This window comes from Phascolarctos cinereus, unplaced genomic scaffold (assembly GCF_003287225.1).
Source record: "Phascolarctos cinereus isolate Bilbo 61053 unplaced genomic scaffold, phaCin_HiC Scaffold_4;HRSCAF=312, whole genome shotgun sequence".
Taxonomy (NCBI): Eukaryota; Metazoa; Chordata; class Mammalia; order Diprotodontia; family Phascolarctidae; genus Phascolarctos; species Phascolarctos cinereus.
Window position 1 is genome coordinate 702873729 of NW_027555847.1, and position 144179 is coordinate 703017907.

The 144179-nt window shown below is 43.2% G+C and overlaps 1 protein-coding gene across 2 annotated transcripts; it reads right to left on the minus strand.

Annotated features, from left to right (window-relative positions):
* Positions 1–20357: 20357 nt before the first annotated feature.
* TBX5 (T-box transcription factor 5) lies at positions 20358–78014 on the minus strand. Of its 2 annotated transcripts, XM_021008019.2 has the most exons (10): positions 77654–78014; positions 77408–77483; positions 71223–71398; positions 68248–68342; positions 64579–64698; positions 63663–63810; positions 57110–57262; positions 47321–47412; positions 31935–32161; positions 20358–23201 (listed from the first exon to the last, which is right to left on the minus strand). In XM_021008019.2, the coding sequence occupies exons 3-10, from the start codon at positions 71367–71369 to the stop codon at positions 22627–22629; spliced, it is 1557 nt and encodes a 518-aa protein (XP_020863678.1). In that variant the 5' UTR covers positions 71370–71398; positions 77408–77483; positions 77654–78014; the 3' UTR covers positions 20358–22626. The 2 variants fall into 2 exon arrangements, with proteins under 2 accessions (XP_020863678.1, XP_078010475.1); XM_078154349.1 differs by lacking the exon at positions 77654–78014 and having other exon boundaries at positions 77408–77623.
* Between the last annotated feature and the right edge of the window lie 66165 nt (positions 78015–144179).

Sequence of the window (144179 nt, forward strand, 5' to 3'; positions counted from 1 at the left end):
CCTGATGTTTATAACCAGAGGGTCATTCAATAGGATTGTTTTTGTTTTTGCATCTTATGATAAGCACCTTATGGTAAAAATGCCTCTTTAAAAAAGCAGTGTAGAATGGAATACTATATTTTTCAAAATAAAAATAATCAATAAATACAAAAGTAAAAAAAAGGTATATTATCCTCTCTGATTTCATTCTCCCAATCCCCACTTGCTCTAGAAAGTTGTATCCTCACAGGGTGACTGACTACTTCTGAGGATAACCTTGAGAGATTAGAGTTCCCATTACTGTTGATCACAAGCCCCCATCTGCTGTGTACCTCAATATCTATCTGCCAGTTGGTATTAATTAGCTTTTACAAGAAAGTATTTATTGTAATTCCTATATCCTATTTTGTGCCCATGCCCAATGCCTCCTGATTCTTTTCAGGAAAGAAGTATTCATCATTATATATACTATCAGACATGACTGATGTGTTGACTGTTTTTGCTAAACAGCTTTTCCCTCCCACTTTTTTTTTCCCTGTGCATTATAAAGGCATAAAAACCACTACTTACCAAATAATCCTCTAAGACTAGAAGGCACACTCTATACTATGTACACACGTGGTATCTAAGGAGATTCCAACTTTAAGAACCAAGGTATTGAAGCTCATGTGTAAGGAGCATGTGGGGATGGATGGTACTCCATGACTCCTGGGACTAAGAATCCTTTTATCCCTTCATAGAGTTGCAACCAAATTCATCCTCACATCATGTTGGCAGTGGGTTTGTTTCTTCTTGCTTGGTTAGCTCCTTGTTCGGCACAGTGCCTTGATTGACAGATGAACCCATTGCTAGCCTGGGTCAAGAAGATTGCTTAGTTGTTCAGCTGACTCCTCACTGTACTGGGAGGCTGTTGCTACTGGCTATAGTTGTCCATAGGATTTCTTCAATGGATCTTCTAGTCTCACTTGTCACCTTGCACACTCCTCTTTCAGAATAACCATTCACCTAAGATCAGGAAGGAATAAACACACACACACACACACACACACACACAAATAGGTTCACAAACACATGGTAGTTGGGGAGGAGAGAGGGCAGCTGCTGTCCTTCTCACCCCTCTCCCTAGCTCTACCCAGATGTTCACAGCCTTACTTTTTGTCCCCAATAAAGCCAAGGGATTGTATTGGTATCCTTTTGTATTCAAACTCAATCCCCACTCCTTGTCTCCAGAGTCACCAATGTTTCTGGCTCTAGTGCCATTTAGAAACATTTTTATCACCAAATTCTTGTGTCATCATGGCTGAAAACAACTTCCAAAGTTCCCTATGTTTATGGGGAGCAGGCAGAGAATGTCTCCTCATGCTTCAAAGACTAAGCCCTCACTGGCCAATTCTCTCCAATCAGAAATAAACTCAAGGCCAATTTGTGTTCTCTACACCATTCAGTCAATCATATATGGTAAAGATGGAGTCTGTTGTAGAATATTCTTTGTAAAGGCCTAATGGTTCCTTTCTCATAATTTCACCAAGAATGGCCTTAAAGTAAGTGTCTGTAGCTGGATTTGAACTCAGGTCCTCCTGACTCTGGGAACAGTGCTCTATCCACTGTACCACCTAGCTGCCCTTAAACATCAGTCTTACAGATCACAATTGATTATTGTATTGCTCAAAGTTCTTAAGTCTTTCCAATTTGTCTGTCTTTACAAGGTTGTTATTGTGGTACAAATCATTCTCCAGGTTTTTTCTGCCTACTTCACTTTCCATCACTTTATATAAATCACCCCAGGTTTCTGTGAAACCTTCCTTTTCATCATTTCTTAGTCACCCAGCTATAAAGTGTCTGAGATGAAATTTGAATCCAGGTCTTCCTGACCCTAGATCTAGTATTTTACACATTATGCCACGCTACCTTCTCCTCTCCTAAATATTTTGAGAATCAATCTCTCCAGACCCTCCTGTGTCACCTCCAACTACTCTTCCCTCTATTTTCTCCTTAGTGTCATAAATAGATCTAGAATTGCATGGGACTTTGAAGGTCATCTAGTCCATTCCCAATCCAAACTGATGCCTAGAGATCTTAAGTTACTTGCCTAAGGTCACTGGGATAAGTAAAAAAGAAGTGGGATTTGAACCCCGTATCTGTGACTTCAGAGCACACATTTCTACATTCTCATGAAGTACATCCAGAGAGCTGTGATCTGAGAGTTCAAATATAGTGGCCACTAGCATGGAAGAATAAAAGATTTTGTTATTAAAATATTTACAGCCAGATATTCTTTCATGTTTCATTCATTCATTCTCCTTCCTATTTCAGCTGTAAGTTCCCTGGGGACATTCTGGCTTATTTGGATCTCTTGCCAAGCTTTCCATAAACTAGTTTTCCTCCCTCTTGCTCCTTGCTATTTTATGAGGCAATGCTGTTCATGATCTCCATCACCCTGCTCCATAAGATTTCACAAATGAGTTTGTATTCAAAACCAGTGTTACCCTTGGCTGTCATAGCCTTCCTCTTGGCAAGGAAGTCAAGCATTTGCTGGATAAGGTAGTTTCTGGGCTCTTCAATCATTGCAGTGATGGATTTACATCTGGTAAACGCCACAGGAAATGGCAATAGTCTGCGTTCATGTCCATTTCCCCCCATTCATTTCCCATTTTTCAGTGTCAATGGTGTGTCTGAATAGATTAAAGTTGTCAAAGGGATGTACCACCTAACTTCATATTAATTTTCATCTTCGTTTTAAGATGTAAGCAATGAGAAGGGAAGTGTAAAGCTGACCCCACCCCCCAGTAACCTGACAGTTCTTGTCTGTTGAAATATTAATTTGTGGTCTATGTGATGTTATTTTGTGTCAGAGGCAGAATGTACAGTGAGCGTGCCTTGAAGTCAGAAAGCTCTGGATCCATGCCCCACCCCTGACATGTACCAACTATAATCCTGGGCAAGTGATGCAAGCTTAGCATATAAGCAGTTCTCTGAGATGTTAACCATAGAGAAGGTGCTGACTTGAATCAGTAAAGGGACTTTCCTCACTGGGAGTTCCCAAACCAATGAAATTACAGGTCAAGTTGCTATGTCTATCTATTTTGTGCCCATCCAAGAAATGCCTCCTAATTCTATGGGGGAGGGGCAGTATTCATTATTGTATATGCTATCAGACACAGTTGATATATTGGCTCATTTTGCTAAATTTTCCCCCTTTCTTTTATATTCTTTTTCACAAGGGATGCTCATTGGATAGAGAAAGAGGGGTGGGATATATCCAGAAACTAAAGAAATATAAAAACAAATGGTATCAATAGAAACATGATTTTTTTAGACAAAAGAAGAAAATCTATACATACATATGCATAAATCTTCTCCGTATCTATGTATATGTGTATATATGTATGTATGTATGTAAGTATAGATATGTCATATTGGTCCTCTTTGAGAATGAAAGACAACCAACATATGTATGTATGTATATTCATATATGTATAAAGATAAGAGCTTTGTATAGTTCCAAGTCTTTGGCTTCTCTCACTTTTTACTCCTAAATAATGTTTTACTTTTGTATTTATTATTTGGTCTTGAACTATGACATCATTGAGGAGAGATGACCCATTGAAGAGACCCTTTCTACCAATGTAGATTGAGGCCTGCTTTGCAACCGGTAGTTTTCCAAGGCTACCTGGGCTACTGGAAGGTTAAGCCAATTGTCCAAGGTCACTCAGCCAATCTGTCTCAAATGTGAGACTAGAACTCAGCTCCTTAACTCCTGGGCTACTTCTCTATCCATTAAGCTACAGTATCACTTCTAAGCCATCTTTTCCAGTGTGTTATTCCTAGTCATCCCCTATGCCCACCTTTCCACCAAAATCACCAAGAATTAACATATATATTTATTTTATTTGGAAAGGCTTATCAAGTATTTTACAAAATTTCATTATCTCATCTTCTTCAACCAATGTTGGGGCATGAATTGTGGCTATCTTCGTGGTGGTCTGTTTACAAATGCTCACCAGGAATGCTGCAATAGGAGACAATGAAGTGACCCATGAAATGATGTCTCCTACTGCCAGCTAAAACCCAGACAGCTCAGGAAATGAAAATTAATTATAGTTCTATCATTAGCTAAATCTAATTAGGAAGACCAAATGAACAGTGCTATCTGCCCCACCCCTCAGAAAGTCATCAAATCTGTTTGCAAACCAAGAAAGAATTATTTTTGCTTTATTCTATTATGACCTCAGAAGCAGTTTGGGATGAATAACTGAGAGATGGTAATAGCTTGGAATGATCCTATCTAATTAAGAGTGACTGGATGATCTTGTCAGAAGCTGTTCTTCCTAATCTCAGCCTGGGACAGAAGCTTCCTCTCCAGCATTCCCAGGAATGCAAGGACTGAAATGGGAATGGCAGGCTCCTGTGGAGTCCTGCCTTCACCATGAGGGGCTGTTTGCCAATGGGGATGAGTTGGCCCAGCTCCCCTACTGAGCCATAAACCCTTTATAAGAATGATCCTAGGTCAGCTGTGGGGAGAAAAGCAGATCTGAAAACAGTACAAAAGTTCTTGCCATCTCTTCCATTAAGTTGTAATTAGTCATTAAGCCAATAAGCTAGGGGAGAAGTCTTGGCCTTAAAAACTGTTAATTCCTACAGGGCCTGGGAGCAGTCTTCTAGCCTAAGGAAAAGGTCTAAACCATTGCTTCAAAGGACTAAATAAGAGAATCTACTAGTAAAATGGGGTCATAAGATTCAGAGCTGCATGTGACCTTAGCAGCCCGTGATTCCAACCCCCTCATTTTACAAGGGAGGAAAATGAGGCCTGGGTCAAGTGATTTGCCCAGGGTTACACAATGACTAAGTGTCTGAGGAGGGGAGGTAAAGGCTATGTAGTACCAGTTGGTGAGAACAAGCTCCCCAACCTTTTAAGGCAGTAGGTTCCTAATTATTTTAACTAATTATTCTCTCTAATTTGGTGTTAAGCTCTTCTGTCCTTTCTATGCTGATAGAGGAAAACAAATGCTGTCAGAACACTCAAAAAAAGAAACTGTATAAAATTGATGCCCTAGGGCAAAATGCTAGTTGCCTCCTAGTTTTGTCCTTGCTTCTAATCATGGCCCTACCACGAACTTTGTGTGATGTTGAGTCATTGTTGACTCTCTCTGGTCCTCATTTTTCCCAACAGAAAAATCAAGAGGATTAGATCAGATGATCTTGAAAGTCACTTCTAGCTACTATGAGGGTTTTTTGTTGCCCCATGACAAAATTAGAGACTCTTAAAGATGAAAGAGACATAAACATCATTGATTTGAACCCCTTCATTTTACTAATGAGGAAAGTGAGTCAAAAGTCACCCAAATTATAAGTAGCAAACCCAACATTGCAGTCATATATTTGGAGTAAGTAAGGACTTTAGAGGTAATTAAATCCAACCTCTCATTTTACAGATAAGGAACCAGCAGCCCAGAGAGGGAAAATACTACCCAGTATCACAAAAGGAATAAATAGCAGTCAGGATTTGAATTCAGGTCCTCCAACACCAAATATATTGTCACTGTATGTCTCATTAAATCATACTCAGAAAAGATATGAGAAACCATCTGCTTCATCCACCTCATTTTATATTAAATACACCTGAGACCCAGAGAGGTAAAGTAATTTGTACAAGATCACTTGGGAAAAAACCTTGTCTAGAATCTAGCTTCTATATTCTTTCTACTCCTCCTTCCTGGTCTGTGCATGATTTGCTTGCTTTGCAAGGGAGTATACTCAGTATACAGAATGGCACCAGCCATTCTGAGGTGAATTGCTATCTTAAGGGAAGAGAAAGAAAAATGGTCCCTGAAGGGCAAGATGGCATTAGACTGTTAGTGGTAAGAAACCCCTCAGAACATATCTGTTTTCTAAAGCAGAACAGCCACTGCCTGGGGATTGGGAATATGTTTCTGGTCTTTTTTTTTTTTTCATATCTTCCCTGTGTAATGCTAGGAAAGTCACGTTTCTTTCTTGGACTCAGTTTTCTCATATGTAAAATGGAGACTGTAGATCCATAATATATCAAAGCTAGACAGCATATCAGGCATCATCTATTTCAACTCCCTCCTCCCACCCAATACATACACCTGAACAAGTGTCCCTTCTACTAATGGAGGGATATCCCTGGACATCATAGATAAATGATTATCCCAATCTCTGCTTAAATACTTCCAGTGATGGAGTCCACTGAGGCAGCCCACTCTATTTTTGTGTAGCTCTAATCTTTAGAAAATTTTTCTTTATTTTGAACCCTGAAACTTCTAACTGCAGGAACACAGAGCACAGATAATGGAGTAGCAAGAGAAATATGCTGGAACTAGCTAGTACATAGGAGAGTATATTGTTAAATTTTCAACACGAATGTTCACACCTCAAGACTGACAAATACCACAAATTAGACCCTTTTTTTTGGTTGTTGTTGATTTCTAGACTTAAGAAAGAGAAAATGTCAGGAAGGCAGTGTCATGTGTATTTTTTTCAGAGAGCCAGTTGTTAAACATCTACCAACATACCCCCTGAGTAGTAGGAAAAAATATAGCCAAGCTCTCCAATACAACTCTTCCACAAAGATCTAGAAAATGCACTAACACAATCCCTGATCATGAAATCCAAGAAAAAAAAAGTCACATTTCTAGCCAAGGTCAGAATAGGGAGACAGAGAGGTCTGAGAAAACTGGGGACTTGGTCCAGCCAAGAGTACACCATGTGGAGTATTCCAGCACACAGGAATTGAAAGAGGATCAAGGCTGTGCACCATGGCAAGAAGAAGTCCCAGGCCCATAAACCCTTGATCTTGTATGGGCTGTAGGAAGTTACCAGCTGGCAATTCTGCTATTTCCTACTCACTCAATTCCATATCCCCAGGGCAGACTGTGGAGAGAACTTGTATCTGAGAACAGTGTTCCAGGGTGAGAATCTTTAGGTTGCACACTGAGTAATAAGCAAGTTCAGGAGCAAGCAGCAGTCACATTGCTCTGACTCCAGGAATGGAACAAAGTCACATTTCCAGCTTTCAGCTGAAACAGAATAACCACGGCAAGATTCCCAAACCAAAGGGAAACTCAAGTGCTGTCATTCTGAACTGCAGTTTTTCAGCTGGCTGATAGTGACTTAGCCTATTAGCAGTCTACTGGAACTTTGACCAGGGGAAAGCCCCCAAGTGTGTTGCTTAGACCCAAATCCAGGTCAGGAACTTGCAGAGCTTGAACAAAGAGCATAAGGAACAAATCTGATACTGGATTAGACACTCTGGAAGCACTTGAAGCTTGCAGGTCACTAGCCTGCGCTGTTCCTTAGATCCTGAAATAACACAACACTCAGTACTCCCAAGAAAGTGTCAACAGGACCCAGGAATACAAAATACCCACTCCTAGGAGTATACAAAAGCATGACCTTAACATAAAGCCCAAAGTCAGAAAGTAAGCTGGAAGAATGAGCAAACAGAAAAAGAAAAGAGTTATTATAATGACGGATGTTCAAGATACAAACTCAGAAAAAGAGAATGACTGCAAAACATCTGTAAACAAAGCCTCAAAGGAAAACACACCTTGGGCACAAATTCAACTAGAATTTCTGGAAGATGAAACAAGAGTTTAAAAAAAACTAAAAAGTATTTTTAAAATTAAATGAGAGTGCTAGAGGGAAAGTGGGAAAAGAAATAAGCTATGGAAGAAATATTTTGAGAGTTAATAGCTTAGAATAAGATGTACAAAACCTTACCCAAGAAACAAACTGTGTAAAAACTAGAAAATCAAATGGAAGCCAATGACTCCATAAGACAACAAGAAATATAAACAAAGTCAAAAGACTGAAAAAAAATAGAAGAAAATGTAAGATTTCTCACAGCAAAAACAACAGACCTGGAAAAGAAATTGAAGACAGATCATTTAAGAATCACAAGTCCATCTAAAAGCTATGACCAAAAAAAATTTTTTTTGTAAGAGCCTAAACATCATTTTTCAAGAACTCATAAAACTGTCCAGATCTCTTAAAACCAGAAAGCAAAGTGAAAATAGAAAAAACACAGTAGTTATCCTCTGAAAGAAACCTCAAAACGAAAACTCCCAAGAACATTACTGCCAAAATCCAGAGCTTCCAAGTAAAGGGAAAAAAAATATTGCAAGAAACCAGAAAGAAAGAATTCAAACAACAAGAAACCATAATTAAGATCATATAAGAATAGTAGCCATTTAACAATGGTAAAAAAAAAATACATAGACTTAATTAAAAGACATGAATAAGGAAACTACATTTTGCTTAAAGATAACTTAGACAATTAATTAACATAAATATTAAATATATTCACCAAATGTCATAGCATCTAAATACTTAAAAGTTAATTAATTTATAGGGAGAAATAGTAAAAATATAATAATAGGGATCTCAAATTATCCCCTCACAGGTCTAGATAAATCTAATTTAAAAAAATAAACAAAAAAAGAGATAATTACCTGAATAGAATTTTATAAAAATTAGATATGAGAAACCTCTGGAGAATATTGAAAGGAAATAAAAAGGATTATACCAGTTTCTCAGCTATGCATGAGGAAAAATTGATCATGTATTATGGCATAAAATAGACACAAATACAGAAAAATTAAACCAATCTTTTATCAACCATAATATAACAGAAATTACATCCAATAAAAGGCCTTTGAAGCAAAGATTAAAATTAATTTAAACTAAATAATCTAATTCTAGGTAATAATTGGATCAAGGAACAAATCATAGGACCAAATAATACTTCCATTAAAGATCATGACAATAAGACAACATAACAGAATTTGGAGATGCAGTCAAAGGAGTTGTTAAGGGAAATTTTATCTCTAAACACTTCTATCAATAAAAGAGAGAAAGAGCAGGTCAATCAATTGGACGTGCAACTTAAAAAAAAAACACCCTAATTCAAAGCTCTCAACTAAACACCAAAGTAGAAATTCTGAAAATCAAAGAAGAAATTTAACAAAAAACAAAAGCCATTGCATCAATAAATTAAATAAGGAGCTTTTTTAAAATGGGAAAATCATTAGTTGATTCAATTTAAAAACAAAAAGAAAGAGTTAAACCAAATTACAAAGATCAAAAATGAAAAAGTTGAATGTAAAACCAATAAAAAAGAAATAAAACAGATTACCAGGAACTATTTTGCCCAATTATATAACAATAAAACTGAGAAAATAAATTAAATGGATAAATATTTACAACAATATAAACAGTCCAGATTAACACAGCCCCCCCCAAAAAAACTAGAAGAATTACATGTTCCGTTCTTAGAAAAATAAATTGAACAACCCAAAAGTGAACTCTCAAAAGAAAAAATCCCAGGGCCTGATAGATTTAGAAGCAAATTCTATTGAGTATTTGTAGGACAACTTATTCTGATATTACATAAATTATTTTTAAATAGGACAAAAAGAGATCCTGCCAAATTTCTCTTATGATATAAATATGATCTTGATACCTAAGCCAGGGAGAGTCAAACCAGAAAAACAACTACTACTACAGAGTAATAACCCTAATGAATATTAATGTAAAAATTTTAAATAAAATAGTAGCAAGGATACTATAGCAACATATCACAAATATTATACACTATGGCCAGGCTGGATTTATACAAGGAATGTAAGCCTGATTCAATATCAGGAAAACCACAAATATAATTGATTATATTAATAACAACATGAATCAAATATAATCAATAGATACAGAAAAAGCTTTTGACGAGATGCAACACCTATGTCTATTAAAAACACTAGAAAGCATATGATCTGTATTTTTCCTCAATATGATAAGTGATATCTATTTAAAATTAAGAGCTAGCATTGTTTGGAATGGGGATAAACTAGAGCCCTTTCCAATAAGTTCAAAGGTAAAGTAATGATCTCCATTGTCACCATTGCTATTCAATATAATTTAAGAAATGCTAGCTATAGCAATCCTACTGAGAAGAATTAAGGACTAGCACTTTAAGATTTGTAAATCTTTTTACAAATGTTGTCTCATTTAATCCTCACAACAGCCCTGGGAGTTAGGTGCTTTTATTATCCATTCACAAAAGCTATCGGGAAAACTGAAAAGCAATCTTGTAGAAACAAAATACAGACCAAAATGTCACACTGTATACCAAGATACACAAAAATATAGCAGCTATTTCTTCAGTGGTAAAGAGATGGGAAGTGAAGAGGTACTCATCATTTGGGGAATGTCTGAACAACTTATGGTATATCAAATGTTATTGCTATGTAAGAAATGATGAAGGATATCTCTCAAAGAAACCTGGGAAGACTTGAATGAACTGATGCAGACCAAGAGAACAATTTATAATCTCGAAAGTTCCAGAGTGCTTGTATTACCTGCCCCTCCTTATAGAGAGGTAATGAATTCAGATTGCTAATAGATACTTTTTTTTTGATGTGGTCAATTCCAGAATTTATTTTGACTGCATATGTTTGTAACAGAGGTTTTATTTTTCTTGCTTTCTCAATGGAGAGGGGGGGAAGGCTGGGATAGGAGGGAGAGAAGGTAATTCTTCATTTTCAAAATGAATAAATGAATATTTTTTTAAAATGAACATTTTTTGAAATTTGCAATTTTTGAAAAATGAATATTTTAAAATGAAAAATATTATTTGAAAAAGACTTCCAATACTGGCCTGATTTAAAATAATAGAATCTTATAACATGGTTTCCAGTCCCTTCATCATTTGAGTCACCCTCTTCTGGGCACCCTCTAGTTCAATCCTAAGATGCAGCACTCAGAACTGAGTGTGACTAAATGGGACCAGACTGCAATCAAAGGACATTGGACTGAAAGGGCCTTTGAATGTCACCTTCTAGTCTCACCTCATTTCCAGGTGAAAACAAAGAGAGATAAAGTGATGTGACCCAACTTCACACAGGTAACAAGGGAGGGAGAAGGAATTTAAACCTACATATTCAGTGTTGCTTCCACTAACCATTTGGTGTTGGAGGATCTGAGTTCAGATCCCTACTCTGCTCTTTAATATTCATGAGATGAAAAAGAGTCAAGCCTGGACCCTTTGATAAAAATGTGACCTTAAATTCATAGGATCATAAAAACAGAGTGGGAAGAAAACTTAGAGGACATTTAGTTCTCATTTGAGAGATGAGGAAATCAGGGCTTGGGGAGGTGATAAGGAAAACTCCAAGGTGACTGAGCTAGAAGTGACAGTCACAAGCAAACAAGATCAGCAGGTGGGACATGCCTACCCCACCCTTTCTCCTTCAACAGTGTCTCCCTTCTACTACCACATCATCTCTGTCTGTCTGTAACAGGATGCCTCATATGCTATAATTCTCTTATTGCAGCCTAAACCCACATGTTAGCAGACAGAATAGTATGATGCCTAGATAGATGGCTGGCCTCCAATTCAACAAAACCTGGTTCAAATCTTGCTACTGACACATGTTGGTTGTATGAACCTAAGCAAGTCATTTAATCTCTTAGTGCCCTGGGAAAGCTCTCTAAGACATTAAATTGCACTCCACCTCTCAGAATGTCAGTTTCCTCATCTGTAAGATGGGAATAGTCACTTTTGCTACCAGATACACAATGTTGTGAAGAATGCATTGTGTCATCTTTTAGAAGTATCAGTCTTTGTTACAAGATAAATGTCTTGGGTTATCTCTATCCAGTCCTCAACTCCATTGCCCAAGAAAGTGGGCTAATTCCATCACATAAATTAGTCAAATTGGCAAAAAGACAAATAAGAAGCATCTGTCTGTTACTAGGTTAATCTGGTCTTGGCCTTCTTGGGTTTCTGCTCCCAATATCTTATCCTGTCCCTCTGAATGCGACCACTACCCTTTGACATCAAGAGATATTTCTGTGGGTCATCTCCAGAGACCCTTGTTTCTGGAAGCATTCTTATAAGTGGTGAAGTTAAGGAAATTAGCATACTTACTTGCTAAATGCTTTGCCATATCTTATACATTCAAAGGACTGGCTCCTCTTTGGAAACATATTCCAAAGATGTGACCATTGCTGAGAGCATGTGCAGAAACCAACATCCATTAGCCTCCATTAGAGCTCAGAATCACAAATTCAGAGCAGGAAAGGACCTCAGAAGCCATCAAATTCTTCCTCCTCACTTTATAAATGGGGAAACTGAGGCTCAGAAAGGTGAAGGGATTTGTTCCAAAGCTTGTAACTCCATAACCAGCATTCTTTTTGCATTTCCACCCTGCCTTCAGAGACTGCTGGACAGTCTCCAGCTCTCCTTAGTGGTGGCAAATTTGATTTTTGGAAACAGCCAAGAATCTTTTTGGAGTCTGAGTTGGTGAATTAGGTGATTAAGCAATCTTGGAGGGTGCCAGCTTTGATCAAAGAGCTTTACTTTGTTATAACAGAGCTCTCAAGGAGTGGAGTAATCTGGAAATATTTCACATGAAAACAAACACTTGAATAATACTTTTTTCAAAATAAAAGGCAACCATAAAGGAGAGAAAATAATCTTGTGACTCCTTAACTGCCTCTGACAAGGCAGTTTTATTACACTGAGTTGTTAAAGTTCTGGGTTTTTTTTAGTTTTCCTCCTCTTTATTTTCCTCATAAATGGTACAATAAAATACATTTATTTCTGTATCAGCTCATAGTTCTTGATCCAAAGTCCCTAGGCTACCATCTTCATTGCAAATGATGCCTGCTTTGATATGGGTCAGAAATAATAAATCCACCTTCTTTGTTTGGCAAGGTCATATAAAGTAATATATACTTACATTTCCCTTTATCACATGAAAATTCTCCAATCATCTTTTAACCATCATTATAAAACACCTTGAGGTATTTCCATAGGTAGAGTGCTAAGTAATTTCAACTTAATAGAGTGAGTATAATACCCATTTTATGTATATGGTCTTTTCATATTAAATTAAATTTAACTACTCCCAACATTCCAGATCTATGCTCTTGGTGGACACATTGTATACTAAATATAATTTAGCTTATCTTATGGATTTTTCATTGTCCTTTTATCAAAGGATTTAATTGTTAAGTCATTTTTAAAATCTCTAGACATCAAATTACATTTATTGCACCCTAGCAACATTCATATTTTCTTCAGCTTCCTTCAATTTACTTTGTGATTGGAGGTTTTGTTCCTAATTGAATAGTAAAATGTGATACAGCTGGTCCTGTGAGCCACAGAAGAATGCAAAAACATTTAAAGTCATGATATTGTGCAAAATTGGTATACACTCAGTGGGTGATGTCATAGCAATAGTTATTCATATCAGTCTTGTTTCCTTCTTTTCAACCTGCAGAAACAAAACTACAGCTGTCTAAACAGTTACCAGCTAAGGAGTATAGTATATGATTTGGTCATTAGGTGGTACCACCCTTAAGCTACCAGACAGGTGGTTTTGTCTACAAGTAGAAAGTGCGAGGTTATAGGCTTTATCAAGAGCTCTGGTATTATTTGTTACCAAAGGGTGCTTAGCACTAGAATCCTCTTAAATCAGTTCCTCTCCCACCTCTCTTTTTTCTCTCTTTTTTTTCCTGTTGTACTGTAATTTTGTTTATTTTGTAAACATTTTTAATTACTTTTTTTAAGTTTTCAGCATTTTTTTTCATAAGGGTTGTGTTTTTTTTTTTTTTTTGGCTAGGCAATGGGGTTAAGTGACTTGTCCAGGGTCACACAGCTAGTAAGTGTCAAGTGTCTGAGGCCAGATTTGAACCTAGGTCCTCCTAACTCCAGGGCCAGTGCTCTATCCACTGCGCCATCTAGTTTTCCCTTTTTTAAAAAAATAAGATTTTGAATTCCAAATTTCCCGCCTCCCTCCTCCTCCTCAAGACAGCAAGCAATCTGATATAGACTATATATGTACAATCATGTTAAACATATTTCCACATTAGTCATGTCATGAAAGAAGAATCAGAACAAAAGGGAAAAACCACAAGAAAGAAAAAAAAACAAAAGCACAGTTAAAATAGTATGTTTCTATCTACGTTCAAACTCCATAGTTCTTTTTCTAGATGTGGATAGCATTTTCCATCATGAGTCTTTTGGAATTGTCTTGGATCATTGTATTGCTGGGAAGAGCTAAGTCTATCATAGTTGATCATTGTACAACGTTGCTGTTAATGCGTACAATGTTAGTTCTGCTCAACTCACTCAGTCAGCACCAGTTCATGTAAGTCTTTCCAGGTTCTTCTGAAATCTGTCTATTCATCATTTCTTATAGTAAAACAGTATTCCATTACATTCATATACCACCACTTATTCAGCCATTTCTCAATTGGTGAGCATGTCCTCGATTTCCAATTCTTTGACACCACAAAAACAGCTGCTATATAAAATTGCAGGTTATAAAATAAACCCACATAAATCATCAGCGTTTCTACATATTACCAAAAAAGTCCAACAGCAAGACATAAAAAGAGAAATTCCATTTAAAGTCACTGTAGACAGTATAAAATATTTAGGAGTCTACCTGCCGAAACAAACCCAGGAACTATATGAGTACAATTACAAAACACTTTTCACACAAATTAAGTCAAACCTAAATAATTTGAAAAACATCAGTTACTCATGGGTAGGCAAAGGTAATATAATAAAAATGACAATTCTACCTAAGCCAATTTACTTATTCAATGCATACCAATCAAACTAACAAAAAATTATTTTATAAAGCTAGAAAAAATAATAACAAGATTCATTTGGAAGAACAAAAGGTTCAGAATATGAAGGGAATGAATGAAAAGAAATGGTAGGAAAGGTGGCCTAGCCATTCCAGATCTTAAATTGTATCATAAAGCAGAAATCATCAAAACTACTTGGTACTGACTAAGAAATAGAGTGATGGGTCAGTGGAACAGGTTAGGTATGCAAGACACAGTAGTCAATGACTATAGTAATTCACTATTTGATCAACCCAAAGATCCCAGCTTCTGGGATAAGAACTCCCTCTTTGACAAAAAAATGCTGGAAAAATTGGAAAAGAGTATGGTAGAAACTAGGCATAGGCCAAAATCTTACACCATATACCAAAACAAAGTCAAAATAGGTTCATGATTTAGATATAAAGGTTAATACTATAAGCAAACTGGGAGAGCAAAGAATAGTTTACCTGGCAGATTTATGGAGAACAGAAGAATTTATGACCAAACAAGAAACAGAGAACATTATAAAAAGCAAAATGGATAATTTTGATTACATTAAATTAAAAAGGTTTTGCACAAACAAAACCCATGCAACCAAGATTAGGAGGGAAGCAGAAAACTGGGAAAGAAGTTTTGCAACCAGTGTCTCTGATAAGGGCCTCATTTCCAAAATATATAGAAAATTAAGTCAAATTTATAAGAATACAAATCATTCCCCAATTGACAAATGATCAAAGGATATGAACAAGCAGTTTTCTGATGAAGAAATTAAAATTATCTATAGTCATATAAAAAAAAGTGCTCTAAATCACTATTGATTAGAGAAATGCAAATCAAAATAACTCTGAGGTATCACATCACACCTATCAGATTGGCCAACATGACAAAACAGGAAAATGACAAATGTTGGAAAAGATGTGGGAAAATTGGGACACTATTGCACTGTTGGTGGAGCTGTGAAATGATCTAACCATTCTGGAGAGCAATTTGGAACTATGCCCAAAGGGCTATAAAAATGTGCATACCCTTTGACCCAGTAATAGCACTTCTGGGCTATATCCCAAAGAGATCCTAAATGGGGGGAAAGGACCCACATGTACAAAAATATTTATAGCACCTCTTTCTGTAGTGGCAAAGAATTGGAAATTGAGGGGATGTCTATCAATTGGGGAATGACTGAACACGTTGTGGTACATGAATGTAATGGAATGTGCTATAAGAAATGATGAGCAGGTGGACTTCAGAAAAACCTGGAAAAACTTGTATGGACTGATGCTGAGTGAAGTGAGCAGAACCAGGAGAACACCGTACACAGTAACAGCCAAGTTGTGCGATGACTATCTTTGATAGACTTAACCCTTCTCATCAGTGCAAGGATCTAAGACATCTCTAGAAGTCTCTTGATGGAAAATGCTATCCACATCCAGAGAAAAAACTATGGAGTTTGAATGCAAATCGAAGCATATTGTTTGCTCTCCTAGGTCTTTGTTGTTTTGTTTTATTGCTTCATTCTTGTGGCTCCTCCCATTAGTTCTAATTGTTCTTTACATTATGACTAATGGGAAAATATGCTTAACATGAATAAATATGTAGAGCCTATATCTGATTGTATGCCATTGGGGGAAGGGGGAAGAAATGGGAGGGGGAGAAAATTTAAAACTCAAAATCTTATGGAAGTGGATGTTGAAAGCTAAAAATAAATATATTTATTTTTTTTAATACGAATGTATATTTACAGCCTATATCAGATTGCATGCCCTCTTGGGGAGGGAGGGGAGAAAAATTTTAAACTCAAAACCTTATGGAAGGGCAGCTAGGTGGTGCAGTGAATAGAGCTCTGGCCTTGGAGTCAGGAGGACCTGAGTTCAAATCCAGCCTCAGACACATAACACTTCCTAGCTGTGTGACCCTGGGCAAGTCACTTAACCCTAATTGCCTCACCAAAAAGCAAAAAAAAAAAAGCTTATGGAAGTAATTGTTGAAAATGAAAAACAAATTAATTAATTTAAGAAAAGCTGCTATAAATATTTTTGTTTATGTAGATCTTTCCACCCATTTTATGATCTCTTTGGGATATAGACCTAGTAATGATATTATTGGGTCAAAGGGTATGCATAGTTTTATAGCCCTTTGTGCAAACTTCCAAATTGCATTCCAGAATGATTGGATCAGTTCACAATTCCACCAACAATAATTAGTGTTTCAATTTTTCCACATCTTCTCCAACATTTATCGTTTTCCTTTTCTGTCATATTAGCCAATGTGATAGGTGTAAGGTGGTACATCAGAGTTGTTTTAACTTGCGTTTCTCTAACCAATAGTGATTTAGAGCATTTTTATCTGACTACAGATAGACTCAATTTCTTCATCTGAAAACTGCCTGCTCGTATCCTTTGACTATTTATCAATTGGCAAATGACTTGTATTCTCATAAATTTGACTCAGTTCTCTCTCTATATATATATATATAACATGAGTGCTTATAAGAATCACTGGCTGTAAAAATTGTTTGCCAGCTTTCTGTTTTCCTTCTAATCTTGCTTGCATTAGTTTTGTTTGTGAAAAATCTTTTTAATTTAATGCAATCAAAATTACCTATTTTGCATTTCATAATGTTCTCTATCTCTTGTTTGGTCATAAATTCTACACTTTTCAATAAATCTGACAGATAAACTATTTCTTGCTCTCCTTATTTGCTTAATATATAACCAGTTCCATCTGCATCATGTACCCGTTTTGACCATATCTTGTTATAAAGTATAAGATGTTTGTGCCTAGTTTCTGCCATAGTATTTTCCAGTTTTCTCTGCAGTTTTTTTGTCAAATAGTGAGTTCTTGTCCCAGAAGCTGGCATTAATCAACACTAGATTACTATAGTCATTCACAATTATGTCCTGTGTACCTAATCTATTACACTGATCCACCACTCTACTTCTTAGCCAGTACCAAACAGTTCTGATGATTGTTGCTTTATAATATAGTTTTAGATCTGGTATGGCTAGGTCACCTTCCTTTGCATTGTTTTTCATTAATTCCCTTGATATTCTTGATGTTTTGTTCTTCTAGATGAATTGTGTTATTATTTTTTCTAGCTTTGTAAAATAATTTTGGTAGTTTGATTGGTATGGCACTGAATAAATAAATTAATTTAGGTAGAGTTGTCATTTTTATTATCTTAGCTCAGCAACTGATATTTTTCCAATTGTTTAGATCTGACTTTGTGTGAAAAGTGTTTTGTAATTGTGTTCATATAGTTCTTGGGTTTGTCTTGGCAGGTAAACTCCCAAATAGTTTATATTGTCTATATTTATTTTAAATGGAATTTCTCTTTCTTTCTCTTGCTGCTAGGCTTTGTTGGTAATATATAGAAGTGCTGATGATTTATGTAGGTTTATTTTATATCTTGCAACTTTGCTAAAATTGTTTATTATTTCAAGTAGCTTTTCAGTTGATTCCCTAGGATTCTCTAAGTATACCATCATATCATCTGTGAAGTATGATAGTTTTGTTTCCTCATTGCTTATTCCAAATCCTTCAATTTTGTTTTCTTCTCTTAATGCTATAGCTAACACTTTTAGTACAATATTGACTAATAGCGGTGATAATGGGCACCTTGTTTTACCTCTGATGTTATTGGGAAGACTTCTAACTTATCCCCATTACATATCATGCTTGCTGATGGTTATAGATAGATACTTCTTATTATTTTAAGGAAAACTCCATTTATTCCTATGCTCTCTAGTGTTTTTAATGGGGATGTGTGCTGTATTTCATCAAAAGCTTTTTCTGCATCTATTGAGATAATCATAGGGGCAGCTATGTGGCTCAGTGGATAGAGCACTGGCCCTGGATTCAGGAGGATGTGAGTTCAAATCCGGCCTCAGACACATAACACTTACTAGCTGCATGACCCTGGGCAAGTCACTTAACCCCATTGCCTAGCCAAAAAAAGAAAAAAGAGATAATCATATGATTTCTGTTAGTTTTGTTATTAATGTGATCAATTATGCTGATAGTTTCCATAATATTCAACCAGTCCTGCACTCCTGGTATAAATCCCACCTGGTCATAGTATTACATCCTCATGATAAATTGCTGTGATATCTTTGCTAATATTTTATTTAACATTTTTTACATCAATATTCATTAAGGAAATTGGTCTATAATTTTCTTCCTCTGTTTTGGCTGCTTCCGGTTTAGGTATCAGCACCATATTTGTGTCATAAAAGGAATTTGGTAGTACACCTTCACCTAGGCTTACAAAGTGCCTAATGGAAGTTCCAAAGGCATAGCTAAGAATGATCCCTAGTAAGTAAAAAGAAGGGGAAAATTGTTTGAATGTAAAAATAATATAAGAGAATTTCTGGAAGAGACCATCTGGTCCAATCTACTCCTGAACAAGAATCTTGAAAATCATAGATTTTTGAGTTGAGAAGAATCAGAGGCTCACAGACATAAAACTGAAGGGTCCCCCGAAACCATCTATGCAAACCCCTTCCAAAAAGACCAAATAACTTATCCAGGCCACATAGGTAATAAGCATCAGATGTGGGATTTGAATCTGAGTGCTCTGAGTTCAGACAAAGTGCTTTTCCCACTGTCCTGTTTAGGAAAGTCTAGGCCAGCCTCCCTCAGTTTAAAGATGAGGAAATTAAAGGCCAGAGAAGTTTGATTTACCAGGTACTAAGAACAGAGTCAAATTTCAAACCTAGGGCCTCTGATTCCAAATTCAGTGGTCTTTCTGCTAAAACACACTCTATAACACTTTTTACAAATGATGTCCTCTTTTTTTTTTAATTTTCTGAAGCCTTATAGTGAAGAACCCACCATGCCCCAAAATAGCCCTCCTATTATTGGACAGTTCCATTTGTGTGGCTGTATTTTCTTTATATTATTCCTAAATGTGGCTCTCTGACTTCCCACCTATTTCAGGTTCTACCCTCTTTGGGAAAGCAAGTGATCTCCCTCTTCCACTTAATGGTCCTTCAGACATTTCACTGGTTCATAGAATTAGAGGTGAAAGGGACCTTAGAGGTAATACAGCCCAACCCCCTCATTTTACACATGAAGAAACAGGCTCAGGAAGATGAAGTGGTGAGCAAAATGAGCAGATGGGGCAGCCTAAGCCTTCTTCCTCCAACACCTATCTTGTATGTACAGAGTTGTTTGCATGTTGTCTCCCCCATTCTATTGTGAGCTCTTGCAGGAAACTGTTCTTTGCTCCCCCAGAACAGTGTCTGGCACAGAGCAAGTACTTAGTGAAAGCTCAGGAACTTAACTCTAACTCCACCATATCTTGCCTTCAATCTGTCAAGCAAAGGACAGAAATCCAATGATGCTGACCTCAAGACACTCCATCTCTCAGCTCTGGGTATTCCCTCTGGCTGTCTCCCATGCCTGGAACGCTCTCCCTCCTCCACACTTACTACTGACCTTCCTGGCTTCCTTTAAGTCCCTACTAAAATCCCACCTCCTACAGGAAGCCTTCCCCAACCCCTGTTAATTCCAGTGCTTTTCCTCTGTTCATTATTTCCTAGTCATCCTGTATATAGCTTTCTTTGTGTATATTTGCTTTCATGTTGCCCCTCCCCCATTAGATAGTAAGCTCCTTGAGGACAGGGAGTGCCTTTTGCTCTTTTTGTATCCCCATTGCTTAGCACAATGCCTGGCACAGAGTAAGTGCTTAATAAATGTTGATTGATTGATTGGAAAAACTAGAATAATCAGCAGAGCAAGTATCTAGGCGCTGGGTGCTTTTGAAGCACTTGGCATTTATTAGGCATAAATTGACACACAAGAATATGGAAAGAGTACTTGGGGATATTTTTTTTTCCTTAGCAACATAGATGTAGACATAGCAAGAGCACACGCACAGCCATACACATGCTTACTCACAGTTTCCCACACTCAGACATTTTACCCTGTTCTCTTCATTAGGGTCAATTTAAAAAAAATACAAGAAAAGTACTGTGAAAAGGGGAAAAAAACAACCAACTTAGATTCGAGTATCAATAAAATAAAAAGCTCTTAACCAGTAGATACACTGGTTTTATTACCTGTTATTACTTAATTAGAATTCCTATTTATAAATAAATAGTACCAGTAAAATATTACATCTGAAGAACCCTGCAATAGTTTTACTTACAAACTTTTTTTTTTTTACCATTTTATGCTCTTTAAAAAAAATTCCCCCACACACCCCCACACACCCCACCACCACCCAACACAGTTTGTTTCCTTTTGGCATTACTGTGGTTTCTTTGGAAAGAAAGAATTTGAAAAGAAGAGTGTCTTGTAAAGTCATCCTCCATTTCTGCAGGCAGGGTCAGTGGGTTGAAGGGGATGAGATAGAGGCAGAAGTCTCAACTGATTTGTTTTTTGGTCAGTGGGTGCATGTAGTTCGGCTTTTCTGTCTCTTCCATCAACTCCTGAGCTGGGGGTCCTCTTATCATCAGAGTTCTGCCCAAATAGAAACCCACCACTTTCCATTTTTTTCCCAAAGCAACACATTTCCCATCAGCCCACATTTCCACATGGATGGACAATGAAGGGAGAGAGCAGGAAAGAAGACAGGGTCTTTTGAAAGAAACACTGCCAGGCCTAGACAGGAATAGCTTTCTTAGTCCTGTTGGCAAGTCAAAAGAGATTGTCATGTTTACTATAAAGATCAAAGACAAAGAGGAGCTAGGTTGTGTTAGATATTTGCAGAAACATCACATGTCAGAGGTAGGTACCTAACTTTCTTAGTCCAGGGGAATGTGGGTCTTTTGTGGGGACATGGAGGAAAAAGCAAGAGATGATTGGAAAAAAAAAAACCCATACATAAGTACACTTTGGAACACAACCTGGCTAGGTCTCCCCACCAAAAGGGACCAGGTCCCTTTCAGAGAATAGAAAGAAAAAAATATATTATTATTTATTATATAACAATGTTAACATTAACACCAAGGGACCAGGTCTAGGAAACAAATATCCAATGCACTGGGATGTAGCACTCTGTGATAAGAGAAGACAGTCAGCAGGAGATAGGGAGAATGTCTGAAGACTGGAAGGGAGACACTAGAATGTAAGCTCTCTGAGGGCAGGAACTGTTTCTTTTCTTTCCTTTCCTTTCTTTTTTTGTCTGTCTCTGTATCACCAGCACCTAGCACAGTGCCTTGCACATAGTAGGCACTTTGTAAAGGTTTCTTAGCTTCATTTGTTGAATATGTTTTGAGCAAAGTCGTACCAAGGACAAGCACCATAAACAGTGCTTGGGGAAAGTGGAAAGAAAGGCCAACATCAGTTACCAAGAGCTGGGGGGGAGGGGGAGACAAAGACCCTGAAACACTGACATGAAGTGAGGCCACTGCTGTGAGGATGATGAAGGTCTCCAGGGAACAAAGGAAAATGGGGAGGAGCTCACTGAAGTCTCAAATCGGGATTATTTCATTAGCTGTATTGGTATCCTCAGCTCCTAACACAGTGCCTGGTACATAGTAGGCACGTTAAATGTTGTCTCCCCCATTAGAATGCGAGTTTCTTGAGGTCAGGGGTTGTTTTTGCCTTTCTTTGCATCCTCAGCAATTAACACAGTGCCTGGCCCATTGTAAGCACTTAATAAATGGTTGTTGACTTGATGTGTCGATTGGTTGACTGAAAAAGCTGTCTATGCCCTCTAAATCGGGGCACCCTGGGGCCAAGCCCTGGTTGGCCTACACTAGTTACAACTCTGGTGTTGAGATGCAGAAACACAGCTCAGGCCTCAGGGTAGACGCAGAAGATGGATTTGGAAGGTGACAGGAGAGGGAACCACGGAGCAGGTTTGCTTTTTTGGTGGGGTTGGGTTTTTTCTTTTTTTTGAGTTTTTGAAACAAAAGAAAGAAGTCACATTTTTTGAATTGTGGTTTCAAATCAGCGTCCAGCTGGCGCAAGGGCCCAGTTTGAGGAAATCTTGCCAAAGGGGGTTTTCTGTCTCTCATCCTCCCTCTTCTTTTCATGTCTGCTGTCATAGTCCTTTGCTCAGTCTTAGCTGTTCTCACTCCACTCTGGCACCATGCCCACCCCATGGACAGAGTGGTACTGATGAGGAGAGAGGGTTCGAGGTACCCCGTGGGAGTACAGGAATTCAGCAGGCTGTATGCTGCCGGGAGACTGGAGGCCAGTCTGCGGCCCACACTGCCGAACCACAGGCTGGTGGGAGACGGATGTCTGGTGCTGAAACATGCTCTCCCCAAGCTGGGGGGAGCTGTGATTGGCCACCCCAGCCAAACGGGGCACCAACGGCCCCGAAGTGAAGTGGGCCGAGAAATGCTGGTAGGGGAGTCTATCCACAGACTGCATGGCCGTCACTGTACAGCTGCTGTATGAAGGCATGGCAGGCCACGTATTACAGCTAATGTCTTCCAGGCTGGGCACAGAGTCTGTGGGGGGAGCAGAGCTGGCATACATGCAGGCTTGGCGCTGGGCAGACTCAGTCCTGTAGGAGGGATTCAGCCCCTGCTGCTGTGAGTAACTGGACCGATAGAAGGGATCCTCTTCAGTGGGGGAGGTCTCCATGTAGGGCTTCTTGTAGGGATGCTCAGTGGTGGAACATTCCTCATCTGCTAAAAAACAAGAAAGTGAATACCCCAAGGCCCACGAGCAGAGCAAAGGATAGTAAGAGAAAGCTGGCAATGATGGCCTCAGTATGAGCTGGAGGAGGGGTAAGCAAAAGTGTTCAGTGTTGGTGACTGCTAATGACAGGAGCACAGGCTTCTATCAGGAACAGACCTCAGGAGTCAATCCAGTCTAACTTGCTCATTTTATAGAAGAGGATGAAACCCAGAAGGCTCAAGTGATTTAATGCACAAGGACCCACAGGTTGCAGAGCCATGATTTTAAGAGAAGTTCATTGGTTTGTTAGGAAATTTGGCTTCTAATCCTCATCTGTTGTCACACTGGCCATTCCCACCGCATTACGTGTGACCTGGAAAAGGTCAAGTGCACAGGCCATAGGATTTAGAGATCACCTAGTCCAAACCTCTCATTTTACAGATGTGGAAACTGAGACCTAAAAAGATGAGTTAATAAGATCACAGGATTTAGATCTGGAAAAGTCCCTTAGATGTTATCTAGTCCACTTTTACAGATGAGGAAACAGTCCCAAAGTGATTTGCCTAAGGTCACTCAAACCCTAACACATTAGATTTAGAACTAGAAGGGACCTCGGAGCTATAGATGAAGAGGCTGAGGCACAAAGCTGAGCTCACATGATAGATTAGCCACAAAAGTGAGTTAGAACCCGTTTCCTAAAAAAAACAGTTCAGTATTTTGTTTTCTGTTTGTCTGCTTGTTTTTCCATTTTTCTGCTTTGGAGTTAGAAGCTATCAATGCATCACCAAGCATTTACAGAGCACCCAAGGTATTCCAGGCCCTGAAACAGGCAACAGGTATGCAAAAATAAAAGCAACATTACTATAATAAGATGTAGAGTAGGAAGGAGCCTAGAAGGACCATCTAGCCCCACCCTTCCATTTGACAGATAAGGAAACAGAAGCCTTGCCGGGTATTTACAACTCTGCACCATCTGGCTCCATCCTACCTTTCCAGTCTTCTTACACCTTGACCTCCCTCCACACCCTTTGGAGTCCAGCTTTCTCAGCCTGTCTTCTGATCCTCACTCATGGCTCCATCTCTCAGGTCCATGATTTTGAGTTCCATTCGATGCCCTTCCCCGAACTCTGTCTTCAGAAGCCCTGGCTTTCAACACTGCCAGCTCAAGTACTACCTTGAATCAAAAGATCTTTCCTGGTGCCTCCAGCTGCTAGTACCTTCTCCTCAGAGATTACATAGTACTTACTTTATATATATTTTGCATATGTTATAATTCAGTCATTCCAGTTGTCCGACTCTTCATGACCCCATTTGGGGTTTTCTTGGCAAAGGTACTGGAGTGGTTTGCCATTTCCTTCTCCAGCTGATTTTTTAGATGAGGAAACTGAGGCAAACAGGGTTAAGTGACTTGCCCAGGGACACACAGCTACTAAGTGTCTGAGGCCAGATTTGAATTCCAAGTCCAGTGTTCTATCCATGGCACCATCTAGGTTTCTTTTTCTTGTAAATACCCACTGATATACATAGTTTCCCCATTAAAGTATAAACTTCTTGAGGGCAGGAATAGGTTTTATATATATATAAAGGGGAGGGGAGGGGAAGAAAAGAGAGGGGAGGGGAGGGGAGGAGGGAGGAGAGGGGAGAGAAATAAGGAGAGGAGAGGGGAGATGATAAGATCCATAGCTTTGAATTTTTCCATTGCTGGTTGAGTTACAACCATCAAATTTTTCCATTTAACCAGGGCGTTTCCTCTTTTCGATAATAGAAAATACAGCTGCAGGGCACCCTTGGCAAGGAGGGGGGGAAATTACTACTTCAGAGTTTCTGATCCCCTTCCAAATTTGCTGCAAGTTAAGAAAGAAAAATAAGAAAGAGGCCAGCACACATTTTGGGAAAATTGTAAAATTATCAATTCCTGTCTTTAATTCCTCAGAGATCTGATTGTGAACCTTAGCAGAACGAAATGTGAGCTCTCTGATTCAAACTGGCCATTGACCATCTCAGATCCCATCTAGCTAAAGCAAGAATAGGAACTTCAGTCCCTGGAAAAAATTTGGGGTACAATCTATGGAGACTTATTTTCATTGTTGGCTTATGATATACATCACAGGAAGAGACTAGATTCATCTGAAGGGATCTATAGCCAATCCCATATCCAACACTTGACATCTATGCAACCATAGGCAAGTCTCTTAACCTTTTTCTGTGCCTCAGTTTTCCCATCTGTAAAGAGGAGATACTAAGGACACCTCTCACAGGGTTGTCACAAAGATTGAATGTCATTGTGCAGATAAAGCACTTACTTTGCAAAACATGAGTATATATAAATTTAACATATTATTAAAATTATTCAAATAAGTTCCTTTTTTTCATAGAGGGTGGGAAACTAGGGGGATGGGGCTAGTTCTAGTTATCTTCTGGTTAGCTAAGAGTAATTATGATCACTATTTTTCAAAGAATATTAATAAAACAGATGACTGATGAAGACAATATGGAATGGGAACTGAATCTTTCTTCGAAGAATCAGAAGTCACTCCAGGACCAGACCCAAAAGTGCCTCAGACTCATCATTATAAAGACCAATTTTCATTTTATAGTATTGAAAAAAAATGGATCCTTTTGGACTCTAAATAGAAATCCTAAAACATAGAACGTTAATGTTGGAAAAGAGTTTAGAATCTAGAGTGTTTGAACTAAAAGAGTCTTAGAACAGAGAATGTGAGAGCTGGGAAGTGTCTTAAAAGAGAGAGTGTCAGAACTAGAAAGGGCCTTAGAACATGAGACTTCAGAGTTGGGAAGGGCCTTAGAACAGGGAATGTCAGAACTGGGAGGGCCCTTAGATTACAGAATATCTGAGATGAGAGCAACAGAATCACAGGGTTGGAAGGGGCCTCAAAGGTTACATGGTACCACTATTTCTTAACTGGATTACCCTCTCCAGCATCTCCAATAAATAGTTCTCCAACCTCCACTTGACAGTAAACTCATTACCTCTCAAGACAGGCCATCTCCCTTTTGGATGGCTCAAAATTGTTAGGAAGTTTATCCTCACCACATCCTCCATTAAAAGCTGAAGGACCCTATGAGTACAGACTTTCTGAGCTGAACAGGGCAGAATTTCAGACTTGGAACCTCACCCTTCCCCCCTCATTTTTCCAACTGAGGAAACTGAGGTCTAGAAAAGAACCATGATATCTTAGACCAAATAGTTATTTAGTAACAGGACTGACTGAAGCCCAGGCCTGATTCCCAGTATCTCACCCTTTGTACTCTAGCACTACTTATGCTGGATGGAATATACCCTGGGATTTTGGAATCCGGGAGGGAGAAGGAGCAACAGCCAATTAGGAAACCTCAACCCAGTGGCCCTGAAGGTCAGGTTGATTGAGAGCAGTCATATTGGTAGGTGAGATATAGTGGATAGACCACCGGACTTGGAATCTAGAAGATCTGGATTCCAATCCTGCCTCAGACACCTCACTGTGGGACCCTTGGCAAGTCATGTTAGAGATAGAGAAACCAAGGCAAAAGGGGTAAAATGACTTGCCTGGGTCACACTGCTAGTAAGTGTCTGAAGCCAGATTTGAACTCAGAAAGATGAGTCTTCTTGACTTCAGGCTCAGAGCTCTATTTACTTCTCCACCTTGCTGCCCTATCTGACACATAGCAGCTACTTAATAAATGCTAGTGGACTGACTGAAGTATCATTACCCCCATTTTGTAGAAGAGGAAAATAAGGCTGAAAGGTTAAATAACTCACCCAGGGTCACACAGCCCATTAAGCTCTATGTCAGCAGCTAGGTAGGGCAATAAGTAGAGCATCAGGTGTAGAGTGTGAAGACTTGAGTTCAAATCGAGCCTCAGATACTTCCTAGTTGTATGACCCTGGGTAAGTCACTCAACCTCCATTTGCCTTAGTTTCCTCATCTGTCAACTGTGTATAATAATAGCACCCACCTCTAGGGATTGTGAGAATCAAATGAGATCATGATTATTAAGTGCTTAGCACCTGCCTGGCACATAGTAGGTGCTATATACATGTTAGTTGCTGCTGTTGCTGTTATTATTATTATAGCCTTGACAACCCTGGGAGGCAGGTGCCATAGATATTATCATCTGAATTTTACAGAGATAGAAACTGAGACTCACAGATCAACCCAAAATCACACAGTTAGTAAACTGCAGTCCTAGGCAAGTGGTTTCATTTTGGATGCAGGGCTGCAGTGATGCAATGGAAAGGATACTGGGAAGTAAAGGATTCTAGGATATAAAAATAGACATCGATGAAATTAAAAAAAATAATAATTGGCATGTTCCTAATGCTTTAAGGTTTAGAGAACACTTTACATACATTACTGTTTTGGGGGGTCCTCTGAGATAGATGTTATTGTCTTTCAGGCTTTCAGGCTCAGAGAAGTTGCTTCACTTGAGATTGAAACCCAATTCTCCTTGACTCCAAGTCATGGTACCATAGGATTATAGATTTAGGGCCATCAAGTCCCATACTTTCATTTTACAGCTGAGGAAACTGAGTCTGACAGAGGTTAAGTGACTTTATTACATCACACAGCTAGTAAGTATCTGTGGCAAGATTGGAATCCAGGTCTATCCAATGTATCACCATGCTGAGAGGCAACAGACAAATGGAAGATTGAATTCCAGCCCCTTCACCCTACCTCATCCCTGGTTCTCCTTTTAAAAGCAAAATCAGTGGCAGGCTCCTCACTGTGCACTCCGATGCTTTCAGTGAAATCCTGCCTGCTGGCTGCCATTGTTTGATTCCTTAGGTGGGGGGAGAAATCAAAACAAGGACAGAGCGGCTCGAACTCCCAGTGGCCAGTAGAGGAGCCCAGTGGGGGTCTCTCCCCGGCCCTGGCCCTGCCTCCTTGCTTCATGACATTGATAAAAGACTTTTCCCCGGCTGACTCAATCCACTGGGAGACAGATAGGCAGGAGACAGTAGAGTCCAAACACAAGGGCTCCATCCACCCCTCTGGCCAGGTCTGGCCCTTTCCCATCACAGGGGCCCCAGCTCAGGAGCTCACTGGCAAAGAGATAGTTGTCTCCTCAGCAACAATGAGGGGAAATGAGATAATGGAGATGGGGGGGGAGGAGAGGGGAAACCACCCAGGGAGACATCACTTAACGGGGGTTCCAAACTGGAAGGAAATTTCTGCCGATTCCTTATCACCTTACAATGCGGAGGGCCGTGATGAATGGTCTGCAGTTGTCTGGATGCAGAAGAGTTGGAGATGGGTTGGAATGCTGCCTGTCACTTCTCTGGGACAGGCAAGCCAGCAGGGTGAGAAAGGCAGAGATTTCTGTAAAGGTTAAGGCAGTTGCACAGGCGTGGAGTCTGAGATGCACTGCCATGGGGCTGTCCAGCCACTATGGCAGTGGCCTCCATCAGCCAGCCTTTGCCCTCTCACCTCTATCACAGAATCTTAGATACAAAATGGGAAGGAATCATTGGGTCCCTTGCTTTTACAGATGAGGAAACAGAGGAACAGAAAGGCAAAGCGCCTTGCCCAAGATCACAGGGTCATAGTTTTAGAGCTGAAAAGGACTTCAGAGGTTATCAATCCAATTTCCTCCTTTTACAGGTGAGGAAGCTGAGGCAAAGAGGTTAAATAACTTACCGAAAGCCACACAGGTAGTAAGAAGAGGAGGCCAAGACTCCGATTAGAAATTTATACAGCTGGCTCTCTCAAGCCAGTCTGAGTTGGTTCCAAGACTCTGAGTTGTAACACTTGCCAATTTCCAAAGTATAAATGCTTATAGTGAAATTTAACAATCGGCTCTCTCGAGCCAGTCTGAGTTGACTCTGTAAACCTAACAATCTTTCTCCTACCTGCCTCTCTTTTCACTAGCCAAAATCATGATACAGTAGAAAGACCTTGAGATTTGAGGTCACAGGAACTGAATTTCATTCCCAGTTCAGCCTCTAATTAATTAGTTGCATGACTCTGAGCAAATCACTTAGACTCTCTGACCCTCAGATTCCTTTGGATAAAAATGAGAGGCTTTTGCTGAGAGAACCTCAAAGGTATGCTCCAGCTCAAGGTCTGTGATCCTTTTAATAGGGGCTTTTAAACTGAATCTTGGAAAAATCTGTCCTAGCTTAATAAGGACAGTAACTTCATAACATTAAGTTTGCATTCACCATTAGGTATTCCAAGATTTCCAAATGCATTTGGAAAAATTTATTTACATGCATGTTACTGTAAATATTTAATCTATAAAGAGCATGGATTTCTTTTTTAAATTCTTCCTCCCCCGCCTTTGGGTCTGGTATTAATTTAATCGACAGTGTTTTATAATTCAAACCTTGTGAGTCTTTGTTGGGGCCCCCAGAGAGCCCTATCTCCAGTCCCGAGTCTGGATGGGCCAAATAGGGTCTGGAACTCCAAAAGGAGGGCTCCATGGCCACTAAGCAGAGGACATAAAAGATGGCGCACTTAAAATGGGTCCTCTGCTGCTGTCTTGGAAGGACCCTTTTATCGGGCTCATCTGCTGGGAGAAAGCCCTTCCAGCTCGGCTCTGTAGAGCAACCCCACCAGTCGCTCAAAAAGGAGATTCAGAAATGTTTGTGTACATGTGTCAGGAGTAGATATGCTGGGAACTTTGCCAGAGAGCCCTTTTAAGTGATATCGTTCAGGCTTTTGAAGCTTGGATCTTTGAAATGAGCATCAGGTAAACTGGGAAACTCTGGGAACAAGGCCTTGATCTGAGGGGAGCCCAGACCCAGAACAAACTGCAGACAAACCTGGCTTTCCAAGGTGAGGGTGGAGGGTGCAAGAAACACATGGATTTCTCTAGAATCCGGATTCTAAGAGGAAGATCACATGATCACACTTTAAAAACTAAAGTCACTTGTTAAGAAGTCGGGCAAAAAAAAAAAACCAAAACACGAAAACAACCAGCAGGGATTTGGGAGGCAGTGTGTGCTTCTCACATGGATGGGGAAATGCCTCACTTTGACTATAGAGATAGTGAAGGCAAGTAAGAGCGGAGCATACCCTGGATCTGCAGTCAGGGGACCTGAGTTCTATTTCTATCTCTGTTACCTAATATAGGCAGCTTGATGCTCAATGGGTGGAACACTGGTCCTGGAGTCAGGAAGACCAGGGTTCAAATCCAGCCTCAGACACTCAGTGGTGTGACCCTGTGTGACCCCACACAAGTCACTTAAGCTCCGTTTGCCTTAGTCTGTTAGAGAAGGAAATGCCAAACCACTCCAGACACTGGATAGTATGATTCGTGGGGTCACAAAGAGTTGGGCATGACTGAATGCCTGACCAGCATTACCTACTATCTGCTACTAGAATGTAAGCTACTTGAGGACAGGGATCATTTATTAGGCTGCATTTCTATTCCCAGCACTGAATACACACTAGACAATTGCTAATATCGTGTTCAATTGGATTGGAAGCAGGAGTGTGCTGGTAAATGTTTAACAACCAGATCTCCAGGGAGAAAAAAAACCATGCATGATACACTTTAAAGTGAATCTCCGTTCTTAATGTTTTCTCCATCACTTCCTTCAAGTCTAGACAATCAAGAAAACAATAAATCAAGCCCTCATATGTAGCATTTGCCTGATTCCGTGACATAAATGTTGAGCTGAAAATTTAACAATTGACTCTCTGGAGTCACCTTGAGCTGGCTCCAGCACACCCCTGATCGGATATCATTTATCCGGCCCAGGTCTTCCAACTAGAGCTACCTCTTAAGAGCTTTGCCTTCTATCTTTGTAACTGCCCATATGGTGGGCACTTAATAAATGCTGATTGGTGATGGCTTAAGTGATTTTCCCATGGTCACCCAGACAGGAAGAGTCTGAAGGAGGATTTGAACCCAGATTCTCTTGACTCCAATCCAGCCCACTCTACCAGCCTGGAGAAGCTTTATGGGAGAGAACCTATACACCAGCTCTTTATTCCTGGGCCTGACTTCCTGGGTGAAATCTGATATCCCCATGACTCATAATAATATTAAGAACAAGCTAGCATTTATGTAGTACGGCAAGGTTTGAAAAGTCCTATTATCTCATCTGACACGCAAGACAAACCTGCAATCCTATAGGTGTTATTAAAAATGTGGCTAGGGAACCTCAGAGAGGGTAAATGATATGCCCATGGTTACACAGCTAATAAATGTTAGAGGTGTTACTAGGGCTCCTGAGACCAAGTCCAGAATGCCATACCACACAAAACAGCCATGTCATCTAAATGAGTTTCAGTCCCCACAAAACTGTAGCAGCTTTTCATAGACAATGTAGCATAACGGGAAGAGCCCTGGAATAGGAGAAGAGGCACAGGATGGGGGTTCTAGCTAGGTTCTAGCTCAGCTATTCTCTGATCTCAGATAATTCCCCTGGGCCTCAGTTTCCTCCCTTGGAAAATAGATTCAATGACCTCTCTAAAATCAGTTTTCCAGATAGCACTTTAGTAACCAGATGCCTTTATATTCATTTCTTTTTTTTTTCTTTACTATCCTCAGTACAGTGCTGGCACACAGCAGGTGTTTAATAAATGCTTGTTGATTGCCAAAAACCTCATCTAACCTCTTTGCTGTCTGGGTAACTCAAAAATCTATCCCAAACACTCCAATGTGGATGAGGAAAGAAACACTGAACTAGGAAGGGGTATGGAGCATCATGGGATAAGCTGGAAGCAGGAAGGCAGAGAAGACAGGGGCAAGGCGATGGGGAGGAAGGAGAATAGGGAGAGAAGGCTTACCTTTTCTCTTGGTGCAGTGATAAATCTGGCCATGCTCCTGGGACAGCGGGTATGGGTTAGGAGGGGGTAGCAGGTCCTGGGAGGTACTGGAGACGCCATTCTCACACTGGTATTGGGACCCCAAGTTGGAAGAGGCTGAGAGAACTCTGGCCTCCCCACTGAAGGGGCTATGGTTGGCAGTGACCTTCTGTCTCACCGTACTCCTGGGAACCACTGGGTACTCTTTACTGGAAAACACAGGTGTTTAAAAATATTGGGTTCACTTTAAAAATAGATTTTGCTCTTTGGTCTAGAAAATATAAATATATTGTATATAATTGCTATAGATATAAAATGTAAATATTGAAAATATGAAAAAAATTAAAATGACTCAGACAGTTCCAGCCTTACAGCCTAGATCCTCCTCCTTCTTCCCAACTGAACGCTATGTGCATAATGTATTGTGGAGAGGAGTGTAGGACACGTTATTTGTCCTTTGGGGCAATGTCTCGACTCATGGGCCAACTGGATTTAAGTGAGGCAAAGTTGTACAAAGTCAGCCTCACTTTCTCTTCCAGAGTCATTGAAGTCCATTGGCAAGACAAAGGTGAAGGTGACTGGTGACGGCCTAGGATGCAATGGATTACCTTGGCATCTTCCATATCTGACCAAGCTGTTAAGTGCTCCATGGCACCCACTTCAGCTGCCTTCAAGGCCATTGGAAGAAATTGTTCTTACACACCAGAGGAAGTCTTCCCATACTTGGGTGTTCAGGGAGGGCTAGCACCTCTGGTATGAGGGTTGCTGAGCCCTTTTCAGGAATGCTCATCCACTTTTGGTGTCCATCTTCACACAACTCTCATCTATGGCACCAAGAAGGTGTAGTATGCACAGCAGCCACACCCGGTAAAACCTTCTCAGCCTACAGGTTAACCCAGGTTGAGGGTAGCCAAAGGGCCTCAAACCCATCAGTGAGTTGGGGAGGGGGGAGGTGTCTACTCACAGACACAAAGGTGGCTGATTCAGCTTTCTACCAGGCACAAGAAGTCCTGAGTTCAAATCTGGCCTCAGACACTTACTAGCTATGTGACCCTGGGCAAGTCATTTAACCCTCTCTTCCTCAGATTCCTCATCTGTAAAAAGAGCTGGAGAAAGAAATGGTAAACCACTCAAGTATCTTTGCCAAGAAAATCTCAAATGGGGTCACAGAGAGTCAGGCATGACTTAACAACAATAACAAAATTGGGATAATAATATCATCTATCTCCCAGTCTTGTGAGGAACAAGAGATTGGAGGGTGGAAAGAGCTTTGCAAACCCACCTAAGTTCTAGCTATTGTCAGTGTCTCCTTCATCAGTCCATAGTTGTTTGCAATGTTGCATGAGCTCCTTGAGGGCATGGACTGTTTGTTTGCTTTTTCTTTCCTTTTTATCACCAGGAACTAGCATAGTGCCTGATATCCAGTGGCCTCTCAAATGTTTCTCCACTTGGAGACTTGCCCTGGCTGCTGAATAATTACTGTCATTTCCCACCACTTCTCAGGTGAAGGAATTCCATGCCTTAATACATAAAATCAGAATCTCTAAGGTACCTTCCAGCTCTAACAGACTAATGCCATCATTTTACAGATGGGGATGCTGAGGCCCAGAAAAGGGCAGTGACTTGTTCAGGGCCACCCAGGCCATTCCATGAAGAGAAAGGATCAGAACTTAGATCTCCCAACTCTCTATGTAAAGTAGAACAGCACTTGAGTTATTCTAAAATTATTTTTCTCAGATGTGGACAGGGGGAGGTACCAGATCTTACAGGGACTTTTTTGGGGGAAGGACCATGTCGCCCTGCCTATGCCCCTCAAACATTTATGGGCTTTATTCCTATAAGCTCCTAGCCTCTGCTGAAGCTACCTACAACATCCAGGGGCCCTGGATGTCCCCTGAGGCCCTCTGGTTCTAAGGATGGGGAAGGGGAGTTGAGGGGAGGGAAGAGCAGATAGGTTACTCTGACCTAGAAGGCCAAAAACAGGTCCCCATTGGCGGCTGAAGGAGAAGTTATCTCTCATGGAAGCTGCACACTTTTCCTCATCTACATCTGGCCAGGATGCTCTTCAGCCCGCTGCTGGATCCCCTTCCATGGAGCCAGCCTCCAAGATTTCAGAGGACCAGGAGGCAGAGGCTTCAGTTGTGCTGATACACTGAATTACCTTAAGCGAGTCATTTACCTTCTCTAAAATGCTCCCTTCCTTGGTTAAAACAGGGGGCTGGATTAGGTGTGATTAGGAGAGTTAAAAGAGTCTCCTAGCGCTGACATTCTCTCTTCCAAGGCCCTTTTCAACTGCTGATATTCCTTGTTCTAAGGCACCTCCCAGCTCTGACATTCCCAGTTCTAAGGTTCCTCCAAGCTCTGATATTCCCTGTTCTAAGGCGCCTCCCAGCTCTGACATTCCCAGTTCTAAGGCTCCTCCCAGCCCTGACATCTTCTGTTGTAAGGCTCTGCCCTGCCCTATTTAAAGGGCTCTGCCAGCTCTTCTATTCCCTGCTGGAATATCCTTTCCATTTTAACCCTATGCATTCTACCACCCTGTGATTAAAACCTAACCAACAATGACTCCAAAAAGAACTACCCCTTTAGGGCTAGAAGGTTTAATGGAATTAATTTTATTTAATGGGCTTCAGTCAGATGGGCCTCTGACTCCTACTCTGTATTTTTTTCCATTACACAGCTTGAAGTACAAACATGCACTTTCTCTGTCTCTCTCTCTCTCTCTCTCTCTCTCTCTCTCTCTCTCTCTCTCTCTCTCTCTCTCTCTCTCTCTCCCCCATTTCTCTCTCTCCTCTCTCTCTTTCTCTCTCTCTCCTCCTGTTTCATTCTGTTTTTCCTCTCTCTCTCCCTCTCTTTCTCTATTTCTCTCTGTCTCTGTCTCTCTGTCTGTCTCTGTTTCTGTCTCTGTCTGTCTCTCTGTCTCTCTCTCTCTCTGGACCCAATCAACCGAGATGGCAATTGTATTCGGCCTACTTAGTCACACACTACAGACTGTTGGCATTCCAGCAGAACTGATGGGGAATGGGGGTGGAGGCTTCCTTTTTTTTTAATATTGAGATGTTTATTTTTTTTAATTAAGGGAAAATGGCCTGAAAATGTTGGCTTCCAGATTTTACAAGGGACTATATCAGCAGGCTTCATAGAATTCTCGAAGCATAAAGCAACATTGCCAAGCTCCAAAATTATGTTCTGCAAAGCCCAAATCCTGTTTCTGATTATCAACATTCCCCTAAGCATAATGGCGATGGTTTAGAATAATCTCTCCATCCTTACACAGTACCTCTTTCCAAGGAGCTCCAAGAGCCTTTCCAGAACCACCTCATTCATTAAGCTTTTCACAACCTGGCCCCTTCTTATTTCTCTGAAACTCTTATCCTTTACTCTCTCCCACACCCTCAATGATCCAGCTACACTGGCATACTCCACTGCTAGAACCATCCTCTCTGTTCCATCAATTCTGTATAGATCTAGTATGAGCCTATTTATTTACCTGTTGCCCCCCTCTCCCACTGGGACGTGAGCTTCTTGAAGATAGGGACTGGTTTTTGCTTTTTTTTTTTTTTGGTAATGCCAAAGCTTAGCACAGTGCCTGGAACGTAGTAGGTGCTTCATAAATGTTTGTTGGTTGATTAACTTATCAGAGTTAAAATGTGAGATCTGTAATAACAACTTCAATTTATAGGTGTCAAAATGGGAGCAAGAGGATGTACGTGTCAGTGGAAAGCCTCTAGCTGAGACCTAGTCTACACGACACAAAACCGAGTGAAAATTGAGAGGTTCTTTTTTAAACAACAGAAGGGTAGGTTTTGCTTTGTTTTGTTTTCACAAAGGGTAGGACAAAGGTTATCTACACCAGACTAGTCCAGAGTGGGGGACCCAAAGCAGATTAAAATGTAATTGGGAAATGTTTAACAAAATCAATAAGAATATAATACAACCTAGATAATGTTAAGTTGTGTTTTCTAAGTCAACTTGTGGTCAGCAGGGATTAATTTCTATTTGTTTGATACCACTGTTCTGGCTAGGTAGCACGGAAATAGAGCTCCTGGCCTGGAGTCAGAAAGATTCATCTTCCTGAGCTCAAAATGGCCTCAGGCACTTACTAGCTGTGTGACCCAGAGCAAATCACTTGTCCTTATTTGCCTCAGTTTCCTCATCTGCAAAATGAGCTGGAAAAGGAAATAGCAAACCACTCTAGTATCTTTGCCAAGATAATCCCCAAAGGGGTCAGGAGGAGTCAGACATGACTAAACAACAATGATTGTTGATTGATTATTGACCATTGGTCAATACCATTTTTTGTAAGAAGGACCAAACACTTGTATTCCAAAACTTTGCAGTTATTCAAAGATATGGCCATAGAGAGGTGGATGGATTAGGTGGAAATTACAGCATCAAAGAATTTGAGAGTTGGAAAGGTCCTGAGTGGTCATCTAGTTCAATTCATCCGTATACAAGAGGAATCCTCACTATGACATATCTGCAAAGGTGGTTGTCAAGCCTCTGCTTGGAGACCTCCAAGAAGGGAAAACTGAAAACTTCTCAAGTTAGCTCATTCCATTTTGAGGCCAGCTACTTGGTAGGAAGGTGGGTTGGTTTTGTGTTTGTTTGGTTTCCCCTCTGACACTAAGCCTAAATCTTCCTCCTTGTAAATTCTACCCATTGTTCCTGGCTCTACCCTCTAGGACCAAGCAAGACAAATCTAACCTCCCTTTCACATCACAGCCCTTCAGAAAATTTAAGAGAACTCTCCTGTGCTCCCAAGTCTCCCCTTCCCCAGGCTAAAAATCTCCACTTGATCCTCCCTTGACTTGAAGCAGGGTTCTTCACCATCCTGGCTGTCCTCCTATGGACACAATTTCAAACAACTAGACAGAGAAGGAACATGGTATGGTGATTATAGCCTGTTGGGCATGTCGTCAAGACATAGGTTCAAATGACTTAAAATCCCTGAGACTCCGTTTTCTCATCTGTAACACAAGGCACCTATCCATTGGGGACGTCCTGGGACTTGGATCAACCAGCACTTATTATGCATCTTTTGTTTTTGTTGTTGTTCAGTCATTTCAATTGTGTCCTACTCTTCACGACCCAATTTAATGTCTTCTTGGCAAAGATACTTGAGCAGTTTGCCGTTTCCTTCTCTGATGAAGAAACTGAGGCAAATAGGGCTAAGTGACTTGCCCAGGGTCACAGGCTAGTAGTAAGCATGTGAGGCCAGATTTGAAATCAGAATGATAATTCTTCCTGACTCCAGGCCCAGCACTCTATCTACTGTGCCACCTAACTGCCCCCACTAAGAGCTAACTATGTGTCAGACATTGTGCCACAAGTAAGGATACAGATACAAAAATGAGACTATCCCTGCCCTCAAGAAACTCACATTATGACAGAAGAGATAATACCCTACCAGTACAGGTCTAATAAATACAAGATTTTTTTAAGGGAAAATGTGGGAATATCAGCAAAGGTTTTTTACAAGAGGTGGCACCTGAGTTGAGCATCAGAAGAAGCTCTGAATCCTAAGACGTGGAGTTAAGGAAGGAAGGGTGTTCCAGGCAAGGGGCACAGCCCATGCAAAGACTTAGAAAGAGGAGATGGGATGTCATTTTTCAAGTGAGATAACATAGACAAAGTACTATTGACAATGTGAGTTGTTACAGATGAATGAATTAAGTTGTACCAATAAAAGTGAAGATTGACTGGTTGGAGATCCCCAATCAACACAAAGCCCAATAATTGCTCTCACTGCTTTTGCCACATGCCAGTTGGGTTTCCCATCGCACTGACTTTGCACAATGCAGAGATTCAGCTCAGCCTAGGGGCCGAGAATCTAACTCCTGGCCCAGGCTCAAGCCCATAAGATACCCTCTGCTCACCTTGAGCAGGGCTTGTGGACTTGGCCCCCTTTCTGCATTCTGCCTTGCATGAGCGAGTCCAGTGAATGCTGCCATTGTTGCTAGGGTTCGAGGTCGTAAAACCTTACAAGGGAATATTGAAACCCCTGGCCCAACTGCCTGCTAACGAAGGGCCCGGCTTCACTATTTAGACTACAGTGCCTGAATTGGCCATTCACGGCAGCAGGTGGCAGGGCCCTGGCCAGTCTCCTCCTGGCAATTACCTTACCCGGTGCTTGGCAGGGTTTTCCAAACTAATAGAGAAGCCAGTTGGGGTGAACCAAGAGACCATAAAAATCCCATTCTAGCCAATCAAGTGAGTCCTCTCACTAGCCATTTATTCAGTAATTTTTAAGGGGAGGGGGAGCTGCCTCTAAGGGCCCTAGTGATCCTGTCCGTGTTATTAAGTTTCTGATGCATTAGGGAGGTTATTTTCTTCCAGCATGTATACCCAGCAGCTGGGGCTGGCAAAGGGAATCCCAAGTCAGGGATTTGGTCCCATGTAAATAATAAATAATCACAGAGGCCTTTATTTTCACAAAGTGATTTACAATTGGTTTTACTACTCAATCTTCACCAATAACCTGGGAAGATGGATTAACAGTCATTAAGATTTGTCTGCCCTACTTTGAGCAGTTAAGAAAACAGGAGTATAGGGAGATTATGTTAACTTCCCACAATCACGCAGCAAGGCCCCAAACTAGAATCTACAGCTGGAACTGGGATTCCTTGAGTGTAGCCTCCCCCATAGTATGATCCGCAGGGCACCCAGAGGCCACTCCCTGCTGTGTCCCCCACAGTCACCCTCAAATATCACTCCAGTGTCGGCCTTGGATTTCTTAGAATGTGTCACTTCTAGAAGGCAGAATTATGGAGCATCAGAACTGGGAAGTATCATCAAATGTTTGAGCTGGAAGAGGCCTAGTGATATCAGAACTGAGAAGGATATAGCCTCAGGATACAGAATGCCAGAGCTTAAAGAAATCAGACTTCAGAGTCAGGAAGAATTTTAAAACATGGAATATCAGAGCTTGGAGGAATCTTCAGGATGCAAGCAAATCTTAGAGCATGTATTGTCTGAGCTAGGATGCTCAGGAAATATCAGGATGCAAGGAAATCTTACAGCTGGGAGGGGCCTTAGAACAGAAAATGTCAGAGGTAGAAGGGCCTTACAACAGGGAATGTCAAAAGTGGAAGGGCCTTAGAACAGGGAATGTCAGAGGTGGAAGGGCCTTAGAACAGAAAATGTCAGAGGTAGAAGGGCCTTACAACAGGGAATGTCAAAAGTGGAAGGGCCTTAGAACAGGGAATGTCAGAGGTGGAAGGGCCTTAGAACAGGAAATGTCAGAGGTGGAAGGGGCCTTAGAAACCAAGGTCCTCATTTTTCGGAGTAGGATACAAGGACAAGAACAAAGAATACGCTTCCCAAGGCCAGCAATCTACGGACCAGTCACTTATCAAGTAGGTTTGCATTCCGCCACAGAAAATACTGTGACAGGAAGTCCCACTCTACCAAATGAGATCCATGTCAGTGATGACAGATTAGGTTAGGCTGAGGTACCCAGAGACACAAGTCTTGATCATTTCGACTATGGCTGTGATCTTAGGGCCATCCCTATAAAAAATATGTCCATCTGCCCAAAGGTATGAATTAGCTCTAAGGTTCTACCCGCGACTCTAGGCTCTGCAGCAAAGACAGATGAATGGACACATAATGCCAGCCTCTTATTAACCTAGTGTGCCATATCAAGCTACCTGGGCCTAAGTGAATGAACTTGCCCCAGCTGGGAAGAGACAGGGCCCTAAACACCATACTATCTCCTCTGTGGCTCAGACTTGCCACTACCCTAGGCACGCATCCCAGCTACAGGAATCAACTTGTGCTAAAGACATCTTCAACCCACCAAGCAAGAGTGGGGATGATGGGAGAACTGAGAAAGATCAGGCCACCTAACTGATAGGCTCTGATTTCCACAAGAGGAATCAACCAGGGAACCAACTTACTTCGAAATCCGGGTGTTCACAAGTCTTATGAGAGAGGTGGTGTACTACAGGGGTGGAATGAGGTATACACTGTTGGACAAGGCCAATGTGTAGAATTGCTTGGCTTAACTGTACTTCCTTGCTATGTTGTTTATTAGGAACAAGGAAGTGATACATTTTAAGAAGAATATATGCATATATTGTATGTATAAATATATACATAAATATTAGATATTCACATGTAAATAAATATGTGTACATGTGTATGTATATATACATATATGCAAATATATTCTATGTTTATATATGAATCGATTTATGTATGCATGTATATATGTGGATTACAGATGTATATACATAAATATATGTGTTAATATATTATAATATAAATCTATATATTTGTGTGTGTATGTATGTGTATAAAATACAGGCTCTTCTTTAGTTCTAACACAGGTTCTTTTTGCTAGCACACTACAGAAATTCAATACATATTTGTTATGATGAAAAGCCAGCTCATTTTTATCTAGAGTTCCTCTGGAGGTGGAGACAGAATTATAAATGACAACATGCTGACTTTTTTTCTTTTTCTTTTTCTAACAGAAGACATAAGACAGCCTGATGTAGGGGAGCTACACTCATTCTTGCAGGGTTTTCTAATCTTGACTCCCTCCTTTACTAGCGGTATGACCTTGGACAAGTCACTTTCCCATTCTGGGCCTCAGTTTCCCCTTCTGTAAAATGAGGGAGTTGAATGAGATGGTATCTGCCAGCTCTAAATCCTATACTTCTTAATAACAATTAGCATCGTTAATGGCTGGCATTATGTAGTGGCTGAAGGATTCCCAAGCACCTGACATACATTAATCACCTGAACCAAGCCCAGTGAGGTAAGGGGAGCAAGTGACCCCTACTTTAAAGATGAGGTAGCTGAGGTTCAGGGAACAAAACAGAGAGAAGACCAGTTATTGTCAGAGGCAAGATTCTAAGCAAGGTCTTAGACAGCCCAGACCTCAGTGTCTGGCACTCACTCAAGAGATGTGTAAAGAAGGAGGGGAAAGAGAAGGGGAGAGGAAGGAAGGGGAAGGAGGGAGAGGAAAGAAAGGGAAGTGGAGAAGAAGAAGGGAAGGAGGAGAGAGAAGTGAAAGAAAGGGAAGATGAAGAATGGGAATGGAAGGAGAAGAAGGGCAGTGGAGGTGGGGAGAAGGGGGAAGGAAGAAAGAGACTAGGAGGAGGAGACTAGAGGGGTTTCCCCAAATGATCAACTCTACCAAGTGCTGGGAATATAGGGATTCAAAAGTCAAAATAAAATCACTATTACTGATTACTTATTAGCCAATATGTATTGAGCACCTCCCATCCTGTACTAGATGGGATGGGGGGGAATAGAAAAGCCAGACAGTCCACGCACTAAAGGAGCTCTGTTTCTAGTGAAGAAGCATACGATAGGCAAAAAGATGAGTAAATACATTGGAGGAGGAGGAGGAGGAGGAGGAGGAAGGGAAGGAGGAAAAAGAGGAAGAAGAAAAGGAGGAGGAGAAGGAAGAGGAAGAAGAGGAAGAGGGCATTAACCATCTGAGGGAATCAGAAAAGGCTTCCTGTAGGAGGTGCCACCTGAGATGAGCCTTGATAGAAGCTGGGAATTCTAAGAGACCCTAGTAAGTCTCCAAGTCTTGCTAATCCATACTAAAGGAGGAGAGAAGCTTCTATGAAGGGAAAGGAAAATCGGGAGCATAAATAAAGCTAAGTAAAAGATGCTCCAAAAACTCCTTCCTAATGGCTGGGGTTGGGGGAGGAGGAGGTACAGGGAGGCTTTACCTTCATAAGTATGCTTGGCTTGCTGTAATAGGAAAACTAATCTGTTTCCCATAAGCACACACCAGATGTGTCCGTGCTTGTGGGAAAGGAGTCCCCAGAAGTATGCTGGGTAATGGCAGGGGAATTGCTATGGAAAAAAACACCACAACCCACAAATAATCCATATGGGCAAATCTAGACCTGGCTTTGGGCCCTTCTCCCTAGGCTCTCTTCTCCTGGGCATTGGATTGGAGGAAACATGTTACCATTGGGAGTTGGAGGATGACCTGGGTTCTCTGCCACCTTTGGCTTCTGTGACCTTGGGTAAGTTCTATCATTTCTCTGGGTTTGTTCATTTAGAAAAGGAAGAGACTGGTTCAGATGCCTTCTGAAGTCGGAATCTCTGATTCTACAATTGGAGAAATCGTGCCTTCTCCATTATATGCAGGTCTATGCAGGAAGGGAAAATGCAGTGTTGTCTGTTGGCAAAGTGTTCATCTTTGGGGCCCTGGCCATTATCACTGCAAACCTCCCAAAGCCATGTCTACGCCTGCCTCCTCAATAGGATCTCCTTCATTTGAAAAAACTATCACCTCTGAAGGGAATTGTGAGGTGACACTTGGGGTGACTCTTTGTTTCTGCTGCCTTTAGGACCCAAAGACTGAAGCAATTATAGAAGGAATATGGCCTACTGGATAGGACGCTGGACATGGGATCAGGAAAATCTGAGTTCAACTCCTACCTCAAACATACCTGTAGGCATCAGTCAGTCAGTAAACATTGATTAGGCTCCTACTATGTGCCAGGTATTGTGCTAAGCACTGGCTCTGGACCCAGAGGAAGGAACTAGAGTCAAATCTCTCTTCTGACACTAGCTATGTGATCTTGAGCAATTCACTTAACCCCTCTGGGCCTCAGTTTCCTCATCTGTAAAATGAAGATTGGATTGGACTCTTTCCAGCTCTAATCCTATGAATTGGGCTGTGTGAGGAAGAGTTTCTCACAAGCCAGGGAGCTTCTGAGAGGCCAGCTCCAAATGATGGCTGGAAGTCTTCCAAGATGGTCATTGCTTTGGGGTTTCTATTGTCCAGCCAAGCTCCCAGATACAAGCCATCTGTAGAGACACTGAAACCAGAAGTGGAGAAGACCTGTGGTCAGGAGGAAGGGAGAGTCGGAGCGACAAGAGCAGAGGGAAGGTCAGTGCCTGGATCCAAGCACACATCCAGTCTTGGGGTTCTCATATATATTTCTTAAAATGGACACTTTGGGATGAGGAAATTGAGGTCCAGAGCAGTTAAGTGACTTCCCCACGGGCACATGGATGGTAATTATCAGGAGTAACACTTGAACCTAGGTCCTCTGACTTCTAGATCCAAAGCACTTGCATGCTGTACCATGCTGCCTATCTATATCTCTATCACCATCCATCTATCAATCTCTCTCTCTCTCTCTCTCTCTCTCTCTCTCTCTCTCTCTCTCTCTCTATCTATCTGTATCTATCAATCTACATTTATGTGTATCTTTCTATATCTACATCTATCTCCCTATATCTATCTCTCTATTTTTTATCTGTATCTGTCTACATCTATATCCACATCTCTCTCTCTATATATATATATATAGATAGATGTAGAGATAGATATGTGTGTATATGCCCTGTCCTCAAGGAACTTACATGTTATTGGGTAAAGTAAAGGGGCACATAGGAAATAAGAAGGATTCTGGGAATTAAACCCAGGTACTCGCATTTCACATCTTACTGCCCCTCCGTCGCCTCACTCTGCTCCTCCTCCCCTACTTTCATCCCCCTGGGCCTGCTTCCAATGACCCCTCCTCACCATGGCACAGAGCCACATTGGTGGGGAAGTGAGTGGAGGGGGGCATTAAGGGAAGGTAACATGATCTGCCTCCACCCCATCCCCAGCCATGACAAGAGGGACCCTCACAGAACACGTTTCTCTCCTTCCCAAGCTAGGAACAGGATTTTGTTTGGTAAAGGCTTACTTACTATGGTGACGAGGACTGTAAAAATAACTGATGAATAGAATGGAATTTAGCTCACCCTACCAGGAGCAAGTGGGTCCTCTGAGCCTTGGGGAGCAGGCGATTCACCATCTCTCCTTCAAGCAGAAATGGTGGTTCTGGTCACACTGGCAGAAGGACGACCTTCCCCGACCAGCAACCCGGGACCCAGTTTTAGACCATGACAAACAGTAGGATAGGAACTACTCCTCTGATTTCATTGATGCAGGAAAATCCCAAATGGGAAAATCCCTGTACCAATGCAGGTAGACACCTTCTCTGTAACTTATAGTCAGAGTGGCCTAAAACCCTGAAGGTTAAGTGACAAGCCAGGTCACAGAGCCATTGAAGTGGGGATTCAAGCTAGGTTTTTCTGGCTTTAGAGTTAGTTAAAGGGCAGCTAGGTGGCACAGTAGATACAGTCAGCAGGAACTGAGTTCAAATCTGGCCTCAGACACTTACCAGCTGTGTGACTCTGAGCAAGTCACTTAATCCCAATTACTTCCTCCCCCACTCCCCCGCCAAAAAAAAAAAGAAAAAAGAAAAATTAAAGATAGCTCTCTATTCATGGCCTGCTCTGCCTCTGCAAAGAATACATCTCTCAGATAACAATGGCTCTCTAAAAACAAAAACAAAAACAAAACAAAACAAAACATCCCATTCCAAAGTGAGTTTCACCAAATCCCAAGATCTCAGAGGTAGAAGGGCCATCAGCAGGGGCCATCAGGTCCAACTTGTACATGAACATAAATCCCCTCAACACCTTTATTGGCAAGTGGACATCTAGCCTCTGAAGGATAAGGTAGGAAGCAACTTTTGTTGTTTGGAGTTTCAGTCATGTCTGACTCTTTGTAACCTCATTTTGGGGTTTTCTTGGCAGAGATACTGGACTGGTGTGCCATTTCCTTCTCATTTTTACAGATAAGGAAACTGAGGTAAAGAGGGTGAAGTGACTTGCCCAGAGTCACATGAGTAGTAAATGTCTGAGGCCAGATTTGAACTCATTGAAATGAGTCTTCCTGATACCAAACTCAGCATTGTATCCACTATGCCACCTAGCTTCCCTGGAAACAACTTATAGTGTGGTATATTGGAAAAAGTCCTTGCTCTGGCATTGGAAGACTTGGGTTCAATCCTGACTTCACTACTTATTACCTCAGTGACCTCAGGCAAGCCATTAAAATTCCTTGAGAGTCATTTCCCATAAAATGGATTAAATGACCTCTGAGGTCCCTTCCAGGTCAAGATCTCTGACCCTATGATCTCACAAGGCTAGGATTCCTTCTACTTTAATGAGCTTTTCCTTTCATCAAGCCAAACTATGCCTCTATGCAACTGATAAGATTAGATCTAGGGCTAGAATAGATCCCATAAGTCATCTGGTCCAACCCCTCACTTTTACAGATGAGGAAACTGAGGCCCAGCACTCACACACAGTGATGGGATCGCTTTCACCCATTGATCCTGATTCTGCCCTTTAGGGCCAAACACAACAACTCCAATCCCTCTTCCACATGACCATCCTTCAACTACTTGAAGACATGTCCCCCACTCAGTGTTCTCTTCTCCAGGTTAAGCTGCCCTATTTCCTTCAGCCAAGACCTTCATTATCCTGATCGCTCTCCTCTGGATCTCTCCAGCTTATCAATAGCCTTTCTAAACTATGGTGGCCCAGAATGGTACACAGTCCTGCAGGTGGGATCTGACCAGGGCAGAGAACAGAGCACCCCTCACCTCCCAGGTTCCTGGGGGTCAGGCCTCTCTTAATGGAACTTGCCCTTCAACGTTGGTTAGATTGCCCAAGGAAATGGATACCTTATTAATCAACCATCACTAACGTACTCAACTTGGTAGGCCAACCATGACTTGGCCTCTCTTTTAGAAAGAAAGAGAAGGAGAAAGGAAGGAAGGGAGAAAGAGAGATAGTGAGAGAGAAAGAAAGAAAGGAGGGAAGGAAGGAAGGAAGGAAGGAAGGAAGGAAGAAAGGAAGGAAGGAAGGAAGGAAGGAAGGAGAAGAGAGAGAGAGAGAGAGAGAGAGAGAGAGAGAGAGAGAAAGAAAGAAAGAAAAAGAAAGAAAGAAAGAAAGAAAGAAAGAAAGAAAGAAAGAAAGAAAGAAAGAAAGAAATCTAAAATCCCAAAGATAAGGGTGATAGCTAGCATTTATAAAGCAGGCTCAAGGATTTGAAGCACCTTACATAATTTATCTCATTTGAACTGCACAACAGACCTCTGAGGAAAAGTATCACTGCCCCATTTTACAGAGGAGAAAAGTAAAAATTGTAGAGATTAAGTAACTTGCCCAGGGTCACACTGTTAGCATCAGAAGCCAAATTCAGAGCCAGGTTTTTCTGATTCACAATCACTCCTGATTCCTGAGCTGCAAACCACATTGCTTCTCCAAGGGAAAGATGACATTTAGGTGGGGTGAGGGAAATCCTTCTCACTGAATTTAATAAGCCTTTGTAAAATCACAAAGCCTGCTCATTTCTCTCTCTCTCTCTCTCTCTCTCTCTTCTCTCTCTCTCTCTCTCTCTCTCTCTCTCTCTCTCTCTCTCTCTCTCTCTCTGTCCTCCTACCTCCCATATTCCTATCCATCTATCCATCTCTCCCTCTCCCTCTTTCTCATCCTCTTTTTGTCCTTATATGTTTCCTTCACTAGGAGAGACAGACACATTGCCATTTTTCCCTCTTCTCAAAAAGATGTATAGAACTCAATCTCATCTATCTTTTCATGATTTTGAAAGAACAAATCCTCCCCCCAAAACAGGGGGAAAGTGTAATTTCCTTGTAAAAAAAAAGGCAAAAAAAAGTATTTATAATCCCTCTGCCATCTGGTAAGTTCTTTCGGAATGAAATTGAAGCAGAAAACACTCAGCAAAATTGGCACTGTTTACATGGCCCTTTCCACCAGACCAAATTCCCACCATACATATTTGGTACAGTACCTTCTATCCATCATATCAGCAACTGTGACCACAGGATACGTAAGAATACCAAGCAATTTTTAGCAACAGCTCCCTATTCCCCTGAGCCCTGGACACCATATGGTGTCAACTTTGTCTCTACTTCACCCCCACGAAATCAAGTCATTAACTTTCCTTTCATTTGCCAGAGCTGGTGCCAAAAGGAGAGCATTCATCAGCCGTGACTTATGGGAAGGAAGACAGCGAGGCCTCTACTGAACTCCAGCTTGAACAAGGTGCTGGGGCAGCTGGAAGAGCAGATGGGGAAGGCCCAGACAGTAGGATGGGAGATGCTTCAACTTACCTGCTAGATCAGGGGAGAGGAAGCTGTAGCCTTACAGCCACATGTGGCCTTCTAGATCCTGAAATGTGGCCTTTTGACTGAATCCAACTTTTATAGAACAAATCCTACAAAATTTGGATTCAGTCAAAAGGCTGCACTTAAGGACCTCGAAGGCACTTAAGGCTGCAGGTTCCCCATCTCTGTGCTTAATTCTCACCTAGAGACCTGAGAACCCCAAAGGGTCGATTATCAGAATGCAGAATTAAAATAATCTCTGCCTACTTATCTCTTGTGATAAGAAACACTGGCCTGGCTTCTAGGAGAGGCAGAAAAGATGGTGCTTAGAGATCCAGAAGTCCTGTTTCTGTTTCAGATTTGGTTCAGGGTTAGGAAAGAGAGAGTTAAAATATTTATTTTTTTTTTTACCTTTGCATTCTTGACATTCTGTGCAGCTCCATATCATCACTTCCCCGGAATCCTTTGGCAAAAGGATTGTTCTCGATCTTTAGTTGGGTGATCTGGAGGAGGGGAACAGAATGAGTCTGCAATAGATTGCTACAAAGCTACCCCATAACATGAGCTAACACGCACCATGGAAATTCAAGTGCTGGCAGCGGCAAACCAAATTAAGCCAATCACGTCAACGGGGCCCTCAGCTTTAGTGGATGCTTTGAAAAATGTCCACGGTCAGACTTCATTTCAAAGGGGAGGGGCAAGGGGGAGCCTGGATTTGTTTTCTGTTAATTGAATGCATATCCTTTGCATCCTTTCAGCTCAGTTCACTGACATCAGGTATTTCAGACACAATCGAGGCCCCCACACGATTTTTTTTAAATCTAACTCGTTGACATGTTCACTTCCCATTCAGCAGTGTGGCAATCTTCACTGTGACTCCAGATAATAAAAGGGCTGAGCTAGGTTTCCAGGGAAAGCAAATGGTCTCTCCTACAACTGCTTTGAGAATCCTAGGAAAGCAACAACAATAGAGGCCCCATAGTCTACACTGGCACTTTCTCAAATAGATTTTAAGCAAAATCATAGAATCGTGGATCCAGAGCTAGAAGAGATCTTAGAAGGGACCAACACTCTCATTTGACAGATGAGGAAACTGAAGCTCAGAAAAGTCAGGTGACTTGCCCAAAGACACAGTGGCAGGCAGAATTAAAAACCAAGTCTGCTCTCCCCAGACCCAGAATTTTTGTTCACCTCACTACTGATAATAGTGAGTTTCCTTGAACACTTCAAGGTGAGGTGAATGGCCCAGGTTCATACTTGGTTCAGAAGCAAGATTGAACCCAGCTTCCTTTAAGACTCAACTCAAATTTTCTGTTGTGTAAGAGGTCTGTCCTCCTCTCCACCATCCCCAGTGCTACTGCCTTCGCCCCGAGAGACTTTCCACTGACATCGTCTTATGTTCATTGCTATTTGCATGTTGTCTCTTCTGTTAGAATGGGAGCTCTTTGAGGACAGGCACAATGTATTTGCTTTGCTTGGTATCTCTGACTCTTAGCACAGTGCCTGGCACACAGTAAGCACTTAATAAATACTTGATGACAGACTGATAGATACTCTCTGAGGCTCTCTCTCAGGTACAGGATAGATTCTACACGTGTGTGTATATGTACATATATGCACATGTATATATATGTATGTGTGTGTTTCAATGCATAGATTTTCTATGTATGTATTTGTTTCAATGTGTATATATACCTATGTAAACATAAACACACACATAAAATCTATCCTGTGCCTGAAAGACAGCATGATGTAGTGTCAATCAGTCAGGCATATGCCAGACATCGTGCTAAAGGCAGAGATACCAAACGAAGGAAATACATACATACAGGCATGTGTATGTATGTATATATGCAAATATGCATACGTATCTACATGTACATGCACACACAGTGTTCAATAAGACATACATGACATGCATACCCATCTGTGCCAAATCATACATTCATTAAAATGGTCATTTCAAAAATAAAAACAACCCTATCAGCTGACATTGACAGTAAAGTACTTCACATTTTATTTGTTCCTCACAACAGCTCCATGAGAAATCAACCACTTTCACAAGTGAGAAGTTCAGAAGCTCACTAGCCAATTCTCACACTGCTACTAAGAATCAGAGGCAGAATTTCAACAGGCAAACAGAGTTAAGTGACTTGCTCAGGGTCACACAGCTAATGTCTGTGGCCAGATTTGAACAAAGGTATCTTTTTATTTATTTTTAGGCAATTGGGGTTAAGTGACTTGCCCAAGGTCACATAGCTAGTAAGTATCAAGTGTCTGGTCTGAGGCCAGATTTGAACTCAGGTCCTCCTGTCTTCAGGGTCAGTGCCCTACCCACTGTACCACCTAGCTGTCCCTGAATGAAGGTGTTCTTGACTCCAGGCCCAGCACTCTATCTACTAAACCACCTAGCTTCCCCAAAGCCTATTTTCAGGGGATCCAAAGTCCACAGGACAAGTAGAAACTGCCTTCCCCTCTTATGTTTTTGCCACAGTGAAATTCAAACTAGTTGCTCATAAATCATTGAAGGGAATGAGAGAAGCTCAGAAAGTTAAGTGACAATCACATCATTTTTAAATAGGAGAGGATTGGGGAGGGAAAAGAAGGTGGTTGGGAGATGAAGAATTCCCAAAGCACTACAAAATCACTGAAGCAGGATATTGGGAACTAAACTTTCAACTGTGAAACCTACAAAGGAGTAGCACTAAAAACACTTCTCCTTCCCCAGCTGACCCCTAAAGGAAGCAGAAAATTCAGGTTCAAATCCTCCCTGTCTGACATATGAAACCTGGTTCTTATCGAAGGAATTCATTTTCCAAGGAAGGCTCTTGTTAGGGTGACAAACTCTCGCTGTTTAAAACTAACAGAAGTGTGCAGACCATAGAACTGGGAGAGGTCTTAAAACTCATCTAGTTCTCCTACCTACCACCAGTACTGCTATTTTATACAGGAGAGAACTAGGCAAATCACTTAACCTGAGAGAAGTTAATTGACTTACCCAAGGTCACAAATGGAGCAAGTGACAGCCAGGAGACAACAAATTCTATACTAACAATCACAGGCTTGTAGTTCTAGTGCTAGAAGATCACTTAAGAACCATGGAGTCCAACAGCTTCATTTTACAGATGAGGAAACTGAGGCCCAGAGAAATTAAATAACTTGTTCAGGGTCACACTGATAGTATCAAAAGTGGGATTTCTTTACCCCCCCATCCACTACACCATGTGCCACCTCTCATAATAACAGCTGAAATTTCTATTGCATTATGAGGTCTGCAAAGCATTTTGCATGCATTGTTTCACATGAGCCTCCCAACAGCCCTTCGAGGAACGAAGTACAAGGGATTTTTATTACTACACCCATTTTATGGATGAGGAAACTGAGGCTCAATGGAGTTAAGCTGCTTGGATCACAGCCACACAGTTAATGTTTCCCTAGCTTTCTTATCCCTATCTTTTCTCTAAAGTTTGAGTCTGTTCAATCACATGTATATGTAATTTCCTTGAAAGGACAGATGGCTTCATTCTCTGTAGTTATATCCCCAGCACCTATCAGAGGACTTGGTGTATAATAAGTGCTTAACAATATGTATGTGGTTCATACGAGCCCTTTTACCTTATAAGCTTATATATATATATATATATATATATATATATATATATATATATATATATATATATATATATGTGTGTGTGTGTGTGTGTGTGTGTGTGTGTGTATGTATATACACACACATACTTATACACTTACATACACACACATATATCATACATATATACATATATGCATATATAGACCTATGAGTCTATATATGCACATCTATATAGTCACTGTGCATAGATAGATGTCAATTACACATGAAAAAAATGAAATGTACACATTTATGTTACCAATGCTTTTCAGATTGCCGTAAAGTACAGTTCCACCTTATACAGGCACCCTGCTCTCCTCATGTTCGATGACTTTTTAGAGACAGTGACACTCAATGGAGAGTAGTACTATATATTTGGAGGCAGAAAAACCTGGTTTGGAATCCCATCTGAGCCACTAATTTCATGACCCTGGTCAAATCTGGCTTAGCTTAAGCTCTCTGGACCTTAGTGTCCTAATCAGCAAAATTCGAATGACAATAGCAAACACCCTTCTTCCCCCACCACACACACACACACAGGGTCATTGTGAGAATCTGGCCAGCTTGGTATGTGGAGAGCTTCGCAAACCTTAATGAATTAAATAAATGGGAACTATTTTTGGTTATTATCTTGGCATCTTCTGCATGTGCGCACATGTTTTTATGTATCTGAACAGTACAGATGTCCATGTTCATGCCAAGTATACCACTGGAACTGGCCCCTCCTGCCCACAACACTAAACAACTCCCCCCCAACTGAGCCCCAAACCGGATATCCCAGGGAGAGAATGCAGGTTGGGGACTGGGAAAGGGGACAAATATAAATACCATGTCCAACTGGCAAGGCAGAGGTTGTAAAAATTAATGAGAATAATTGTTTCAAATTCTTACTTTTGAAAAGAATTCTCATGAGGGCAAAAAATCTTAGTTATTTCTCTGTATGGGGAGGAGGGGGCCATTTCCTGATTCCGACCAGAAAACTCAAACCTAATAAATATGAGCCAGTTACCCAATGACTCAGGCAGCAAGCAAGCCCTGGCCAACTGCAAAGGAAGTTAATTTAAGGGGGGGGGGATAAACCTGCTCGGCATACACCACCATTGTTGGACTAGTGAGGAAATGAAATGGCCACGTGACCTTTTTCTAAACACCTAAATATTTCTTGGGTTCAGTCCTAGAGCTTCTGACAACTTAGGGAAAACTTTATAAAACCCCACTTCAGGGTCAGCCTTACTAGGGGAAGATTCAGGTTTTACAATATCTTTTCAGGCTGTAAAGCATCTGGGGAAATAAGTTAATTCTCAACTCCCGCTGTGTTCCCAAGTAGAGGAGGAAGAGACTGAGTCATTTATCCCCAGTGCCTAGTGCTGTGCCTGGCATAGTAGTGCCTTCAAAAAGGTTTTTGATGGCTTGGTGGGCTCAAAGCAAGGGTTCTTCATCTTTTTATGGGTCAGGGACCCCCTGAGCAATGGACTCTCTTCTCAGAATAGTATTTCAAAATACATAAAATAAAATACATAGGATTACAAAGAAAACAATTATATTAAAATATAGCTATCAATATATAAAAAAACACACACATTCACAGAACTCAGGTTAAGAACTCATGGTAGTAGGAGTGGGAAAGGGATCTTAAATACTGTCTCATCTAATAACCTTCATTTTACAGAGAAGAAACTGAGGTCCAGAGAGCAAAGTAATGACTTATTCAGTGTCACACAAGTAGGCAATAACAGAGTTAAGATTTGAACCCAGTGCCTCTCTTCTCCAAATCAAAGCATCCTCTCACTTTACTGTGCTGGGCCTGCCATATGGACTAAGACATGGAATTTTTCACAGGCTCCATTGCCCTAATTGGCATAGCCAATCTATTTGACTTTAAAAAATGCAAACAAATGCCAAAACAGATGATTCAGTCCAACAATCTTTTAGACTTTCCCCTCACAGACTTAAATCTGGTCGAGTGCTAGACCTTAAGCTCTCTCTCACTCTAACACACACACACACACACACACACACACACACACACACACACACATACACACACACACACACTGTATTGAATTCACCTATCATTTGGCCAACTCATGCATTTGGAGCCTTCATGAGACACAAATGATATGATGTATGTCAATAAATGATATAAGGTATGTCAATTCAATTTGAGTCAACTGAGTTTAGTAAGCATTTGTGGAAGATCTACTATGTGCCAGAATCTGGGGCTACAAACACGAAAACTCAACAATCATTGGCCTCAAAAAGCTTACGTTCTACCAAAGGCAAACAACGTGTGCAGAGAAAAATCACTGCTAAAGAGATACAAAGGAGTTCCCAAGGGCTGGGGGAAGGATTCTTTGTAAACTTTAAAATGTAATTAAATGTTAGTTATTGTTACTGTTATAATTAAAGAGTTAAAGTGGCCTGTTGAGACAGGGCCAGCCCTATGGACAGTACTGCTTCTGATCCCAGCTCAGTCACCACAGGTAAGACCATTAACCCCTCAGTGTCTAAAAGGCCCCTCTCTACCAATAGGAATCACAAATGAGTTTCCTACTCTAGGACCTTAGACCTCGAGCTACAAGGGCCCTTGGAGGCCATTTAATTGGGGATGCCCTGATTTTACAAAAAAGGAAACTAGGCCCAGATTGGGGATGCAACCTGCCCAACTTCACCCAAGTACTGGTGGATCAGAATTTGAATTCATGTCCTCCTAATCAAGAGGAAATTAACTTTCCATTGTACATACAATTCTGCCTCCAGTAATGAAATTGTAGTTCGGGAGCTTGTTTCTTTCTTGGTGACGGGTTGAGGTGGGGAGGAATTGACTTTCTTTCAACTACTATGGTGTGACTTTAATTACAAACTTTTTGTGGGCTTACAAATAATAGGTGTCTCTTGTGTCTTTAAGGAGGATTTGGGGAACTACATCCCACAATCAGTCTGATAGCTTTTGGAGTTGGCACTAATTAGTCGGTCAGTCATTGACCAGTCCACATAGTTTCACCTACTGTCTTGCTAGACACAGTCAGAGCTGGGGATGGGGGGGAGTAGGGGTGTGTGTGGCAGCAGGAAGTGGAGGAGAGGAGAGCTGAGAATGAAAGAACCTGTTTTCCAGGTGTAATTAAGGAACCCAGGCTTGAGAACATTTAGTACCTCCTCATACATCCATGATCTGTGTTTATATACAGACAGACTCTGGAAGAAGAACATACTGTATGTGGTTTGATTGGAAAAGGAGTGGAGATGGAGAAGAAAGGGGAAGGATCTTTTGTACACTGCACATTAAAACATATTATTCACAAACCTTAATATTGGAAGAAAGAACATCTTTTAGGCTTTTGTTCTGCATGACCTCAGCCACAGTAATTTTCTAAAGTCAAGTAACTGCTGGTTTGTTTTGTGGGGGCTAAGGTGGAGGGGGGGAGTAACAAACCTTGAGGAGCTATATAAATACTAGCCACCACTACCACCTTCATCATCACCATCGTCATCATCATTCACTATCTTATATATTGAATATAATAGCAATCCAGTTTAAAGAATAGACAGCCAGCCTGGAAACCAAGAAGACCTAGTTTCAAGAGCTGCCTCTGACCCATCCTGGCTGTGTGACCCTGGGTCAGTCATTTAACTTCTCTTGCCCCCAGGCAACTCTCTAAGACTCTAAATGACAGAGAAGGTGCCTAGCTGTATTGGTGGAGAGAGATTACTTACCAGGGAGTTCCCTGTACCAACGAAATCACAGATCTCTATCTCTGTCTCTCTGTCTCTCTCTCTCTCTCTCTCTGTCTCTCTCTCTCTCTCTCTCTCTCTCTCTCTCTCTCTCTCTCTCTCTCTGTGTGTGTGTGTCTCTCTCTCCCTCCCTCCCTCCCTCCCTTCCTCTTTCCATTTTTGTTTCTTTCCTCCTCAGCCCTACCTCATCATGCTACTTCTCTCTGCGTATTTATAAGCTCAGACCATGCCTGGACTGCAGCTTTCCAAGGAAATCTTTCCTGCTCCGTGCTCCCGATTTTTTCAAATGATTTTTTTTTCCTTACGGTCAGCAACCAGAAGTTAAACGTGGGTTTAAAGCGTTCATAGCAGACATTTTACAAAGCAGAAACTGGCCGGAACTCAACCTTTGAAATCTCCTGGGTATCACAGGTTCACCTTTGTCTCAGTCTGTTGCCTCACCAGGCCCCTTGGGTGCTTCCTCTACGAAAAGCAGATCTCTGCGGGCTGACTGCTGTTGGCCCGCCCATGCAACGTCCCCGACGGAGCTCAGCCTCAGAGAGCACAGCAAAGGAATGGGCCATCACTTTTGGGAAAAGCCATCGGTCTTGTGCACAGCCGAGGCACTGACAGTCCCCAGCTGGAGTCTAACCACACCGTTTCATAATCTCCCCCTTCCGCCTCCTCCGCGGGTCTCCACCACCCGCCACAGAGCTTCCTCCCTTCCCAGGGATTTGGGATGAGACAGGAAGGTTGGTAAGAAGTCTAGGGGAGGAGTCCCTTCCCTCTGACATTGCCTGCACCTCTGGGGTGCTGGACTGACTGCACCAAGATTGGGGGACTTCAGGCTATGGTAGGATACTCGAGTCCCGAGGCCACTCATTACACCGCCCTGACCCCACGTCGGGGCGCTGGGGAAAGGAGCTTCGTGCAGGATTATGTGCCCCCTATCCTTCCCTAACTGCTTCCCCTCCTCCTTCCCTGACGCAGCCCTAACCATCTCACCATTCCCCGGTAATCGTGATGATAAAAGGAGTAAACCAAAATGTTCCCTCCCACCCCAACTCCAGCTTGGGTGGCCGCTACCAGCAGCTCTTTCCTCCATCGCATTTAACACCTAGACTGACGCTTCTTTCCCGGAGGTGAGGGGAGGAGTATTTAAGGTGATTCGGCTTTTTAAAGGGCAGACATAAAGGAAAACGAGGTCGTCCTCCTACGGGAAATAAAAGGTGGGGCTCCATTCTTTCCCCGGTAACAAGACTTAGCTTTCATGTCTTCAATCCCTAGTTTTGCAAATCCCTTTTATGAGAAACATTCCACAAAAACATACACTCAATGCATGCATACAAGCAAAGAAAAGTGAAAATACAGAAACTGACATCCCGACCCGTGGGGATAAAATCACAGTAGGGGTTCAGGACGGCTGGATATTTGTTACCTCAGCTTGGGGGGACAGGGACCGCGCCTTTCCTTTCACTGACGCAGACCGCTTGCTCTAGAATACAGCTCAGCACTTTGCCAGCACCGCCAGTATATGGCAAAGGCTGGGCTCGAACCCAGCTCCCTACTACGCCACACTGCCTCTCTCCACGTCCTACGTTACATTCGGATCATATATTTGTATGTTGTACGCTGTACAAAACAGAATAGTCCTGGCCGGTCCATCACTGGGTGGGTTGTAGCCTATAAGGTGTCAACTATCTTCCCCCCTTTTTTTTTTCTAAATCAGTCTATGTGGCCCATGAAACTCTTTTCGATGGAAATCTTCCGTTCTCTTGGGGTGAGGTGGGGGGAACGGCAGATGAGCAATGTTTCATTTCGGTCTAACCAATTTTTTGGTTGTCAGACCTGATTGCTGTAGGGGTCAGCTTTGCTTAACTTTTTTTTTTCCTTGTTATCCAGGAAAGGGACTTCAACCCCAGTCTAGGAAATTAATTAATTAATTAATAATAATAAATAACTAATAATAACAGAATGAAGATAATGACAATATCTGGCAAGTATATGGCACTTTCCCCTTACTAGCTGTGTGACCCTAGGTACGTTACTTAAACTCTGGGCTTCAGTTTTACCATCTGCAAAATGAGGGAGTTGGATTGGATGACCTGTGAGTTCCCTTCCAGATCTAAAGCTATGTATGGTCCTATGATCCCATTGTGGAATAACCACAATGGAAAAAAACAAAAAGCAAGCAAATAGTTGCGGCTGTTTGTGTGCTTGTGTTATTTCCACTTGCAAAGTAAGAATGAGGAATCGAAGATCCCTGGCAAGGGGTAACCACCGTAGCCTCGCTCCCCGACAGCAATTGGGGGGAGTCACCCTCTCCCAGCCTTCGGGGCTAGCAGAAGGCGGACAGAGGGCGGAAAGAGACTAGGTGCTGGGTCAGAGCGTGCTCGGCTAAGCATCCTATTAGAGAATTTTCCTGGACGGCATTTCCTCTAGTAAACTTAACCCCCTCTGAAGCTCGCCCTAGGGTAGGTACAAACCATTGGTCTTTGTGGGGGTCTGCGTGCAACTGGAAAAACAGACAGTTACTACCTACAGATTGCTTCGAGATTACACGCCCGTGGTGGGAGTGCGAGAGCTGCAACCCTTGCGGAGTATATATACTTAGGGCGTGTAAATGGAATAGGATGGGGACTCACTCGAGTATGAGTGGGGGGGAGGGAAGGTGAAACGAGGGAGGGGGTGGGAAGGAGAGGATCACGGTGAGCATGCGCGTCCTCTGTTCTTAGACTTTCTAAAGGAAACCCGTAGAAAGCAGCACAGGTGTTTCCGCGTGGAGCACGGTCCTGGGTCCGAGTCCCTGCAGTATCTAACATCCACACGGGGGTGTTTTAATGAACCGATCTCCTTACTTTGTGATTCTGGTAGGAGGTCACAGCGATAAACGCCGTCTCTGGGAAGACGTGGGTGCAGAAGGCTGTGTTTTTCGATCCAAATCCATTATTTTCGTCTGCTTTTACGATGTGCAGTCTAGGCTGGTATTTGTGCATAGAATTCAGTATAATCTAAAGACAAATTTTAAAAAAAGAAAAAGAATAAAAAATCCAGGCCGCATCAGAAAGCATTGCTACGAATCACTGAAGACAACCTTTGGCAAAATACTAACAATAACAATTCATAAATTGTGTATTTGGTTGTTGGGGGTCTTTTTAACGTGGAAAAAAACAAATAGGTTAATGGAAAAAATTTATTTTTCTTTCCAAATGGCATTTTTCACCAGAAATATCCTGGACAATGTTGAGGGAATATACCCAAAGGCATACACAACAGTAAATCAGGATACTTAATAAATGCTGCTCGATAAATTAACTCCCGGCTCACAGAACCTTAAATAACCACTATGATAGTCAGCTCCCATGATTCCTTCTGGGAGGAAACAGGGATGGCAACCTGGGAACTGAACGTGGAAGGAAAAGGGAACAGAGGAGTCTAGATGGGGCCTGGTGAACGGAACTTGAGACTTGGAGGTACTATTCACAGTTTGGTCCCCAGACTACCTGGTGGGGGTTGGGAATGATTTCCCTAGTGTCCACACTATGAGAGATGAAGTCCTTTGTTCAAAGTACTGAAAGTCAGAGAAAGCAGGGGAAATGGAAAAGTCTAGTAGGGTTGGGAAGGAGGAAAACAAAACACTTTTCCGCACCATTGATTTGAATTCTAGGATGATGTTCTCTAGAAAGTAAAACCCTATGGTTGATTTTTAAATTTCACCTAAGAGGTTTTTTTTTCCATATTGTATTAAATTTTTACTTATTTTGTGAAACATTTCTCAATTACATTTTAATCTGGTTCTGCAACATTTGCTCTCATGCTGTCCATAGGCCTGAGTTCGACACCTTTGGTAGTGGGTTTGGAGTCAGTAAGACCCAGGTTCAAATCCTCCCGAAGCGATTTTAAATAACCATTGCAGCACCTAACTTTATAAGTTTCCTGTACAGTTCCTCAAGCACAGCTGGAATACCCCTGGACCTAGATAGAGAACAAATTGTCTGTCTTTTCACGTTAGAATGATTATGTTCGCTCCCTCCGCTTGCATTTCTTTATTCGGGCTGGGTTTTGAAGTGGCGTCTCATTATTACCCTGTTTCATTTCATTTCCTAGACTTCTCCCTTCTGAAGCCAGTGACTGATGGGAAGAGGTCAGGTCAGTATATTAGAAATGAATAAACTCATAAAAGCAAACTTATTTTTAGCATTCCTATAAAAAAAGCATTCATTAAAACATCATTGAGGGCACTTTTAATGCTGATGTTGTTTAAAAAAATAAATACCATGATCAATATGTTAATAATAACAACAACAATGTAGTGACTAGAAAGCTGGTCTTAGATCCAGGAAGATCTGGATTCAAATCCCACCTCTGATATTTCCTGGCTTTGTGACCCCGGACAAATCACTCAGCTCTCATTATCCCCAGGCCACTCTGTTGCCCTAAATCTGGAAAAGGATAAGCAAACCCACACTATCAAAATACATTTCACCCCATTCTGACTTCCCCATTAGAAAGTAAGCTCTTTGAGGGCAGGGTGTGTTTGCTTGCCTGAATTTGTATCCTGGGGACTTTGTTTAGCTCCTGGGACAGATATACTAATTGATAAGAGCTTTTTGAATTACAGGTGCCAAAATCCACTAATGTGGGGAGTTTCCTCCCCAGGAGATATTCTTACACAGCTGCAACCAAAATGATAGCAACTGATCTTTGATGGTGCATTAAGGTTTGCAAAGCACTTTACCTATAGTATTTCATTTAATTTTCACTACAAACCTATGAGTTCAATCCTCTCCCGGTACTATTATTCTCTGTTTTACAGAAGAGTTTGTGGGGATCACTGTTCATGCTCCCTCCCAAAGTATGAATGAAGAAAGTGTTTCTAATTCTCTTTCTAAGAGAATGGTTTTTAAAATAGACTGGCTGGGTAGTAACAGTAGAAAAGGAAGAGGAGGAAGAGGAGGAAAAGATCTGGGGAAAAAGAGGAAGGAGGAAGACAAAGGCGGTAGAGATCTCCTCCCGGCCTTCCTTTGGGGATGGGAGTGGGCCCAGTGAAAGGCGGGGAGGGGCCAGCAGTGGCCTGGGATGCCGCAGATGCCCTGGACTCCTGGGCCTCGGTCTAATGTCGGGAAGTGGCCGCCGGCCTGCCTGCCTCCCTCCCTCCCTCTCTTCCCGGCCCGATGGCGACGCGGAGCCGGGCGCCCTGGCGACCGACCGAGAGACGCAGCTGGGCGCACGAGGCCCGCCGAAGCCCCCAGGCCGGCGCTGCCATCGCCCCGGCTTAACCAAATTGCTTTGACATCCAAGGGCAGTCGCTGGCCATCAACGGGGGAACGATCTAATGGCCTTTAATTTCATTAGGGTGGCCCCCTACTGGGGGCCCAAGCCGCAGCTGGGGTTCTGGGAGCCAGCAAAGACTCGGGGGCCGTGGGCAGCTCTGAGTTTCCACTAACTGGAGAGGAGAGGCGCGGAGACCGGCGCTGCGGAGAATCCACGCGTGCATCTGAGGCGCTTAGGGGTAGACAGTAAATCCCATGCCGCCGAGATTCCCGGGGACCGAACCTAGAATGAGGGGAGCCCCAAGAGGTAGAGGAGTCTGGGGCCCTAGGATCCCAAGCCAAGGGCCTGGAAGAGCACAACTAACTTTGGAGCCCCCAAACCTGAGATCGATGCCCCTCTGCCTCACCCTGAGTGACACTGTACAGATTAGTTCCCTCTGTGGATCTCACAAAATGCAGGAGGAAAGGGATGACTTTTAATGTCCCTTCCACCAAGGCATATTTTCCTGGTGAGCAAGAGGTTGCTGCTAACCCAGGAACCCTGTTTGGAGTGGCCTGGAGGCTGTCAAATGAGCACAGCCTGAGCAAAACGTGCTTCAGAAAAGCAGATAGGGGTGGGGGAGTTGTTGAGAGATGCTCCCTCATCACACAGTAAATATTTTGCTTCCAGGGAAACACAGGGAGGGAGGGGGAGAGACACTGGGGCTCACAGGCTGGAAGTACATACAAATAAGCCCTAGTACAAGTCCAGATTCAAGCAATCAGTCCAGTGACCTACATGCATGCAAATATGTCTATGAATTAGATCATGCACACATATTACATAACATGTGTACACATATTTAGGCCAGTGTGTCCCTCCTGAGGAAAAACAAACAAATAAACAAACAAACAAACAAAAACAAATATGGTGTCACAGAGTGCTGGGGCTGAGCCAGGAGTTCAAATCTGGCCTCTGACACTTGCTAGCCATGTGAACCCTGGCAAGTCACTTCACCCTGTTTGCCTCTGTTTCCTCATCTGTAAAATGGGGATAATAACTGCACCCATCTTCCAGGATTGTTGTGAGGATCAAAAGAGATCATAATTGCAATGTCCTTAGCACAGTGCCTGGCACATAGTAAGCACTATATATATATAACTATTATTGTTATTATTTATAGGATCTAAAGTTGGAAGGGACTTCAGAGGTGATCATTCAGCATCTACTCCACCCCCATTTTACACATGAAGAAACTGAAGGGCAGAGAAATGACTTGCCCATGGTCACACAGCCAATAAGTAGCAGAGCGGGGATCTACCACTTGACTCAAAAGCATGTGCTCTTTACAATATTCCTTCCCCATCAGCCTTGGGAGGGGATGGGGGATGGAGGTGAGTTTTACTCCCCTTCTTCTAAGCTTCCTTCCCAATGCCCTTACAGTTTTCATTGTCCCAATATGGCCATTTTGTTTCTTAGAGGGCCCCACATCCCAGAATACATAGGTCTCACTCTCCTGGGAGAGCAAATGAACAAGACTGTGGGACCACATTTGGAAGGTCAAGATTTTAAGTGAGACACCTCACCCAAACCCCATTAAACTCCCTCCTTCCTTCCTAGGCCCCAGTGAATTCAGTTCAGGCCTTCAGGCCCTAACTACATTAGTCTCCTCCCCGGACATGAATAACAGTTCACAGGACTTTTTAAGAGTTCAAATAATCTTAAACATGATGGAGGTCCCAGAATTAGCCCTTTCCCACACCCTTGCTCAGGTGGAAGCTGTGACCTGCACATACCTCCCTGAGTTTTACAGAGATTCAAGGACTTCTGGATCATTTTTATCACATGGTAGATCCATTTAATTCACTTTGGGGGGCGGAGTGTAGAGAAATGAAGTAGGAAGGCTGGACAGGGCTTAGCTCCAACACATCCTTCTACACAAAGCCTTTCCTGATGTCCCCAGCTACTAGTGCCTCCCCCTCTCTGGTTACCTTCTACTCTGTTAGAAAATTTTGAGCTGGAAAGGACGGACCTTAGAGGCCATAAATCATAACTGTTAATAACAATAATAGCTAAGATTTCTATGATACTATGTGCCAGGCATCGTGCTAAGCGCTTCATAATTATGATTGCATTTGATCGTCACAATAATCCTGGGGGTTAGGGGTTATTATTATCCCCACTTTGCTGATGAGGAAACTGAGGCAAATAGAAGTGACTTGCCTAGGGTCACACAGCTAGTAAGTGTCAGAGGTGGGATTTGGATTCACTTCTTCCTGACTCTAGGCTATCCACTTTGCCACCTACCTGCTCTTCATTTTACATGAGTAAACTGAGGCACAGAGATGTTAAGTGATTTGTCCATTGACACACAGGCTGGTAAGTGTCTTAGGCAGTAATATAAGCTAGGTCTTCCTCGTTCCCAGTCTAGCATTTTACCTACTACACCCTTAAACATTTTATATAAAAGGCTTTAAAAAATCTTAAGTGCTACTACATAAATGTCCATTATTATTATTAAGACACCATACTATCAGTATGGGCCTATGACTTCTTGGTGTGGGGAATTCCCACAGTGAAGGCTTCCTTCATACATGTAAATCAGCTAACTGTCAGGACTTTTTGACCTCAGGAACCCTTACAATTAGAATTGAGGAACCCCGTTACTAAGGAAGTGTTGTGTATATGGTTATGTGTATTGATAGCTACCATATTGTACATTATAATGTTGTAATATTATTATGAAACTAGTTTTGACCTCAAGGATTCCTGAAAGGGTCTTGGAGACTCCTAGAGAGAGGTGCCTAGGGTCAGCAGGGATTAAGTGACTTAATCATATAGCTAGCATAAATTAGAAGTAGTATTTGAACCAATATATACTATGCCTTGCTGCCTATAATTTCTGTCTTTGTTGTTAACATCATTATCATCATCTCCACAGCAAGTCAGGACCCTTATACCTCATCTGGAACTTGCTTCCATCCTATCAGAAGTGCTTGCTGACATCATACATTATAACTCTCTGTTTAATGTCTTATCCACTACTCAAATGGGAGGACTAAGAGGAGAAGAACCTGGTTGTTGATAAACTTAGTATCTCTCTCCCCCCAGCAACCAGAATAGGAGTCTTCAAAAATAAATGCTTAGTAAATATTTGTGGGTTGTGGGGCAGCTAGGTGGCCCATTGGATAGAGCACCCGCCCTGCATTCAGGAGGACCTGAGCTCAAATTCAGCATCAGACACATAACACTTTCTAGCTGTGTGACCCTGGGCAAGTCACTTAACCCCATTGCCTAACCAAAATATATACATATGTGTGTGTGTGTGTGTGTGTGTGTGTGTGCGCGCGCGCGCATGTATTTGTTGGTTGACTGTCCGAGCCTCCTGTTTGCACCAGGAGACAAAAGGGGCATAACCCTTGCCTTTGAGGAGGTGACATTCTAGTGGGTCTGGGTCTTGTACCTGTCTTTGGACTCCAAGCCAATTATGGTTAGTTAAAGGTTCAGCCTGGCCCAGGTGACTTGACCCCTGTTCTTTGATGAATCAGCATACCAAAAAAACTGGCAGGTCCCTCCTTTTTCCCCAGGATCCCTGTGACCCAGGCCAAACACATTAGTTGGGGTCTATGTTTGGGACAGGACTGAGACAGGGCATTGCTGCCCAAGTCAGCAGGTCATTTCTGTTATTTGCCAATCTCTCTAGACCACCCATCACCCACAGAGGGGCCAACCTGGGGGATGCTAGGAGGAATATAGATACAGTGTCATCTTGGGTAAGGGTACCCAGGCTGAGCCCTGACTCAATGCCCTACTCAGCAGTGTAAAGCTTGGATTTACAAAACCAGAAAGGAGATTGTCATAGGAGATAAGGATGGAAGAAGAAAGAGTTGGTGGAGATGGGGGAGGGACGCAATATAGGACAAAGGTAGAAAGGGAAGAAAATAGAAAAGGAAAAAGGGAGGAAGAAGGTAAGGAAGTTAGAGAAGAAGGAATAGATAAGAAAGTGAGGGAGAAGAAAAGAAGGAAGAGAAGGGGAAGAAAAAAGTAGGAATAAGAGGAGAATATGAAAGAAGAGAAGGAGGACAAGGAAGAAGGAATGTTGAGGCTGGAGGAAGGGAAGAAGTAGAAGACATAGGACACCAGGCACCTGGTACTCACATGTCCAAATGGGTCCAGATGGTTATTGGTAAGCTTCAGTTTCTGAAAGGAGACCAGCTGCCGCATCCAGTGGGCACCTGTTGCTGGAGAGTCTGGGTGCACATACAGCCGTCCAGGCATAGCAGGTTCTGCTTTCCCAGTCACAGACCTAGCCCCAAAGGAAATTCCAGTCCACTAAGTCCAACGACTAAGGAGCCTAATGGCCCAGCCTGATCCAGCCCACCAAGTGAACCTGGCCAGCCACAAGCTCAAAGCAGAAAACTGTTTTACCCTACAGAAAGGTGGCCTTCTGCTTCTCATCCAGAAATGTTTTTCTTCTTCTTCTTCTTCTTCTTCTTCTTTTTGTTTCCTTTAAGTTACTATGGCTCTAATATAATCCCTCTCCTGCAACCTTTATGATGCACTGCCAGGGCCCCAGCATCTCCTGGGGGAGCCCCATTTTGCATCCATCCAGGGCTTCATTTTTTCTTGTCTCCCACTGTTGTCTTTCTTTCATTTCCAGGACCCTTAGATTCACCTGGGCCACAATGCCACCACAATCCAATCACCAAAGATCTGAAATAAGAGCCAGAAATCCCTTCCAGGGATTTTCAAGCACTCTGAAGACTATTTTCTCTCATCCCAGGAAAAAAGCCCCTAGGTCTCTTCTGTCATTTCTGGCTTCACCTAGCCCTTCAGCTCACTTAAATGCCAAGTCAGTGGTTTAATAAAAGGTATGTTCAAAGCAGGTAACTCATTAAAAAATAGTAAATAGCTTTGTGCAGACATTATGCTAAGAAATACCTCTTTCACATAGGAACATTAGATAGTCATCCCAGCTAATGCTCAGTAGGTAGGGCAGCATATCTGGGAATAATGGGGTAGGCCTGGAATTCTCTGTCTACATATCTTCTTCTCCCCTCCCCCAGATGCCTACCATTTATTATCTGCAAATTTGTATCTGTGGTCGTCAGCTGGTACAATATCCATGAGCAGGATGTACTTCGTTTTGGGATTCAGTCCAGTGACCTTGACTTTGTAACTGGGGAACATACGCCTAGAGAGAGGGTAGGGAAGGGAGAAGAGAAGGAGGGAGGTGGGGGAAAGGAGGGACAGAAGGGGGGGCACATAGGAAAAGGGAGAGATGGAGGGAAGTGAAGGATGCCAGGCAGAGACAGTAAACAGAGTAACAGAGAGAAAAGACAGGGCAATAGAGAGATAGAAACAAAGAGACAGAGGAGAGAGACAGAAGAGAGACAAATGGAAGAGGAGGAAAAGAAGAAGAGAAGGGGGAGGAAGAGAAAAGGGGAGAGGAGGAAGAAGAAGAAGGAGGAGGAGCAGAAAGAAGAGAGAGAAGAAAGGGGAGGAGGAGGGAAAGAGTAATAAAAGACAAAAGGAAGGGAGGAAAAGGAGGTTTCCAGGAGACAAGAAAGAGAGAGAAAAGGAGGATTGGAGGGAGAAAAGGAGGAGGAGAAAGAGATGGGGAGAAGACAGAATAACTGATTAATACTAATATGGAGATCAGAGATCTTGCTCCACCTGGTGCAGCAGAAGAAGGGATTGATCCAGGGGGAAAGCCTGATTTCCAACTCCACACCAGGGTTGATCCAGCCCAGGTTTTCCTGCCTATTTTGAGCACAGGGATGGAGGCGGGGGCCAGATACAGAGGAGGTGTAGTGGGAGAGAGCGACAGTGCAATCTTGAAGAAGAAAAAGGAGGACTTGCTCTTTTTGTTCACTTATTTGGAATGTAGAAAGTTCACCACCACCACTACTACCTCTCTGCTCTCTCTCCTCTCCTCTCCCTCTCCCCCCCCCTCTCTCTCACACACACACACACACACACACACACACACCACACTTTCCCCTCCCCCTCCATTTCAACTCATCAACTCCACCTAAATTTAGTTCCCAGAGGCAGGTCTTTTAGTAGAAAGCGAAGGAGGAAGCTCACTCCATAATAACGTCTACTCTTTGAGTTGTTATTGTTGGTGGTGATAACCGTCTGGGCATGCACATGTGCACACAGGATCCTGTGGAGACCCCGGAAACACACGTGCACTCAAGGATCTCGTGGAGATCCCAGGAGATACACATATGCCCACAGCCCAAGGGAACTTGCAGATGACTAATCCTGCCCCCACCCCCACCATACATATCCATGCACTTAGACACTGGGGCAGCAGGCCTGCTCCCCACCGGTGCTGGGGAGAAAGGAAGGAAAGTAGAAGTGTTTATTAAGCTCTCACTGTTTGTCAAGGGCTTTGCAAACTTGATCTCATTTGATTACCTTTATCATCTCCTGATTTTGAAACTGATTCTGCCATTTGCCTCTTCTCCTTCCTTCCTCATCTCTCCCTTCTTCCCTTTCTCTCCTTTTCTTCCTTCCCTTTTCTTCCTTTTCTTTCTCCTTTCTCTCTCTCTCTCTCTCTCTCTCTCTCTCTCTCTCTCTCTCTCTCTCTCTCTCTCTGCTTGTCTCCTCTCTTTTCTTCCCTTTTTCCACATCCTTTTTCTTTTTTCTTCTTTTTTGCCCCCTTCTCTTCCACCTCTAACCCCTGCACCCATTCCAATGGCATCTAACCTACTTGGACTCCATCAAGGGGAGGGAGGGAATCAAATCGAAAACAGCATCCCCTTTGGAGATGATAACAAGAGCTCTCTGGCCTTCTATCTAGAGTCAGGCTTCAGTGAGTGCTGCCCTGCAGAAAACCAGGCACTGGGGGTCGGCAGCAGCATCCTTGGGATGACCGGTTTCAGTTGCCTGAGAAAGGAGCCTGGTTGGTGCTGCTTCCCAAAGGCAGGGAGGCAAGATGGGGAAGTGGGGGTGGCAAGCATTTAAAGCTAAGCTTGTGGGGGGACCTTCCCCACCCCGCAGCTTCCTTCCAAGGTAACCAGAGTCTCCCTGTGTTTATTTGCAATGGTTTGTCTAAAAATCTTAGTGTCTAGGGGTGGTTTGCAATCCTTTTATAGTGAAATCTTTCCAGGAGACTACGCTGGGCCCGCGGCCTTAGCTTCCAAAACGGAATAGGAGGAAAGTCTGCCTTTTTTTCCCCTTTCTATTTTACTGTAAACAGACCGGTAATATATCACTCGGGCCCTTCGGCGTGGCGGGGACAGAGACATTGTTTAATTCCAAATAATAATAAATGTCAAATTTCTCCCAGTTTACTGGGGAAAGGCGGGGGGGGGGCGATGTTGAAGACGTCCTTCCCCTCTAAGCCAGGGTCTGTAGGTCCTCAGGCCTTGGGCCTGCAAGGGTTGGGAGGGGGCAGATCCTTTTTTAAGACAGCCCCCAGTCCATTCACCACCTGGGCCTCGAGAAAAGGAGTGGGGATCACCGGCCAAAGTCGAAGGTGAGGGCACTGAAGGTAGGTTTCCTTAAATCACTCAGGCGGGGAGAATTCAGGGCACTCTGCACTCGGCTAGCCTCCTCCGCCAGGCGGGCTAACCTTCTCGCTCAGCCCTGAAGGGCTTTTAACAGCGACTCTGGGGTGAGTGTCTATTTGTGAGAGCTGCCGTGTTTATCTGTGTCTGTATAAAGAGCTCAGCAGAGCCCCGTCTACGTTTCAAAGGCTTCGACTGCTTCCTATAAACAATGAGAGAGGTAGCGAATACATTCAACATTCGGGATTTGGCAAACGGGTGAGACCCTGGAAGGATGCCAAGTTTGGGGGCAAGGAGTGGGGAGAGGAGCGAGAAAAATTTGGAGCTTGATTAAATGGAATCTCTCTCTCTCTCTCTCTCTCTCTCTCTCTCTCTCTCTCTCTCTCTCTCTCTCTCTCTCTCTCTCTCTCTTTCTCTCTCTCTCCCCTCCCCTCTCCCTCCCTCTGTCTCTCATTCTCTCCCATCTCTCTGTCTATCTTCTCCTCCCGTGTTTTTCTTCTCCCTATCTCTTTCTCTCCCATTCTCTCCCATCTTCCAGTCTTGTCTCTCTCTTTTCTTTGTCCCATTCTCTCCTCTCTTCCTCCATCCCTCCCTTTCTCCTCTTTCTCCATTTCTGTCCTGTCTTCATCTCTTCCCCCCTCTCTATCTTCTGTCTCACCTCGCTGGTTTTCTCAATCTCTCCTTCAATAATTTCCCCTCTCCCCCAATCCCATCTCTTCCCATTTTTCATTTGCATTCGTTTAGATCTCTCCTCTTTTCTCTCAATCTTTCTTCTTTCTCGCCTGCCTCCAGCCCACCAGTTTCTTCCCTCGCTGTCTTCTCTTCTGTCTCTCAGCCTCGCCTCTCTGCATCTCATTCTCTCAATCTCACCTCTCTCGATTTCTCTTTCCCCCACCCCACCTCCCTCTCTCTCTTTTCTCTCTTTCTCTCATTACTAATCCCTTAAGATATCATGCTCTCTGGAGCCCTTTCTTCTGTCTATATACGAGGTGGAAGAGGAGCCAAATTTCCGGAGATGAAGACTTGACTTTCCCTCCCCCTACTCCCCTCCTGTTTGTCTGAGATCAATGGATGAATTTTCACAGGGATTTTTTTTAAACAAGTACCTAGTCAAGAAATATATTTTTCCCTCTTATAAAAAGTGTCTCACGCTCCCCACCCCCCTTTCTCTCCTCATACAATTCACATTCGACTTCCTCTTTAAGACCAAGACAATGTCTTACCTTCCCGCTTTGGTGATGATCATTTCGGTCCCCACTTCATGAAATTTCAGCCACAGTTCTCGCTCGTGTAAAAACACTTTGATCCCCTCCATGCCCTGCAAGACAACAAGACGAATAAGGCCACAGAAAGTCACCATTGGAAACCAGCCCCCCCCCCCACCCCGCCCCAGTCGCTCTCCGCCTCAGTCCTGGAGTCCCAAAGGCAAAATGCTAAAGTTCAGCGCTCCCCCCCCCACCCAGCACCAGCATGGCTCTTTCTTACCCTTACCCCCAAGTCCCCGTCTTCTGTAGGCCTCTTTATCCGGGGCCTAGTCTCCATCCCCTGTCTACTGTGTAGAATGAATGATCCAGACTTCTCCACAGCCCGAGATGGGCGCCCCAGGAAGGTAGAGCAGAAAGCAGCCCCTCCCTCCTTCATCCGCTCCTTGTGTGATCTGGGCAAACCAGTGTGACAGACCAGGTTGGCGTCCTGGAGGTGGAGGCAGGGCGAAGAACCCTGTTTCTAGGCTGGTTTCCGTGGAATATGTTGCCGGAGCTATGAGAAATGGAGTGCCGGCCAGTAGGTGCTAGAATTAACTAGTCGGAGGGTGATACCAAAGGGAAGTAGGGGAAAGACTGACACAGAGCTAACGGAAGGACCGTTTCAAAAAAGAAAATGGAACTTAAAAAAAGACACACACACAAAGGGTTGCTTTTTAATGGAAACAGGTTTGTGTACAGACAATTTAAAAGTATATGCACACAGACACTCACCCATGTATATAAGGAGTCTCTGATCAGCTGAACTCCCCTCCATCCATTTAATGAAATTACAAGAGGTGGCCCCTTTCTGGCAAAAGTCTCTCCCCTAAAATTTCATCAAGTGGACTGGGGTAGGATTGAACTGATAAATCGTCTCCCTGATCAACACCCACACACACATACATATACATTTAATATACATATACATAAATACAAAAACATGCACACATACACGGAGAGAAGAAGGGGGTTCCTAACCAAAGTTCATTTAAGTATCTCCTTAAAATCCTTGGTTTCAAAAAGGAGTTTAAAAAAAGGAAAACGTTGCCAAGTTCACCTTGCAGGAATCTTGGATACAATCACAAGTTGGTGGTGTGGGGAGGTGGAATGAGGGAATGGAGGGTGGAAGAAATGCAATCTAGTAACTCAGACATTCTAGGTAAACTGTTTCCACAAAAAAGAAAAAAAGAAAAATTTGCTCTTTATACTGCCCTCTCCTTAGAAATTCTACCTACCCTTAGATAAAATTATGAGTAAGATTCACAGTGATCACCAACCGCTGTGAAAGCCCAGGGGTGCTCAGATAATGTTTCTACATTGGGAAAATTCTCATCACGCATGAAATACAGGGGCCTGCTCTGGCAGACTCACCCACCCGGCTCTATGGAAACCTATTTACCTCCTTGCTTCTGCAAAGAAAGAAATCAGTCTCTAAACAGGAAAAAAAAAATGAAGCTCTTCACATACATGTGAGTATATACATGGATAAATAAGCTTATATTTATCTGTGCATATACATATTCATGTAAATAGTTTTCTGCAATGGAGCCTGACTATAGTTTGAGGTCTTAATTTTAAAACTTCTACAATGTGAAACAAAATCTCTTTGAAATTTGCAACTGTAACTTATTACAAAAGATGGTTTCAAATTATTTTCAAATAAAAATAAATTCAACATCCAAATATGAGGAACTATTCTCTTCCCCTGCTGCATGCAAAAGCTGAAGCAGACATTGCAAAGAATATGTGTGTATTTATAGAGATACACAGAGGGAACCCTTCAAGGAAATAAAATTCACATTAATAAAAGGTTGTATAAAGCCAAGGCTCACATTAGCAGAGTTTATTCCACGTTCAGCATATGAGGCCCCTAAGAGAGAGAAAGGGAAAGAAGGAGAGACAGAGGGAGAGAGAGGGAGAGCCGGAGATGGAGAGAGGGAGACAGATGAGGAGAGAGGGAGAGAGAGAGAGAGAGAAAGGGAAAGAAGGAGGGAGAGGGACAGAGGGAGATGGAGAGAGGGAGGGAGATGGGGAGAGAGGGAGAGAGAGAGAGAGAGAGAGAGAGAGAGAGAGAGAGAGAGAGAGAGAGAGACAGATCTTGTCTAAGGAGATCTCTCTAAAACCCTGTCTGTTTCTTTCTAGTTTAAAAGGACAGAACAATACGTTTTCTTGTATTTACCCCAGGCGTTCTGGCTTAGTTTCCTTTTAAACGTTTAGGTTCAAGCGGAGCCAGATTAAGACAGGTCCTCACCGGTTTGTAGGTAAAAAACCTGGAAGAAGATCCCTGTTGCAGCGTGGGCGAGTCTCAGGTCAAATCCTTTCTTCAAATTCAAGATAAATGATTCCAAAAGCACATCTCTCCAGAGATTTAAAAAAAAAAAAGAGGAGAGGAGAACTGAGAGACATATACACAGAGAAAAAGACAGAGACACGGAGAGACAGGGAGGGAAGGAGGAGAGAGAATGAGATGAATAAGAATGAAAGAAAATAAAAAGCAGGAGGGGTGGAGAAAGCGAGAGCCTCGGAGAGGAAACGCTCTGAAGATCTGAGGAAGGGTCAAAACCATTTCTCAAAGCGTGTCTAGGAGTGAACGCTGACCTCGCGATTTAATGAGCTTTTCAGAGCCGCGTCTACACCCGCAAAGTGAAGCAGGGCATTATCCAGAGACCTCGGCTTGGTTTCCCTCCATATGGGTTGTTTCAAAAGGAAACTTTGGGGCCTCTATTACCTAACTGCTTTCTCGTTCTGATCACTGTGATTTTCTTGGCCTGAGGAAGCGCTAAAAATAAATAAATAAATAAACGAACCACGCCAAGCCCAGAAGCCATGGAAAGCTGTCTGGAGTTTCCCCTGTGGGTTTGATGGGGTTTAGGGAGAAATCCAGCCTCAAGTCTTTGCCCTGGGCTGATGCTCCCGGCTTGAAGGCTCCATGGGAGCTCCCAGAGCAAGCTTACCTGCTGGGTGAAAGCCGCCTGCGGGGACGCGGGGGCTTTGCTGCTGCTCCCCAGAGGGTTCTCCTGCTTGGCCTCGGGAGGCAGCTCCTTAGACTCGGCCTCCAAGGGCGTATGCGGGAGGCCAAAGGCTTCGTCGGCGTCCGCCATGGTCCGAGTTGCCCTCGCTGGGTCCTCCGCTGCAGCCACAGCCCAGGGGACAAGGGGGAGGGATGGAAGGAGGGAAGGAAAAAGGGAAAAATGGAAAATACTCAGACGGGTTGAAGGGAGTGGACTCAGGAAGGACTGACAGAGACGGGTCGGCCCCAGAGAGGTCTGCGCGGCCTGGCTCTCCAGCACCTACTCGCCTCTGCTCCAAACTAAATTGTCTTTGGTTTATTATAATTGTAATTATTATTACTGGGCACAATATCTTGTGAAATGCTGCGCGTCAGACAGAAGGAGCCGGGGAGCGACCTATCTGCGCCGCGATAAGCCAGCTGCTCGTCAAATTTGTCTGGACTTCTGGAAAGGCCAATAAAGATAAGAGTTCGGTATTTTGGGAAGCGCTTGGGTAGCACCCAAAAAAATCCAGCGCTCTTTTTTTTTTTCTAAACAAGATTGGCGGAGGCTGCCCTCCTTTGACTCCTCCTTCCGAATCTCTATCTGACTCCTTGGACTGCGTTTTTTCCCCCTCTCTGAACCAGCGACTGTCCCCCCTATATAACCCGCCTCTTGCAAAGAGAGAGAAAAAAGTGGGTCCAAGGCCGCGCCCGGCTTGAGTTCACCGATTTTCGGGCCTCCATCAAGGCTGACCCGAATTACGTTAACTATACCTAGAAGCCAGATATAAATAAAATATTTTCCTTCTCTTCGGTGGCCAGGAGCACTCCTGTAGCCAGCCTAAAAAGAGGGTCAAGTGGCCTTCGGAGCAAGAGCCTTTCGGTGGGAGATGAGTTTCTGTAGACCCTCGGCGCAGTGACCCCTAGGATCGCGGTATCACAGGACCATGGGCTTAAATCCTGAAGGCACCCCATTGACCGTTTAATTCAAATCTCTGATTTTACAGTGAAGGACAATAAGGCCCAGGGCCATACACGGTCCACCGAATACCTCTCCGATTTACGGGAATGGCCAAAGATTTAGTAGCACCCTTGAGCTCACACACAGGCGCGTAACCGCGCACATTCCAACCCGAGGCCTCTCAAGTCAGCCTCAGGAGGCTACTACGTGAGCGCAGGGTTCGAGGGCTGAGACTTGCCAAGAGGCTAAGATTCTCTGGGTGACTTCAAGAGATCAACGTCCAGGATTACCCGAACCCTAAAGGCCCACCCAGGCCAAAAAAAATAAATAAAATAAAGAAATAAAGAAATCGGACCCAGTGCACGATTTCGCTTGCTCCAGAACCTTGAGATTCCAAGCGGAGTGGGGCTGCAGAAAAGCGAACTGAGTGCAGGGCTTGGCGGCCTGCAGGACTAAGGAGCCAGCGGTGTCCTCGGTCCCGGATCTGAGATGAAGGTGGTCCTCTGTACAATCTCGGCGCAAAGACACCTGGAGAATCGCTTTATTCTTTCACCACCACTCCAATTCCTGACACCAAGGAAAAGGAAGACCTGGAGTTCCTACCCTGCCCAGTTACCAAGACATACCTAACCACTATGGCAGCATGAAGAATAAATAGGAATTTGGTCTCAGTCTAAGGAATAATAATTACATGAATAATGGCAATTAAATTATTAACTCCATCGAATATAAAGATGAGAATGAAATGTCATTCTCATTCACTCTCAAATATTAATGCAATAATAACTAATATTAATTTTACCAAAAAGCAATCATTCCACCCACCCGTGAAACATTCAAAATCAAAGAATAATAGTAGACGAGCTACTTGTCCTAGAGCTGCTTCTATGTGACCTCCATCAAGACAGATAAAAACGCGATGATGGAGACAGCAATGATTTTGACGAAGATATCTAACGCCACCACAACGCACTGGAAGGGACCCTGCGGGCTGCCGCAGTTTCCATAGCCTCCCATTATTGTTCATCCATTTTCAAAATCAGTGGAGATGGAGGAGACCTGAAGAGGAGGACAGGGAGGGAGCCAGGGAAGCCGGGGCCGAATCACAAGGCCAGCTTAACGCAAATCCCGGGAATTTTCAGGAGGTGCAGAAACCAAGACGTGGGAAAGCCATCCGAACTGGGCCGCTCCCCGCTACCGACACCAGCCATAACCTCTGTTTCTGCAGACTTTGGAACCCTGGGGTTCTCTATATGCAGAGACTAACTACCCTTGGCTTCAGCTAGGGGCCCTGGCTGTTCTATGAGAGAGCCGGGGACACTGCGGATTGTGGTACAGAGAATGGTCGGGGTCACAGAGAGGGAAGGCGGATGGAGAAGGGAAGGAAGGGCGCAGAAAGCCTGCAAAGTGATCACAACAAAAGAAATGAAGCCCGCTCTGGAAAGGAAGACGCTAGGTGATGAACAGGAGAGATCGTCGGAGAGAGGCGGAGAGAGATCAGCCTGACGATTAGCTGGGAGAGGGAGAGATCAGTCTGGAAACAGACCAGGGAGGCAGGGAAAGAACTGGCTGGAGAGGGAGAGATAAGCGAGTAGAGGGAGAGGCCAGAGGGGAGAGAGGGGGAAGCCAGCGAGGAGAGAGAGAGAGAGAGAGAGAGAGAGAGAGAGAGAGAGAGAGAGAGAGAGAGAGAGAGAGAGAGAGAGAGAGAGAAAGGCTAACCCGGAGAGGGAGACCCCACCGGGGCTTGGGGATGCGGGCTTGGTTTCCGCCGGCTTAGAGGGTTTCACCAACACAAATAAACAACGCACCCTTCGGCCTCAGAAAGCCCTATCCAAGCACGGCGGCAGCGGCGGCGAGGGCAGCAGGAGGGCGAGCTGGCGGGAGGGGCGGACATCAGCTCAAGCCCCATTTGCTCCGGAGCTCAGGGCAGGAAGGGACGAAGGATATGAGGCTTGACAGAACCAGGCCGAGGTCTGCCGGGGAGGCAAGCCGGCATCTGGTGCGGACTGGCACGCTAGGAGCAGCCGCTTCCTTGCCCTGTGCTCTGGATCCACGGGGGACAGAGATTAGAAGTTTGGGGGGTGGGATGGGGAAGTGAGGAAGGCGGCAGGGGTGGTCCTGGCTTCTCAAGCCTGGAGATGAGGCAGGATCCCCAGGCCCAGTCTCACTGGGATTCCCCACCCTTCGGTTGCTGGATCAGCCTTGAGCCCCCCACCCCCAACCAGCACAAAAAGAAACCAGGGAAATTCCTTTGCTCTCACCCCACCCAGCCTGACCCCAGCCAGCTGGCTCGCTAACCCAGGCAGACCCACAGACAGGCGGACGGGGGGTTAAGGGGTGGAGGGAGAGGGTCCTCGGGAAAGGCCCAGTAATTACCTTGTTTGTTGAAGTCGGTGCATTTAGCACCTCTCCTCCTCTTAGCAGGGAGATCGCCGATGAGGCGGGGGCGCGGGCATGGCCCGTTGTTTATTTACGTGTGGATTTGCTATATCAGTCTAGCTGTAAACTCAGCCAGAAAAGCTACACCCACGAATCTAACCACAACAGCGTCCCCACCCCACCCCCTACTCTCTCTCGCTCTCTCGCTCTCTCCCTCCTCTCTCCTCTCTCTTCTCCCCTCTCTCCTCTCTCTTCTCCTCTCCCTCCCTTTCTCTCTCTCCCTCTCTTTCTCTCTCTCCCTCTCCCTTTCTCCCTCTCTCCCCCTCCAAACTCCAAATACTTCTAGGCTTCTAAGGAGCACCAGAGTAGGAGAACAGAGGCAGCTCCAGCCCTCTTCCCACACACCGGCTCTCAAAGGAGCTAGATCTCAGAAGTCCTCATCCTCAACAAGAAGTTGGGGAAGGGTGGCAGGGCACAGTTAAGATGGGAAATTCCAAAGAGAGTGACCCCAGTTTCAAAGAAGTGGGTGCCCGGAGTAGGTTTCCGATCCTGGAGTACAATGTGTGCGGATGTGTCTGCCTCTTCACTCTCTTTCTCTGCCTCCAGAGAGCGGTGTGAGCTGGAGAAAACCGAAGCCGATTGAGGCTGAGTAGTGACGTGGGGTCGCCACAATTCCCCTGTAGTTTTATGATAGCCAGTCCAACTAAGGGTGATCCCGCTTCTCTCTGTCTTGTCCCTTGCTCTTCTCTCTCTCTTTCCCTCTCTCCCCCCTCTCTCCCCTTTCTCTGCTGCCTCTCTTTTCTTTCTCTCTCTTCTCCCTCGCTCTTCTCTCTCTCTCTCTCTCTCTCTCTCTCTCTCTCTCTCTCTCTCTCTCCCTTCTTTCTTCCCTGCCATCTCTCTTTCTATCCGATTTTTCTGGAACGCTAACCAGCGACCATCAGCAAAATGGCCAACCCCCAACTCCTTCCCTGCACCTACTTCATCCCTCTCCCCCAACTCGGAGAGGCAGGGGTTAAATCCTGAAAGCTTTGCAAACCCCACTTTCTTCTGCTTGGACCTTAAGATCACAAGTAGAACAGAGTATTCTACGGACATCACACACACACACACACACACAAACACACACACACACACACACACACACACACACACCCTACTTGACTTCGCAGCCTCCCGAATATTTTCAATTGTGACCTCGGCAAGCTAGCCCTGACCCCGGCGCAGCCAGGATAAAAGGGATGCCCAAAGCTGGGCCGAAATGACATCTCGCGGCTCCATAGCTCCATTCCACCCACCCCCGACCCTATTTCAGAGAGATGGGTAGAAGCCCGGGATCCTTAGAGAGATCAAAGGGGCAAAAATAGATCTGCCCACCCCTCCCTTCCCCGCAATCCGGGCCGCAGGGACGCCCGGAGGACTTCACTCAGAGATACAGTGTATACAAAACTCAGCGCCCAGTTATATTAAAATAATCAAACCGTCATCGTAGGCTGGAGTTTGTTTTCATCTCGGTTTCGCTTCTCTCCCTGCCCCCCCTTTCTCTTTTAAAATGTATTATTTTGAGGGTAAAGTTGAATAGGTCAAGAGAAGGGTAAACAGACGGTCTGTCGCATTCTCCCGTCTGAAGAGAAACAGATTGGAGGACGTATTTTTGATAAGACTTGGAATAAATGTCAGAGGCCTCGCCCTCTAGCCCTGGATTCTTCTCTTTCTTCTCTTCACTGGGCTCCTTTGCTTGGGCCCGGGACAGCCCCCGGACCTGGCTCGCGGAGTCTGAGCAGCCGGGGTTCCTGGCCTGGCTTGCAAGCCTGGGAAGACGGAGCTAGGCAATAGCGCAAGGTCCACAGGAAATGTAGGGGAGCAATCTGTCGGTGACCCGCTGCCCGCGAGCCTACCCTTCCCCCTTCCCATTCAAAGGCCGCGGAGGCAATTGTCTCAGAGCCTTAGAACTTGGAGATCCTCGGTCCCCAGGTCGCCTAGGAGGGGATGAAACTTTACCCAGAGTTTTGCTTAGGCTCCCGGGTAATTTTGGTTTGCTTTGATAATTGTTTAGCAGACCTTTAGAAAAGGTGCAAAGTCAAGTTGTTTGCTTTTAACGGCGCCCTAATTCTTCCAGGTTCCAGAGGCGAGATCAAAGCCAGTACACTTCGGTGCCATATAGAAAATAAAAACAAAAAACCAAGCAAAGGCAAAATAATACCTTCTCTCTCTCTCTCTCTCTCTCTCTCTCTCTCTCTCTCTCTCTCTCTCTCTCTCTCTCTCTCTCTCTCTCTCTCTCTTTCTCTGTGTGTGTGTGTGTGTGTGTGTGTGTTGTATGTGTGAAAGCAGCGTGTTCGTTTCTGGAGGGGAAAAAATAGAGAAAAAGCCTCCATCCCTCTAAACACTTGGGCGGGGGGTGTTTGAGGGACTCGAAATATCCTGACAGTAACTCTTTAGAGAAAGAAAAGAAAATGGGGCGCCCTTGTCATTTCTCCGCTTGGGCTAAATCTTTGTATTTTAGAGAGGCCCGAGAACCCTGGGCAGAGGGCAGGGCAAATGTAGACATGAAGTTCACAAATGCGATCTAGGTCCTCAAAATTGGAAAATAATTTTGTAACATTTTTTCCCGCAGCCTACCATCTCATAACACAAACCCAAGGAAATTGAATGTAATTTGGAAAAGAAAGAAGCCACACTAAATGATAATACAGAAAGGCGGAGGGGTAGGTGAGTAGTACAGATTTTGTAGTCTCGTGCCTAGGGTGAAGGCTATTTGAAATGAGAAGCTCCTTGTGATTAGAGACTTTCAGGGAAAGGACAACACTCACCTCAGAAACTCCCAGCTCTCCTCCTTCCCAGGGCCTTCAGGAGAAGTGGGGGATGTCAGTCAGCTCCGAGTATTTCCTTCAGTCAGAGAAGAGATTGGAAAAGAATCAAAAGGGCTCTTCTGAACAGGGATCTCTCAAGGTAAACAGCCTCCCAGTTAGAAGTCGATTTGTGGTCTCTGACAAATTAAATATTACTGTTTATTACCAGCCATACCCCAATAAAATAAAGAGAGAACAAGGCTATACCTACTATCTCACCAGCCCCTGCACCTATAGGACTCAGAGACGTCACCAGTCACGCAACTGCTCCCGCTGTCATGGTTGACTGGCGCTGCAAAGGAAGGTCAATTTCTTATTTGTCTTCTCCTATCAGTCAGGGATAGGGGTTCCCCTCTTGCAAGCCAAATCAGAAAGAGCGAAAAATGTTTCAAAAATAAATTTCAAGAAATATATATGCATATAGGGCTGTGCCAAGATGGGGTGGCAAACACTCCCGCCAAGCAGAAACTGGGTATGTGTCCTGGAAGGGAAAGAGAGAGGGAGAGAGGGAGGTGCCTTGGATGGGTGGGTGGGGGAATCTGCAGCACAGCTCAGCTCCTAACTGAAGAGAATATCAAGTCCGTGGTGTGGGAAGGAGTTTCTGGTAGCCCAATGGTAGGGTAAGGGAGATTTTATTTTTGGTAGTTATTATTACAAGCAGGAAAACTTGTCAAATGAATGTTGAGACACCTCTCTCCAGCTATATATAGTAAATGATAACTTGAGAGCTGGCAAGGATCTCAGTCTGCCTGAGAACGGAGGGAGAGTGGAGACAGAGAGACAGAGACCGAGAGACAAGGAGAGACGGAGACAGAGAGGACACAGAAAGGAGAGAGAAATGAAGAGACACCTACGTAGAGAAAGAGACATAGGCAAGAAGAGAGATAAAGGAGAGAGAGAGAGACAGAGACAGAGAGAGACAGAGACAGAGAGACAGAGACCCAGAGAGACATACAGAGAGACAGAGACTCAGAGAGACAGAGACTCAGAGAGACAGAGACAGACAGAGAGACAGAGACAGAGAGAAAGACAGAGAGAAAGGGAGACTAAGAATACAGTCATCCAGAGTACTTCTTGCCAAGACAAACTGAACCTCAGAGTTTTCCTTTACTTTTCTCTCCACCTCAAAAAGGGGCTGAAAATTCAGGAGCCCAGAGTTTGGGGGAGGGTGGAACGTAAGAAGGGGGGGTGTCTGGCACCGATGACAATTTCCAGCGGGGTGCGCCTTCAGTACTGCCGGAGTGCGCTGCGGGGTTTATGATCGCGGCTGTTATTAGGAGTATTAACCGTGCCCATAATGTTCTCTTTTTCACTCACTCCTAGCTCGGTGGCTGGCCTTTCTTCCACGCAACCAGAGGAGGAAAGATAGGAAACTGATCGAGGAGGGGAAAGCCCCTCCTGCAGCCTGGCGGAGGGAGGAGAAACCCCGGGAAGAGATCGGATGGAGGACCTCCAAAAAGGGTGAGTCTTTGGGACAGAGAGCGTGGGAGCCTGCGGAGGCTCTGACTTCTGACAAGTAGATTTCCTCAGAGGTAGGGACTCTTTATCTACCCCCTGCTCCAATCCAGTTTCCCTTCCCCTCCCAAAAAAGCAGCTGCAGAAGAGGGAAAGGGAGAGGCAGCGTGGGGAGAATCTCCAACCAGATGGGTCCCGTCCGCTTGGGTTGGAGTAAATTTGGATAGCTCAGCCGGAGCCTGTTCTCCGCTTGCCCTGCCGACCGGGTGGAGCCTGGGCTCTGAACAACACCTCGTTCAGACTGCTTGGAGGTTCGTTCGTAAGGCAGATTAATCTGCTCCAGCCCCAAGTTCTAATAGGCCCAAATGGGAGAGCTCAGGAGGCAGACTCGGTCTAGATTTCCCTCCCAATCCCAGGGACATAGCAGGCAGGAATACTGTAGCAACTGCGGTGTTCTCTTTTTCTCACCTGCCCAAGTGGACTTTTTACTTTTTACAAGCTGTCTCCCTAATCAGCATTATTTCTCCTCACTGACAGCATTCCATCAAGAGTCTTAACTTCGGCCCATTGTCCGCGAAGAAGACGAAGGGCCCTACCTGGTTCTATGACAGCCCAGTTCGTTGGATAGGAATGGCCCTTGGATTTTTCCAAGGGAGCACCGGTTCTGATTGGTGGGAAAACTTAATTTCTACCTTTGGGAACTCGGGATAGTCAGGAAACGGGATGGGAAGCCAACAAAGAGAGCAAAGGAGGGCTAATCCATTCCACTGGGAGGCTTCTTCTTTCTCCTTCTCTGACCTCTCCAGACCCAGTCGAAGGACAGGAAACACTCTCCGGCCTGGGCACCCCTCAGTCTTTCCCGCAGATCTCCCTAAGAAAACTCTCCCCATCCCAGAGCCGCATCCTAAAAGGAACCCAAAGGTCACGAAGATCGGCAGAGTGTCAAACGCCACCACTTCCCCCCGCTTTCACCTTGGCACATTTCAAAGAAATGGGCAAACTATGGCCTTCCAGCCGTGGACAGTGCTTCCAACCCATAGAAACTCAGGGCCTCTGACTTCTCCCCCAGCTCCCGCCCTGAGTCAAGGACACACCAGGACATTCTCCCTTCCCAGTCCCAAAAAATTGAGTCTCAAGCCTTGCTCTCTGCTTTGGGAAGGCAAAGCCTCTGCCTGGCTGAGGTCGATGATAGGGACTGAGTAGAAAGTTTAGAGAATTGTCCGGGTTGCTTCCGGAAGAGGCCCACCCCAAGACTCCTGATTCTTTACTGGCCTTTTCCAAGAAAGTCTTTCATGAGTTCTCTGGTTTCTTCGACTCCGATTCCCATTCTCTCTTTGCCTCTCTCTGTATCTGTCTATGTCTGTCTCTATCTTTCTTTGTTTTTTTCTTCTTTCTTCTCTTTCTTTTACCTTCTTTTCCTTTTTCATTTTAACTTTTCTTCCTACTACTTTACCTTTTCCCCGCTCTCTTTTGCCTCACCTTACGTTCTTTCCCTTTCTCATTTCCTTACTTTTCTTACTTTTTATATTTCTTTATCCCTTTTTCCTTCCTTTTTCCCCATCTTAATCTTTCTATCTTTCTGACTTTCTATCCTTTTTCTTCCTTCCTTCTTTTGTTGTCTATTTCTTTTCTTCCTCTTTCTATCTTTTACTCACTTCCTTTTTTATGTGCTTTCTCTCAGCATTTTTTCCTCTCTCCTATCTTCCCCTTTCCTCATCTCCAAACGACTAGGATTTTTTTTTTTTTTTTTACGCTCAAGAACTATCTCCTCTTTCCCAAGCCCCCCTCCACCACGATTTTTAAAAATAAGTTGGCTTGTTGCTGAGCGAATAAAACAATTAAGCTTCCACCAACTCACTTTTCTTTCTCCACTAACTCACTTTTCTTTCCCTGGCTCCGTGAGATTGTAATGTGAAACCCAGGAAGCCGGATTTTCCTTCCGTGCCCACGTCCTCCCGGTCCTATTCTTAGTGACAACTGACGCTTAGTCTCACTTCGTGGGCCTTCTGAATTCACTTGACTTATATTTTCTTTTTCCGGGCCAAACTATAGGCCTTGATACAAATGATGATGAAGAAGAAGATGATGAGGAAGAGGAGGAGGAGAGGGATAGCTATTGATTAAATATGACTTTTCCTAAATGTTTGATAGAGCTTTTCCTGGACTGTGGAAGGGAATTAAAACTCTGAAGGAGTAATATCCTAAGGCTGAGGAGAGAAAAGCCAAGATGGGCCGCTACATCGAAGCGGGGGAAAAAAGCAGCTAGGAGGGAGAAGGGGGATGTATGAGCATCAGGGACCAGACTAATACCTCCCTAGATCCTGGAAGACTGAACACCACCCCCTGGGAAGGAAGGTTGTAGTGTAGTGGGTGGGTTAGCGGTTGTTCTAAGCGCGAGCCCTGAATAATCTGCCAGGAGATGCCCCGCTGAGCCCGCCAAGCCGCTGGAATATGCCTCTAGTAATCACTCGAAGAAGACTTAAAGCCGAGCACGCCACAGGAAAGCTCCGCCGTCGAAGCCGCCAGGGTGTCTGCCTACACCCAAAAATGGCTAGCGAAGGCAGAGAATTGGGTTGGAATTGAGACCCAAGCTCCGAGCCTAGGGGTCCCAAGAAAATAGAGCCCTAGAGAAGTTACAACAGGACCCAAAGTTTTCTCCTTCTGTCCTCACACACCCGCAGCAGCTCTGGGAGAGACCTAACATCAAGGTGCCTGGAATTAGAAGACCTCGGGGCTCAGGGAAGCTGCTTTCTTCTCAGCTGATGGACCACTTGGCCCCGTCCCCTCCCTATGTCCTAGTTTCTCCTCTCCCAACTGAAAAAAGGCCTTGAAAAGGACGGATGCATAGTTTGATGGGATGTTCCTTAGACTTCAAATCAAGAGCATTCGAGTCTCACTTATTAGCTGTCTGACCTCTGACAAATTCTTTTAACCCCTCTGAGCCTCGGTTTCTTTCTCTTTGGAAATGACAGAAGTTGCACTAGCCGAGGACTGAGGTTCCTTTTCCCTAGGGCTGCGTCCTACACTCCAAGTACACACTTACCATAGGGCTCACAATAGGATGAGTCGTCAGCGCAGGCTATATACAGCCCATCCTTCCTCACCCAGCTCGCCTTACTGTCTGTTCACTCTAGAGACCCAGGCCCCAGACAGGATCCAATGGTCTAGACGAGGACGCAGGTTAGAATTCGCATCACATGCTACACCCAGTGTTTTATTAGATCTCTCCTCCGTCCACCTTTCCCTTCCCAAATTCTCACAGCCGGAAGTGAAGAGAGGAGAGGGGATGTTTGGGAATAATTCACCCCCTACCAAACTCTCCCAGCTTGACCTGGATATTCCAGCCAAAGAAGGAATCAGGCAAGTAGCAGCAACTTGGCGGCTTCGGAGCGGTCAGTCCCTAGCAGGCCCCTCACACGGCCCCCAGCGCCCATGAGTTTCCAAAGCTTACCAGTGAAGAGGGATCACAGTAAGAATGCTAAATCTGCAATGCAATCGGGGACACCTGGGTTTGGATTCCCCTCTCAGAGGCTCGCTCCGCTCCTCGGTTCCACGTCTGTGAAACGAAGGGGTTGAACTAGACCTGAGATTCTTAACCTTCTTTGTATCATGAGTCTCTCTAGCAGCCCATGAACCCTTCTCAGTATAGTGTTTTTAAATCATCGAAGGAAATGCTAAATTTCAGTTAGAGATTAGTAAAAATGAAGAAGTAACTCCCCCTCCTCCCCCCATTCAATCGAGTTCACCAATCCCTTGAAATCTGTCCCCAGGACTAAAAGCTTCTTTCCGACTGTAATTCTTCTATCTATGACATTAGGCAAGTCATTTCACTTCATCTCCTCGGGCTTCAGTTTCTTCATCCTTATAAAGAATGGGTTGGACTAGATGACCTTGGAGGTAAGTTTAGAGCTTCGGCTCCTCTGAATACTCTGGAAGCCCTAATCTGGAGCTGCCGAGACTGAGCGTCAGCCTGTCGGTGCGTAGGGCAGAACTCTATCTCCGGGCATCAGTCCTTCCGTGGGGAGAACAGGAGGGAAAAGAGATAAGGGAGCGTCCGGCCCCGACTAAGAGAGAAGGGGAGGGCTGCATGTGGAGGCGGTCGGGAGGTAGTCTCACCATCTTTCGACCCTTCAGCAAAGCTCTGCTAATGCCCTTGAAGGGGGACGGAGGAGGGCAAGGGCAAGGGGGAGCACCGCGGCCCCCATCCTGAAAGAATCAGTCAACGCAACAATTGCCCGGTCGAGACCTCTAATTTTTCTCCGATTCATTCTCCTCCAGCAACAGCCTTGCGGTGTCTCGGGTTCTCACACAGTCCCCAGGACTGGCTAGCAATTTCTGACGGCCCAGAGCGGTCAGGCCGAGCAAAACAGCCGCAAGGTCACTTTAGGAGTGGTAAAGCTGCGGGCCAGGCAAACCCTTTTCTGATTCTGCCTTTGGAATACGGGGAACACTCGAACGACCCTTGGAGCGCGAGTGAGAGGTGAAGGAACTCATTCTTCTCTCCAGATCACACCTCTCTGGCGACCCACTCGGAAACCTCCTAAAACTTCGGGATTACTACTGTTCCTAGGATCGAACATTTCAGAACTGCAAATTGGAACCTCAAAGGTCACCCAGACGAATCGCCTCATTTTACAGTTTAGGAAATCGAGGTCCAGGGAAGTAAAAAGATTTGAACGAAGCTGTGATACAACTAGTAAGAGACAAAGTTTGGATTCGAATCTAGGTCCCCAGGCTCACCCCCGCTGTCGTAGCTTTATTTCTGTTGTGAGAATAAGGCTTTACGGTTGTAATGATTTTAAATATAGCCAACTCTTTATTATACACACCCACGAAAGCACAGAAATCAGAGAATATGCAAAAGTTGGCTAGCCTCCACTTCAGTTATTTTTAAATAAATGAAGGAGGAAGGGTAGAATGTGGATCTTAGAATCGAGATGGCCCAGGTTCAGGTCCTGTTTCTGATTCACGCTTAGTTATGCGACTATGGGCAAATCATTTGGCCTTTTGATGTTCCGAAGAAAGTCTCTAAGACCCGAGGTATTTCTGTGGGTGAAGGAAGTCTTCTCTTTTTCTGACCCAATGAAATAGCATAGCCTATTAATAATATATTATTAAGTAGAAAAGAATACTAGGATATTGATTTTTTTCCCCAGAATCTTGTCTCTATAAACTCCAGTGGGGGAAAAAAAGATGAGAAGGAAATAACACAAATAATAACGTTCCTTATGAGGACACTGCCATTGTCTCAGACTTGAAACTGGAAAGTATACTCTTTAAACAAATTAGGTCTGAACTAATAAAAATAATGCATTATGTTTGCCGAGTAGGCACTTCCACATACAACATCTGTTTTGTCATTATTCCATTGGGGTCAGAATTATTATTCTTATTACACACATGGTGAAATTGGGGTACAAAAAATAAAGTCAAACTAACCTAAACTAATCCAAAGTCCCGCAGCTATTGAATGTATTGCTGTAGAAGGCACTATTATTATGGAAAATGGTGTTATTATGGTAGGCAAGATTATTATTGCATGCCTTCACAGTTTGAGGTTCCCTGGACAAATGCCTGAGAATATTCTTATCATGTTGGCTGGCTATGCTGTTGCTTCCTCAGAGGGCAAGATGTTCTTTGGACTGGTAGCCCCCAAAGATTCAGCAAGGAGTTTTTTTTTTTTTAGAATTCTTTGGAACATTAGTAAGAAAGATGCAACGTTAGTAACACAGATTGCAACAATATCAATCAAAACAGTGATAATAGGGGGGTATGATGACGGTACTGGTATCAATAATAAATAATCCTTTCCATCTTGTAACACTTTGTAATTTACAAAGTCCTTTCTTAGATTTCATTTGATCTTCACACCAACAGAAATTATTGCTCCCATATTACAGATGACGATAATATTAAAAAATAGTCATGACAACAGCTCACATTTCTGCTTTACAGTTTGAAAAGTCTTTTCCAACCAACCCCCCTTCCCCCCACAACAACCCTTTGAGGTAGGGAGGGCAAACATATCAGCCTTCTTTTACCCTTGGACTCAAGTTGGTAAAATGATTTGTCCAGGGATCATTATGGAGTTGAGATCCCTGTTCCACCACCATTAGCAGTTTCCACCTTCCACAGAATCAATAATAAGGAGACTGGTACCCAGGGCACAAGAATTCGATTACAAAACCAAAGCATCCTAGTCATTCCCCAATATCAACCAGTCTCAGTTTTCTACTTCCCTTCCCCCACTTCAGTTGCAGTTGCAGAGAGCCCACAGTCTGGGGTCATTACCCTACCCCCTTCCAAGCTTTGAGCTCTGCCTTAGTATGTCTGCCTTTGTCTGTCACTATCATAGTCCTGGAACCCCATTCCCAAGATCCCTCACTCAAATGAAGAAAGTAAATATGGGCCACAGTCTGTGAAGGACTCCTATCCCCCAAGCAGAAATAGAGGGAGGAGTGGAAGGAAGGGAGGCAGTATTATTGTGGAAAGTGTTATTTTTATGGTAATACTATAGAGGAAGAGTGGAACCATAAGTGTTACTATGGAAGTCTGATCACGGAAGTACATGGAACTATTGCATTATTGTCGGAGACAGTGCATTCATTTAAGATAGTATTATTTTGAAAGGTAGCCATAGGCAGGCAACCTAACCCAGATGATAAAGCAGTGCGATTGTAATCAGAAAGATTTTATTGAAATACTGCTTCTGGTACTTACTGGCTGTGTGATCTTGGACCAGGAGCTTTCTGAGTCTTAGGTCCCTTCTCTATTAAATGGGATTAATAAAGCTGTAGTTTCTGTTTCCCAGGGTTGTTATGAGGCTGGGATCTTTTCTGAATCCCCAGTTGCTGCATTCCCTTAAATTACCTGGTACTTTGCTTTGTATATGATTGCTTAAATACATGGTGTTCTCTGATAGAATGTAAGCTCTCTGAGAGCAGGGATTTTTTCATTTTTGTCTTTGTAGACTCAACAACCAGAAGAATATCTGGAGCATAGTAAGTGTTTAATAAACACTTGTTGATTAATTAATGTGTGTAAAACCATCCAGTAACCTAAAAGTACTATATAAATGTCAGCAATTATTACTAAGACTGTATTATTATTATTAAGATACGAAGGACAGGGATCATTTCATGTTTGCTGCATAGCACGTAACATGGTGTTTGCACGTAGTACGTGTTTAATAAATACTTGCAGAATGAATGAACAAATCATTGAACTGAAGAGATCTGTTATGGAAGACGTGGAAGATTACTATGGATGGCAAAATTATTTAGGAAATAAAATATTACTACAGAAAAGAGTATTAGTTTGGGAGATACAATGCCTAGTACTATAAATAGCATTGCCATGGAAAATAGTATTTATGTGGAAGACATCATTGCTATTATCTGTCTGTATGGCTTGTAAATCTCAGGAAAAAAAAAAAGAAATCTGCTCATTGCTAGTGGCAGTGGTCTTTAGGAGTAGATATTCCAGGCAGTATTTCCTGACTATATAATTTCTTTCCTTCTGAGAGAAACAACAAAAATAGTGTAGTGTAAGTAATCTTGAATTTTATGTCAGAAATTATTCTTTTAAAAAAATTCTTTTAGGTAAATCAAATCCTCCCTTTGGCCCTCAGCTTCCTCACTTGTCAAGCATCTCTACCTTGTCTTATTTATCAGGCTAAGTGATAAAATCCAAATGAAATAATGTATTGAGATGATGGAAATATGAAGTGTTTCCGAAACGGTGAATTTGAGGACAAGATAGGACAGAACTGTTTTCCCATTTCTAGTTTGGCTTTAACACCCTCTAGAATTTAACCAACAACTCTCACCTCCTAGAGGAAGATGACCTAGAATGCTGTAGGAACCAGTCTCTCCACTTTAAACTTTTAGTTTACACCGAGGCCTGAGAGTTCAAGGTAGCAGGGAACAATGATCACTGACCTGCCATAAGCTAAACCTGAAAGTTTATTGAGAGGCTGTCATTAAGAACCAGCTGCATGACCTTGGGCAAATCACTTCCTCTCTTGGAGGCTCAATTTCCCAAATTTTAAGGGAGGGGGCAGGCAGACAGACAGACAGAGAATCTTGGGGGAGCGGATGTCTCCTCAATGTATTTTTCTGTTGTCCCCCAGCCATCCTCTTGGTCAATCAGCTAGCTCCTACTATTAAACACCATTAATCACCTGCTGTGTATCAGGCTACGCAAATGTGCTAAGCACTGGGGATACAAAGAAAGGAAAAATCAGTTCCCACCCCCCAAGGAGTTCTCAGTCACTGAGCTCAGCATCATCTTGGGAAAGAACAACAAAATCTCAGCAGAGCTTCCAGATTCTCAATACAATCCAACAGACTTTTTATTAAGTTCCTACTGTATTCCTGGCTCTGTACTTGGTGCTGGGAATCCACCAATAGCATCAAAACTGGTCTTGCCTTCAAGGGGCTTATATTCTATTGGAGATATGGGAGCTTCTCTAATTCAGAGCCTAGAATCAAAACCATGGGTCATCAGGGGTCAGGGGGTTTAGTGTCCTAAAAGCCATTTGTTGGCACTGAGGAGCCAAGGCTTATCTCATATGGCAAGACTATGCCTTCACTTCACAATTGCCCTTAAGACCAATACCTGCAACTTTGAGAGTTATACACAGGAGTCAGGTGTCAAATCCTGCAATTCTCATAAGGATGGAGTGGAAAGGGAGGAGGAACCTGTTTGGGGAATTGGGGGTGGGGTGGAGGGCCTAAATAATCTCTTTTACTTACATTGATTCAATTCCTTAGCGACTTAACTCCTTACCTCCCCCAATTCAAATACACTTGTTCACAATTGTTTAGAATAGCTCGTATTTAAAATAAACTGCAAGGTCCAAGTGAGGTAGTCTCTCTCTCTCTCTCTCTCTCTCTCTCTCTCTCTCTCTCTCTCTCTCTCTCTCTCCAATAAGAAAAGAAATAGCCAGTGGGGAAGGAAGAAAAGAAAGGTGTATGTGAATGTGTTGAAGACACTACAGGACGTTTCTTTTTGTAAGAGTGAAGAGGTAGTTAAGGAAGGTGATATCTTTCTTTATCTCATTTCCAATATTTCCCACTTTGATCCTCAGTACCTATTTCTCTCAAATGCCAAATGAACTGCTGGGGATAGGTGGTCAGACACAAAAGGACAGAAAGATAAAGACAAAGAAAGAGAGACGGAGGCTGGTTTTGAAAGAGTGAGACAGAGACAGGAAACGCAGAGAAAGAGGAACCTAGTCTCTCTAGCAAGGATTCCCAACCTCAAGGTTATTCTCCTTGTGCGGCGTGATTTGGTGGAAATAGTTAGAAATGAAGTCTGAGGAAATGAGTTCAAATCTCAGAATGCAACTTAGTGCCTGTGTGACCGGACCTCAGTTTCTTCCTGTGCGAAAGACAAGTGGACAAGATGATTTTTAGGTTCTTTTTCTCCTTCCTTCCAAGAAAGGGCGCTGGTGACTGAAGCCCAGAGATGGTCAGCGGTTTCAAATCCAGGTAGGGTTCAGATCTAGGGTTCAAATCCAGCTAGTCTAAACTCCAGGCCTTCTCATTAGGAAGCCAAGTAAACTATGCAGAGATTTGGGACGTCTAGAGAAAAGTCTCCTCTGGATTTGAGGGGCCTGGCCACCCTCTGTAACTCCCCCTCCTGCTTCCCTCCATCCTCAACACCGCAGAGACTTGAGTCTCTGAGCTCAACTTGCTGGTCCGATTTTCTTCTCAGAGGAAATTGGAGCCCTGCGAAGTAGAAGGGTGGGGTGGGGAGGTTTGCCTTGCGCCCCGCTACTTCTCCTTTGAGGCCCGTCTGGTGGTTCCGCCAGGAGGAGCCTGAGTCTCTCCTGCCTGCTTGCTTCCCTAGGAGTCAGCTCCGCGACTCTCCAGCCCCCGCTGATTCATTCCGTCAGTCCTTCAGTCTCAGAAACACCCGCAGCTGTAGGAAAGAACAGGAAGCAAAAAGTCGCTTCGCCTTTCCAACAGTCCTGGCGGGTGGGAAAATCGTCTTTGACTCTGGCCCAGGCGTCTAGGGGATGGAGCAGGCGTGGAAGCTAAAGAGAATCCGCCTTTTCTCTTCTCCCTTCAGGTCTCCTTGGCCTTTCCCTACTTTCTCTTCTCTGGATTCTTTTCTCGTGATCCCTCCAGCCTCTTCTCCACTTTCCCTCTCCTCCTTTCGCTTGTCTCACCTTTCCTCTCTCTTCCATTTTCTGCTTGCCTCTCTCCAGTCTTCTCTCTCCCATCTCTCCGCTCTCCGCTTTGCGTTCTTCTTTCCTTGTTTCTCCCTCCATCCTCCCTTTCTTTTCCCTCCCTTTCCCTTTCTCATGATCTCCTCTCCTTTCCCTCCCTCTTTCTCTGCCTTGCTTTTCTACCTTATCCTTTGTCTTTCCTTTCTTCTTCTTCCTCTTTCCTTTGTGCTTCCCGTTTTTTCCTCTCCGTCTCCTCCTATTCTCTCTTCTCCTTTTCGCTTTGATCCCTCCTCTCTGTGTCTCTCAGTCTGTCTTTCTCTCCGTCTCTGTGTCTATCTCTGTGTCTATCTATTCTGTCTCTATTTCTGTCTGTCTCAGTCTGTATCTCTCCGCCCGTCTGTCTCCTCCTGCCCCGAGCTTTCTCTACTTTCTCCCCTTCTGACATTTCCCCTTTACCAGTCTGTGTCCCATTGGCTATCCGGATGCCTCTTAAGCTTCTTTCTTCGGGGAATATGCTAGGAGCTTTTAGCTTCCCTGCTCTCCCTACAGTAGCGGAGGAAGGATGTTCCTTCAGAGCCCGGGCAGCGTCAACCTTTCAGAGAGAAGCCTCTCTGGAACGCTGCCTTGGCACCTAAGGGAATGCTCCGGGGGCTGCCAGGGAACCAAGGCCAGCTACACAAGCTCCAAATAACGTCTGAACCCAACAACCTCTTTCAGATAACGAGAAAAAGGGACCCATATCCACCGATATTGTATTTCCTCCCTTTGCGGTTCAAAATTTTCAATGCTTCCTCATTCTATTTTTGAGTTTGGCATTTTCTTGACCTGGGTGATATAAAACGAGTTGAATTTGAGGTGGAAAACTGAAAGGAAGATTGACTGTAATTTAGGGAGAGGAAGCAGGGTTTGAACGTGGGGACACAAGCTGTGTGACACTCAGCAAGTAGCCAAACCTCTCTGACTGTGTGTCTCTTCCTAGGTAATTGGGAGGAAGGGGGTGGAGATCAGGAAGAGAAGTTAATATCCTTGGAAAAGGACTAGATTTGGAGTCAGAAAAGCATATCTCACATCCTAGCTCTGCCACTTACTATCTGTGTGATCTTGGGCAAGTAATTTCCCCTGCCTGGGACACATTTGTCTCCTCTTTAGGATGCAGTTGGACTAGATGATTTCTAAGGTCTCTTTCAGTTCTAACCATATGTTTCTTGCTTTCCCCACTTCATGAGGTGGCTGGAAGGAAACTTTGCAGCCTACTTCCAGAGTTCATTATTTGGAAGGTCTGTTCTGCACAAAACTCAACCCAGGCTGTATTTCTGGAGGTGCAGTGGCCAAAAAAATCTGTCCTCCTTAGGCCTGACCCGGGAAGGAGCCTTCCCAATCTAGTCAGGCTGGTGCTCTGACAGAAGAATCACAGGCCTACAAAGGAGAAGATGGAGCTTTGGCAACTGAATAGTGATATGTAAATTTGAGCTTTGTGGTTGTTCTTGAACATTGAATCTAGAAGTCTAAGCATATCGTTGACTAAAAGGATAATATTATTTTATTTTCTCAGGTGAATTTGGTCCCTTGGCTCCCAGCTTAGAACATTAACAGATATTACATGCTTCTACTAATGTTTTAAGGATGTGGCCCCTATCTATGGTCAGGTGGCACAATATATGTCTATTCCAGTAGCTTTCAGAAAGTGACCTTGAAAAAGAAATAACAGGGGCTCAAAGACAGTGAATGTTTGTTAAATAAAATGCAACAATTCTGGATGCAGCCTCAGAATCGCTGCCATCCGCTGACACAGATATACCTGTTCTTTGCCTAACTCTGGGTGTTGGGAAATCCAAACGCCTCCTGGCTCCCTTAATGCCCACCAAGATGTTGGCATTAGGAAATGATCTGAGCCGAGGTGGGGCATGGAGAAAGACAAAGGGTTTTAGGGAAAATAGGATAATTCAATTCAATTCAAAAGGAAGCTCAGAGAGGGTGAAAGAGTTGCCAGGTTTATACAGCTAGTAAATGTCTGAGACTGGATTTGAACCCAAATCTTCTAGCATCAGACTTGAAGGTAGGGAGTGGGGAGGGAGGCTCCTGTTGCTAGGCTGTGCTTCCAAAATTTTTGGCCCAGGCTCAGGCTGCCAGGGAATGCAAACTTAGTGTGTGCCCTGTCTAGAAGGGGGAGGGTAGGGATCCTTCTCTTCCACCACCCAAAAGCCTCTCTGGGATCATAAAAACGTGGCCAGCTCATAACCCAACTGGGCTCTCGCATTTCTTTATTAGCTACTTTTATTATTATTATTTTTACAAACAGTTCTGGGACCTGGCCCTACCCGGGAGTTGGGGCTCCCGTCGAGGAAAGGAAGCCCAGTGGCCTGGGAACCCAGAGGGAGGCCGAGAGCCCATATTTGGAGAAGCATTCCACAGCCTCAGCCTTGGGCAGCACCAATAGGTGCCCAGATCTGGAGATCTGCAGATCTGGAGACCTCTTGGCCAGGGCCACACTGGTCTCCATGGAAAAATACAATTCTCCATGCCCAGTGTCAGAGAGACAGACAGACAGGCAGGCAGGCAGAGAGTGTTCACTCAGCATAGTTACAGAGAGGTTCACAAGTACTCATTCACATGTAGGAAACACATTTGCAATCCGCCATCCCGGGCACACACACATTGGGAACACTACACCACAAATATAAATACACATTCACACACTATGTGTGTCCTGCACCCAACTCAACGCATGCACCTCAGGAATATGCACCCAGAAATATGGACATATTCCATACACACACTGTATATACGCAAAGACAAATAGAGACATCTTCCACGTGGAAATACAGGCACAAACTATAGTCAGCTGAAAGAAATAGATATCCCCCCAACATAACATAAAATATACCCATTCCATACAGTCACACAGAAACAGATATACTATATAACACAAAGAAACACAAACACATCCCGTGAAGACACCACACATACAGAAATATAGGCACACTAAACATACACTCCCCCAGAAATACGATACACACACCCCACGCATACAATCTACACTACATTCACACAGGTATGTAAGGAAAGAGACTGTACACAGAACTCCATCACTCCATTCCTTCCAGCTTGAGAACACATAATTTGGATCCACCAGAAGTTCAAACCACACATGTACTTTCCAGACTCAGGAACAAACACACATCCAGAAACCCGACACAACAGACGCAAGCATGTCCAGAGACGTGGTCACGAAAGACCAGAGACACACACATCGAAAGCTCTACGGTCCCATCGAACACAGCCCACACATACACACAGCGCGTATCTCTCCCATCCGGAAACACTTATCCTATACAGAAATGTCCAAACGTACACAGCTACAAACCTAGAAAGGAAAACCCCACGCATTTTTTCTTTCGCATCTTCTCCAAACCGAATAAAAATGTATTAGTTTAAATTGCGGCTTGCAGTTCCTAAATCGCGACCAGAGAACAGGTTTCACACCCCACTCCTTCTCTTCCTCTTCCTCTGTTTCCCTTCCGCGCCTGGTAAGAGTCTCATCTTGTGCCAGAGAGGTCTAGTTGCTTCTCCCTAAGCATTTCAGTAGACTCACAGAAAAAGCACAAGACTTCCAGGACGAGGAGAGAAGGCTGGTTGGGGTGGGGGGTGGGGGGTGGGGGGTAGGAGGCTGGTAGCTCTGCCCTAACTTTCACAGCACGCGCCGACTCCGGCCGAGGTTCCCGAACCATTTAGGAGTCTGGTCTGGTTCTCTTCCCACCCCACCCCACCCCCACTCCCCATCCGTATGAGAAGGCCGGCGCTGTCCGAGAGAAGGGAGCGCTCCCTGCCGGCTTTCTCGGGGGACAGACCCAAGCGGCCATAGTCCGCGCCGGTTTGTCCCCAAACCGGCCGGGACACAGACTTCCCCGACAAACCCCAGGCGGCACGGAACAGAGGACCGAGAAAACAGACGCCGAAATTCTCCTACCTGAAAATAGTTTTCATCCACCAAGGGCCCTGAGCCGGGCAGAGGGCTCTGGCAGCTGGAAGAAAGCACAGAAGCCGCAGTAGGAGCCACCTCTGCCGCCGCCGGCCAGGAAAGAAACGGTGGATTTGTAACCCCGCTCACTGTCCCAGGAGCCCTGGTAGGTGTCAGGCTCTCTGATTCCTGATCCAGACCTCAGAGACTAGCAGGATCTCTCTCTCTCTCTCTCTCTCTCTCTCTCTCTCTCTCTCTCTCTCTCTCTCTCTCTCTCTCTCTCTCTCTCTCTTTCTCTCTCTCTCTCTCTCTCTCTCTCTCTCTCTCTCTCATTTCTCTCTTTCTCCTCCCCCCCTCCCCTCTCTTTCTGTCTGCCTCAATCAATCAATCAGTCTCTCTCTCTCTCTCTCTCTCTCTCTCTCTTCCCTGATAGTTCTTACAAAAAAAATGACTAAAATGTCCATACATTTTGAACCACAGATCCTACTGCTGGACATGTACCCCGAGAAGATCAGAGACAGAAGGGTCCTATCTATGTATCTCTTTATCTATCTATCATCCATCCATCCATCCATCCATCCATTCATCCATCTCTTTTCATATGCGTGTATACATACATACACACATACATATATACATATATATATATATATATATATATATATATATATATATAGAGAGAGAGAGAGAGAGAGAGAGAGAGAGAGAGAGAGAGAGAGAGAGCACTTTTTATGGGAGTAAAAGCTGGAAACAAAGTCTTTCGATTGGGGAATGGTAAAATGAATTGTGAACTTGAATCTAATGAATTACTTAGCCTTAAAAAATGATGAGTAAGAAGAATTCAGAGATGCAGGAGTCCTCTTAGGTGCTAATACTTCTCCCCCCTCCCCATGATTACTTTGTACCTTTATTTTATTAATTCTGTATATATCCATATATATGTACCTTCCTCCTCCAGTATAATGTAAGATCCTTGACTGCAAGGACTGTTCAGTTTTTGTTTTGGTTCCCATCCTCATCACCTAGCACACTCCTTGGTACATAACAGCTGCTGAATAAATACTTACTGGTTGACTCAGATGGCCTGATCCTAGATGAAAACAAGCAGAATTCGCAAACCAATGCAAAATGTGACTAAGACAATGGAAATGGAAAGAACGTAAACCCAACACTGCATAATTATAATGACCAAACTTGGATCCTGAGAAGAGCTAAGGAAGTGCAACACTTTTCCTTCCTTGCAAAGGTGGCAATGGCTGGGTATGGAATACTACATTTGCTGTCAGATTCAGCTCATGTGCTGATTAGTTTTGTTAAACTGCTCCCTCCTCCACCCCTTTCTTTCTTTCTTCTTTACACTGAATGCTCTTTCGCTGAGAAAGGGGATGGCAATATTCAGAAAATGTGGTGTTGTAAAACAAAACTATATCGATACAATTTTTAAAAAGATATAATAACACAGGAGGAACACCTCCTTTTAACCAAATTCCCTGCTAGGGTGGGAGTAGATACAATTGAGTTATAAATGGAGAAGATCCCTCCGATACTCTGAAATTCATCTAATGGGCTTAGAAACCCACTGTGAGCATGAGAAGAAGGGTTTTTCAACAGTCTCAGCCTGTTGGACAGTGATAGGAAGCAGAAAGGCCCTACCCGTGTGGCTGGGCTTTAAAGCCCCCCACCCTACCCCACCCCACACACTGACACATGCATAGATCCTTAGAATATGAGAATTAGAACAAAGAGTAGGAAGGCTAGGAGGGACTTTAGAACCTAGAATGTCAGAACTGGGAAAGACATTAGGACATAGAATTTCAGGACTGGGGGGATGACAGAACATAGAATATCAGGGCTGGGAGGGACTTAAGAGACCATCTAGTACCATTTATAGATAGGAAAACTGAGAAATGTGAGATAAGTGACTTGCCCAAAATTACAAATAGATTTGGCAATAGAGAAAGGACAAGAACCCACATCTCTGGTCTCCCAGTACCCTGTTCTTTGCTAACAGGTTAATACTCTTATGTTTACAGGCCTATTGGTGGTGATGATGTGCATGTGTCTGTGTGTGTGTTTGTGTGTGTGTGTGTCCCAATACACACAGTAAATTATAATGTAGGCCTACACAAAGGTCACTGCCACAAATAAATAAATGGATAAATGAATGACGAACAAACAAATAAATAAAATAAATGAAATGAAATAAATAAAAGAATAAACAAACAAACAAATGAATGGATAAATAAAATAAATAAATAAATAAATAAATGCACGACCGAATGAATGAATAAATGCACGAACGAATGAATGAATAAGAGATGGTTCCCTGGCCCCTTTTGTAAAGGTCTTCCTTCTCTGCAGAGCTCAGGGCCTTGTAGTTCCAGCTTCTTCTTTCCCCCTCCTCCCCTAGATTTCACCTTCCCTCCCTCCTTAGCTCTGTCTCCTGTCCACTCTTCCCATCTCTTCCCAAGGACTTGAAGGGGGTGGGTTGGCAGGGAGGAAGTCTGCAGATAAGGGAAGGTGGTATTTTTATAGGCTGATAAACTTCACTTATCTAGGGGCTTGCTCCCATCTCTGCAAGTGTCTCTAATTGGTCATTCTACCCACTCCCTCTTCCCTCTGCTTAGGAGCTGCAGCCTTCCTTGAAAAGAGAACTCTATAAACAACCACTAACTAGCATCTCCATCCCCATCTCTGTTCCTTTCCTTTCTTTCCCCATAAGGACCAAGAAGAGAATCCTTGGGTTGGAAGGATCCCATTGTAGGAGAGAAACTGGAAGACTGGAGTTTTGTACTGGGGGCAGAAGTGTGTGTGGGGGGGGAGGGAGACTAGTGAGAAATGTTGCTCTCTTAAGCTATTTAATGATGCCAACCATGTTAAACCTTATACTCTCACAGCCTCTTAAATCTATTTATGATCCATCACAGGCCCTGGGCTCTAATAATAATAATAATAAAATAAAGGATTTATGCATCCAGGGCATGGCCCAATCTCTGGTAGAAGAAGCAAAAGGTCTAGCCCAGACCCTGCTGGGCCTCAGACCTGACTTCTGACCTGATCCTGGCATCTGAGATCCCGCAGACCTGAAGACTCCCAGATCAACCTGAGGGAGAGTAGGAAGGGATTTTCTGAGGAATGGAGAGTGGAGGAAATGAGAAATGAGACTTGTAGCATGCACCCCAAAAGAGAAGAGTTCATTTGAAGCTGAACTAGTCTGGTCAGAGCAATTTCTTCTATATCCATCCTATATACCCTCAATCCTACCCCCTTCTGCTATAGGAGGATGACAATCTCATTTCCCCAAGGCATAAGACTCAAACCTGAAATCAGACCAGCACCCTCAATAGCATACTAAGGGGGGGGGGGTGTATGTAGATCCAAACATTCCTGCAAGATTATTTGGAAGAAAGAAGAAAAACCAAACTTGCCTCTAGAGCGGGGATTCTTAATTTTTTGTGTGTCCTGGACTGCTTTGGCAATTTGATTAAGCCTTTGGATAACTTTTCAGAATCATGTTTTTTAAATGCACAAATAAATAAATAAATTATAAATAAAATGTAGAGGATTACAAAGGAGATTATATTAAAATTAAAAATGTATATTTTTCCATCCAAGTTTCCAAACCCCCTGAAAACTCCATCCTAGGTTAAAAATCCTTGACATATGTTTGATCTAGAGACTTCTCAAAATTTCCAGCCCTACAGCCCACAGCTTGGGATTTGGAGAGAAGGGTCTCCGGATTTCATTAGAGATATTGGGTCTGGTAATCATCTTGCTTTTTTCCCATAGTATAATAGAATGTCAGAGATTAAAGGCACTTTAGAACATAATATTAGCAACTAATATTTACATAGCATTTTTAAGGTTGGCAAAGAGATTTTTCCAGACATTCTCTCATTTGATTCTCACAGTCCTTCAAAGTAAGAAAATTTCTCTTTTTTCCCATTTATTGTTGTTGTTTGTTTGTTTGTTTTTGATGAGGAGAGAGGGGAACCAGAATCCAATTTTAATGGTTTGGGGAGTCCCCAGTGAAGGACTTCTCTCCACCAATGCAGATCAGAACCTACTCTACAACTTACAGCCCTGGTTAACTGAGAGGTTAGATGAGTTACCCAGAGTCATAGAGGCAGGGCTTGAACCCAGGTCCTTTTGACTCTGAAGCAGGCTCTCTGTCTATAGCTACCTATATAGAGATACACACATAGGTACCTCTATACCACACTGTTCATTGAAATAAGCATTACACATTTTATCATCCTCATTTACAGATAAGGAAACTGAGATTCACATAGATTAAGTGACTTATACAGGGTCACAAAGTCAGTATGTGTCAGAGACAGGTTTTTCTTACTAAAAACCAGCTCTCTATTTTCTGGGCCACAATGCCTCTCATTCTAGGGGTTAAAGAAAATAATACAACTCTATCACTTTTGTTTGGGGCAGCCAGGTGGTTCAGTAGATAGGGTGCTGGACCTTGAGTCAAAAGCACCTGAGTTTTAATCTGGCCTCAGGCACTTACTAGCTGTGTGACCCTTGGCAAGTCACTAAACAAAGTTTCCTACCTCAATTTCCTCATATATAAAATAGCTGGAGAAGGAAATGGTAAACCAGTCCAGTATCTCTGCCACGAAAACCCCAAATGGGATCATGAAGAGTGGATCACAACTGAATAGTAACAAAATCACTTTTGTTCAGAACAAATGAGAAGAGACTTGTTGCTCTAGCATGACCTGTGAACAAATATTTGTCATTGCTCATTTCCCTTTCTAAGAAAGCCGTGTCCAGTTTCCTGTCCTTTCGTGACCCTGGGTCTTGAACTAACCTAACTTCTTTGCTGTATACAGCTATAGGGTCTCTTGTCTGGATGTGGTCTTAGAGGTACCAAGAAGTCTTCCATCCAGTCCAGTCCAATTCAATTCAATTCAGTCCAGTATTCTTTCCATCATGTCATCTCTATCTTTAGACTTCCTTGAAGTACCAGCTAAGATTCTTTCTTCCACAAGAAACCTTTGTTAATCCTCCTTTGTTCTAGTGTCTTTCCTGTGTTAATTAAATAGTTTTGCATGCTGTGTCCTTAGATTATGAGCTCCTTGAGGGCAGGGACTGTCTTTTTGCCTATCTTTGTGTCCCCAGTGATTGTTAGAGTTCCTTCACATAGGGTAGGTGCTTAATAAACACTTGATTAGACTTGATCGTGGCTTTGAGTCTATGGTGCTCAGAGGCTGGAGACACCTTGATGTTGGCTGCATTTTGCCCAAGTCCTGACTTAGAACTTTCTGGTAGACAAAGTGGATCCTTGGCCATTTCCCAATTTCCTCATTTGTTTAAGGAAAAGAGCTTGATAATTCCAATAGGGGAGAATGTCACATCAGCATTTTATTAAAGAAAAAAAAAACTTTTAAAATTAATGCTTTTTTTTGTTTTTACATCCCATTTATTTCTGTATGTAATCCATCTCCCCTACCTAGCAAGCTATTCCTTGTAACAGATTTTAAAATAAAGAAGAAAAAAAGCAGATCAGCAAAGTGACAGAGTCATATGTCTAGAGATAAAAAGGACTTCAGACCATCACCTAATCCAACCCCACGATTTTTCAGATGAGGAAGCTAAGGCTTCTGTTTGGTTACTTGCTCAAGTTCATACAGCAAGTATACTTCAGATGGAGGATTTGAACCCTGATCCTCTGGCTCCAAAGCCAGGCCTCTTTCCATAATATAGTGCATGCAATACTTCATATATCTCTCACCCCCTCACACAGACTCTTCTGCCCCAGGGATGAAGGTTTTACATTTATTTCAGAAGTCAGTAGACCAGAGTAGATTGATGACCATGTGGTATAATCACAGAACCCTGAGCCAATTAACGAAAGGGGAAAATCCAAGTCAGATCAGGACTCAACAGAAACAATACTTTGAGGGTTTTAGGCCAAAATGAACCTTTCCTGGGTGCTTGATAATTGAAACCATGTATGACTGAGATTTAGAATTAAGCAAGAAGGAGCCAGTGAAGTCCTTACATAGGATTTGGGTTGGGTTGGCCTTGGTTCCTGGAATCTCTGAGTTTCATTCATGCTGAAACTTTCCCCTCCTCTCCTCCTCCCACCTGAGGAAGAGATTAATCAGCTAGAAGAGAGAATCAGGATTCAAATCTAATTAAATTCTCTTTCTACTATGCCAGACTTCCTCTATTTAAAGATGTGCCCTCTGAAATGATGGGGCGGTTATGTAGGCACCTGAATATATTCCTATGCCCAACAAGCGTCTATAGGTATCTATTCCTAGGGATTTTAGTAATTTGGGAAAGGGGAAATTGTGGTGGAGTAGAAGAAGGGTAACACTAGAGATAAAAAAAAAAGAAAGAAAGAAGAGTATTGATGAAACACAGGAAAAAGTAGAAGCAAATACAGAAAGGGACTCAGACAAGCAGAGAGGCATGAGCTTTTCCACTTTCAATATGCACTTTAAAAAGAAACAATCTATGCACAATAGAGACTTAGAGTTTCATGTATAATCCTCTTGTTCTTTTATATATAGAGATCCAATTTCATGTTTGTCTATGTTTATCCAATTCATAATAAAAATAATAAATGCATAAATATAATATATTGAAAAAAGGAAATCTGTGCCCAAAAAAAGGGAAGAAGAAAGGGCTTTTGTGGTAACAAAGAATTGAAAGTTAAGGGGGTATCCACTGATTGGGGAGGGGCAGAGCAAACTGTAACATAAGAATGCCATGGAATAATACTGGTCTGTAATAAATGGTAAGTATGAAGAATTTAAAGAACCTTGGGAAGACTTGCACACACTGATGCAAAATGAAGTAAGCAGAATCAATAAAACAATGGACTCAATGACTGCTGTCGTGTAAAGGAAAACAAGAAGTAATAACAACAGAATTTGAATTAATACAGTGACTTCTCTTGTCTTCAGAGGATTGCCTATGGGACATGCCTCCCTCTTCTGGGCAGAGAACTGGTTGGTTGCTGTCCTTCATTCTGGAAGAGGACCAAAATGACATCACTATGTTGGGATCAAGGTACAGCGTATTCAGCTGTGGCTTAATCAGACCAATACCACCTCAGAAGGCTCTACCACAGGTCAGGCACAAATAGTCCATATAAGGTAGACCATAGGTGCAGAATAAAACATACATAATCTTCAGACCTAGCCAATATGTTGACTATAATATTACTCGCTGCCCCCACATAACTTAAAATACTGTAACAATATTAAGAATACATACTTATATAGTATAATATATTCATCCATATTTATAAAGTACCATAGAAGAATATATAATGTATGCATTAAATGGTACTGTGTAAGTATATAGAATGTATATATTATATGTGCTGTATATTTATAGAGTACTGCATAAAATATATAATGCATTGTAAAAGATACATAATGTAATGTAATATATTGTGTAATATCATAATACATGATGTAATATATAAGAATACATATTCCTATTATGCTGGGCTTTTTTGTTGTGAGTGTGGAGGAGGTCACTGCCAAGTGAGAGTAATGTTCAAATATTTATAAAATAAACATTTTAAGGGATTGTAGACAGTGTATAAGATTTGGATTATTAATTACACTTCTTCTACCCAAACTCCGCCATTCAAGTCTGGTTCAGGGTGTCTGATACTCATTGGCCAATGATATAGATGACCTATGGCAAATGGAAAACATTTGCTGCATCTCTGAGCTGAACAAGTCCCATTTCTTATCTCCCCATTTGGTCTGTTGTCACTTCTCCAATATGACCAGCTGGTGGTCTTTCCTCCCAAATGGAAGGCCTTTAATAACCCTTGAGCAGTTTCCTGATTTCATCAAGCCATTTCCCTATCAGCAGGGCTAAGGACTGTATTTATTAGTGGTTTAGAAGCTTCATTTCCCCTTCACCAAATCTATGAAGGAAACTAACCAGTAAGGGGTGAATACGGTAGGAGATCCTTGGAAGTTTATTGAGCATTAATGAGGGATGGTCTTGCTCGGAGCCAAATCCTAGTTCCTCTCACACTGGATTATATAGAGTGAGTTCAAAGGATGAATCAAAACTTAGAGCTGATTGGCTTAAGGGATGGGAAATCTAAAATGAAGCCCTTTTTCTCTGCCTATATATCTCACCTGAGTCCATTAGGAAAAGTCTTGCCATCTGCCCAAAACAATGGGCTAATGGCCTCAGACACTTTGCTTCTGCAATGGAGCGAAACTCTTTGCAGAGCTGATAGAAAGGTGATCCTCATGAGTCATGTGAGAGAATGGAAGGGGTGCTTGATTTTAAGTTAAAGAACAAAGGTTTGGATCCTGGCTCTGCCAGTTATTCCCCATGCATCCTTGGGCAAATCACTTCAACACTCTGAGACTCAGTTTCCTCATATGTAAAATGAGGGGGTTGGACCAAATGTTCTCATTGATCCTTTCCAGGTCTAAAATCTTCATCCATCTGTTCAAAAAACATTCCAGAGGAATCCTAGACTGTATTAGAACATAAGCTCCTTGTGAATAGAGATTGTTTTATTCTTTGTATTTATTTCTTTAGCCCAGCCCAGTGCCTGGAACACACCAGGCACTTAAGGCATGTTTGTTGATTGACTGGTTGATGGAGGAATAATTTCTTGGGGCTGTAAGGGACCTTAAAGACCATCTCATCCAGGGGCCAACTAGCTTGAGGCAGAACAGTCATTTGTGGTAGTAATGGTGGTGATCTTAGAATGAAACACTGAGGGTGCCGTATTCCTTCCCCCCTTCCATTCCACCACCAGCTTATGTTCCACTGGTCAGAGTAAGTTCCAACTCTTTCATTTCATAAATAAAGAAACTGAGACTTAGAGAGATCAAAGGTCACATGGCAAGCATACATTCTAAACAAGGTCCTCTGACTCTAAATCTATTATTTTTTCTAGGTAATAATAATAATATTTATATAGGTTAAAGTTTCAAAAAGTACACATATAATCCCATTTAACCTTCGCAACAACTCTAGGAAGTGAGTGCTATTATTTCACCCATTTTATAGATGAAGAAACTGAGGCAAGCAGAGGTTAAGTGACACTTGCTAGTAAGTGTCAGAAGTGGGACTTGATTTCAAGTCCTCCGACTCTAATGCCAGAGATCTCTCCACATATTGTCTCTTACATCCTTTTATGAACATTCTACTCCAACATCTCTTTGTGGTATGGAAGCGACTCTATGCTCTCAAAAGCCTTGTCAATGCCTTACAAATTCTGGCAAGCTCTACCAAGTTGGAAAGGGTTTTGAATTTAGACCTAATACTAGACTCTATGTCATATCATATCATATCATATCATATCATATCATATCATATCTCATATCATATCATATACCCTTTCATACATTTTATTGGGCCTATGATTTCATTCAGTATGGGGAATTCCCTGTTAGGAATGTCATATATCTTCTTTGTATACACAGTCCTTCACATGGTTTATTAACCAGGCTTAATTAGAAAGGGATATTTACTAAGCAGGGATATCAGGGACAGTTGATATAAAAATATTCTTCTCCAAAGTCTTGACAGATTTTCCCACAATTACATACAAGCTCTGTGGGGAAATTAGGTTTGACCTTACAAAAGGGCAAAGGGTTCTTTTCTTCTTTAGTAAAGTCCTCATGAAACTTTCTTTTCATGTGGGTTTCTGCTGGGCTCCACTGGTCAGTGCTCTTATAGTCTTGAAACTGCCTGTGTGTCTAGTTTGTTTTCATTATGTTTTTCACAATCCTGAAGTAGATGCGTTAGCCACTGATGCTCTAGGGACATAGCTACCAACACATATTTGAAATCCAAATCTTCCAACCTTCTGAAGTTAAAGGTTATCCTTTGGTCAATCGTAGCAGGAGGAAAGAGAGAACTGAATCCTTCCCACCCACCCAGGGCACTCCCTCAACAACCACTGCATTGGCCTGTGGTTGGAATGCTCCTGCTGGAATTTCAATTACAAACTGGCTTGCTGTAATATGCATAGACTCAGAAGTATGTCTGATTCTTTCAACCAGTCCTCATGCTTCCCATGTGGCAGTAGCTGATTTAAGGAGTGTCTCTGGATCCCAACTAGATTTCTTCCACATCCCAAAGCTCTTCTGATAGTCACACACTTATTCACACTTTTGATAGATTGATTAGATAGAGGCATCCAGGATTTGTTTGCTCTTTTGATTTTTTTTATTGTTTTAACAAAGATACCTAGACCTTCTATAACTACATTAACTGGTATGGGGTGGGGATGGAATGCCAACCATCTTTTACACTATGACCCCATGGTCTAGTATTTTACTGGGTTAAAATATCTGAATACTCTTCTCAAAATTTTTTTCCTGTATTGTTTCCTCCCCTCCTCCTCCTCTCCTCCTCCTCCTCCTCCTCCTCTTATGTTTCCTATTACTCATAACATGAGTACCTTGTGTTTTATAGTGCTTTGGACTTTTCAAAATATGTTGTCATTTATGCTCTCCTTTACCAGACCCAGTTTAAGAGAAATCAGTAGAGAAGGCAGAATGGGTGGGATCTGAAATTCAGACCAAATGGAAATCCTTTATTACAGGAGCCTTTCAATATCAACCCAACAGGGGACTGGGCCAAAGTTCTGGCTCCTATTTACCCTCTGGAATCAACTTTTGGAGCCAGGCACCACAATTTCCTGTTCTTGGTGTAGGACAACTTTGTGAGATCCTATAGCCAAGGACTTTGAAGTCCACTTGGAAAATAGGGAATGCCATGCTGACTGCATAGTAGTACCTCCAGGCCAACAGGACCTTAGGTGTCCCTTCCCTGAGGCAGAATTTCCCATGAATATATGAGTGGTTTTGGATCTTTGATTATAGGAAGACAATCTTCTCCAAAACAAAAAAATTGCATTATTTTGCCTTGTTTACTAAAAAACATTCCTGTGTCTCTAGATCATAATTGGACTCCTTCCACATCTCTGAAGCCCTTCCAACATTCATGATTTCCCTCCATGATCAATTAACCTTTTCAGTTGGGCAGTGTGGCATAATGGAAAGAGCTCTACCCTTTGAGAGACCTGGGTTCAAATCCCAACCCCACCCACAGCAGCTCACCACATTGGTGCTGAACTTAGTACAGATACTCAACAAGCTTTAACTCTACTGTTCCTGAGAAGTCCTGGCCTCATGTGTTCCAGCAGCCTAAGTCTTCCCAAACATAGGTGGGGATCATGAGCAACAGGTCTAGAACACCTTCAGCAATTTTCAGGGTTAGCCCTAGAATCCTGAGAGATGATCAGAGGAAGTGCTCCAATCAGATGATGATCTCATAGAGGTAGAGATGGAAAGGATCTCAGAGGCTATCTAAGCTAACCCCCTCACACAGAGAAATAGGGACAGAGAAGCCAACTGACTGATTCATTGAACACTTTAGGCCCAGAAGAATTAAAACTGAGGATTATCCAGAGGACAATGAGAGGAGAATGATGAACATGAACATTATACATGAAGAAGTAAAAAGTAAATAATGTTATCAAAGATGTGTAGAAACAATAAGCAAGGTGGGGTGGTCTCAGTGAGAATGAGTTGAATAGTCAACATTCTCCACTGGTGTCAAAATGTCAAAAGATATCAAAGAAATTTTCTCAGTGCATGGGCAAACATGGGCATACATGGGCACCCCAGAATCACAGAGAAGAAACAGGCAGGGATGGTTTACGATTTGCATATTTACAGAAAGCACCCACATGATAAGGTGACTGAGCCATGGGGGTAAATGAGGAGAGCTGTGGACTTATTCCTTCTCATGCTTGTCACCTTCTATGTACGCTCTTCTGGGAGGAAGTAACAAAGTAGTCACCATAGTAACAGAACTATACAGCAACACAAAAAATTTAGAAAGGAAACAGGAGGGCTAGTATGAGTAAAGGTCTGTTATTTCCATAATGGAAACAATACCAGGGGACTCAGGTGCAAACATACCTAGCACTCTAGGAAGCAGGCTTTGTGAACTGATACTTTCATGATATTAAGTTCTGCCTTTCTCCAAAGCTCTCCACAGGTGTAGTGGAGAAAGAAGGTTAGATTTGATTTAAAAGCCTGGGGGTTCAAGTCCTGACTCTGTCTCTTACTATTTGCATCACCTGGGGCAAATCACTTAACCTTTCTCATCCTCAGTTTACCAATCTGCAAAATGAAGAGTTTGAACAAGTTGCTGTCTAAGATACCTTATAGCTCTCAGTTTATGAACTTCCATGAGGTCTTTTCAGATCCTCCCTGTGGTTAACATTGGTTTCCTCTTGAAATTATTTTTGTGTACTTGTGTACATGTGGTATCCCTCCTCTAGAACGTAAATGTGAGGTCAGGGGCTATCTCCCTTTATTTCTATATCTCCAGCACTGAACACAGTGCCTTAGACTTAGTACATACTTAAAGAAATGTTTATTGAATTAAATTGAAAGAAAGAAATAGTTCATTTTCCTTAGCCTTCTTTAGGTCCTACTTAATTCACAGGGGGACCATGAGGATAGAATAAAGTACCAACTCCTTAGCCTGGCATTGAAGGCCCTCACTACATCTGGCCCTATCTACAACACAGACCCTCAACTCCAGCCAATTGGTCTGGTGAAGAGACCCATCTATCAATGCAACACTCCCTCCTCCAAGCTTTAGCTCTTCCTGTTTCATCCCTCTCCTTTTCCCCTCCATCCAATCAAATCTGCTTTTTCTTCAGGACACAGCTTTAGCTTCCTTTCCCCTTACCATTTTAGCATATACCAATCTCTCCCTTCTCTGGATTTCTGTAGCTCCTTCTGTAGCTTCCATCTGTCTGTCTCTGTCTCTTTTCCTCTCTGTCTTTTTCTGTTTTTCTATGTCTGTGTCTCTGTCCCTGTCTCTGTCTGTCACTCTCTGCCCCTCTCCACCTCTCTGTCTCTATCGCCCATCCACCCCCAAAACGATTAAGTGACTTACCCAAAATTGAATAGCTAGTGTATATTAGAAATCGAACTTAACCCTGGGCTTTCTGGCTCTGAAGACAACTCTCTAACCAATACACCATAATGCTTCTGTTATGGTCTCATATACCACTGGCTTGACCCTTAAATCTTTATTAACTTTCACTGTTATTATTGGAGGCAGTAGGTATTAGAGTGGGTATTCTTCTTCTGGAAGTGGAGTTAAGGAGATGGGAGTTCAAATCCAGCCTCAGACATTTAACTAGCAATATGAGCCGAAGCAAGTTATATAATCTCTTTGTGCCACAGTTTTCTCATCTATAAAATGAGGATAATAACAGTATCTATCTCACAGGGTTGTTTCGAGTATCAAATGAGTTAGTAAGATACTTTGCAAACCTTAAAACACTATTTAAATGCTAGCTATTATTATTCCTATTTATCATAATAGGCTTTATTATCACTATTAGTTGTAGTAGTAACATTGTTATTATTATGGCTATAATAATAATCACAAAAGGGCGAAGTCAAACTGGATAATATCTATTAAGCAGAGTGCCTGGCACATAGCAGGTGCTTCAAAAATGCTGTTTCCCTCCCTCCCTGATAACTGAGCATTACAACCATAGAATGCCTTACTGTGCAAAAAGGGTTTCCACATGTATTACAATGTTGCTGTGATCCTAGAGTCTTCTACTTTAAGAAGAATTTAGTTGCTAATTTTAAGAAAAGACTTGTTAACAATGAGAGCTACCAAAAAGTAGGATGAGCTGCCAGGAAAGGTAGATCTGGAAAAAATAAAGAGCTGAATCTTTTGCTGAAGATAAAATTCTTGTCCGAGTGAGTACCAGTTGTTCTACTGTTTACTACCTGTGAGACCTTAAGCAAATCACTTAACTTCTCTGGGCCTCAGTTTCCCCACCTGTAAAATGAAATGGTTGGATTAGATGACTCCCCAAATCCCTTCCATCTTATACATTTCTCTTCCATCTCTTCCATTTCCTGATTCCATTACTAACTAGGCCACTAAGAAGGTATTTGTGATTTTTTCTCCTAATTACAAGATAAAGAAAAGGCATTTGCATGGAAGAATGGGAAGGAAAAAAGCCTCTGGAACCAGAGGGCAAATAAATCCCAGCTATCTACTTAGGCAAGCAAGTTCAGTTTTCTGTTCTATATTTCTTTATATGTAGATATAAGTAACTAAATAATTAATAGATAAATATAAATACTTAGATTACCCTGAGGTCTTTTTCTGCTCAAAACTGATGAAATTACAACTTTTGAGGAACTAGAATTTATCCAAAATTGTTGAGGTTAAGCAACCCTTTCTGTTAAGTCATTTTTCAGTCAGTCACGTCTGACTTTTCCTGACCCAATTTGGGGTTTTCTTGGCAAAGATACTATGTTTTTTTTTTCTCCAGTACATTTTACAAATAGAAAACTGAGACAAACAGGGTTAAGTGACTTGCCCAGGGTCACATAGCAAAGTAAGTGTCTGAGGTCAGATTTGAACTCACAAAGATGATATTCCTGACTGCAGGTTGGTGGTCCAACCAGTTTGCCACATAGGGCAAGCTAGGTGGTGAAGTCAGTAGAGAGCACTGGGCTGGGGAACCAGTTCAAATCTGACCTCAGACTCTTACTGGGTGTTGTGACCCTGGACAAGTCACTTTAACCTCTTTGCCTCAGTTGCTTCATCTGTAAAAGGAGCTGGAGAAGGAAATGGCAAAACACTCTAGTATCTTTGCCAAAAAACAAACAAACAAAAAACCCAAATGAGGTCACAAAGAGTCAAAAATGATTGAAATGACTGAAGAACAAAAAATATCTTTCCTCAGGTTTGGTTCTTTTAAGATTATAGGATTCCAAAAAGGAAGACAGATTGCATGCTGCTCCCCTGTTTACGGAGTCCAAAATGAACAATGTGAATTCCTCCCTCATTACCCTTCAGATTAAATATAAAGGCATCTGTGGTTTTTCATGCTCGCCTCTTCCTACCTTTCCAGTTTTCTTATATATTACTCCTCCCCTTGCCTTCTACAGGGCAGTCATACAGGATTGTCACTGCTCTTCACACACACACACACACATACACACACACACACACACACACACTCATTCACTCACACAATTCACTCATACATATTCACATTCACTCATTCTCTCTCTCTGTCTCTCTCACACACACACACACACACACACTCACTCACACGCAGTCAAACACATTCCATGCCTCGTTTCTGTCCTTTACACTGCCTGTCCCCCATGTTTTGAATGTTGTCCTCATCATCCTGGAGTCTTGGAATTCCTGGCTCCCTTGAAGACTCAAGTACCACCTTATATAGGAACCTTTCCTCATCTTCTCAGCTGCTAGTGACTAAACTACCTTATAATCCTTTTCTATATATTTAGTGCATACTTATAAATAGACATGATCTCTCCCTCATTAGACTATAAACTCCTTGAGGACAGGAACTTTTCCATTTTGTCTTTGTTTGCCCAATGTCCCTCCCCACCCAGGTTTCCCCAAAGCACATAGCAGATGCTTTAAAAATTCTTGTTAATTGATCTGTTAGTAGGAAAGGCCATTGAGAGACTTTCTGACTCTGTGCTTACTAGTCTTCTCTGTCTTGGATTCTTGGGTTCCATTTTGTGTGTGTGTGGGGGGGGGTTGCACCATTACCAGGAAGCCAGATTCAATTAGGGTCTGAAGTCATCTAACTGGCAATTACTGTTCTCTTTATATGATAATTATCATTGCCTAATTGTATACACCTTCCTTGGTTCCCTCCCCTCCTTTTCACAGAGTTTGGAAATGTAAATATAATTACATCATTAAGGCTTGGCTCTAAGAGAGATTTGGGGGCTTCTAGTTAAATATGCCTTTTTTTTTGTCCTCCTCCAAGGAATTTATCAGATTGTTTTATTGCAATTAGCCTCAGCCAACTTCTTTCAGCAGATTTTCACCCTGAGTTTCTGGGCTTTATTACAAACAAAAATGGTCACATATTGCCATTTACTCTGTGGCCAAGCTCCAAATGACATCAGTGGGATCTGCGCTCAGGAGGCCAAAAAAAAAAGGTCCCTATTCCAGCTTCCATCTTGTGAAGAAGCCAAATGAAGGCTTGTTAACAGCCAGCTGCTTTGGGCACCAAAAAGGTTGAATTTAGTTGGAAACTGTTTAATGGAATTCCCTTCCTATACTAGGTAGAAAGGTGGATAGAGGCTGGTCCTGGAGTCAGAAGATACATCTTTATGAGTTCAGATCTAGCCTTACTAGCTGTGTGACCCTGGGCAAGTCACTCAACCCTCTTTGCCTCAGTTTCCTCATCTATAAAATGAGCTAGAGAAGGAAATGGCAAACCACTCTGGTATCTTTGCCAAGAAGACCCCAAATGAGGTCAGGAAAAGTCAGGCATGACTGAAACCACTCAATACCTGATGAGGATCTGGACCCCAAAAAGGAAAAACTCTGGACTTTCCCACATGACCAAATTTCTGGAATTCACTTGAGGCTATAATCCCATCAACTGGCCTTTTACTGTGGCTAAGCCCCATCTCCCAATTCCCAATTCTCTGTTACCCCTAACCTAGCCTAGCCCTCCATTGTCTTACCTCCCTATGGCTCCTGGCCACTTCCCACCCTTAATCCTAGCTAGGCTCCATTCTCCCTTGGCCATGTGGCCAGGTCCCTGGCCTTCTATTACCTCACAGTCCCAAAGACTACTTGGCCACTCCTAGGTCCCTCCCATAGTCTTTCTATATATAAGGTCCATCTTGTCTCCATTAAGGGGTTCAGATTCTTAAAATCTAGCAACTGCTCAGATTCCTTAATAACCTAGCCAATAGCTCATTAATGTTCAGATTCCTTAAGAGTCTAGGCAATATGACAGATGTTTTAATAAACCTTGTTTCTTGCTAAAAGAAGGCTTGGGTTGAATTCTTTCAGACAGGACCTGTATGTTGTGATTTTTGGGTCCCAGCACCCTTAACCCCTAAACCTTAACACAAGAACAACTTTGGTTTGAGTTTCAGTTCTTCCATTTGCCAACTTTGGGACCCTGGACAAATCATTTGATTATTCCAAGCCTCAGTTTTCTCATTTGTAAAATGGACATCATAATATTTACACTCTCTCTCTCAAAGAGTTGCTGTGAGGAAAATGCTTTGTTAGATCAATGAATCATAGACTTTTAGAGTTGGAAGGGACTTCAAAGTTCCAGTCTATGCCTGAATAAATAATTAGTCTACAACATACTGAATAAGTGGTCATCCAGACCCTATTTGAAGACCTCAAGTAAGAGACACCCACTCCCTCCTGAAACACCTCATTTTATTTAATTATCCCTCTAATTATTAGTAAGTTTTCTCTCATGTCCAGCTTAGATTTGCTTTTTCACATTTTCTTTCCAATGATCTTCATTCTGCCCTCTTTTGCTAGTGAATGAATGAAAACATCTGTTGAAGCCTACCATGTGCTAGCACGGGGGATACAAATACAAAAGTGAGATAGTACCTGCCCTCAGGGAGCTTATGTTCAAGGAGAGGAGACAACAAATATAGGGGATATGGGAGCCAGAGAGGGGAATTTTGGTTTGGTGACTCACAGGGATCATGAAGGGAGCCATTGGGCAGTTAATTAGCATACCCTTTCCAGTAAGCAATAATAGTGAACCAGCATATGTCTAATCCCACTTCCAACTGATTGCTTTTCAAATACTTGAAAACAGTGGTAAGAGTTCTCTTCTTCAGACTAACCATCCCTATGTTCATAGATTTAGAGCTGAAAGGCACCTGAAAGGTCTTCTAATCTAACCCCCTCATTTGATAGATGAAGAAATTGGGACCCAGAAAGGAGAAGTGATTTACCCAAGGTCATAGAGAGCCAGGATTCAAACCTGGGTCCTCTGGCTCCAAACCTAACCTTTTCCCTAATATCTCAGAGCACACCAAGTACATGATGGCTTTAACCTCTCATCATTTGGCATGGTCTCAAAGCCCTTCAACACCCTGCTCATGTTCCTCTTTACATTCTCCACCTTATCAATGTTCCTTTTACATTACAGTTCTCAGAACTGAGCACAATACTCCTGATGGGTGCTGAGCAGCATAGTAGCACTGCCTCCTTCTTAAGCCTAGACAGTATGTTTCACCCAAAATAGCCACAATTCTAAAGGACTATATTACTGTGACCTATAATTGCCATTGGAGATTGGGAGGAATACTGATTTCAGTACAACAAATTACTTAAAAAACAGCCAAATGAGTTTCATCCAACAAGATGATACTAGTTGATTAAATTCAATCGATGTTGTTTTTCTCCATGCCATCATCACCACTTCTATCTATCTGTCTGTCTATTCATACAACCATCTATCTATCTTTCCACCCATCCTTCCAGCTCTCCCATCCATATCTCTGTCTGTCTGTCTCTATCTTTCCATCTGTCCTTCTAGCTCTCTCATCCATCCATCCATCCATCCATCCATCCATCCATCCATCCATCCATCTATGTGTCTGTCTGTCTGTCTGTAAATCTATCTACTGATCTATCCATCTATCTACCCCTTATCTTTGTCTATCCATACATTTACCACTTATCCATTCATCCATCCATCTAACCATCTATCCTTCCTTACATAATACAGACATGTGTATATATATATATATATATGTGTGTGTGTGTGTGTGTGTATAAATACATGTATATGTGTGTGTACACACATGCATACATACTTTCAAAATCCTGTTTCTGATGCTCACTACCTTTGTGACCCTTAGGTAAGCCACTTTATCCTCATGGGCCTCACTTGCCTATTCTGCAAAACAAGAGGGCTGTCCTCTGGGATTCCTTCCAGTTCTGAGATTCCATGACACTAGGGGAAAATGGAGGTACTATGCCTGTCTTTCACCTCTGAAACTCACTGCCCATGTAATATTGACAGAGTCACTTAAGTTCCCTGGGTCCCAGTTTCTTTATCTGTGAAAAGGGCCTCTGAAGTACCACATATATATTGATTTGTGATCTTCAGGTATTAATAAATCTTTAAATACACATAAAATACAGCATCCTTAACACAATGAAGTTAGTCACTTAGTTCTCTCAGGTAAAATGAGTTTTTACGGTAAAACATTACTACAGCAGGATTTCATTGAAATCATTTGAGCATGTTTGGATATGCATCCAACTGGAAATGTAATTTTGAATTAGCCAGTAAGACCCAATAAATCAAAACACGATAAGTTTGCAGAGTGCCTTTCCTCCCAAGAGCTCCAGGAGCTCCCACTTAGCTCAACGTTATTGGAGAAGATCCAGTATTAGGGAGGCAGCCTGGTATAGAGGAGGAGACACTTTGGGATCTGGAGTCAGAGAATGTGACTTTTGCCCTTATTACCTGTGTAACTTTGGACAAGTCACATGATTACTCTGGGCTTCAGCTTTCTAACTTGTAATATGGAGGGTAGGAGTGGATTCAATGACCTCTAAGGTCCCTTCCAATTCTAAATCTGTGAAATTACAATTAATCAATCAACAAACACTTATTAAGTACTTACTATGTGCCAGTCACTAGGCTCTAGGGATACAAAGAAAAAAACTGATAGACCCTGCCCTCAAGAAGCTTGTATTCTAATGGGAGACCCCATAAAAGAAAAAAGAAAAAAATCAGACTTCTTCTCTGGTACAAAGGAGGGGGTGCAAAATTTTGTACAGATTTTCCAGATCAAGGGAGTGCCATGCCCCTAACTTCCCCTGCCCCAATGTGGAAGAGTACAAGTAAAAAGAAACACAATCCCAGCCCTCAAGGTATTTACATTTAAATGGGGAAGATAAGGCATTCCTGAGAGCTGAATGGGGAGGGGTGGAAGGTTTGGTGGTGAAATTTGGAGTTTGAATCAAAGCACCGAGAGGAATGAAAAGGATGACAAATCTGGGCCCTTCCCCAACATGGAAACTAAGAGGAACTCACCAGAGGACGAACAGTTGTAGAATCATAAATCTTAAAGCTAGAAGGGTTCTCTAAGGCTGCTCAATTTACAAATAAGGAAACTGAGGCTTAAGGAGGGACCTCTCCAAGGTCACACAGGTGGTAAACACAGATTCTCTGACTACAGAACAAATGTTCTGTCCACTGTACCATGCTGTCTCATTGAAAAGACAGAGTGGAAAACCACTTTACCATTGTCCAGTTACCCATTTGCCCAAACAATTCAAGTTATCCTCAACACCATCTCTTCCACATCATTTTTCTTAATTATCTGAGCTATTCCAAATGAAAGCTTTCCATTTGTATTCTAAACATAGACTGTATAATTCTCCACCTCACTTTGCTCTTCTAGAACTGGTTAATATTGAGTGTGATCTTGGTTAAGGTTGAGCCTAAGTCATTTAGCTGGTTAGTGATACTAGTTTTCTCAAATGTAAAATGAGGAATGTTGGTTGAAGACTTGGTGACTTTTTAGAATTCTTGGGTTTTAATGGGGTCTGCTTAGTGGGCTTCTACATGGGACGAGGCCAATCCATTTCTTGACGGTCTCCAATCTTTTTTCTAAACCATGACATCCTGAGGCATGAAAGGAGCACCTTGCTTCACCACCTGTGCTTGCCTGAGCCCTGGTAGAATGCAGGCAGTCCTTTGAGGCTATGAATATGAAATCACAAGACATAGTAGATATTCACCACTATGCCACTGCATTCTTGGAAAAGTCTTCAGGCTTTGAATACATTCAATGTAGGACCTCATCCTGCTAGGAGAACTTTACCCTTGGCCAGTGGTGGGGAACTTGCGGCTTTGAGGCCATGTGTGGCTCTCTAGGTCCTCAAGTGTGGCCCTTTGACAGAATCCAAACTTTGGTTTGGTCAAAGGGTTGCACTTGAGGACCTAGAGGACTACATGTGGCCTCAAGGCCATAGGTTCCCCACCTCTGCTTTTGGCCATATTCTTGCCTTGACTTTCTCCTATTTTGCTTTTATACATTTGATTTTTTAGAAGTATTTAAACAACTGATGAGGGCAGAAAAGAAGGATTTTCCATTGATGGATAATGCCGGCTATGCTAGACTTGGACACAGGAAGACTTGGGCTCAAATTTTGCCACTGATACAAATATGATCCCATGAGCAACTTGGTGCCCTTCTTTGTCAGAAAGGTGGCATTCTTATTCTATTGCTATGAGAACCATTCTACACAGTGGAAAGAGTTCTTAAAGTCAGAAGAGCTCTGCTAGCTAGATGATGTTGGATAAATCACTTAACCTAGATGAGCTTCATTTTCCTCATTTTCAAAGAAGATATAATAATGTTGGCACCACCTACTTCCCAAGGTTGGCATGATCCCCAAATGAGATAATGTATGCAAAGGATAAGGAGAAGGAATGGACCTGAGACTTCATCTGCATAAGGAATTCCCAGGTCAGGAAACTCTCTCTTTCAATACAGATCAGGACATTCTGAGAGAGCTGCCTAGAGAATCAAAAAGTTAAGTGACTTGCCCAGGGGCACACACCAAGTAGGTATCAGAGGTGGGTCTTGACCCCAATTATTTTTGGCTCTGAAGCCAACTCTCCATGTAAACAGTAAAATGCTATGGAAACCAGGGTATGGGATGGGGAGAGATAGAGATATTCATTCCCATGAACAATAAATCATAAAGATAACAGCAATCATGGAGGCCCAGAGATGTTGAACTACTCAATTCAAGCTCACACAGCAAGGCAGAACCTGAATCTGAATCTAAGAATCCTAGGGCACTTCATTACCCAGCCATCCAGCCACACTTTCCTCTAAAGAAAAAAAAAGTAAGAGAGAACATTCCAAATTCCACACTTATATTAAATTTGCAGGCAATTAAGTCAATATTTCTCAAACACATATAGGATAAATAGCAAATTTGTCTCCTGAAGAATGTATTTTCAAAGCCGGTTGCAATTTTATAGTTTGCACAGCCTCCCTAATTTGTTACTGCTACCAGGCTTCCTAACATAACCACAAACATTTCCAATCTCAGTGCAAACTTCCTTCCTCATTGAGGTCTACCCACACTCCAAGTTGCCAGTTTCTGGGGTCAGGCGTTTGCCTCAGTTATGGAAGTATAAACCCCAACTAAATCAACATGTAAAGTATACTTTGCCACAGCACTAACACAAGAAGAGGCCAGTCTATTTTCATCAAATTCCCCCTAGAAATGGCTTCTTTGGGAAGAAGCCAAGACTAGAAAAATTGGGTTCCATTTTTTTTCCTTTCTTTTTCAGAAAGTCGGATGTTACTAAGCATGGTGATGGGGTGGTTCTTCCTGGCATTCAAAGACTAGTTTAACGCATTTCGTAGAGTAGCTATTAATCACTCACTCTGTTCTAGGCACTGTGGTAGAGGCTGGGGATTCGAGAGAAAAATGAAATAATTCTTGACTTCAAGGCTCTCAACATTGCTTAAATTCCAGATTGATGTTAATGTCATGAGATGACAATGACTGCGATGACAATGATATTGATAGTGATGATTATTAAACTCGTGGGATTGTGATGAAATCAGTTTGCAAACTTCAACAAGCCAGATAAACTTGAGGTGTAATAACTATTTAATGGTGATGAGATGATAAATGAAGCAAAGTCTTCTAGAAATAGGAATGGAGGGATACAATATATACAGAGATAAACAATTACAATGGATATACAAGGTAATTTCAAGAAGATGAGAATGCTAACAACAGGATGTGGATCTGGTCTGACCTCAGGTAGGAGGTGGACAACAGGAGGTGTGTTTTGGAGGAAATTGGAGTTCTCAGAGGAGAAAGGAAGGACAAAGTGCATTCCAGCGATGGGCAACCCCCTTGAGAAAGGTGTGGAAGTGAAAGATGGTAGACTGTGTACAATAAACAGCAAGCCAGTTTGGTTGAAACAAGACTGGAGAAAAGTAGATGAGACTCAAATTGTTATGGACTTTAAATTCAATGTTGGACATTCTTTTTCATAGAGGCAATAGGGAGCCACTGAAGATTTCTGAGCAGGGGAGTGACATGGTCAGATTAGTTGATCATGAACAGCATTTTGTGGAGGCTGAATTAGAGGATAGTCAGTTCTCTTGCCTATTTGTATCAATTCCCTGAACACATACAATGGAAGAAAAGGTGATGAAGAAAGAAATCAATAATATGGGCTACCCCACATACGATAACTACTACCTAGTGATACCTTATTCATATTGAACTTCAAAAGAATGTGATTTGGAGGTTAGCAAAGGGATCCAGATATCGGTATTTTGGGTTCTCTAATAGATCCCTCTTCCTAAAATGAAACTAATTCACTGTGACATCATGGTTTGTTTCTAAGCAGATAAAGTAGGACATATTGGTTTAGGAGTCTGATGCAGGGAACTGACCGTGACCGGGGCACATTTGATTCAATACATTTCACTGCTGTTCTCTCCTTTCCCATCATGTCTTACTCTTCATGACCCCATTCAGGGTCTTCTTGGTAAACATACTGGTGAGTGGTTTGCCATTTCATGAGGAAACTGAGACAAATAGAGTTAAGTGATTTGCCCAGGGTCACACAGACAGTAAGTGTCTGAGACCAAATTTAAACTCATAAAGATGAGTTTTCTGACTCCAGACTCAGCACTCTATCTATTGCACTACCTAGGTGCCCTTTTCAATATTTTCAACTTATTAAGTATTGTTGTCTACTCCTACTCCTACTCCTCCTCCTCTTCCTCCTCCTCCTCCTCCTCCTACAGCAACTACTTCAGCTGCTACGACAATAATTACTACTACCACTAGTACTATTATGATCACCACCACCACCACTACTAATCCTACTACAGCTACTGTAGCTACTACAGAAACAATTACTACTACTACTACTACCTACAGACTGCATTAGCATGAATGACTTCTATTCTTCTACTTTGGGTGGTAGATATGACAGATTCCCAGAACTGGAGAATTTGAAAGAACCTCAGTGATATGATAATAATAAGAATAATAAATCTTACATAAATTACATAATTTCAATTTAATACTGAATGATGTTTAATTTATATGTGTGGTATATGTTATTATCAAATAAATGTTATGTGTGGCCATCCATGCAATAAATAGAATGATGATTATAAAAGTGAGCTCTTGTAAAACACTTTAAGATTTACAAAGAACTTTATATGCACCATTTAGTTGGGTTCTCATTTGATATGACATATACATACACACCCATAATATGAAAGGCTAAGGAATGAGAGCTTGGTGCAGAAACCGAGATGAGGGGCCAAATGGGAGTCTCTCAGAAAGCCCAATCATTACAAGCTGCCATCTTTCAATGATCATAGAGATCAGTTCCAACTCACTTTGATGATCATAACAGATCTTAAGTCACGTTCAGTGGTGCTTTTCTGTGGTGCCAAACAAAGAAGCAAATTAATCTGTATAAAATTAATCTGGAAGTAATTGCCAGCTTCTTCTGAGAAATCTGGTATAATATCGAACATTTCTTCACTTTTAAAAGTCTATTGCTTCAAGTCTGCCTTTCAGTGATGTGCTTATATTAATGATCTTTCCCAAACTGTTCTCATATGAATGTTCATTGTAGTTTGGCCAAACTCTCTGATCTCTTTTCGTTCATGTTCTCTTCTTGTGAGAAGAATCATGTTAGTGATGATAGTAGTGGTGACGCAATGGTAGTGAAGAGGTCAGTAGGGGATCATGATATAAAAGGGTGCACCTACTGTTAGTGGAAATGATGACAATGGCAGTGATGATAATAATTGGGAGGATGATTAAAATACCAATAAGGGTGAGATGCTGGTGGGCATATTGATGGCAATGATCGTAGATGACTATAATGGAAACGATAGTGGTGATATTGGTGGAGGGTGGTGTTGGAGATACTGTTGGTAGGTAAATGATGGTGGTGGTGTTGGTGTCAATGATGGTAGTCTTGGTGGATGATGGTAGATAATATTGATGTTGGTAATGGCGATGCTGTTGGTGGATAATGGTGGTGAATGATGGTGGTGGTGATGATGGTGTTGCTTTCTGTGATTGATAGCGGTAGTGATTCTGGTCATGGTGATGTTTCTGGATGATGCCAGCAGTGATAAAGATGACACAGGTGTGATGGCGAGAGTGGCCACAATTGTGATAAAGACAATGATGATGAAATGATGATGGCTGTGATGACAATGATATTGATAGTAATCGAATATTTAACTTTGGGTGAAGTAATCACTTTTCAAAACAATGCAGTAGACAAATTTGAAGTACAGTAATTATTATTATGGTGGCAAGATGATAAGGAGATAGAGGAGATTGAAAAGGAACTATAAAAAGAGGATGAAGACCAGGAAGAAGAAGGTAAGTGAAGATAAGAAAACAGAGGGTGGGAGAACCAACCACTGCTTTTGTATTTTTGCATTTCTAGGGTTCTGTTCCATGGCTAGAGCTCTGCCTAAGAGATCTTACCTTGGATTTCTTTTCTTTTCTTTTTTAGGCAATTGGGGTTAAGTGACTTGCCCAGGGTAACATAGCTAGTAAGTGTCAAGTTTACCTTGGATTTCTTAAGAGGCCATTCTGCTAATGGGACCACAGACTCCCTCCCCCACAACCCTCAGGACTAAGATCTAAATCTGGTTCTGCTGTCAAAGTCTAACGTAAACTCATATACCACTGTAGCTCCTCGCTTAGACATTGCAAGAAAATTTACTGGCCAGGCAAAGCAGTACTGATGGGGCAGCCCATGCTAAGATCTGCAGTGAGAATCCTCAAACAAACTACAGTATTGATGCTGCCTCTGTAAGCTTCTGATACATTCTCATCCAGATCTTTGGCCAGCAGTTCAAGGCTGAAGTTAAGTCTTAGAAGGAAACTCACTCTTATTAATGAGAAGGCTTTGGCAAAAGGCCCCTGCCCATTCATTTGGCTCTGTTCTCCTGACGTGGGGTGGCTTGATCTTAATGTTCTCATCACATTGGAAAGGGGGCGAGAGTGCGGAAATCACTAAAGATTAAGAGAAGCCCAGTTATTAGAAGACAAATGTTGGAGGACATGGCGTGGCACATTACTGTGCATACATCTTGTCACTCCAGTATATTTATGGGCCTTATTTCTACTTAATAAACAGGACAAAGGCATGACACCTGTTCCAAGGAGGAAGCAGTAGTCAAAGGAGAGATCTGTCTTTTAGGAAGGGAGATGGGAGGTGGGGTGGTGTGGGTGGATTTGTTTTCTTCCAACTCTTACTAACTGCAGGCAGAGTGCCCTTTCCAAACATCACCACTAAGTATAATGTAAGTAATAAGAACTGACACATACAGGAAGGAATTGATGCTTGCATGTCATTTGTCAATAATTCTATACCCATTTTACAGGTGAGTAACCCGAACCACAGAAAGATAAAGTATTTTCTAGGGTCATAGAATTAGTGTCTTAAGCAGGCTTTGAACCTACGTTTTTCTTAAGTGCTAATTCATGTTCAAAATTTTCTTCAGTTCAATAATTATTCATAGTGTCACTTGTCTGCCTAATCTAGGTTGAATACTGCCCTACCTCCTCCTCCCCTCCCCCACACACCGTGCCATGTAAATGAAAATGATTTCATTGTGGGAGGCCAAACCAAGTTTACTTTGTAGAAATGAGCAGCTTTAGTGATGCATAAAATGCAAACTCATTTTGTTCTTCTCTTTGTCCCCACTTAGACTCACCCACAAAATTTCATTCAATTTTAAAAACATTTTTAAAGCCCCTGGCTACCATTGGTGAAGTAGATAGAGTGTCAGGCCCGAAGTCAGGAAAACTCAGCTTCTTGAGTTCAAATCTGGCCTCTGACACTTCTTAGCTATGTCGTCCTGGTCCCTTAACCCTATTTGCCTCAGTTCCTCACCTGTAAAATGGGCTGGAGAAGGAAATAGCAAACTCTCCAGTATCTTTGCCAAGAAAATTCCAAACGTCCGACCTACCATTCCAGTCAAGACATAAGCCATGCCTGGAGTTTAGTGATACAAAGACAAAACGGGAAAAAAAATATCCTGACCTCAAGAAGCCTACACTCTACTGACTTGGAGAAGCCTTTGTTCTCCTTTGGTCAATTCAATAATCCTTTATATTATTGTGGAAGGTTTGGGGGGTGGAGGTGGGAAAGGTACATTTATTTAGGTTATATATTCTAAATTTAATGGTTGCTCCGTGTTTGACACTATATATAAAATTGGTATGGAGATTTCCAGGTTAAGAAATGGAGAACTTGTTGAGGGGGCAAGAAGAAATAAAAGAGAAAAAAGAAAAGAGTAAGGAGAGGTGAAAGAATTTTTAAAATAAATGTTGGAAGAAAGAACGAAGGAGGGGAGGAGAGGCAAAGGGAGGGAGAGGAGAGAAGACAAGGGAAATGGGACATTTTTCCTCCCTCCCCCCCTTTAAAAAGAAAAACTAATATGAATTTCTTCCCTATGTTTTCTCTTGGAGTGTGTCTGTGTTAACCTCTTAGCAAAACTTGTATTTCTTACTTTCCGTATAAAGGCATTTCCAATTAAAAGCCAATTAGAGCAAGAGGCAAAACGGGAAGCCAGAGCTGGCTCTGGACCTGAGGCCAAGCAGGCAGCCCCGGGAAGGGGGTGAGGGGCAGGAGCCAGCCCTGAGCAGGCCAAGCTCGCTCTCTTTCTCTTTTTTCATCTCTGCCGACCTTCCAGCAGGGGTAAAGGGGGATGGGTCCCAGGGCGCTGCTAGCCTGGGTCTGGAAGAACCTGAGAGGAGAGGAGGGCACCAGGAGAGCTAGCCGGCGAGGGGGTCTAGTTGCTGGGGAGAGGGGCAAAAGAGGGGAGACTGGAAAGCAGAGGGCAGGGCTTGCGATCAGGGGGAATCAGGGGCCCACGGAGGGACCCCGGGGGCCGGGGCTTGGCTCCTTTCCCCCGCTTCCGCGGGTTTGCAGTTTTCTCGGCGCCGGGCATCGATCATGGCTGACACCTCCCGGACCTGGGAGCCTCCGGAGCTGGGGCCCAAGCTGGGGGGAGGAGGGGGAGGGGAGGGCTGCGGAGCCGGACCTCATTAAGGCCTAAAGTGTCCAGAATTGGAGCCAGCGGACCGGCTTAGCCTACGTAATCAGTCGCCCGCTCGCATTCCGGGTCCCTACACCCCATCGACTGCCACCTCCTGCCTTCAGATGTTGGGACGATCTGGGCGTCCGCCTGGCCGCCAGGCAGCCAGAGCAAACCTTCCAGTCAATAGTGCTCTGAGTCCCAGCGGAAAGAGCGAATGACTAGAAGTCATAAGACGAGAGTTTGAATTCTAGCTCCGGCTAGTTATGTGACCACAACCGGCTCACCTAACCTTCTTTCTCAGCCTCAGTTGCCGCGTGCGCAAAATGGGCCTGATAATACAGCATCACCTCTCTCACAGGGCTTTTGTGAGGAAATAAAACGCTGTGTAAGCATCAGAACACTGTAGACGTGTGCAAATTATTACCCTTTATCGACAAGGACCTCGCTCCGCGTAGAAACTCCCTTTAGGGATTCCTATTCGAAACGCGTCCGTAACATAAAGTATTATTGATTTGCCTAGCACTCTGAAACATTTAGTGATTGCGCGGGCTAGTTTAAGGGAATCGCGTGTAAACTGCTAAGTGAGTTTTAGAGGTAAAAATTTGAATCTGGGGCTTTCAAGACCGATTCCAACAGAAGCCCTCGATTGTCAGGCAGTACTGACCTTTACTAACAAGGCAGTACTTTATCTCTTTCTTTCCCCAACCTGGTCCGAGGGAGATCCGAGCCTTTCCTTTCTCCAGGGCCGATCAGTTGCCTTCACTTTGGAGACTTAGTGACCCCGGGTCACTACCAACGGACGAAACAGCACAGCCGGGGACTGATTCAAAGAGACACCCTCCTCTTCCTCGGCCTGACGGCCGCCTAGCTTTGTCTACCTGGGGTTCTGGGTCAGACACAAGTTTATTTTCTTCCGGCCCTTGGCCCTTTGGGAAGAAACTCCAGCGCACGAGAAAGAGACCGAGGGTACCGAGCTGGAGCGGGTTCGATTCCCAGCATCCCAAAGCTCTCAGCTACTGAGGTACTTGAGTCCAATAACACGTGGGCGCCGCAGCTAGCACTCCGGGGCCCACTTCCCTAATTGCTAGCAGTTGGGGGTTTTAGCGTTGAGGTAGAAGAAAACCACAAGCCAAACCATCAGAACATTGCCTCCTTTCCCCATCCCCCTGGAATATGGAGAATGGTTCCCTGGGAAGGGGGTGGGCACGGGGAGAGGATGTGAGGTTACTTGTAGAATTCCGTGTGCCCGCAAATACTTCTGTTTGCAAGGTATTCTGGATCTGAACATAACTCTTTGCATGAGTGTACTCGTGCAAGTGAGCCCATATGTGGACAAAAGCTCCTGCAAGTGTTTCTGTATACAAATCTTCTGTGTAAAAGAGCAAATAGGCAAGTAAATAATTGTGTGTATATGCAAGCCTCCCCGCGAGTGAGCGAATACTTCCGTGTACGCGCGCAAATGATTTTGTGTGTACCTATGAATAATTCTGCTTGTGTGTACATATACTTGTGTATATGCTCAAGTGATTTTATGCAGATGTGCGAAAGGCTGTAAATAATTTTGTTTCCTCTAAGTGCGCAAGTGACCCCTCTCCCCTAGACAACTCCTGCATGTTTGTGCGAATGAGTATGTGCATGGGTTAAAAATGATCGTGCTTGTGACCCCCTGTGTGGAAAAAAAGAATGCATGGAAGTGATTCTATGCATGAGTATAAATAATTAGGCTTATGTGCATGAGCAAGAGATTTCTGTGAACATGCTTCTGGGGATGCAAAGAATTCTGTTTCTATGTTCAGGACAGTTACCGTGTGAACAAATGCCCCTTCAAATCTGCAGTGGGGCAGGAAATTCTGCATTGTGGGAGTGTTTACAAGTGCTTGTGTTTGTGAGAGTGTTAGGCGGTGCAAGGCGAGTTTTGTGCCTTCGAAGGCTTCTCTGCCCATACCTCCAAACTTTGGGACACACGAGTGACCTCCTTCCTGTTCCCCCACTTCTCTCCTGGAAAAAGCAGAATTGTTTCCACTCTTTTACTGCTGGGCAGGCTTGAAACTCACAACATCACAGAAATTCAAGCGTGGAAGGCACATCAGTGACCATCTAACCTCCTCTAATAGACTTCCAAAGAGGAAGAGCCCTCTACCTCTGCATCAGCCCTTTAGGAAAGCTCTCATTGGTCAGAAGCTTTAATTGACATCAGGCTTCAATTGCTTTTTGTTTGTTTTGTTTTTGTATGTTTGCTTGCTTTTGGTTCTGCCCAGGGGGCTGAACCAAACAAGTTGTACTAATCAATTAACAAATACTTGCTTGCTTGCAAGCTATCATTTCTCCATCAGACAGCCCTTCACCTATTTAAAGAGAGCTAGCATACAGCCCTTAGCATTTCCTTTTCCAGGCTAAGCATCTCTAGCTCCATCAACTATAATCACATGACAAGCAGCTGAGGCCCTTCACTATACTGGTTCCCCTTCCCAGGATGCTCTCCAGCTTATTAATCATTAACAAGCCTCCCAGTGCCAACTATGTGGCAACTTATTCTAGCACGTAGTAGCTTAGTTTGGCATATTTGTTTATTATTTAGTCATTTCCTCTTCAGCTAAACAAACATTTTCCAAGCCTCTACTATGTATCAACTTAACCCGGAACTTTTATTTACTATTTAGCCTCTTCCCCAGGCTAAATAATCCTAATTCTCCAGCTTATTAATCAACCTGCAAACATTCTTCAGGGGAAGCTAGGTGGTGCAGTGGATAGAAAGCCAGGTCTGGAGTCAGGAATATCTGAGTTCAAATTTGACCTCAGACACTTATTAGCTATGTGACCCTGGGCAAGTCATTTAACCCTGTTTGCCTCAGTTTCCTCATTTGTAAAATGATCTGTAGAACAAAATGGCAAACCACTCTAATATCTTTGCCAGGAAAACCCCAAATGCAGTGATGAAGAATTGAACTCAACTCAACAACAATAAAAGGTTCTCCAAGTATTTACTCTGTGCCGGCTTATCCATTGACCTTCCTAAACTGATTCAAAGAGACACCCTCCTCTTCCTCAGCCTGATGGCTGCCTAGCTTTATCTACTTCCTAAACTTCCTAAAACTTAATAACACACTCCAGTTATGGACAAAACAAGTTGGAGGACATTAGGATGTTAACCTCCATATTCCTAGAAGCTACAGGGTTTGTTTTTTTTTAATACTACCCCAAGTTGCATTAATTTTTTTTCACTGCCATCTGGAATGCTAAGACCTATTTTTCTGCAAATGGTCAAGATGTAAAATCTTAGGAGGTAGAAAATGTTCCCACTCTTAAACAATCTTTTTAGACATCTAGATCTCCCCTCACTCCACCCCAGCAGCAGCCATGAATGGATATAATTTTACCTAGGAGGGATTTGTAATCCCATTCCCACCCCACTGCAGCTAGCAGCCACAAATACCCAGGTTCTTCCCTACACTAACTGCCAGGTCAGATTCCCAAACAGGCCTGAGACTACTGTTTCACAGAAAGAACCAGGAGGGTATGCTTGTGACTAGCAGGCCAGTGACCCAAATGTGGGCATTATAAGTGTAAAAGCATGCCAGAGAAAGACCTACAAATCTGGTGGATACTTACAGAAACCAGATTGAAAAATCCTCTAAGGGGCACACTTTAAAGTAATCATAGTTGGTCAATACAGTTTTATGCAAAAGTAATTTGCCTGACTTGCTGGATATCAGGGCTGCACTCAGAACCGTGAAGGCCTCGGGTTCAAATGTGACCTATGTCACTTACTGGCTGTATGACCCAGGGCAAGTCACTGCCTTTCTGAACCAAGGCAATTCTCAAAGTCACAGATGGGTTTCAATCTGCCTGGGATGGAGGAAGGGAGGTGCGAGGTACTACTTCAACAGAACTTACATATTCATTCAAGAGGTTGCAAAAACATAGAAGAAATAGGCCTGAGTGGAAAGTTGAGAAAACTGGGTTCTAGTCCCAGTAGAACTTTGGGTTCTCCCTATATGTGACCTTGAGCCTCAGTTTCCTTCGCTATAAAATCAAGGAGTTGGGCTGGATTGTTTCTAAGGCATCTTCCAGTGATAACGTTCTCTTTTCCAAGGTCCCTTCTTGATCCAGCTTTGTTATGTTATGTAATGATAACACAACATTATGTTATGCTAAGTTGGGATGTATATGATGATGTGACATGACATGATGTGAGGTGATGTGACATGACATGACATAATATGATGTGATAGAACACCATGCAAATGACAGGACAGGACACAACACAATATAATGTAGTAATAGTCTATATCCTGTCCTATCCTGTCCTGTCCTATCCTATCCTATCCTATCCTATCCCATTTTATCCTAGTGCATATCCAAAGCTCAGAAATGCCCAGAACAAGCAGTTCCAGGGTTGGGGGCAGGCAGCTTAGGGTTCCCACAACCTCTCTCCCCTAATCCTTCTAACTCTCACTCTGTTTCATTAACGGATATTAACACCCCAAATAGCATCTGGTCTCTGTCCCACTCTCTTACAGATAGGGGCTTGGCCTCCATGGGCTTGGTCCCCACAAATAAGAGTAAGAGATGAGTAATACTTCCCAATTTCAGGCAGAGAGTAGATATGAAGGACTGTACATTAGTCTATCTACCTGTCCATCATTCTCCAACAAATTCCCCACACCGGTATGGTGGGGGTGAGAAGCTCCACTTACAGACAAGAATGCCCCACCATCCTTTGGAGAATGTGTAAGGTTCAGGGAACAAGTCTTCCTTCCAGCTTCCACCCCAGTCCAGTAGTTCTTTTCAGTTTGCATTGTCTGAATCCTGGTCCCCAGAGTTGAAATAGTTGCAAATGGCCACTAAAAACCCCCTGAACTTTGGAAGGGAGGAGATAGCCAGATGTATGGACACAAAGACAGACATAGACTCAGATATAGAATCACAGATACAGATTGACAGAAAGAAAAGGAGACAAACAGAAAGACAAAAAGAAAAACAAAAAGAAAAAAAAAGGAGACAGAGATGAAGAGTAACAGAGAAACCAAAGACACACTGAGACCAAAACATAGCTGCATAGGCTGCTGTAGATAAGAGAAGAGAAACATTGTGTTTGACCACAGAAAAGAGGCAGAGCAGGCAGCAGCCAGTAGGCAATCTTACCAGGTCAAGTTCTATGCCATCATTCAGACCTAACACTCTGCATACATATGGTAACAACGTAGGGTTTTTGCCTTCTTCACTTTGGGGTTTTTGAAGCTGTGGTAGTACAGATAGTTGCTTCAGCTCTTGGCTTAGAGAGGAAGCTGGTGGTGAAGTGGCTAGAGCATTGAACATGGAGTCTGGAAAATCTGAGTTTGAATCGAGCTGTGTGATCCTGGACAAGTCACTTAACCTCAGCTATAGTTACTCAGTTGTAGGCATCCTTCCCTTAAAGGGTTTTTTGTTTTGGGTTTTTGCTGGGTGAGAGATACTGCCTTTATCAATGTTTTCCCTTAGGGCTAGTGATAGTTGGGGGTGGGGGGAGACAAACAACAACAGGTCAACTGGAACTGAGGGGGAAGGGGTGTTAAATAATAAACTATGGCCTTTTGGGGGGTGGTGAGAAAAGGGAGAATCTTCCAAATCTGTGCATGAAACAAATTTTGTTGCTCTAAGGCAAAAATTTGAGGGTAAAGCCAAAATAACCTGCTATTGTCATCTCTCCACCATTAACAACGGTTCAGTTCCAGAACCATTGCAAATTACCCATTCAGGCACAGATTCACTCAATTCTCCAGATATTTGAGAGATAGGGACTGGACCTGTGATTTCACTGGAATTTGTGAGGGAACTCTATCAATGCAAGTTAGCACCCTCTCTGCATCTCAGAGAATTGCCCAGGGCTGAGGTATTAGGTAGGTGATTTGCCCAGGGCCACACAGACAGCATCTATCAGAGATGTCACTTGAATACAGTTCTCCTTGGTTTGGAGGCCGTCTCTCTATCCAGTATGTCATTCTGTCTATATTTGTATATTTTAATTCCGCTGTTCCAGATGCATTAGCCAGTAATTGCCTCTGTCCTCCCCTTTGCTCTGGGCCTGACCATTCAGAGGGCCAAGCTAGCCTTAAAACAACTATTGGCTACGTTTCAATTTGACCTCTGTACTTCGAAAGAATGGGTGGGTCCTAAATACCTGGGGATCATTTTTCCCATTCTGGAACTGCCCCAATACTTGGAATGATGGAATGGTCAACTTCCCCCAAAAGTTCTTTCTGTCAACCTTAGTTTGGAGAGAAGAGGTATGCTTTTGTCACAACTTCGCACGTTCCAACAGTCCAGGCCCTAAGCGGAAGGCTACTCTTGGCCTCCCAGACTTTCCTTACAACTTTCCTCTTATATTAGCCGGAACTCTGTTCCTTAGGAGAGGTGAGAGGGAAGTTTGTGCATGTGTATATGTGGGGAGTCGGTATACATGGGAAGTATTTCCTACTCTCAGAGACCGGCTCTCAAACCCCCAAGGCGCAACGAAACCTCTCTCCGACGCTACCCAAGTTCAATTAGTTCAAATCCAGCAAACCCTGCAGTACATGATAGGTGTTCAACACTGCACTCAGCTTCAGTAAACTAAAAAAACTATAAAAATTTTTGAGAACAAAGGGAGCTCTCCTTACTTTGGCGGGAATTCTTTCTACTATCCAGAATGCTGCCTGGAAAATCCCGGAACATGATTCTAATAACTAATGTTTTCCAATTAATAAATGTTTACTGGCAACGACTTCTATTTTTTATCTGGCATTTAAGGGGGTGAATCACAGCGATTCTGGGGGGGAAAGAAATTGGGATATTATAGTGGTAATTCAGACCCCAGAAAAGAGGAATTAAAAAAAAATTCTCGAATGGGTCCAGTTTGCTACAGGCAAGTAGAGACAGAGCCAGGAGACTTCTTTTACAAGCGGATTACGTGCAGGTAGATTTGTCTTTTGAAAAAAAAAACTCTCTGACAACAACGGGTACCCCGTTTCCCCCGCTGCATCCTCTTGGGCCTCCGGAGCTGCTGTTTGGAGGCAGCCAGCTGAAGGGAGAGGACCTGTAAGGAAATTTCGACTACGGGAAGACACGAGACGTACTAGTCTCCCAAAACAAATATGATGTTAAGTGGCAGTGACCCGCATGTCGGTGGCAGGCTTGGATCTGGAGGATGCAAAAGAAGAAGGCGAGGGCCAGCTAGAGCCCGGCAGGCAGGGGACAGCAGCATGCTAAGCTGCTGGGGATAGAGATGGGGGACCTTTAGAGACTGTTGCTGCTGGAAGTGGGCCAGACGTTGGGAAGGCCAACAAAGGAGGCTGGCTTAGCTTTCCTTTTCTTTTTATATGTTGGCGGCTAATCTGAGAGACCCCCTACTTTAGAAGCGCTCTCTCTCTCTCTCTCTCTCTCTCTCTCTCTCTCTCTCTCTCTCTCTCTCTCTCTCTCTCTCTCTCTCTCTGGAGGGGGAAGAATCATCCTAAAAGAAAAAATGGGAAGGGAAAAGCCAGTCATTTCACTTCATAATGATACCTCCTTTTTTATAGTGATAAAAGGGCTTTAGCAAAGATCTCTACCCTGCGAGGTCGGGAGTGCAAGCATTAGCATCCCTATTCGACAGCGGAGACACTGAGAGGTTAAGCGACTTGGGAGCGGGGTGACATAGGGCTTTTAACCATTGTAGTCAGAACTTGAATCCAGGTCTTCTGACTCTAGGAGCAGTGACGTTTCGATTATATCAAGCCTACTCTTTGTTGTTTGTTTATTTTGGTGATGTGATTGGGGTTAAGTGACTGGCGCAGAGTCGCACACCTCGTGAGTGTTATGCGTCTGAGGTCAAATTTGAACCCAGGTCCTCCTGACTGCAGGGCCGGTGCTCTATCCACTGCGCCACCTAGCTGCCCTTTTGTCTTTTTGTTGTCAGTATTTTTTTTTTATGGTCGATATTTATCTGACTCACTAGATCTCTGTGACTTAATCCTCTTTTCCTTCTCTTTCTCCTCCTTTTCTTTCTCCTCCTTTCCCCCCTCCTTTTCACTCTTCCCCTTCTCTCTTTGTCTCCCCATCTGCCATATACACATCCACATTCACATGCGTATACATATGCATATGCATATGTATTAGTATTAGCTGTGCGACTCCGGGTAAGTTGCTTAATGTTTCTCAGCTTCAGGGTCCCCACATGTAAGATGGGATAATAATCGCATATACAACAAAGTGTTATAAAAACGAATGAGGTTAACACGTAAGCGTTTTGCAGACTTTAAAGCATCTCATAAATGCTGGCTGTTATTTTGGGCTCTGAATCAATGTGAATGACCTATGTCCTTGAATCAGGAGTTGGGATAAACAGCTATGCCAGTGTTTGTAGGTGGGTGCGGGCGTGGGAAAACCCCTGGCTCTCACCTATTCCCGAATCAAATTAGTTCAGAATCGATTCTCAATTGTCTTCCTATTGGCCAGAGACTGCCATGGCCTCCGTCGTCCTCCGCTTCCCCTCCCCCAGCCCGGCCTCCCGAACAGATAGATGGAGCGGGTGTAGGCCAGGCGGTCCAGTCCCGTCCTATTCCTTAGGTATCTGAAGGCCCCTAGCCCGTCCCGAGTGTCCCCACCCTCCCCACGCTGCACCGGGTCTGAGTCTGAGTGCACAGCCCCCCTCTAAACCGCCCCCCCGCTTCATCCCTGCTCTGCTTTTCATCTAGGCCACTTTGGGGCTATTGGTGCACCCTTCGGAAGCGGAGGGGGCCTAAGCTTGAACTGGAAGAGAACATAAAAGGGGGACGACCTCCATTTCTCTCCCACCCCTGTTTTTGAAGCCGCCACTGCCGGGAGGAAGTGGCTGCTGGTCTCTCTACCTCTTCCCTCCCCCTGCTCCCGAGGAAACGCGGGCCAGGACAGCGGCAGATAGCTGGGGCTCAGATAATAATGCCCGGTCTGGCGCTCCGCGGAGCCTCCCCCGGGTTATCAGCCTTGGTCCCCTAATGGCCTGAGAAAGGTCACTCCTGGGCAGACTCTCACAATCCAGGCGGGCTGCCTCGGAGGAGGGGGAGATTCCCTGCCTTCCTGCGGGATACCTCACCCCAGCGCCCTCGGAATAGGCGCAGGGCACGTCGGTTTGGCCTGACTAATAAAGGGAAAAGGGGAAAGGAAGAGAGGAACTCCAATCGGCCAGCCGGACTCCATTTCTATCCCATTTAAACGGCTGTGAACTAGTAAATGTAATGAATGGACAGCGAGGGAGAAAGGGGGGCAATGGGGGTGACTTGGGGGGGGATGGAATATCTTGAAATAGTACACCGGCAGAAAGAAATATGGACACCAGTTTCTCCGGCAAGCCCCCCTTCTGCCCTCCTGTTCCAACCCAAGGAGTAATTTTAGATTGTGTCTTCAGTTAATATATTTCTCTCCTTTCCCCCCAGCTGACAGGGAAGATCGCTTATTGCAAGACGTCTGCAGAAAAAGACTGCTTTAAGAATTTCCACATTGTTTGCTTGCCTGAACGTGTTTGTGGTTGCAAGGTCCCTCCCGACCACTTCGATTCTCATTTCACTTTATGGCTTCAATTGTTGGAAGAGCCCCGCGCCACATAAATCGTGCTTGGAGATTAATCTCTTTGCTTCCTCCCGCTCGGCTCACGGAAGGTTGGAGTCCTTTAAAAGGAGAGCGGGGCGGAGATTTATTAACAAGGAAAATAGTGTTTTGTTTTGTTTTTTTTTTATGGTTCGCCCCAGAAAAGGGTGGGGGTGGTGACGGTGGAGAAGAATAACTCAGATGGATAAACAAGGCTGCTGAATCGCCGTCGTAATTCGTGGGGCCTTCTTAGCCGTTGTGGGGATGAGAATCCTAAAGATTCAGACCCTTTGATTCTCAAGTCAGGGTGTAGGTTTCGGGAAGATGCGGCGCGCTGGAGCCCATGTCTCTTTTTTTGGCGGGGAGGGGATTAGAGAGCAATTGAGCATCTGGATAGGTGTATTCGCCAATGGCTTTTGTGTGCCACGTTTTCCAGCAATAAACGAAAAGTCTGTTCTCTATCTCGCCAGTCTTCTGTCTTCGATCCAGAATCAGGAAGGGTGGATTGGGAAAAAGCTGAGGACAGGCCTTGGCTTCTGTCGCTGGCTCTGGGGTTCCCAGCCAGTTAGACAATATCAGAGCCCTATTACTAACTCGCTTCCATTTGGGCCACTTTCCCCAACCTGACTTGCCCCGCCACCACCAACCGCAGCCCTGAAAGTTCTCTCCGTCCTCAAACGCCCGAAGAACCCTGTATCTAGCTCTCTCGGCTGCCTTATTTTTACCGTCTACTGAGGCCCGCGCTCATTTGTTAGTATACACTTCCCGGTCCCTTCATACATTGTAGAAAGCTTGCTATCCGGTTAAGAGCTGGGCTTTTGGAGTAACTGAACTGGACTTCGAAAACCGTCCCTGCAGCTCAGGGCTCTCGTGACTTTGGCCAAACGCTTAATTTCTCCCTCATCTCTGAAACAAGCGGCTTGGACTAAATGACCGTTGAGGTCCTTTCTTAGATACTGCATCCCGCGATTTTCATGGGGCAAGGACTTCCTCTTTTTTAATTGTCGTTTTTGCTTTTTGTCCTGAGCGCGAAGTAGACGATTAACAAATATTCGGAAGTATTATACAGTATTGCATTAAACTGAATTGACCCAAGGATATGTGGGTTTCTATCCTCTGAGCTAGTTCGGCGTTTATTTGGCTTAAAAAGAAAAAATGGAATGGATGTGTCACCTGAAAATTTGTTATCCAATTTCTGTCTCAGTACATTTAGCTTTTATTCCAGTAGATCTCATGAAGAACCTTGAAGAAACTGCTTTGTTGTCTGCATCCTCGGCACCTAGCCTGTTAAATTTAATTGAATTGAATCCTCTGTGATACAGTATTTCTTCTACTTGAAATTGGAGGGACATACAATACACACACATACACACTATATATATATATGTATGTACATATGTGCATATGTCTATACACATGCACATATATACATACACATAATGTGAGTATGTATATATACCATATACTATATATAATAGTATGTACCTGGAATATATACATATACATGTATGTGTGTGTATATGAGTCTGCCTTGAATTGAGAGTGGAGGTGGAGAATGGTGGATGCTGGGGAAGCAGCTGCTTTGAACAAACTGGAAACCCATCTGTTTTCATCTTTATAACAAAGGGAGCCTAATCCTGGACTGCCGCCCTCAACGAGTTGTAAACTTTCAAATATAGAAATAGGAGTTGTTATTAATATCATATTATTATTATTAACTATAATAAAAGGGACCACCCAGTCAAGGCCCGGGAGGAGGGAAAGCTTACAGCGAGAACTCAAAGACCATCTTTTTATCTTAAAAATATTTAACCTCTAGCAATAAGCCAAAAGAAAATGTATGAGGAAAGGTTCCTTGGACCGAGACCTGGCCAATGTCGAGTTTCTGTCAGTCTGTCCCCGGACTTAGTAATTTGAACGCTCTCAGAAGGATTTTTTTTTTCCTCAGAAGCTGCGCTTGAACCCCTAAGAAGGCACTTCGGGGAAGAGAAAGGAGGGCCTTTCTCACAGCTCCTGGGAGAGCATGGGGCGGACGCCTGGGAGAATACCGGCGAAAATAAACCCTCAGGGTGGGAGCCTCCTTGGAAAAAATAAAAGGACAAATTTCCGGCGAAGTATGGCCCAAGCTTCCGTAAGGCCCAGGAAACCGGAACCTTAATCTAGCGAAAACGCTGTCTCAGAGAGAGAGTGCTGGGAATACAGGCCTCTGTCTGTCGGTCACCCAGGCCTAGGCTAGTACTGGGGTCAGGGACCTCTCCTGGCACCCAGCTTGGGGACAGCTTTCTTCACGCCACCTATAGAAAATGTAGATGACACTGGAGTTCGTCTGGTTTTCGGAGTATAATTATGGAGGGAACACTCCTGCTCCCGGGTGCTCCGAAAGCAGGCACGTCTGGAGGCACCCGTTAACTTTAGCTGCCTCTCTCTGAGGCTTACTTCCAGGGACTGGCGGGCGGCTAGGAGGAATGGGTATTTGCCAAATTGTAGACGTATGACTAGTGCACCCTCTCTCCCCAGCTTAGCAGACAGGTACCTGGTAGGTTTTTCTTTTCTCTTCATTTACGATCCCCTGTTCCTACTTGCCAAGGGCTCAGCAAACTTCTCTGGCCTTTCAGAACACCTTCCCCCAAGAGACTAAGGTCTGACTTCAAGGACAACCTATGGGACTTGCTCGTTCTTCCAGAAGGCGAGCTTCCCAAGGGCTCCGCCAGAATGAGCCTTGGGCCACCTCCCCTGCCTCTCCTTGCTCTCCTCTATCACGCGGAGGCTTCGGATGCTAAGCTTGGGCATATCCTTGCATCCTGTCCTTGGGACTCCGAGCCCAGAAGCTTTAGGTAGAGTTGGAAGGCTCCTTAAGTTACTCAGTTAAAACTTAGTGGTTACTCTGAAACACAGCCTCTGATCCGCCCAGCCTCAGGATTCTGTAGCTCCCACAGCTACTTGTTAAGATCACCAGCGGCAAAATCACTCTTGCTAAAAAGTGTTTCTTATTCCACAACAAATCTACAACCTCGTTCTAAAGTAGAAGGGAAAGGGCTAATGTCGCTTGGTGGCGGAAAAACGAATGCCCTTTGGGAGAATATGGAGTGCTGCGGCCTATCTGGGCGTTAGCTCTCCCAATTCCTAAGTGTTCAGGTCCCTATTCAACCTCAGAGGTAAAATCCTAGCCCTGAGGGCTTCCTCCAACTCCTGAGGGCCTGGAGGATGGAGGGTGGGGATATTTTAAATTCTATCGCTTCCTATGCAGGAATCTTGTTTTTTTTTTTTTTTTAACATTCTTCCCCGCCTCGATACGAGAGACACAAAAACACTCAGAAAACTTGTTTACGCAGTGAGAGGGGTTTTTCTGTGCGATTGTCACGCATGTGGTAGAATCTCTGGGTCTGAGGAGAGTGAGCCCATTTTAGAGAAGGGAATTTAAGAGCGAGAAAGCTGAGCATCAGAGAAGTTAAGGGGCTTGCTCAGGATTACACGGGATTACACAACTAAAAAGTGTAATAAGTGTAATAAACGGGATTAGGTCCAGCCCTTTATCCACTGCACCACAGATAAGAAAGAGTCGCTGGAAGCATCCAATAAGAATGAACATTTCTTGACCTATTTCTATGCTTACCGAAACTTTCCTGGTCTCCTGAGATAATCTGTTTTCACGTAGGACCACAAATTCAGAGTTGTAAGTGACCTAGCCACAATCTTGTCGTAGAGGAAGAAACTGAGTCCAAGAGAGGTGACTTTCTCAACGCCAGAGTCAGAATTCTAACCCAGGTCCTCACAACCCCATTCCCAATTGCCTCCCAATTGATTTCTTGGTTTAACAACAAACATAGTTGCTGGGCCCAGAGAGATTAGGGCCCTCCGAAAGGATCCCTAGCTTTGAACCTACCCACGGTTACCCGGATTTCGTCCTGGGGGAATCTAGCCTCTGAAGAAAAGGTCAGGCTTCCCTCTCCCATTTCTCAGTCTGGCTTTTTAATGCTCTCTCACTCCGGATTCATAGAGGAAAGAGGGTTATTTTTATAGCCCATTGCAACGCCTCCAGCCAGCTAGATTCCGAAATCACATTAGCACTAGAGGCCAGAAGTCTCCAGGTGGAGATGTGAACACAACAGGGACACCTGCACAGCCAACAGAAACACTCAAACAAGCAACCTTGCTCAGCCTTGGATCTGTGATGCTCAGACTCTACCAATGTGCTTCCGTCCTGACCACTTCCCCGAATCTTCCCGTCCAGTCCTTCCTCACTCCTGGTAGCCTCCTTCTTTCCTCTTCATGCCAACCCATGCCTAAGCTAGCTATTCCATATGTCAGTTGTGAGCCCAGGGGCTGCCCAGATCAAAGACATCCTTTCTTCATCATCTTTTTACTTGGCCTCTACTCACACGGTGGCCACAACAAAAGACCCAGACACTGTTCCCCCTCAGCACCAAGGGGTGCTCCACAGCTGGGCAGCATGTCAGTGGAAGAATTTACTTTTGGGGAGAGGAGTTAAATCCACAAGCCCACCCTAACCCAAGAAGTCCTCTTAATTACCTGGGGCACAGTGGAGGCAGGAGGCCGAGAATCTTAAAGGTTCTAGGCTGGGCAAGGTGGCATGGGCTGCTGGGTCAGTAGCATTTGGCTGCTGGCCTCGTTTCCGGTTGTACCATCCTTCAGCCCACGAGTGGGCCTGATAAGGTATCAGCCAGTCCCCCGTCAGCCCTTCTGGGTACCTCAGCTCTGGGCTCTGGGCTCAGCCCCTCTGCTTGTTGGCAGTCACTGTTCTGGGACAGCTGAGAGATGCTGAGATATTTCTGGTAACCATCACCTCACACAAGGGCCCAGCATGCTGGCTTCCTTTCCCTAGCCCTCTTACCACCAAGTTTGAAGTCACACCTACTGGATTTGGGAGCTCTGGGATAGGGGTGGGGGGGGTGGGCTGTTAATCTAGAGAGTGCCAGCAGACCCATAAAGGGAGCAGATTCTGAGGCTGAAATCCTAAACTGAAGAGATATTCCTCACTCCCTCTCACTGCAATTAATTTTCTACCTATTTAAGGAGAATAATTTTGAATATTTCTAAAATTATTTGTTGTTGGAAGTAGGAAACCACAATTTAATAGATTGAATTGCTTCCCCCCCTCCAAAAAAAAAAAGGATCTTAAGTAGATTTAGAAGTTATGTAATTGTTGAAAGTGTATGTGTAAGGAAACTCATCTTTCCTAGAATAATATTATGGGTTAGTGGGATGATTACTGAATGGGGTCTGGGATGGAGAGATCCCCTCTATCTGCCTTAGAGGATAATAAAGAAGTGCATTTTATCCTTGTCCTCCAGTCTCCTCTTGGAATTGGCCCAAAGAAATTTTTAGTGAGCCTAAAGAGACTGAACTTACATCCCAATACTTTCAAGTGACTGCAAAAGGCAGGGTTTGCTTTTCTCTCCTACCTGAGCAAGAGTCCATAGAGCACAAAATCTAAAAGAATATGAGCAGAATAAAGACTCCCCACTGACCCTTAACCCATCCCCTCCCCCCCACACACTTCTCCATTGAAGAAGATGAAAGGAAAGAATGGAATAATAATAACAATAGGGGATGGGGATTGGACCTGTGATTTCATTAGTATTAGTAGAAAACTTCCAGGTGACAGAACTCCCTCCAGCAATTCAGCTTGGCACCTTCTCTTCAATCTCTATATTTAGAGGGTTGTCTAGAGCACTGAAATATCGACTGATTTGCCCAGGGTCACAAAGCAAGTTTGTAGCAGGGATGAGCCTTGAACTCAGGTCTTCACTTGGAGGCTCTGAAAAGATACTGACCTTCTGTAATCACTTTACATCTAAAAAATAATTTCAGGGTAGAAACTTATTATAAGACTTTTTCTACCTTTAATTCCATGGAAGAATGTGGAAAGGAGATGAAAATTACTAACAAATAATAACGTTAATTGTAAATATTTACAAATAGCAAGATAGTAAGGTGTGCCAGGACTGTTCGCATCTGAACTCCATGGAACAAGATGAACAAGGAGATGAATGATAAAAGATAATATAATGACATCCTTAAATAGAAAAGACTAATAGCAGGATGGTGACCTGTCCCAGGACCATTTCTCTTTGAACTCCATCAAAGAACTAAACGATAATGTTGATGGTGGTGATAAAAAATAACAGCAATAACTGAAATGTTATATATAGTATTTTAAGCTTTGCAAAGAACTTTTACTGCGTTGTTTCATTTGCTCTCTCTGGCCCTTCAAGACTTTGCCTTTCTTGCATAAATTGAGAAGGATGATTTGATTAGAGGGCCTTTTTGCACTCTCACATTCTGTGATTCTACTCATATGCCAAGACCCCTTCTATCTCCTCCCCTATCTTTATAATGAGTGGGTGAGGTGAATTAGGAATTTCATCCCTAATGAAAAAGTAGAGAGGACAGCTCCCCAGACACCAGCCTGTTATAATCAGGAGAAAGACCAAGTCTCAGGAAGGGCAGTTGAACAGCTCCTCTTCACTCTATAAAACGATGCATCTGGGGAACATTCCAAGAAACACTTGCGCTTTGCCTCATTCTTCAGGCTGCTTTTTACCCTAGGGGAAGGCAAGGCTGCCCCACCTTGGGAAAACCCTGTGGACAGAGTTCCTTTTTCCTCTTGAGTTGAAGTAAAGTTGTTCTGTTGTTGTTGTTTAAGATGCAACAGGTGACTTCTTGGCTTTCCTCATTCATGATCCTACAATGTCGAAACCTCTCAGACCAGGGACTAAATGCTGATTTTTTCCTTTCATAAGACCCCTAGTGCTCCCCTCAGCCATGCATCTGGGGTTGATGTTTGCTTGTTATATTGAACCTTTTTTCCCCATCTGGAGAACAGTCCAGGCCATAGATTGCTCCAGCAATTAACCTCACCCCTCCCCTTCCTACTAGTTTCCTTAAAATAAATGTGACAAACATAGACTTAATGATCTCGTGTGGAAGATCTATATGCCCAGACCCATAACATATGGTGCTCTACAGAGAGGCCAGGCCCACTTCAAAGTCGTCTCCTTTTTGTGAAATTTCATGGGGTTTCCTGCTTTCTGGAAACAACCCCAAAATTCAGTTACCCCATCCCACCTGCCTTCAGCACCCCACCAGAGTGGCCAAAGTAGTAGAAGGCAGCCCAAGATGAAATGAAAGAGAGAGAGAGAGAAAGAGAGAGAGAGAGAGAGAAGAGAGAGAGAGAGAGAGAGAGAGAGAGAGAGAGAGAGAGAGAGAGAGAGAGAGAAGAGCATTGGGGATGAAGCCTTTTGTCAGAACTGGGCTGTGTCATTCTCGCTGAGGATCACTTTGGCAGGGAGACATAACTGGTGAGAGGGAGTGAAGATTCCTTCGTCCCCCACATTCCAGCCAGAGATAGCAGGATGGCTCCCAGCAAGACCAGTGATCCACATTTGGCATTGCCGTTGTCCTTCGTCCTGGACTTCAGGGACAGGGTGCTGTCAGAACCTTAAATGGTCTCTCACAAAGGGAGAAGTGGTACATACATTTTAAGTCCACAGCTGGGGATGGGGGTATGGGCTGGGCAAAATGAAACATGGGGGGCCATGTGGCCTGACTATTTAGAGCTTTGACAGGAGGCCAAAAGAAAGACCCGGATTCTAGTTCCAGGCCTGCTAGTCTGTGTGTGTGACCTTGAGCAAGGTTGTTGATCCTGTCTGGGTCTCAGTTTCCAGAACTATGAAATGAGGGAATAAGTTGAGACGATTTTCTAATGTTCCTCTCTCTAGTCTCCAATGCTGCCCAGCTCTACTACTTTAGGTGTCTTTTTGAAGGGTGGTGGGAATAATTATCCATTTAATCCAGATTTTTACCTCCTCCCTACCCACCTTCATATCTCCTATCAGTTCCCCATTCTAATTTCTGGGATGGTAAAAACAAAACAAAACAAAACAAAACACTTCTTACCATAAGGATTGGTAAGAACAATCATTTTTATATTAAAAAAATCAATATTAATTCATCATTAGGACCACTTTTAAAATGTGATAATAAATCATATTTTTTAAAAATATCAAAAAAGGAATTTCTTTTCATTTATATTTTCTCTTTATTTCCCCCCAAAAAAAAAACAAATTTGAATTCTCAAACACACTTCCGTTGAGCCTAGGCTCTCCTTTTTTTTTTTTCTTTTAGAGACACAAAATTGATGCATTCCAAATTCACATTAGTGACTTTTAGGACCTTAGCTACCATCTCATTCAACTCCCTTCCACCAACATCACCCCATTGTACAGACAAGGAAACTAAAACCCATCAAGTCTAAGTGATTTGTCTAAAGCAGTTAAGTGGCAAAGCCAGGATTCAAAACCTAGGTATGTGGAATCCAAATCCAGAGTTGTTCCTACTATACCACATTTCCTCCATGCAGTGACAACCCTAGGGCTTTATACATATTTCTACCATTATATATTCAGCTTGGATTCTAGTTCTAGTAAATGGAATATTGACCAAGTAATAACATGGGTGCTGAGAGACTTGAAAAAGTAGGTTACCACCAGTCCATGCTATTGTCATGATGAGTAGAACTTTGAACCTGGACTTAGGAATACTTGGATTCAAATCCTACCTCAGCCATTTACTGGCTATGAGAACCTAGGCAAATAATTTGACCAATTTGTGCCTCAGTTTCTTCATCTGTTAAATGGAGATAATTATAACAAGTGCCTCACAGGGTTGGGATAAAGATCACATGAGATAGCATAAGCCAAGTGCCTGGTACATGGTAAGCATTTAGTAATGGATGAAAAAAGCATTTATTAAGCACCTAGTATGCACCAGCAACATTCTGGGGCTGCAAATACAAAAACTGAGACAATCTTTGCCTTCAAGAAGCTTATATTCTAATAGGGGAAGGATAGATAGATAGATAGATAGATAGATGCATACATACATACATACACATATATAGAGAGGGGGAAGTGGTGATCAAAGAGACATGTTTGCTCAGGGAAGTCACAGGAATATTCTATATTCGATAAATACGAGATATTATTATTACCATCATAGTGGGTAATTATCTTTGTCTGCCTCTCTCTTTCTCTATCCTGGTTTCTGTCTTTGTCTCTTTCATCCTTCCTATCTTTCCTTCCCTCTTTCCTCTTCCCACCTTTCTCTCTTACTTTTAGAGCTAGCATAAAGAAAAATACCTACAAAGCCTTTGAGGCCCCTTAAATTTGGGAGCAGGGGGAAGCAGGATCATAATAAATTCTATATTCCTGCCCCCTCTTCCTGGTCCTCACTTTATAGTTACTGAAATACTCATGGTAACGGCACACATATGCAAACTCTTGGAACTTCAGAGGGCCAGATTATAACCCACTAATCTGGATGGGGAAGTGGAAGGAGGAGGGGGAGGCAGGCTTCAGTTCCCTCCATCTCTAATAATGAGCTCTGCAGGAAGAGGTGGGGGAGGGTTGGGGGGTAGTCTGGAAAAGTCAATTAGGTTGGTTTTGAATAAGAGGTTACTTGAAGAGGCCAAAAGTTAACTTGGAGAGGCTTCTTGCTGTACTGAGCTAGAAGAATGGCCTGTGTGGGCCTGGAGGACATTTGGTTGCTATTATAAAGAAGGAGAGCTAACCCAGGAGCTGGAAAGAGGGTAATGGTAGAGCCTGGGCATCTATCTCAGTGGGGCAGGAGGGCAGCTGAATGGCCCTGATTCTAAATCATTCCAAATGACCCACTGGAGACCCACTGAAATGAGTGCTTTGGACACCCAGAATTAATACAATGGTCCCTTTTTTTAAGGGGAGCTATGGGGCAAGGCACTAAAAAAATTGGAGGGAAGGTATTTTCATGTGTCTCTTACAGGATCAGATGGGATCACAGCAAATAGAATGTTAGAACTGAGAGGAACCTTAGGACAGAGAATATCAGAGGATGGAAGGGAAAATGGTAGTACTAGAAGGGAGCTTAGCCCAAATCTCTCATTTTACAGATGAGGACACTGAGGCCCAGAAATGTGAAATAGCTTTATCAAGGTCACATGTGTAGTAAGCAACAGACCTGGGATTCTAATTCAGTTCCTCTGACTGAAAAAAAAAATGGTGCTTTTTCCAAAGGTATTTGGAAATTACTTCGTTGAGTTTGAGAAACCTAATTAGTTCATTGGGTTTACAAAACAATGCCGTTTTTCATCTCTTAATGTCTTTTTTTTGTTATTTATACATTTCCTGATATTTCTCCAGCATCCTAAACCAGATAAATCCTTCCTTGTAACAAACGAAAACATTTAAGTAAAACTAACCTACATGGCAATTATGTGGGGTAGGTATATGATAGCCTGTTCTGATGGTCCCCCATCTCTCTACTGAGAGGAAGAAGGTATGTTTCATCATTGGATCTCTGGCCCTTCCTTTTTCACGTGGTATCAGTTTATGGACATTTTCCTATGTTTTCAAGAATTATTCATACTTTGTCATTTCTTATGGCATAATAATATTCCCTTACATTTCTGTTGTCTCATTTGTTTTGCTAATTGACGGGTACCCATTTTGTTTACAGTTTTTTGTCACCATGAAGACCAGGGCTATAAATACTTTGGCATACAAAGGGTCTTTCTGAAATTATCTCAGAAAAAAAAAAACTTCAGTGATATAGTACTTAACACAATTTTGTAACTCAGGTGAAAATTAAAAATAAAGTAACTTTTTGACACTAATTAACTTCACTGTTTAAACCCATCATCAAAGCATTCTCTGTTAAATTTTATCTATCATCACACCAAAATATATTTTTTTTGGTGAGGCAATCAGGGTTAAGTGACTTGCCCAGGGTCATACAGCTAGTAAGCATCAAGTGTCTGAGGCCAGATTTGAACTCCAGTCCTTTTGACTCCAGGGCTGGTGATGTATCCACTGTGCCACCTAGCTGCCCCCACACCAAAAATCTTAAATGAATTCATTCAACACATGGAACTATCCTAGAGATTAAATGAAATAATATTTGTAAATTGCTCAGCACATAGTAGGTACTTTAAAAATACTTGTTTAGCTTCCTACAGAGAGCAACGGCCCCTGTGGCTCTTAGGACATCTTATACTTCTGAACACTTTCATAAAGGAGAGAAAGAAGAACTAGTGGCTTCTCACTCCTGGAACCTGTCTACCATCACCAGGTTTATTTTCATCAGTCTATCTATATGTTTGTCCTTATCATCATATTTCATACTTGCATATCAAAGAATAGTGTATAGAACACTAGACTTGGGATCAGGAAGACCTGGGTTTGAATTCTGTCTCAGATGCTTAACCTCTCCTAGCCTCAGTTTCCCTATTCCTAAAATGAAGGGATTGGCCCCTAAAGTCCCTTGCAATTCTAAATCTTTGATCTGCAAATTGACTTCGATCTCATTTGATCCTCACAACAACCCTATCAGGTAGGTACAGTTATTATCCCTTGGGGGGTGGGGGCTGAGCAAAATGGAACATGGAGGTCCAGGTAGCCTGACTATTTACAGACTTGACAAGAGACCAAAAGTAAGGCCTGGATTCTAGTTCCAGGCCTGTCAGTTTCTTGCTGTGTGACCTTGAGCAAGGTTGGTATTCCCCTCTGGGCCTCAGTTTCCGGAATATTTACAGATAAGTAAACTAAGACTCAGAGAGCTCAAGTGAGTCATAAAGACAGGAGTCACAAAGTCATTAGACTTTGAGAATTTAGGAAGACTTTAAAGAAGGATTATAAACCTACATCTCTGTGATTCCAAGTCTAGCGCTTTGTCTACCATGTTGCGTATAACAATCACTTATGATGGCTTAAATGTGTGAGATTTATATATTGCAACGTGCTTTCAAGTTTGATCCTCTGGAAGGGAGGTAGGGCAGATAAAAACACTGAGGCACAGATAGGTTTATTAATTGGTCTGAGGTCACAGAGTAAATTAGAGACAGAGCTGGAACTCAACCCCAGGCTTCCTGACCAGCCTTCTTAACTCCAGATCCAATCTCCATTCCACTGTGCCACCACTGAAAATTAGATAAATCTCTTCACTTTTCTAAGCCTCAGTTTCCTCATCTGAAAAATGGTGGGGTTAGATGGGATGATCTCTGAAGTCTCATCTGACTTACCTTTGATCTAAAGAACTGAGACAGGCAGAGAAGAGTTTAGTCAATTGGGATTCTTATACTCTTTCTCAGTGTAGGCAAATCAAAGAACTTTGTGCATCCTTGAAGTGGAGAGATCAGTTCTTTGAAACTGGCTGAAGGTTTTGAGAAATCTAACAATTGTGTCTAAAGCACTTTCCTGAAGGAATTAGGAATTTCCTTCCCTGTCCATTTTTCATAAGTGGAATCAATAATGTTGGGTTACCTGGGTCCATGGAATCATAGGATGCTGGTAGAGCTGGAAGAGACTTTAGAAGTCAAGACAAGTAGGTGGCACAGTGGATAGAGCACTGGCCCTGGATTCAGGAGGATCTGAGTTGGAATCCAGCCTCAGACACATAACACTTACTAGCTATGTGACCCTGGGCAAGTCACTTAACCCCATTGCCTAGCCAGAAAAAAAAAATTTAAATTTAAAATTTGAAAGTCAAAACAACCCAACCTGGAGTCAGAGGTTGGATTAGGGAGGTTCTTTGGGTCATATTGTAGCTTGAAGACACCTTAGAGTTCATTCAAGTCAACTTTTTCATTTTAAAGATAAGGAAACTGGAAGGCAGCATAGTGTAGGGAATTGTGTTGGACTTGGAGTAAGGAAGACTTAGATTTGACACTTGCCTGAAACACTTATTAGCTGTGTGACCTAAGGCAAGTCATTTGACCTTGCTTTGCCTCAGAATCCTGATCAGTAAAATGAGATGAGGATGGACTCGATGCTCTCGGAGATTCTATGAGACCAACCCAAACCACCCAAATAATTACATGGCAAAAGTGAGATCTGAACCCCAGTTCTCTTGACTCCAAATTCATTATTCTTTCCATTGTGGGATATGCTTCTAGTTAGTTCTAAAAAAATTAAGATTTTACAGATATTATTGAAGACACAAGGGGTGGTCCATTTGCCCGTCATAAGTGCTGCAACAGGCTGCCGACTATAACAGAAAGCTGGAAATGAAAAGAAATTCTCTACATTCCCCTAAGCTCCCTTTGTGGCTGTCAATGACATTTGGATGGCACTGAGCATGTCACTTTCATCTCAGCCTGGTGTCATTGAAAAGTACTGAGTGTCCCTAAATCACTTGACTGAGTTCAACATGAACTAAGTAGGATGAGACCGGAGTTGGGTGGGAAGCTAAACAGGAGAACCACTTGAGCTCTTGGGAGAACTTCTAAAACCGATATCACTGGAGTGTGCAGTTCTGGGAAGGCCACTAGACTTTAGGCCCAGGCAGGAGACTGGAAGGGAGCAAGTCCAGTGGCTATGCTCTGCTGCTAACAAGCTAAATGACCAATCATTTTGACTCTCATGCCTCAGTTTCCCAATCTGTACTTTTTAGGAGAGGATCAGATTGAATGTTTTCCCAAAGTCCCTGATGGAGGTTAGAAAGCCTTGACATTCGATACCATAAGTTCCCTTCACATTTTCCCATTCCAAGTTTCCTCCCCACTCTGGCATTCTAAGTTCTAAGACCTTTTCCAGTTCAGGCATTCTCTGTTTTCAAGCCTTATTCAGTCCTGAATTCCATGTT

Bases quoted from the DNA above. Each gene is read 5' to 3' on its own strand.
- TBX5 (XM_021008019.2), bottom strand. From the start codon at position 71,369: ATGGCGGACGCCGACGAAGCCTTTGGCCTCCCGCATACGCCCTTGGAG. The intron at 68,343-71,222 runs GTAAGCTTGCTC...GTTGTCTTGCAG, and splicing joins AGGCGGCTTTCACCCAGCAG to GGCATGGAGGGGATCAAAGT. The intron at 63,811-64,578 runs GTAGGCATCTGG...CTTTGGGGCTAG, and splicing joins AAATTTGCAGATAATAAATG to GTCTGTGACTGGGAAAGCAG.